The following is a 144,179-nucleotide window of genomic DNA, read 5'->3' on the forward strand; positions in this document are numbered from 1 at the left end:
TTTAAAAATTTATTCCCCCCCCCCCCCCAGGTCTATCTTCTTTTAACAAGCAGGCCAAAACACACCTAGGATCTAGCTTCTTTTTTGTTTGTTTGTTTGTTTTTTTTTTTTTTTTTTTTGCTTTGTTTTGTTTTGGACCTCTTCATAACATAGTCATTACTCTCAGGAGCAGGAATAAAACAGTCTTTCCTAACAATCCCACACACCCAAAAACAGTGACCCAGACAAAATGATAAGATGGGGGAATTCTCCCAAAAGAAAGAATAGGAAGAAGTTATGGCCAGGAATTTAATCACTACAAATACAAGTAAGATGTTTGAATTTTAAAGAATTTTAAAAAATAATTTTAAAAATATTATTTTTTAATAATTTTAAAAAATGAATTTTAAAAAATAATTATAAGTGTACTAGCTTTGCTTGAGAAAAGCATAGAAGACACTAGAGAATCCCTTACTGCAGTGATAAAAAAACAAAAACTAGTTGGGCTGAAATTAAAAATGCTATAACCAAGATACAAAACCAAATGGATGCAAAGACAATGAGGATGGATGAAGCAAAGGAACAAATCAGTGGTATAGAAGACAAAATTATGGAAAATAATGAAGCTGAAAAAACGAAGTCAAGAAAGGTATTGGATCACAAAATGTAGACTTGGGGAAATCAGCAACTCAATAAAGCATAATAACATTTGTATGAAAGGAATCCCAGAAGAAGATAAAGAAAAAGGAGCAGAAGGATTATTTGAGCAAATTATACTGGAAAACTTCCCTAATCTGGGGGAGGGTAAAGATATTGAAAAGAATGTTTATTCTACTACTATAAGATGAAATCTTCTGAATATATCTGTTACGTCCATCCAGTCTAGTGTGTCATTCAAAACCATTGTTTCTTTGTTGATTTTCTGCTTAGATGATCTGAGCATTGCTGTAAGTGGTGTTAAAGTCCCCTACTATTATTGTATTATTATCAATGTGCTTTTTATGCTTGTTATTACTTGATTTATATATTTGGGTGCTCCCAAGTTTGGGGCATAAATATTTATATAGAAGCAAATGAAAATGAAAACACAACAGTCCAAAATCTTTGGGCTACAGCAAATATGGTCCTAAGAGGAAAGTATATTGCAATACAGGCCTACCTGAAGAAGCAAGAAAAGTTTCAAATACACAACCTAACCTTACACCATAAGTACCTAGAAAAGTAATAGGAAATAAAGCCTAAAGCCTGCACAAGAAGAGAAATAATAAAGATTAGAGAAGAAATAAATCATATAGAAACAAACAAAAAAGAACCAATAGAACAGATCAACAAAACGAGGAGTTGGTTCTTTGAAAGAGTTAATAAAATTGATAACCCCCTAGCCAGACTTATCAAAAAGAAAAGAGAAAGGACCCAAATAATTAAAATTATGAATGAAAGGGGAGCAATCACCATCTACCACAGAAATACAATTGTAAGAGAATATTATGAAAAATTATGTCAACAAACTGGGCAATCTGGAAGAAATGGATAAATTCCTAAAAACATGCAAACTACCAAAACTGAAACAAGAAGAAATAGAATATTTGAACAGACCTATAATCAGCAAAGAAATTGAATCAGTAATCAAAAATCTCTCAACAAACTGATGTCCAGGATGAGATGGCTTCCCAGGGAAATTCTATCAACATTTAAAGAAGAGCTAATATCCTATTCTTCTCAAACTGTTCCAAAAACTATAAGTGGAAGGAAAACTACCAAATGCACTCTATGAGGCCTGCATTACCTTATTCCAAAACCAGACAAAACCACACTAAAAAGAATTAGAAGTCATTATCTCTGGTGAACATGGATGCAAAAAGTCTCAAGAAGATGCTAGCAAATCAAATGCAACAGTACATTAAAGGAATTATTTATCATTATCAAGTGGGATTTATTCCTGAGATTCTGGGGTGGTTCAACATTCACAAAGCAATCAACATGATACACCACATTAATAAAAGAAAGGATAAGAACCTTATAGTCCCCTCAATAGATACAGAAAAATTACTTGACAAAATACAGCATCCATTCTTTTTTAAGAATTTATTTATTTATTTGACAGAGAGATCACAAGTAGGCAGAGAGGCAAGCAGAGAGAGAGATGAGGAAGCAGACTCCCTGCTGAGCAGAGAGCCCGATGCGGGACTTGATCCCAGGATCCTGGGATCATGACCTGAGCCAAAGGCGGAGGCTTAACCCGCTGAGCCACCCAGGAACGCCTACAGCATCCATTCTTGATAAAAACCCTCAACAAAGTAGGGATAGATGGAACATATTTCAACCTCATAAGTGCCATGTATGAAAGACCCACAGCTAGTATCATTCATTCTCAGTAGGGAAAAACTGAGAACATTTCCCCTATGGTGAGAAACAAGATAGGGATGTTCATTATCACCACTGTTTTTTTAATGTAGTATGGGAAGTCCTAGCCTCAGCAATCAGGCAAAGAGAAGAAATAAAAAACATTCAAATTGACAAGGAAAAAGTCAACCTTTCTCTATTCTCAGATGACATGATACTCTATGTAGAAATCCCAAAAGACTCCACCAAAAAATTACTAAGTATTCATACATGAATTTAGCAAAGCTTCAGGATATAGAACTAGTGTAAGGAAATCTGTTACACTTCTATTCACCAATAATGAAGCAGCAGAAAGAGAAATCAAGGAATCAATCCCATTTACAATTGCACCAAAAGCCATAAGATACCTAGGAGTAAACCTAACAGAGAGGTAAAAGGTCCATACTCTGAAAACTATAGAACACTTATGAAAGAAATTAAAGAGGATGCAAAGAAATGGGAAAAAATTCTATGTTCATGTATTGGAAGAACAAATATTTTGAAATGTTTATACTACCCAACACAACCTACACATTTTATGCAATCCCTATCAAAATACCAACAGCATTTTTTGCAGAGTTGGAACAAAAAAGTCCTGAAATTTTTGTGGAACCACAAAAGAACCCAAATAATGAAAGCAATCCCCAAAAAGAAAAGCAAAGTGGGTGGCATCACAATTCCGGACTTCAAGATACATTATAAAGCTGTAGTCATCAAGACAATATGGTAATGCCACAAAAATAGACACATAGATCAATGGAACAGAATACAAAACCCAGAAATGGGTGCACAACAATATGGTCAACTAATCTTCAACAAAGCAGGAAAGAATATCCAACGGGAAAAAACACAGTCCCTTCAAAAAATGGTGTTGGGAAAACTGGACAACATGCAGAAGAATGAAACTGGACCACTTTCTTATACTGTACACAAAAATAAACTCAAAATGGATGAAAGACCTAAATGTGAGACAGGAAACTATCAAAATCCTAGAGGAGAACACAGGCTGAAACCTCTTTGACCTTGGCCATAGCAAATTCTTACTAGACACATCACTGGAGGAAAGGGAAACAAACGCAAAAATGAACTATTAGGGCTTCATTGAGATAAAAAGATTCTGTACAGGAAAGGAAACAATCAACAAAACTAAAAGGCAGCTTATACAATGGGAGAAGATATTTGCAAATGACATATCTGATGAAGGATTAGTATTCACAATCTATAATGAACTTAACAAACTCTAACTGGTGTAAGGTGATATCTCAATGTGGTTTTAATTTGAATCTCCCTGATGGCTAGTGATGATGAACGAATGGATAAGGAAGATGTGGTCCATATACACTATGGAGTATTATGCCTCCATCAGAAAGGATGAATACCCAACTTTTGTAGCAACATGGACGGGACTGGAAGAGATTATGCTGAGTGAAATAAGTCAAGCAGAGAGAGTCAATTATCATATGGTTTCACTTATTTGTGGAGCATAACAAATAGCATGGAGGACATGGGGAGTTAGGAGAAGGGAGTTGGGGGAAATTGGAAGGGGAGGTGAACAATGAGAGACTATGGACTCTGAAAAACAATCTGAAGGGTTTGAAGAGGTGGGGGGGTGGGAGGTTGGGGGAACGAGGTGGTGGGTATTAGAGAGGGCATGGATTGCATGGAGCACTGGGTGTGGTACAAAAACAAAGAATACTGTTATGCTGAAAATAAATTAAAAAATGATTAAAAAATAATAAATAAATAAAATCTTAAAAAAAAACAAATAAAAAAAAAGAACTTAACAAACTCAACACTCAAAAAACAAATAATCTAGTTAAGAAATGGACAGAAGACATGAATAGACATTTTTCCAGAGAAGAGATCCAGATGGCTGACAGACGCATGAAAAGATGCTCAACGTTGCTCATCACCAAAGATATACAAATCAAAACCATGATGAGATAACAAGACACACCTGTCCAAATGGCTGAAATTAACAACAGAAGAAACAACTAACTAGAAATGAAAATAGTATAGCATCATGGATAAAAATTGCAATAATCCCTTAAAAAGTAAAGATTGTTATATATATATAACTTTATTTGGCCATCATAATAGATCTAAGTAGTTAGTTCAAAGATTTTAATTCCCATTTTACATATGACTCAGAGTTTAAATGACTTACTTCAAATGATCTTCTGGATCTGCAATATATTCCCTAAGTCACTGAGGTAGAAGAGGGTTTGGTATGAGAAATAAAAAAATTCAAATATTTTATTGTGGGAGAAATCTATGATGGCTTCAACTGTCTCAAAGAAGAAGCCTGTTCTAAAAATATGAGAGGATAGGAATTAGGTACCAGCCAAGGAATGCTTCCAGCTTTGGTGGATGAGCATGTAGCAGACCAGTCCTCCACTAGTGATATCTTAATAAGCTAGAGAGGGAAAAAAAAAAACAAACACAAAACAAAGGGTAGAAACATGTCAATTTCAAATCTCAGAGGTTACAAACATATTGTAGTTTATTTGAAATCCAGTCAGCAACAAGGGGCTCTGCTCCACACAGCCATTCAGAGACACAAGATGAAGGGGGGGGGGGTCTGCCATTTTCTATATTAAGTTGCAGTGTTACTATGGAAACCAACATCCTGCTAGAAGAGGGAGGAAGAGAAACAGCGGAGAATTTATGGGGCCAAACTGGAAATGATAACATCACATCCTTGGAACTCCATTGGCCAAATTCAATGACATGGTCCCATGTAGCAGTAAGGGAGGCTGGGACAAGAATCTAGCTATAAGACCCAGACAAAAGGAAAATGGGTTTGAGGAAGAACTATGCTATGCAGCTTTAACGTGTTTGTTAGGTCAAAAGTCATTAGATATCAAAGATGAGTAAGACTAGAAGGTGATAGCTGAGCAGCAATGAAGTCAAAAGAAATAGAAGTGAAAAAAGCAATAGTTTTAAAACTGTCTTTGGTGAACTAGCAGTTTTCCCACTTATGTATGATACACATGGAGTATATGAAACATATCCTTGAAATAGGTGGAAGGTAACAAGGTCATTTCATGGAGAGTGAGATTTCACTTACTATAGATGGTTAAGAGATTGAAGATGGAGGGTAAGTGCAGTGAACAAAGGTTTCTTGATATTTCAGTAAAAGGAGTGAGAGAGGGTTCAGGAGAGTTTGCCCATTTATTCAACAAATATTTAGAATTGTTTATGCTCTAGGCTTTGTACAAGTTTTCAGGGGATGGGAGATTGACTAGTAGAATTGTGGAGAAAATTACTCTGAACATTAAGTGGAACAACGCAAAAGGGGAGAATATAGAGTTGGGTATTATATGTATATACACACATGGAAATAATATATACATATTATAGTATACACACATAATATATACACAAATAGCATGCACACATACAAATATATGTATATAATAGATGCTGTTCTATTTTCATCATATCTGTCTATTTAAATATGATCTATTAAAGGGATTTGAGAATAGCTGAAGCAACAAGAACTAGAGTAGAGGTCCAGCATCCCAGAGAGAAAGGGAGGACCCAGCGGGGAGCTTGGCATTTCCCTCAACATTCTCCTCCAGGCACTTGGCAATTCTCAAGTTTCAACTGACTTTAAGAAGCTGAGCAGTGTTCTCAGTAGTTTCACAAGTACTAAAGGTAAAAATTGGAATTAAGTGTCCCCCAAGAAGGAGGGGAGTCTAATAAACTCCCAAGTATTAGTTGGGACCTGTGTAAGAATGCACTGTGTTAGGCAAAGCAAACAAAAAATACTTCAGCCTTTAGAGATTGAAAACTGGCTTCTGACCGACTTAGTCCCAGATTGTACAAAGATGATCTACCTTGATAATAACTGCCTGACAGAGGAAAGCTGCAGTTTGATATGTCCACTCAGTGAAATACTAGACAGCAATGAAAGTGTACCATCCGCCACATGCAGATTCATGCAAAAGTATCACCAACATATTTTGAAAAAAAGTCAGGCTCTATGATTCTACTGAAATGCATTCCCAAACATGCAAAACTCAGTTATGCTTTTAGATATCATATCACAGTTTCCTTTTGGAAGGAAGAAATTTGTAAGGACATATGACTGAGTCTTCCAGAGTAATGTTATGGTTACATTTCTTAATGGAGATGGTATCGTATGGGATATATGCCTTGGATATGTGTATTGGGGATGGTATTGTGTGGGATATATGCTTATGCATATTATACTGCTATAAAATTTTAAAGTATGTATTTAAAAATACATAAAAATATCAACAATTTAAAACAGTTGGTTTGTTGGGAGCTTTCTTAAAATTTTTTTAAACTGTTACTGCTACAGTCTTATTTGTACAATAAAAGATGCGTTTGAAAAATATGCTGTTATGAAATCTGCATTCTTTAAAAAGAAAAACATTTCTAGGAACCACAACACAATTTAGTCTGTTATGATAAAGGTTTTCACTACAGTAAATTATTATAAGTATATGTCACTGCAAATTTGTATACTTCATCTGGATTTATTCCTGGAAGGAACTTAATGATTTAACCTGTCCTTAAGATTAACATCTCTATAAAACAAATAATAACTACAAGAAAGAGTTATATTAAATTCTGTCAACATTTTCCATCTGTTGAAATTCCTATAAATCATTTTGCAACTGCAGTATAAGGAAGTTAAATGTGTATTTTATTTTTCTTGGAAAAGCACTTTTAAGCCTGAAGCAAGGTAATAAAAGATAAGAGAAAGAGTAAGAAAAAAAAAGACTAAAAATTCTAGCAGCTCGTAATAATATTTGAGACTTGAAATTTTATAAAATCTACTATACTATTTCCATAGATAGTGTTTTTTTTAATTGGATATCATGGGATGAAAACTGGAATAATTACAATAATTGGTTTATAACACATTCTTATTAGCCCACACATAACACAATTAAAATAAATGAAGGTTAAGATTCAGTTAGTTATTCATTTTTAATAATTTGTCAGTACCTGAAAAACCACCACCCAAAACAAAATCTACAACCTTTAATAATAACCTGTATCTCACCAGTATCCAACTAATGGGCACATCTGCCTTGCTGCCCAATCTAAATTGAGCTTTGTCTTGAATTCTGTGTTCATCATTACTTACTTTTTTTTTATAATCTTACTGTATTTTCATATGGTTCTATGTACATATTGTTATATAACAAACTACCCTAAAACCTTAATGGTTTAAAACAGCAATAATAATAATAATAATTACTATTATTATTATTATTATTAATTATTTCTCACCACTCTGTAGGTTAGGAATTTAGACAGGGTACAATTGGCCTCTATCCCTTGATGTCTCTGGAGTTTCTGCTGAACTAACTCAAATGGTTAGGGGCTGACCAGAAGTAATCGAGTGACATCTGTCTGTCTGCCTCTCTCTCTCTCTCATTAGTTTCACCTTCTTCACAGCATGGGAGACTAGCGTGTGCAGACTTCTATCATGGTGGCTCAGAGCTCCAGGGGGCCAGCCCAAAAGCTTTGAGTTCTCTTAAAGGCTAGGCCTACAAACTGCTTAACATCAGTCCATTGGCCAGGCCACCAAAATACAAGAGAAAGGGAAATAGGCCTCCCTCTTGATCGAAAGAGTGTATACAATTTTGTATCACTCTTATTGTGCTGCATATTTCCACACATATTCTAGAATCATTTTGAAATTAAAAAAGAACTCTGGGGATTTTATTGAAACTTTACAGATCAATTTTTGGATAACTGATATGTTTAAAATATTATTTTCCTACCTAAGGTTAAATCTATCTCTTAATTTGTTTAGTAATTATTTTATTATATCTAAAAAATATACTTTTTTTCTGTAGACATTTCCCATATCTTTTGGATTCATTTCTAATTTCTTGGCACTGTAGTAAATTACCCTATTTTAAGTACTTTAGTTACTTTTTTCAATATTTCTTGCTTTTTCTAAATGTTTATGCAGTTGTTTCAGCAACATTATTATTTTCTATTTTTTTTTAATTTTATTATGTTATGTTAGTCACCATAAAATACATCATTAGTTTTTGATAAGATTAAATATATTTTTAAAATCTGGCTTTGAATGACATTGTAATGAATTTTTTTTAATTTTCTCTTTATTTGTTAGTTTTTCATGTCTGCCCTCTCTCTCCTCTTTCTGGAATGCCAATGAAATGGATGTTATTATTTTTCTCTTTTTGTTCTACTCCCACAGGGGCTGAGGTTCTAAGTATTAGTATATTTTCCCAGGATTATTTTGCCTGAATAATTTCAATGATCTGTCTTCAAATGTATGGGATCTTTCCTCTGTTTTCTTCATTCCGCTCTTCCAAAGAGCTTCTGCTCTTCATCTTTTAGGTTTTTTTTTCTTTTTTAATTTCAGTTACATATTTTTCAGTTCTAAAATTGCCATTTGTTACTTCTTTGTGTCTTCTATTTCTTTACTGGGACTTGCTTCTATTGCTAAGAATCTATTTTTGTTTGTTTGCTTGTTTGTTTCAAGCTTGTTAATAATTACTTACTTATGCATTTTTTTAATTTTATTTTTTATAAACATATATTTCTATCCCCAGGGGTACAGGTCTGTGAATCGCCAGCTTTAAACACTTCACAGCATTCACCATAGCACATACCCTCCCCAATGTCCATAACCACCCCCAACACCCCTCCCCCCCATCAACCCTCAGTTTGTTTTGTGAGATAAGAGTCACTTATGGTTTGTCTCCCTCCCAATCCCATCTTGTTTCATTTACTCTTCTCCTACCCCCTTAACCCCACATGTTGCATCTCCTCTCCCTCATATCAGGGAGATCATATGATAGTTGTCTTTCTCTGATTGACTTATTTCGCTAAGCATGATACCCTCTAGTTCCATCCACGTCATCGCAAATGGCAAGATTTCATTTCTTTTGATGGCTGCATAGTATTCCATTGTGTATATATACCACACCTTCTTTATCCATTCATCTCTTGATGGACATCTAGGTTCTTTCCATAGTTTGGCTATTGTAGACATTGCTGCTATAAACATTCAGGAACACGTGCCCCTTCAGATCACTACATTTGTATCTTTAGGGTAAATACCCAGTAGTGCAATTGCTGGGTCATAGGGTAGCTCTATTTTCAACATTTTGAGGAACCTCCATGCTATTTTCCAGAGTGGTTGCACCAGCTTGCATTCCCACCAACAGTGTAGGAGTGTTCCCCTTTCTCCGCATCCTCACCAGCATCTGTCATTTCCCGACTTGTTAATTTTAGCCATTCTGACTGGTGTGAGGTGATATCTCATTGTGGTTTTGATTTGTATTTCCCTGATGCCGAGTGATATGGAGCACTTTTTCATGTGTCTGTTGGCCATCTGGATGTCTTCTTTGCAGAAATGTCTGTTCATGTCTTCTGCCCATTTCTTGATTGGGTTATTTGTTCTTTGGGTGTTGAGTTTGCTAAGTTCTTTATAGGTTTTGGACACTAGCCCTTTATCTGATATGTCATTTGCAAATATCTTCTCCCATTCTGTCAGTTGTCTTTTGGTTTTGTTAACTGTTTCCTTTGCTGTGCAAAAGCTTTGATCTTGATAAAATCCCAATAGTTCATTTTTGCCCTTGCTTCCCTTGCCTTTGGCGATGTTCCTAGGAAGAAGTTGCTGCGGCTGAGGTCGAAGAGGTTGCTGCCTGTGTTTTCCTCAAGGATTTTGATGGATTCCTTTCTCACTTGAGGTCCTTCATCCATTTTGAGTCTACTTTCGTGTGTGGTGTAAGGAGATGATCCAATTTCATTTTTCTGCATGTGGCTGTCCAATTTTCCCAACACCATTTATTGAAGAGGCCTTCTTTTTTCGATTGGACATTCTTTCCTGCTTTGTCGAAGATTAGTTGACCATAGAGTTGAGGGTCTATTTCTGGGCTCTCTATTCTGTTCCATTGATCTATGTGTCTGTTTTTGTGCCAGTACCATGCTGTCTTGATGATGACAGCTTTGTAAAAGAGCTTGAAGTCCGGAATGGTGATGTCACCAACTTTGGCTTTCTTTTTCAATATTCCTTTGTCTATTTGAGGTCTTTTCTGGTTCCATGTAAATTTTAGGATTATTTGTTCCATTTCTTTGAAAAAAATGGATGGGATTTTGATAGAGATTGCATTAAATGTGTAGATTGCTTTAGGTAGTATAGACATTTTCACAATATTTATTCTTCTAATCCAGGCTCATGGAACATTTTTCCATTTCTTTGTGTCTTCCTCAATTTCTTTCATGAGTACTTTATAATTTTCTGTGTATAGATTCTTAGTCTCTTTGGTTAGGTTTATTCCTAGGTATCTTACAGTTTTGGGTGCAATTGTAAATGGGATTGACTCCTTAATTTCTCTTTCTTCTGTCTTGTTGTTGGTGTAGAGAAATGCAACTGATTTCTGGGCATTGATTTTATATCCTGACATGTTATTGAATTCCTGTACAAGTTCTAGCAGTTTTGGAGTGGAGTCTTTTGGGTTTTCCACATATAGTATCATATCATCTGCGAAGAGTGATAGTTTGACTTCTTCTTTGCCAATTTGGATGCCTTTAATTTCCTTTTGTTGTCTGATTGCTGAGGCTAGGACTTCTAGCACTATGTTGAATAGCAGTGGTGATAATGGACATCCCTGCCATGTTCCTGACCTTAGCAGAAAAGCTTTCAGTTTTTCTCCATTGAGAATGATATTTGCGGTGGGTTTTTCATAGATGGCTTTGATAATATTGAGGTATGTGCCCTCTATCCCTACACTTTGAAGAGTTTTGATCAGGAAGGGATGCTGTACTTTGTCAAATGCTTTTTCAGCATCTATGGAGAGGATCATATGGTTCTTGTTCTTTCTTTTATTAATGTGTTGTATCACATTGATTGATTTGCGGATGTTGAACCAACCTTGCAACCCTGGAATAAATCCCACTTGGTCGTGGTGAATAATCCTTTTAATGTACTGTTGAATCCTATTGGCTAGTATTTTGGCGAGATTTTTTGTATCTGTGTTCATCAAGGATATTGGTCTGTAGTTCTCTTTTTTGATGGGATCCTTGTCTGGTTTTGGGATCAAGGTGATGCTGGCCTCATAAAATGAGTTTGGAAGTTTTCCTTCCATTTCTATTTTTTGGAACAGTTTCAGGAGAATAGGAATTAGTTCTTCTTTAAATGTTTGGTAGAATTCCCCCGGGAAGCCATCTGGCCCTGGGCTTTTGTTTGTTTGGAGATTTTTGATGACTGTTTCAATCTCCTTACTGGTTATGGGTCTGTTCAGGCTTTCTATTTCTTCCTGGTTCAGTTGTGGTAGTTTATATGTCTCTAGGAATGCATCCATTTCTTCCAGATTGTCAAATTTGTTGGCATAGAGTTGCTCATAGTATGTTCTTATAATTGTCTGTATTTCTTTGGTGTTAGTTGTGATCTCTCCACTTTCATTCATGATTTTATTTATTTGGGTCCTTTCTCTTTTCTTTTTGATAAGTCTGGCCAGGGGTTTATCGATCTTATTAATTCTTTCAAAGAACCAGCTCCTAGTTTCGTTGATTTGTTCTATTGTTTTTTTGGTTTCTATTTCATTGATTTCTGCTCTGATCTTTATGATTTCTCTTCTCCTGCTAGGTTTAGGCTTTCTTTCTTGTTCTTTCTCCAGCTCTTTTAGGTGTAGGGTTAGGTTGTGTACCTGAGACCTTTCTTGTTTCTTGAGAAAGGCTTGTACCGCTATATATTTTCCTCTCAGGACAGCCTTTGTTGTGTCCCACAGATTTTGAACCATTGTGTTTTCATTATCATTTGTTTCCATGAATTTTTTCAATTCTTCTTTAATTTCCTGGTTGACCCATTCATTCTTTAGAAGGATGCTGTTTAGTCTCCATGGATTTGGGTTTTTTCCAAATTTCCTCTTGTGATTGAGTTCTAGCTTCAGAGCATTGTGGTCTGAAAATATGCAGGGAATAATCCCAATCTTTTGATACCAGTTGAGACCTGATTTAGGACCGAGGATGTGATCTATTCTGGAGAATGTTCCATGTGCACTAGAGAAGAATGTGTATTCTGTTGCTTTGGGATGAAATGTTCTGAATATATCTGTGATGTCCATCTGGTCCAGTGGACATTTAAGGCCTTTATTTCCTTGTTGATGTTTTGCTTGGATGATCTGTCCATTTCAGTGAGGGGAATGTTAAAGTCCCCTAATATTATTGAATTATTGTTGATGTGTTTCTTTGATTTTGTTATTAATTGGTTTATATAGTTGGCTGCTCCCACGTTAGGGGCATAGATATTTAAAATTGTTAAATCTTCTTGTTGGACAGACCCTTTGAGTATGATATAGTGTCCTTCCTCCTCTCTTATTATAGTCTTTGGCTTAAAATCTAATTGATCTGATATAAGGATTGTCACTCCTGCTTTCTTCTGATGTCCATTAGCATGGTAAATTCTTTTCCACCCCCTCACTTTAAATTTGGAGGTGTCTTCAGGTTTAAAATGAGTTTCTTGTAGGCAACATATAGATGGGTTTTGTTTTTTTATCCATTCTGATAACCTGTGTCTTTTGATTGGGGCATTTAGCCCATTAACATTCAGGGTAACTATTGAGAGATATGAATTTAGTGCCATTGTATTGCCTGTAAGGTGACTGTTATTGCATATTGTCTCTGTTCCTTTCTGATCTACTACTTTTAGGGTCTCTCTTTGCTTAGTGGACCCCTTTCAATATTTCCTGTAGAGCTGGCTTGGTGTTTGCAAATTCTTTCAGTTTTTGTTTGTCCTGGAAGCTTTTAATCTCTCCTTCTATTTTCAAGGATAGCCTAGCTGGATATAGTATTCTTGGCTGCATGTTTTTCTCGTTTAGTGCTCTGAATATATCATGCCAGCTCTTTCTGGCCTGCCAGGTCTCTGTGGATAAGCCTGCTGCCAATCTAATATTTTTACCATTTTACGTTACAGACTTCTTTTCCCGGGCTGCTTTCAGGATCTTCTCTTTGTCACTAAGACTTGTAAATTTTACTATTAGGTGACGGGGTGTGGACCTATTCTTATTGATTTTGAGGGGGGTTCTCTGAATCTCCTGGATTTTGATGCTTGTTCCCTTTGCCATATTGGGGAAATTCCCTCCAATAATTCTCTCCAATATACCTTCTGCTCCCCTCTCTCTTTCTTCTTCTTCTGGAATCCCAATTATTCTAATGTTGTTTCATCTTATGGTGTCACTTATCTCTCAAATTCTGCCCTCGTGGTCCAGTAGCTGTTTGTCCCTCTTTTGCTCAGCTTCTTTATTCTCTGTCATTTGGTCTTCTATATCACTAATTCTTTCTTCTGCCTCATTTATCCTAGCAGTGAGAGTCTCCATTTTTGATTGCACCTCATTAATAGCTTTTTTGATTTCAACTTGGTTAGATTTTAGTTCTTTTATTTTCCAGATAGGGTTTTTATATCTCCCGAGAGTGTTTCTCTAATAACTTCCATGCCTTTTCCGAGCCCGGCTAGAACCTTGAGAATCATCATTCTGAACTCTAGATCTGACATATTACCAATGTCTGTATTGATTAGGTCCCTAGCCTTTGGTACTGCCTCTTGTTCTTTTTTTTTGTTGTGAATTTTTCTGCCTTGTCATTTGTCCAGGTAAGAGTATATGAAGGAGGAAGTAAAATACTAAAAGGGTGGCAACAACCCCAGGAAAATATGCTTTAAGGAAATCAGAAGAGATCCCAAATCGTGAGGGGGGAGAAAGGGGATAAAAAGAGGTTCAGGAAAAAAAAAAAAAAAGAAACAATTAAAAAAAGAAAATGAATAAAGAAAATATATAAAAAGGAAAAAATATATATATATTAGATAAACTAGTTAAAAAACGTTAAAAAAGAAAAGGGTGAAAGTTAAAAAAAATTTTAGCAGAAGAAGAGAAAAAAAATTGAAAAAGAAAAAAAAATTAAGTTAACTGTAAGGTTAAAGAATCATGGGGAGAAAGCCATGAGTTCTGTGCTTTGCTTTCTCCTCCTCTGGAATTCCGCTGCTCTCCTTGGTATTGAAACTGCACTCCTTGGTAGCTGAACTTGGTCCTGGCTGGGTTTCTTGTTGATCTTCTGTGGGAGGGGCCTGTTGTAGTGATTCTCAAGTGTCTTTGCCCCTGGCGGAGTTGCACCGCCCTTACCAGGGGCCGGGCTCAGTAATCCGCTCAGGTTTGTTTTCGGGAGCTTTTGTTCCCTGAGCACTTTCCGTAGAGTTCCGGAGGATGGGAATGAAGATGGCGGCCTCCCAGTCTCCGGCTCAGAGGAGCCAAGAGCCTGGGGCCCCACTCCTCAGTGCACCCTCAGAGAACAGCGCCCAATAACTCCCATCTCCCTGGCCTCTGACTGCGCTCTGAGCTGACTGAGCCTGCGACCGGTTCAAGGTAACCCTGAGCTTAGAGCTCACTCCTCGGCTCTGTCTCTGTAGCTGGCTTCCCCATTCCAATACCTGTAATCTCTGCAACACTCAGACAACCCCGATCCTTCTGTGACCCTGTGGGACCTGAGGCCACGCTGACCCCGTGTGGGCTTCACCCCAGTTAAGCCTCTGAAGCGATGTCCCTCTGTGGAACAGACTTTTAAAAGTGCTGATTTTTGTGCTCCGCTGCTCCACCGCTTGCCAGGAGCCGGCCCCTCCCCCACAGTCTATCTTCCCGTCGCTTTGGATTCACTTCTCCGCCAGTCCTACCTTTCAGAAAGTGGTTGATTTTCTGTTTCTAGAATTGCTGTTCTTCTTCTCTTTGATCTCCCTTTGGGTTTGTAGGTGTTTGCAATCTTTAGATAAGCTATCTAGCTGATCTCCTGCTACCTGAAGTAGTCTCAGCCTGCTACTTCTCCACCATCCTGACTCCTCCTGTTTATGCATTTTTTTAAGATGTTATTTATTTATTTGACAGACAGAGATCTCAAGTAGGCAGAGAGGCAGGCAGAGAGAGAGAGGAGGAAGCAGGCTCACCCACCCAGCAGAAAGCCTGAACACGGGTCCCCATTTTGGGACCCCGGGACCAGGACCCGAGCCAAAGTCAGAGGCCCCTAACCCACTGAGCCACCCAGGCGCCCCTGTTTATGCATATTTATAATGAATGTTTTAAAACATTTGTCAGATAATTCTTTAATCCCTGTCATCTCAATGCTGTCATCAATATTGTGGTTTGTTTTTGTTTGTTTTTTGGCTTGAGTGGTTTTGTTTTGTTTTGTTTATTCAGCTCAAGATATCCTTCATTCTTGGTATGATAGGTGATTTCTTATTAAAACTTGGGCTTTGGGATTTTTTTGTTTGTTTGTTTTCTTCTTCTTTTTTTTTAAATTGTGTTATGTTAGTTACCATAAAATACATCATTAGTTTTTGATGCAGTGTTCCAAGATTCGTTGTTTATGCACCAGACTCAGTGGTCCAGGCAATAGGCGCCCTCCATAATACCCACCACCAGACTCACATAACCCCCAACTGTCCTCCCCTCAAAAACCGTGATTTTTTTTCAGAGTCCACAGTCTCTCATGGTTCACCTTATTCTCCAATTTGCCCCAATTCACTTTTCCTTTCCTTCTCCTTATGTCCTCCCTGTTATTTCTCATGTTGCACAATTGAGTGAAATCATATAATTGACTTTCTCTGCTTGACTTATTTTGAAATGACATATTACTTAAGCTTTCTGTTTTAGCTGGCTTCTTCTGATACCACCCAGACAGCAGAAGGGGGACATTGCCTCATTACCTCCTAGCGCAGGCAGAAATCTACATTCTCTACTCAGTCTTCACTGACTCCTAAAAGTCAGCCTGTTTCATTGACACCTAAAGGTCCTAGAAGTTGTGTTTTCTTTCCACTATTCAGACTTCTATTGTATTTATTATATATATTCCATATAGAGTTTTTAGTTGTATTTCATGAGGGGAATTGGGGAAAGTACATCCATTCCATTTTCCTGATTAAATTACTTTTAAAGTTTTTTTTTTTCTATTTTATCTAAGCTATTGATTTTTTTTTTTTTAAGATTGTATTTATTTATTTGACACAGAGAGAAAGCACAAGCAGGGGGAGCAGTAGGCAGAGGGAGGAGCAGGTTCCCTTGCTCAGCAGGGAGCTCCATGCTGGGCTCCATCTCAGGACTCTGGGAAGGCTGTTGAAATTTTTTGAAATAATGTTTTCCTACTACTTCACTGTTATCCTTTTAATAGTCAAATGATCTGATGTGATGTCATTTCTCTCATTCCTAATATTGGCAATTTCTAGTTTCTTTTTATACTTGATGTATTTTGGTGAACTTTTATCATTTTAATTTTTCCTTTCAAATAATCAAATTTTGGCTTTGTTAATTCCTTTATTGGTTTTCTATGTGTCACTTCATTTTTCCTTGTATTTACAAATTTAAATTTAATTTATTTTTTTATTTAAATCATTAATTTTTCATTATCCAAATACATCATTGATTTCAAACTTCTAACATAAGCATTGGGAAGCTGTATATTTCCTAGTCCTGTCCAACTAATTTTTATCTCTTATATTTATTTATCCTTCAGTTAAAAATATCTCCAAATTTCAAGGCTGCTTTCATTAATTCATGAGATTTTGAATTTTGCTCCTTAATGTCCAAATATTTCAAGCTTTCCAAGATATTAAAATTTTTAAAAATTTTATTTATTTATTTAAGAAAGAGAGTGAGAGCACGAGGAGAAGAGGCAGGCAGAGGGAGTGGGAGAAGCAGATTCCCTGCTGAGCATGGAGCTAGATGTAGGGTTAGATTCCAGGATCCTGAGATCATGCACTAAGCTAAAGGCAGATGCTTAACTGAGCCATGCAGTTGCCCCAAGAGATCACATTTTAATGCAATTTTAATATGTTTCTCCTGTGTGCTGGGAAATATTTTGTAATATTTCAACCTTTTGAAATATATGAAACACATTGATCAGCATATTATCCACCTTGGTGAAAGATCCAAGTACTCTTAAAAATTATATCTTTTCTGTGGTTATGAACATAGTATTCTTTATTAATTAGGCCACACCAGCTGTCTTGTTGATAGTGTTGTTAAATCTTCTGTAACTATACTGTTAACCTTTTCCTTGGTTATTCTATCAATGACTGTGTATTTACCTATGTCTCCCTTAATGTATACCAGTCTCTGTTTCAAATTGTATTACTAGGTGTATAACATTTGAGATGATTATGTCTTCAGGATGAATATACCTCTTTATTTCCAGCTGTATATCCCACTGTAAAAAAAATCAACTTTTCTCTGATATTTATACAGCCATATTAACTTTTTAAATAAAGCGTGTTTATGTGGTATGTCTTTTTACATTCAATTTTATCTTTATGTAACATTTAACATACATTTTGAAGGATATAAACTGGATATTTCAGAATCTTTCTGGAAAGTTTTCTCTATTTGATCTTTGCAATTTATGGATTTGTTTTTCAATTCATTCCTCATGGGGTGCCTGGTTGGCTCAGCTGGGTCCTGGCATCAAGCCCCGCATAGGGCTCCCTGTTTAGTGGGATGGTTGCTTCTCCCTCACCCTCTGCCTGCCGCTCCCCATGCTTGTGCTATCTCTTTCTCTTTGTCAAATAAATAAATAAAATCTTTAAAAAAATTTTTGTTCCTTAATACTATTCATATTTTATTCTGTATTTCAACTATCACATTTTTTTATACTTAGTATATTTTCTTGGTTCCTATTTTTAAACATTTCCTTTTTCTGGTTTCATATTTGGAATATCTTCCCTTATACCATTAGTTTATTTGTAACTATTAATATTATTATGTTTAGCCCCTCTTTTCTAATATTTCTGCCTAGGTTGGAAACTGTAATCCAGTATATTGGTTTTGTTTGGAAATATTTGTGTTCCCTAATGTGTTGTTTTAGGTCTCATTTTTACATGACACAATTGTTTACAATATTAAACAATGCATATGGAGAAGGGCAGCTCTATGTTGTCAGCTGGAAGAAGTTAGGGGGTGGGAAGTTGATGAATCTTCCACCAGGTGGGAAATGGAAGATACCAGAAAACCAGTCAGTTAGTCCCCTCCCACAGACAGCTCTTGGGTCAGATCTTCACCTTTTGTCCCCAGAAAAGCTATATTAGAAAGATAAACTTCTTAGATGCTACTTCCTTTGTGGGTTTCAAGGGGAGAGCATGAAGTAGCCACAGCCAGAGATTAGTCTCAATTCCCTGGCTTTACACTGTACAGGGGTTCTTTCTTGTCCTGATTTTATTCCTGAGGCCACCAGGACTAGTCCCACTTCCTGTAGTTATGCTGACAACACTGTGTTCAAGAGATAAGGAGCCAGAGAAGTAAAATAACACATTCCACATCTCTTTCGCCCTCTCACAGACTAATCAAATTGCCTCTTATTTGTTCCAAACACCAGCCCCACACTGAAGTGTGGAAGAGAACGCACCCCCACTTGCACATTCTCCAGGGGATTCTGCCCATTTTCTGAAGTTCTTCCGGGACTAAGGAAAAAGACAGCTGTGCCACATCAACAATTTGTTTGAAATCACTGGATTTTGTTTTAATGTAAGCAAGATATACAAGTATTCTTTTTTCATTAAATTTACTTGGAATTAGATGATTCCATTGAATGGATTCTTCAAAACCTCTTTTTAGTATAAAACCTATTTGTATCAGCCTAGCTTCATTTCTTCCTCTTGGCTTTTCCATTTCATGTTTTAAGGAGAAAGCAGAGGTGTAAACCAAACCCTTCATGTGCTTTTAGTTGCAAGACATTGTTGCACAAAGTTGCTGATAGGGGGTTATCTGAAGTCATTTGAGTCAATGGGAAATTCACCATCTGAATTTAGAGGACTCAAATGGAAGTTCTACAGTGGTATCATCTCCAGTTGCAACAAAATAAAGAAGTGCCTGGATCAGTTCAAAAGGCTATGTCTGGCAAATAACAGTATAGAAAGTGTTTAAAATCATTTATCAGTAGGAACTTCAAATTAAAATAGTGAGATACTACTACACTTATAGGAATAGCCAGAATGCTGACAGCACTAAATGTTGGCAAGGATGTGGAACAACAGGAACTCTCATTCACTGCTGGCAAAATGCTGGGAAAGCAAAATGGTACAGTCACTTTGAAAAGAATTTTGACATATCATGCTCTTAACATACGATCCAGCAATTGTACTCCTTGATACTTACCCAAAGGAGTGAAAACTTGTGTTCACACCAAAACCGGAACATGGGTATTTATGTCAGTTTTATTCATAATTGTCAAAACTTCAAAGCAAACAAGATGTACTTTAGTGAGGGGATAGATAAACAAACTGGTAAACATAGAAAATAGAATTTTATTTAGTGCTAAAAAGAAATCAAGCATGAAAAGATATGGAAGATCCTTAATGCATATTACCAAGTGAAAAAAAAAAAAAGCTTATATGAGAAAGGTTATATACTATAGGATTCCAACTACTTGACATTCTGGGAAGGGGCTAACTTTGGAGACAGTAAAGGGATCAACGATTGCTGGGGTTGGGGAGGTGAGGACTGAATCCATGGTGCAAAGAGGATTTTTAGGCAGTGAAATACACTGTATGGTATATAATGGAGGGCACATGCCACTACACATTTGTTCAACCTAGAGAATGGGTAACACTAAGAGTGAACCCTAAGACAAACTTTGAACTTTGAGTTATAATGGTGCAAAAATGTAGGTTCATGAAGTATACAAATGTACCACTCTGGTGGGGGATATTGATAGTGGGGAAACTAGGCATGTGAAGGGAGGCCATATTTGGGAAATCTCTGTACCTTCTGTACTCAAATTCTCTATGAACCTAAAACCACTGTAGAGAATACAAACTATATTAAAAAAAAAAAAAAGAGTTATGTATTCTCTGACCATGGGAATGGACCACAAAGAAACAAGGGAATGACAGGTATGCATTGCAGCTAAGCAGATTATCCCAAATGCTTTGTCTTCCCCTCTAATTGCATGCATTTTCTTGTGTATAATTGATATCTTTATACAATTTTTTTGTTATATATAGACAATTAAGAGAGAAAAAGGTAGTCTCAAGTCTAAATATTGCTTGTAATTGATTATTTACAAGCTGATTTTTCAATATTTAACTTTAGCTTCTAATACTTAACTTTGCTTTCCTTCTATTCCAGTTAAAGACCAAAGGTTTTATCAAGAGCACCAATGAAATATCCCATGTTCAGAATTTAATTATAATACTTTGGATAAGAAGTTGAGATTACTGAAAAACATATTTTTAAAGTTTTTAGTCCAATTGCTTTTTACTATTCCTGACACTAATTTGCATGAAAAATCAAGATCAAGATTAATAATAGTCATAAGATATAGGTTGCAAAGAGTAGCTAAAATATTCCATTAAACATTTGGTTTTTAACCAGGAGCACACAGGAGTATTTTTTAAAGCCACCCACTGAATAGAAGATATTTGCCAATGATATAATGATAAGGAGTTAATATCCAAAATTAAAGAATTCATACAAGTCAATGAAAAACAAACTGCTCCATTAAAAAATGGGCAGAGGAGCTGAATGGACACTTATTCGAACAAAACATACAGATGACCAACAGACTCATGAAAAGATGTTAAGCATCAGATCCCCTGATCTGGGGATCAGGGTAATGCTGGCTTCATAAAAATAATCTGGAAGTTTTCCTTCTGCTTCAATTTTTTGAAACAGCTTCAGGAGAATAGGTGTTATTTCTTCTTTGAAAGTTTGGTAGAATTCCCCAGGGAATCCTTCAGGTCCTGGGCTCTTGTTTTTTGAGAGGTTTTTGGTCACTGCTTCAATCTCGTTACTAGATATTGGTCTATTCAGGTTGTCAATTTCTTCCTGGTTCAATTTTGGGAGTTTATAGTTTTCCAGGAATGCATCTATTTCATCTAGATTGCTTAACTTATTGGCATATAACTATTGATAATAACTTCTGATGATTGTTTCTATTTCCTTGGTGTTAGTTGTGATCACTCCCTTTTCATTCATAATTTTATTAATTTGAGCTTTCTCTCTTTTCTTTTGGATTAGTGTGGCCAGTGGTTTATCGGTCTTATTGATTCTTTCAAAAAACCAGCTTCTAGTTTCATTGATATGTTCTACTGTATCTCTAGTATCTATCTCATTAATCTCTGCTCTAATCTTGATTGTTTCCCTTCTTGTGTGTGGAGTTGGCTTAATTTGTTGTTTATTATCCAGTTCTTTAAGGTGTAGAGACAGCTGGTGTATTCTGGATTTTTCAATTTTTTTGAGGGAGGCTTGGATGGCTATGTATTTCCCCCTTAGGACCGCCTTTGCTGTATCCCATAGTTTTGGACCAAAGTGTCTCCATTCTCATTAGTTTCCATGAACTGTTTTTCTTCTTTGATTTCCTGGTTGATCCAAGTATTCTTAAGCAAGGTGGTCTTTAGCTTCCAGGTGTTTGAGTTCCTTCTGAACTTTTCCTTGTGATTGAGCTCCAGTTTCAAAGCATTGTGATCTGAGAATATGCAGGGAATAATCTCAACCTTTTGGTATTGGTTGAGCCCTGATTTGTGACCCAGTATGTGGTCTATTCTTGAGAAGGTTCCATGTGAACTTGAGAAGAATGAGTATTCTGTTGTTTTAGGGTGGAATGTTCTGTATATATCTATGAGGTCCATCTGGTCCAATGTGTCATTCAATGCTCTTGTTTTTTTATTGATTTTCTGCTTGGATGATCTCTCTATTACGGAGAGAGTTGTGTTAAGATCTCCTACTATTAATGTATTCATATCAATATGACTCTTTATCTTGATTAATAGTTTTCTTATGTAATTAGCTGCTCCCATATTGGGGGCATAGATTTACAATTGTTAAATCATCTTGGTGGATAGTCCCTTTAAGAATTATGTAGTGTCCTTCTGTATCTCTGACTACAGTCTTTAGTTTAAAATCTAATTTATCTGATATGACATTCGCTACCCCGATCTTCTTTTGAGGCCCATTGGCATGAAAGATGCTTCTCCAACCCTTTCTTCTCCATCACTTTCAGTCTGGGTGTATCCTTAGGTTTGAAATGGGTCTCTTGTAGACAACATATGGATGGGTCCTGTCGTTTTATCAAAAAAAAAAAAAAAATCACTGATCTCCAGGGAAATGCAAATCAAAATGACAATGAGACAAAACCTTACAGCTGTCACAATAGTTATTATCAAAAAGACAAGAAATAACAAGGGTCTGCAAGGATGTGGAGAAGAGTGCACTGGTTTTGGGAATGCAAACCAGTGCAGCCACTGTGGAAACAGTAGGAAGCTTCTTCAAAAAGTTAAAGAGAGAAATAACAAACTGAGGGTTTTGGAGGGGACGGGGGTGTGGGGTTGGTTGAGCCTGGTGGTGGGTAGTATGGAGGGCATGTATTGCATGGAGAGCTGGGTGTGGTGCATAAACCATGAATGCTGATTTCATTCACTGAAAAGAAATAAAATAAAATAGATTGGAAAAAGAGAGAGAGAGAGAGAGAAAGAGAACTATCCTACAACCTAGCAATTCCACTTTAAGATATTTATCTGAGAAATGAAAACACAAATTTGAAAAGATATGTGTATCCCTATATTCATTACAGCATTCTTTACCACTGCCAAGATATGGAAGCAACCTAAATGTTCACCTGTAGATGGATAGATACAGATGTGGTATACATCAATGTTGCTCAGCCATTCAAAGAAAGAAGAATGCCGTCTAACATTTGTGTCAACATGGGTGACCTGAAGGGTGTATGCCAAGAGATGTAAGTCAGACAAAGACAAATACTGAATGTTTCACTTATGTCTAGAATCTAAAACACACAACAAATGAACAAACAAAACAAAACACAAACAGATTCATAGACACAGAACAAACTGGCAGTTGCCACAGAGAAGAGGAGGTTGGGGAGGGGTGAAATAATGAGGTAAAGGGGATTAAAAGGGACAAACTCCTACTTATAAAATAAATAAGTCATGGGGATTGATGGACAGCATAGGGAATATAGTCAACAATAATCACTTTGGATTGTGACAGGTGGTATAAAAATTTTGAGTCACTATGTTGTAGACCTAAAAGTAATATAACATGCCAATTATAATTCAATAAAAATTATATATGAAAAACACTCTCATTATTGAGTTTTAGGAAATGAAAAAAAAATGTTCTACTTAACTTTGTTGTTATTTATTTCACTCCAAGCAGAACTGATTACAAATAAAATCATTATAGGGGTAAGCGAGTAAATATTGTGATAACTTATATGTACCATAGTGAACTTTTATGTAAAAGATCAATTCAGTGAGCTTAGAAGTGATTCTATTGGGAAAAAAAATAGATTCAGATTCTCAAATAATCAATTGAGATAGAAACATTTATAACTAATGGCTCTGCAGTGATATAAAATGTAAGCAATGGCAGTTAGTGTAAAAGCTTTGTTGCTTTCAGATTTAAATTCCCTCAGCAGAAAATTTAGATGTTGTGATGTACATTTAAAAAATCCTTTAGGTAATGTTAAAACAGATGAAAATACCTATTTTATTTGTTCAGTGTTGATATAAGTTCTTAGCTTGAGAAGGGGCTATTACTTGGTTTCTCAATTAATGATGCACAGCTCACTGAAAAATAACTACTCCATTACGTGACACGTAATAAAGTTAGGGAGAAAAAAAAAGTGGGGCAGATGCCCTGATTGAACATATGTATCATTCCCTGTTGGGGTTTGTTTCTTACTGGGTGTGACCAGAGCATGGATTAGGGCAAGGAGCCAAGGGTCTAGGTATGTGAGATACCTTGGGAGTAGCAGCATGAGAGCCCAGGAGAAAGGCAGAGACATATTCCCAGATTTAATCTGAGAGCAATACCGGCATGAAAACTCCTTTCAAGATTTCAGAAGCAGAAGAACTGTACTCCTTCTGAGCCACTGACTTTTATTTATTTGGTTGGTTGGCTTTGCTCTGTTTACGTGGTTTTATTATCCTTCTAGACAGTAAATGTGTGCTTGTTTTATGGACACTATAAATCTAGAATCAATCCTGTTTACTTCTCATTTGTTTACTTTTTTGGTTGTTTGTAGTTTGGAACGAAGCTTGGAGCTCATACTTACCATAGTTTTATATCTCACTGGCCTCATCTAACCCATGGCTTTACAACTTCTAGAACTTTCTTTCTTTTCTGTTTACTGGTCTTTACTGTTTCTTTTTCTTTTGTAATATGTTTCTAAATCTCTTCAATTTGTATATGCATACATGTGTGTGCATGTTTAATGAAAGGTGGTACATATAAACATATAAAAAGGCTCATTAAAAAAAATGCTTTACTTCAGTCTAGCCTCAATAAACCTAAGAATCATGACTTCATACATGCTGTTGTTGAACCTCATGTCTCCCTACAATGCCTTTGTCCCCTTTTTCTTTCTTTCTTTTTTTTTTTAAAGATTGTATTTACTTATTTGACAGAGAGAGAGATCAGAAGTAGGCAGAGAGGCAGGCAGAGAGAGAGGGGGAAGCAGGCTCCCTGCTGAGCACAGAGCCAGATGCTGGTCTCGATCCCAGGACACTGAGATCATGACCTGAGCTGAAGGCAGAGGCTTAACCCACTGAGCCAACCAGGTGCCCCTCTTTTATAGTCTTGATAAACCACCTATAGTTTAAGATTCGAATGGCACCTCTTTGAGAAACTTCTCGTACCCTCCCTTGACAATAATTTCCTCTGCTCCCTTGAGCTGGTGTTTTAGCAACACACCTCTATTTTGGCAACTACTTTATATTGGTATTTATTGATTTTAGTCTTTAAAAGCTGTGAGTCCTTGGAGAGCAGGGAGTTTAATCTTTCCATTTCCAGTGGCAACACAGTAAATGAGGGGTTTGTATATGTTTGAATTAAAGAACAAAAGAAAGCAACTAGGGTGCCTGGGTGGCTCAGTGGGTTAAGCCTCTGCCTTCGGCTCAGGTCATGATCTCAGGGTCCTGGGATCGAGTCCCACATCGGGCTCTCTGCTAGGCAGGGAGCCTGCTTCCTCCTCTCTCTCTCTCTCTCTGCCTGCCTCTCTGCCTACTTGTGATCTCTCTCTGTCAAATGAATAAATAAATTCTTAAAAAAAAAAAAGAAAGAAAGCAACTAGGTAAGTGTAGACAGTACAATGAATAAATCCAGAATTTTGATGGAAGAACTTTGTTAAACAAAGACTTTTTGAGGACTTTCATTTTCTAGGCTCTATGGCAATGACTAGTCACAAGAATGGGGATAAAAATCCAAAGTGATTTTCAGAAGGAGTGGGCAGTCAGGGGGCCTATTTTTCTGACTATAACATTAGATAAATTTCCATTGGAAATACTGTATAAAAGAAATTGTCAACTATACTCAAATAAATTATGATAAAAATAAACAATAAACTAAAAACAAACAAAAATATATTGTAGTTGGAAATAAAATGGAATTTCTATACTAACACTGTGATATTTAATGTGCCTTTTTGTGCAAAATAGTTTTTCTGCAAGCAGTGTGGTTTTGTAGAAGGAATTAAAAACTTGGATTCAGAATAGTTGGGTTTGAGTCCCTATTCCAACACTTACAGACGTGTGAGGTAGAGAAAAATCACTTCTTTTCATTTTTGTCTTGGTTTCTCATCTGTGAAATGAGGATGATGATTCTTCACATGGATTTGTTATAAGGATTAAGTGAAAGTGAAGTCATGCATACACACACACACGTATAAATCATATCGTGTGCTACAAATGTAAACTTTTATTATTATCCTATGATATTCTCATTTTTAAAAATCATCAAATGGCCAATCAGCTGTAATTTCATAGTTTCTAATAGGTTTGTGGATTCAGTGCGTATTGATTTCCCCAAATCATCAATTCAGGATCATTGCACAGGGCAGCCTCAGATCGAAGACAGTGTTTGATTCAACCCAGAAGTTCTGCTTGAGATTCAGACTTAATGTAAGAGGAGAAATCTAATAGAAATATGGAGCCAAGTTCTGAAACCACTTGTAGAGGCTGAGGGAAGACCACCCCAAAATGGGCCACCTTAGCATGAAGTTTATTCTGTGCTGAAGGCAACTGACAATCCCTATAAGGCTCAAGAGAAAGTTATGCTTTTCCCTTAACTACATAGAAAAAAAAATTTTTTTTTTAAGATTTTGTTTTATTTATTTGACAGAGATCACAAGTAGGCAGAGAGGCAGGCAGTGAGAGAGGAAGGGAAGCAGGCTCCCTGCTGAGCAGAGAGCCCGATGTGGGGCTCGATCCCAGGACCCTGGGATCATGACCTGAGCCAAAGGCAGAGGCTTTAACCTGCTGAGCCACCCAGGCACCCCTACATAGAAAAATTTTAATTGGGGGTGGGGGCTCTTTCCCAGAATAAGAGTTATTAGCAGAGGTAAATTTATTTGAGTGGCCCATTTGTATGGCAGAGCAAACATCTAACTACCAAACATCTGCTCTTTTTCTTAACACCTGGTGAAGTGCATTCTTTTCTCTGATGTCTCACATCCATTCCTCCTTGTTTCAGACTGAAATTTATACCTCATTTTGCCTGACTGTCTTTGCAATTTCCTGTGTTGGATTCCATGTACATATGCTATTAAATTTGATTTTCTCATGTTAATCTGTCTCATGTCAATTTGATTCTTAGTCCAGCTAGAAGGACCCTTGAAGGGTATTGGAATTCTTGCTCCCTGACGCATTTCAGAGGAAGAATAAAAAATACAAGAAAAACACAAGAAAAATGCAGTCTCATCAATGAGATATGTACAAATAATGAGTAATTTTTCTCAGGTTCCTACTCAAAGCTGTGTGAAGCAGTGGCCCACACAGAGAGGGCCTCACCTCTGACAAATCCAAGGACAGAGTCATCCTTTTAAACAATGGGTATCTCTTTTTGTTGTGTTTTTGTTTTATATTTTCATACTGCCTTTACATGTTTCCTAGAAAACCCTCTTTGGAAACTGGCAAGTCAAGAATTGTTAATTCCATTGCATGGATGAGGAAATTTAAAGATGTCCAAAGAGTTGAAATTACTTGCTAAGTCTAAAAACCAGCTATTGGTAGAGTTAGGGGTCTGTCTCTGCTTTTATCCCTTTATGTTTTCTACTTCCCTCATGTAATATTATTTTAGAAAAAATTTCTTATTCTCTCCTGTACATTTCTATTGAGTTTTCTCTTGATTTCCCAGGTTTCCCATCTGATACTTCAGCTCTCCACTGGATCTGTTCAGTTCCACCATTAGCAGGTGGAGCTAAAGGAGTCTGCCTAGAATTGACTTCTGTAGACTTCATTCCAATTATAGCTACATATCCCAAGAGACACACAAATCTCTGTGAGCTATTTCACAGAGTTTAGAAAGCCAAATTGGTGACACACATTGACTTACAGGGGAAAAATGCTATGTGCTGAGTCCCAACAGTTGGCCTGTAATTTAGGAGTCTTTGCTATGAAAAATACAATAATCTTTGCAATTCAGAGGCTGAGACCATTTTCCCTCAAGAGTTACTAGGACATCAGGAGACCGTTATCTACAGTCAGAGTGTCACCACTACGTTTTTCACTTAGATATATTCCTGAACTTCCTTGTTACTTCCCCCAGCAGGATTGAACACCATGGATTTCAACACTGAACTGATGCAGAGGGTTGATAAGGCTAAGAAAGCAACTTCAGATACGGTTCTTTGCTAAGATGAAGATAGAAATAACTAATTTAAAACAAGGTTCTAAAATGCTAGGAATAAAGTAGATAAAATTATCAACTTAAAAATATGTTCACCATCAAAGAAGTACAGTGAAACAAAGGGTCAAAGCATTATTTGTCTGGAGAATGAGCAAGGATAAAAGCAATCTTAATGTGAATGAGTATGTGGAGCCCCAGGTATTATCCGCAACTGTTTCAAACAGAAAATAAATATAGTAAAATGGTAATAGGCTATTCAACCCTAAAAAGAGTGAAATTCTGATCCATTCTACAACATGGATGAACCTTAGAAACAATATGTTATATGAAATAAGCCAATTATATAACAGAAAAAATATTGTATGATCTCATTTACATCAAGTACCAAGACTAGGCAAGTGTATATGGACAGAAGGTTAAATAGAGGTTGTCAGGGGCTGGGGCAAGACATAATGAAAAGATATTTAATGGGGACAAAGTTTCTGGTTAGGGTGATAAACAAGTTCTGAAAATGGATAGTAATGATGGTTGTATAGCATTATGATCGTACTTAATGCCACTGAACTTTAAACTTGAAAATGGTTAAGATGGTAGTTTTTTTGTTATGTATATTTCCCCCACAAACACACCACACTCACAAATAACCAGATTTTTTTCTTTTTTTTTTAAATTTTATTGTGTTATGTTGATCACCATAAAATACATCATTAGTTTTTTTTTTTAAATTAAGATATAATGTATTATTTGCCCCAGGGTACAGGTCTGTGAATCATCAGGCTTACACACTTCACAGCACTCACCATAGCACATACCCTTCCCAGTGTCCATAACCCAGCCATTTTATCCCCACCCCCCAGCAACCCTCAGTTTGTTTTGTGAGATATGAGTCTCTTATGATCTGTCTCCCTCTCGATCCCATCTTGTAAATAACCAGATTTTTTTTAATAAACAGATTTTTTTTAAAGATATTTGTTTATTTATTTTTCAGAGACAGAATGCACGCACAGGTAGGGGGTAGTGGCAGGCAGAGGGAGAGGCAAGGAATCCGCAGAGCAAGGAGCTTAGCCTGGGACTCGCTCCCAGGACCCTGGCATCATAATTTGAGCCAAAGGCAGATGCTTAACTGACTGAGCCACCCAGAAGTCCCAACTAGATTTTAAAAATAAGTAAAGGATCTCAATAGACATATTTTCCAAAGAAGACATTTAAATGCCTATACCTGTTGGTATATGAAAAAGTGCTCAACTTCACTAGTCATCAGGGAAACACAAATCAAAACCACAATGAAATATCACTTCACACCTGTTAGGATGGTTATTATAAAAAAAGACCAGAGATGACAAGAGTTTAGGGATGGTGTTGAGAAAGGGAACACTTGTGCTCTGTTGGTGGGAATTTAATGTGATACAGTCACTATGGAAAATGGCATGGAAATTCTTCAAAAAATTAAAAATTGAATTACCATCTGACCCAGCAATTCCACTTCTGGATATTTATCCAAAATAATTGAAATCAGAGTCTGGAAGAATTATCTGTAATCCCATATACATTGCAGCACTATTCACAATACCAAAAATGTAGAAACAATATAAATGTCATTTTCATTTGAAAGATTTTTTTTTTAATAAGATTTATTTATTTTGGAGAGAGAGAGAGAGAGTGTGTGTGTGTGTGTGTGTGTGTGTGTGTGTGTGTGTGTGTGCACCATGGGGGTTGGGGACAGAGGGAAAGAATCTTCAAGCAGGCTCTCCTCTCAGTGCGGAGTCCCATGTGGGGCTGATCTCAAGACATTTGGATGGTGACCTGAACTGAAATCAAGGGTCAGATGCTTAAACTGACTGAACCATCCAGGCACCCTTGGATGATGGATTTTTAAAAATGTGATGTATATCCATATAATGTAGTGTTACTCAATCTTAAAGAAGGAGGAATATCCTGTCATACATAACAACTTGTGTGAACTTACAAGACATTTTGCTAAATGAAATAAGCCAGTCACAGAAGGACAAATATTGCATGAATCCATCTATATGAAGTATCTGAAGTAAGCAAACTCACAGAAGCAAAGCACAGAATTAGAACTGTGGTTTCCAGGGGCTAGGAAGGAGAAGTGCAGTGTTGCTAATCAATGGACATAAAATTTCAATTATGCAAGATAAACAAACTTTGGAGATCTGCTATACAACATTGTGTTTATAGGTAACAATGTTGCATTTATACTTTAAAACCTGTTAGGAGGTACGTTTCAAGTCAAGTGATCTCACCATAATAGCTTTTTTTTTTAATTAAAAAAAAAAGTTTGGATTTCAACATTAGGTATGAGAAAGAAAAGAGTTAAATTTCATCAAGAAGATGCCTTCACAATAAATAACATACCATAATTTTCTTCTGCTTGGGGATTTAGCTCCTATTACAGTCTTACTTACTTAGCATGATAATAATAGTAATATTTTACTACTGATGAGCCGCAAAGCAGACGGCCTGGGGCTAGTTGCTAAGCAGTGTCTAAAGTTGTCATTGGCAAGGGAAGATCTTTTTCTGGAAGCAGCAGAAAAGACAAGGCAAATTCAAGAGCAGATATGCCAAGACGGTTGCAGGTTTTGCTGGTGGAGGCCTTCGCATAATGAATCAGGAAGCTCTGATGAGGTAGATCTCAGTATCACCAACAAGGTGTTCCACTCCTGATGTGGCCTTGGTAGACAGTTTTAGCTTAAAAGAAAAGAGAATCTTGGGCAGAGAAGAATATGCAAGGTTTACCCATGGCACAAGCTATTTGCAAATTACACTCAGAATGCTAGTTGTACTGAAGCTCTTTAGCTGAAGAGATAGATTCTTTCATCAAAGATATAAAATGTAAGAATATCACAGGTCAGTATACAACTTTTTTTAAAGATTTTATTTACTTATTTGATAGAGAGAGATCACAAGTAGGCAGAGAGACAGGTGGGGGGTGATAAGCAGGTTCCCCATTGAGCAGAAAGTCTGATGTGGGACTTGATCCCAGGACCCTGAGATCATGACCTGAGCTGAAGGCAGAGGCTCAACCCACGGAGCCACCCAGATGCCCCAGGATACAACTTTTAAAACACAAGGGTGAGTTAACTAGAAAATAGCAACGCATCACCTATGAAAATAATTGTGTCTGTGAAAAATGGGAAGCATAATGTTCAAGCGGCTGAGGAAGGATGCACTTTTGAAAAATAGTTACTTTGAGAAGCACTGGTGAAGTTTAGACAGAAGTTGCTTTGCTAATTGAATTTTAAAAGTAAAATTCTGGAAACAAAAGGCAAAAATAGCTCATTAGCTGGCCTTTATAAAACAGAAGTGAGATAAGAGAGAAGAGATTCTTATTAAGCAAATATGAGGAATAATTATAAAATTCCTTAAAATTAGCAAAAAGGAGCATTTGAAGTATAAAAGATAAAATAAGTCTAAAAGATACACTTCAGGAATTCTTCAAAAAGACCAAGGAAACAGGCAAATGGATGTGAGAGAAAACATGATATATGAGAAGACTGGATATCAGAAATCTCAAGCAGATAACTGATACTTTTAAAAAAAGAAAGGATACAGAAAGAATATAAAGAGAGAAAAAGGAAAAAGGTTTTGAAATGATGGAATTCCTGTTAAAGATAGTGGTTAATACTACCTAAACCTATCTGGAATATTCAAAACATTTGAACTCTACTCCTTTGTAGCGGTTATCTATTGCTGCATAACAAATTTCCCCAAACCATAGCAGCTTAAAAGAACATATATTTAGTTTCTCATAGTTTCTCTGTTTTTGTAGAATCTGGGCAAATCTTAGCTGAGTCTTCTGCTTCAGTTTCTCTCATGAAGTAGCAATCAAAGCCCAAGTGGGTTGGAAGCTGCTTCCCAGGTCATTCAGTGGTTGTTGGCAGAAATAGTCCCTTGAGTATTGTCGGGCTGAGAGGCTCAGGTCTCTGCGGCCGTCACCCAGAGGCCACCCTCGATTCCTTACCATATTGGTGTCATTATTACTCATGTAAATCATATAGCCCCACCCTTTCCACAATTTCTGATTACAGCTAAAACTTGCTTTCTTTTCCAGTCAGACTTCACACAACTTTGTCATTTCATGCAAAGTTAAAAGCATTTTCAAATATCATAAAAAGCAGTAACTTGGTGAGGTGTTAAGGAGTATGTACAGAAATCGTATGGCTTACCACTCATAGAGTACCTGAATAAGACCATAAGTTAATCTATTATTCTAAAGCAGAGAAAGTAAAAATAACTAATTTTAAGAGCAGGCTTGGTGGCATATCTGAGGTAGTTAAGTATCATATTGTGGAATTCCTACAAAGTGGGTAAGTGGTGGATCTAATTTGGAAACAGGACTGTGAAATCAAAGTCTTTGCTTTAAATTGTCTAAATTGTTCTACAGTTCAACTCAGTAGAAAACTCTGTAGGGTTTGGGTTCAAAGTCTTAGGATAAGAGAATCATTTCCCCATCATTGTCCTCCAGTTGTCTGTCCTTATAAGGAGCTGTGTAGCCTCCACATCAGACACCTAGTGCCATCATTTCAAAATTTACAGAAATGTTCTTCTTAATAGCCTATGTTTTATTTCTAGCTCGGGTCATGTGGCTAGTTGAAGATTCATAGGTTTAAGATTTCCATTTTACCAATATTAAAAATGAGACAGGGACAGGAATTAAAACAAAAACCATGAAACAAAGGAGGAAGACAACATAGGAAAGATCTATAGGTTTGTCATAAGAAAAATCATGGCCTCATGGGAAATAGGGATTTATTTCTGGGTTAGTGCAAGGTTATCCAAAACCTAACCTCATAGATAAAGCTAGAGTTTTTAATGTGTTCTTGAGTAAACTCCCACATGGAAAGAAAGACTGCTATAACAGGAGAGATTTGGCAGACGGACCCTGGGTGTGCTGGGGATTGAGCTTATACAGAAATTCACACTGCAAGGGGAAAAGAACTCCTTGTGGATAAAGTTTCCCCAAGGAGGGGTGCCTAGGTGGCTCAGTGAGTTAAACCCTCTGCCTTCAGCTCAGGTCATGATCCCAGAGTCCTGGGATCGAGTCCCGGATCAGGCTCTCTGTTCAGCAGGGAGCCTGTTTCCCTTCCTCTCTCTGCCTGCCTCTCTGCCTACTTGTGATCTCTGTTTGTCAAATAAATAAATAAAATCTAAAAAAAAAAAAAGTTTCCCCAAGGAAAGGAAGGGGTGTGGGCCAGGTCCATGGTGTAAACGGGTAAAGCAGGCCAAGTATAAAAAACAAACGGGGGACGCCTGGGTGGCTCAGTTGGTTAAGCAGCTGCCTTCGGCTCAGGTCATGATCCCAGCGTCCTGGGATCGAGTCCCACATCGGGCTCCTTGTTCTGTGGGGAGCCTGCTTCTCCCTCTGCCTCTGCCTGTGCTCTCTCTCTCTCTTTCAAAAAAAAAAAACAAAAAACAAAAAACAAACAAACAAAAAAAACGGAAATCATGGTGCTGATGAAGTGGCCCTATAATTGCACACAAGGAAATCACGTGCCCTAATCATGGAAGCAGCAACTTTATTAGTTGAGATGATTTCTGTAGCAAATAAGAAAATCCAACTTGAAATGGCTTGAACAATAAGGAAATTTTATTGACCAAATAATAGGAAATCCCAGCAAAGTTTAGGGTAACTCCCACAGTTATTAATCTATCAATTCAATGACATCATTAAGAGATCAGGTTTTATTCTTTTTATCTCTTTGATCTATTTTATTCAGTATATCAGCCTTGACCTCATAATCACAACATAGTTGCAACACTACCAGAGAGGCTATTCAGATCCCAACATCCAGAAGAAGGGGCAGGATATCTTTTGTGAAAATTTCTCAACATATCTCTTCTCTTGTCTCATTGGCAAAAAAAAAAAAAAAAAAAAAAGGAAAGAAGGGAAAGAAGGAAGGAAGAAAGAAAGAAGAAAGGTGGGGTTGGGGGTAGTAAGGAAAATAAGATTATTACGATTGACTTAAAATGATAGAGATTTATCCTGGAGATGGAATCAGGATCGCCTTTTCTAAAATATCTACAACTGAATAAAACTGGGGTTCTGAAAACAAGGAGGAAGAAGGTTATTTGGAAGGCAACCAACAATGTTTATTCCGACATCATTCAACTAAGCTAATGGTTGCTATGGGCGATGTGAGTCCAGGGCTGCCAGATCATTTGATTACTTTTACAAAGCTGGAAATCTGGATGTTTATGCAAGATCTCCCAATTTTTAAATATTGGCAATCAACAAACATTTAAAGTCAAAACATTTAAAAATACTTTATGACCAAAATCACCCCGGCCAAATAAAATCAATCTGTAGTCCAGATATGTCCTGCAAGCTACCAGTTGTCAACATCTGGTTTATGTTATCAATTTATGTAATTAGAACTTTCTCTACTTAGAAAGTGAAGTTTGCTTTAAGCTTGCCAGTAACTCAATTATACAAATTTCTGTGTAAAAATTTTAATTAATAAGTTTTATTCACTTGTAGCAAACTTCAAATGACTCAGCTAATAAAGATTGCAAAAGATAATGTAGGAAAAAGATGTTATTTAAATCAGAGGTTTTTTTTTTAATTTAAAAGATTTTATTTATTTATCTGATAGACAGAGGTTACAAGTAGGCAGAGAGGCAGGAAGAGAGAGAGGAAGCGAAGCGGGCTCTCTGCTCGGCAGGGACCTGGGAGCATGACCTCAGCCGAAGGCAGAGGCTTTAACCCACTGAGCCACCCAGGCGCTCCTAAATCAGAGGTTATTTATATAATTTTGTTCTTACAGTTCTAATTTGACAGGTTTATGGTTAAAACAGTCAAGATGCTGCTAGTCATCTAATGATGAACGTAAAATTTTCTTCCATCCCTCCCAGTTTCCTGTGATTTCCTGGGGACTTTTTCATTTGCTTGCTTTAATTAGAGAGTAAATTATTTCTTACTAAATGAGAAAATCAAGATGTTCAAAATACCTGAAGAAATATTAGTCAACATCACAATAAGAAAAGGGGGAGTGGTTAAGAAAGGCACCTAATTAAAGATTTTAGATGTACAGCTGTTTGTTTAGAGTCCTCTCCTCTCCCATGAGTATGGAAGATAGAAATGGTGAATTCATGCAGATTCTCTCTTGAAAATTTTTGTTGAGTCGCCTCAAAGCACAACATATATCAAGAAATGTTAACATCCTTGAGTAATCAAGAGCTAATAATAAGGAGAAAGTATCTTTCTCTTCCACCCGGATTATCCAGTCTTCCAGGTTGATCATTACCCCACCCATCCTTGCTTAGCTGCTGCTTCAGACATTTGGATTGGAACCCTGAAAAAGACAAAGTTCTTTAGCCATCTACGTAATTCTAAAAAGTTAGATATTCTATAACTTGGAACTATTAGGAAATTAAAATGAATTCTTTGTAGTCGCACTTCCTATTTTACAAATCATTGGATATACCACAGTGAAGGAGTGCAAACATGGGAAGGCAGAGAAAGAACGGGAGAAAAATCGCATTAAGATCCAAATATCCATCTGACTAATGGATGTAATATGGAGAAGGTGAGGGATCAAGAGAAGAGTGGTGAGACACTGGGCGATCATCCAATGGAACATGTCCTCTATCTAGCTAAAACCTTTCCGTCTTCTTCCTCTTGGTTTTGACCACACTAGGAAGGTAGACATGTCTTAGCTCCCATCCTATGATCATATAGATACTCTTCTTAGTGAACATCTTCTAGGAAGACACAATTAGAACTTCTCTCCTTGACAGTAGGAGTGTGACAAGATTACATTTTCCTGTGGATCTCTTACCTTAGGTGTTGACATTATTTTGTCTTTAAAAACAGTAGAGGGAAGTACCTTCGTGGCATTATGCTATATGAGAGACAAAAATAATAGTAAGTCATTAGAAATGTTATTCTTTCCCAATCCTAGGCATATTTATTTCCTTATTTAAGTCATCTCTTACCTCCCCATCACTCTAGTTCCAATTTCGACCACTTAGCCAGTGGATCTTTCTCTTACTTTAATTACTATGAGTCCATTCATTTTCCCCTTTACCACATTCTTTTTATTAGTTATCACTTGCTTTGGCACAAAAAAATATGTGAAAGATTAAGCGCTCTATACACATATGACTTGTTTTCACCCTAAAAATGTAAACATTCTTGAAAAAATGACTTTAATTTTAGTTCTTTCTCATTTATCAACAACAGAGTACCAAGTAGGAACATGTTCAGTAATTACTTGAGTGAATGAATTTTACCTTTTACTTCTTAAGTTCCTAACTTTTATTCCAGGTTTGCCTACATATGGTCTGTTTTTTTACCCCAACTTCTACACAAAACTGTAGCTAATATAGGCCTTATATAATAAAGTCTCCTTTCTAGAGACTTATTTTGGAGAATATAATAATAAAATTTTATATTCTCCAAAGTAAGTCTCTAGAAAGGAGACTGTTTACTTCCTAGAGCAAAACTATTTATCATTTTTTGATGATGAGATAATGGTAGAACTATTTTTAATAATAAAAAACTAATATTCATACTAATTTATAGATAGAAGGTAGGCCTTGCTTTCTCAGATATACTTGTGTGCTACAGTGGTTCAGGTTGACCTAGAGAGTGTGTCTCCTGAGAAAGAATCTGTAGATTTAGAGACACTACCGACATGGGGCCCAAAAGACATTAAAAAAATCATCAGTGATTTCCTGGTACTTACAAGGAAAGAGGTTGACACAGATGTAGGAATCGGTGGTGGTGGAAAATCTGGCTTTGTAATTAGCTAATGAAAAGGTAAAATAAAGTTAATTCAAAGATGGGGCCTTAAAAATAGATGTGCTTAATGGAAAGGTTTAAATCATTTTCAGAAAGGGAAAACTCATGCTCCTACCCATGAAAATAGTTTAAATCGGTAAGTTCAAGTGTTTTCATTTAGGTGTATATATATATATATATATATATATATATATATATATATTTTTTCCAGAAATTCAAGAAGTAAGGCCATTCAGAAATAAGCCAGTGCCAACAGATGGATGATGAAGATGCCACTCTAGGGAGCAGATTGGTTCTCTTCTTATAACGAGTTACCAGCACACTGGGGAGGGTATGTGCTATGGCAAGAGCTGTGAAGTGTGTAAACCTGGCAATTCACAGACCTGTACCCCTGGGGCTAATAATACATTATATGTTTATAAAAAAATAAAAAAATTATAAAAAAAAATAAAATAGCAAAAAAAAAAAAAAGTTACCAGCATTGCAGACCCAGTAATTCAGATTAAGGGGTTAAACATAGGAATATAACCTTCTCACATTTTGCATTTCAAAAAGTTTTGTGGGAAAATCTATATTTTATATTAATACTCACAAAAATTTTAACATTCTTTTAAGGAAATAATTGGGCATCATGGGTCATGTCTCTTAATAGTATTTCCTTGAGATGAGTTTGGAAGTGATACTTTTTTTTTGTTTTTTTTTAACTCTGACCTTCTAATTGGAAGGAATACTTAAGAGAAAGTGTTAACTCACAAAAGAAGCTGGAGGCTCATTGCCCTCTACTGGCAGATCAGGTGCATGGAGCTTCATCTGACTCATCTAATAAACAAACAAACAAACAGACAGACAGACAGACAGACAAAACTTTTAAACAAAATGATAAGTTCCCTAAGTTTAACTTCCAAATAACCAGTCCTTTCAAGACATGGGAGATCAGAACTGAGATCATACCAAGAGATGGGATGGGAAATCATAGTGGTCCAGCTCTTGCATTCTGCTATATCCAGAGCTGTCAGAGACAGGTACATTTCCATCAAAAATATCATTGCCATTGCCAATGACATTACCAATAACCAACCTCTGCTAAAATTTCTAAACTTCCAGGACATAGCCAGGGCCTTGAGGATTATACATATCAAATGTTTTGTCATACAAATAAACACATTATTATCTTTATTGGGACATTTGCAAAAGGAAAAAGAAATCCACTTAGAGTCAGAAAGAGAGAGAGGACAGAGAAGAGACAGGAGGGAGGGAGGGGGACAGAGAGGGGGAAAGAGATGGTGGAGGGGCTGGGGAGGGAGAGAGAGAAAAAAAGAGAAAGAAAGACATCTGGAGTCTGCTCTCCTGTTCTCTTTATTTTCTCTGCATTTGTGAACCTCAACAAAGCAGCCTCTGAATTTTAGGAAGACTCTTTTTCACTTAAAAAAAAAAGGCAAAGGAGAATTTTCCAAATGTGTAGTTAGAGAGCCCCAAATTCTTGCTACATACTAACTAGCGGACTGGATTTGTAAAACACTGCTGAGTAGGAATGACAGATAGGTAGGTGATCAGGGCAAGATGATGAAAGAATCACAAACTGGTGCACGAGGCAAGCACACGACAAACTATGGTTCACCTCTTGGGGCTGAACATCCTTCTCCGTCTGTGGGTTCCTCTTCTGTCTGCGAGGCCTGTTGTGAGTAGTAGACAGTGGCCTGTGTGTGAAAGCATTCCATTTAAATGGACTTAACAGTTTCATCACCATGGTGAGGACACTCAAAAGAAGTTTGCCAATTTTCTTTGCCCATTGAGTCATCTTTGGACATTGACTGGGCTTTCTTCTGCTCTCTAGGACATTCTTAAGGCCTCCTTGTCCTGGAATTCATAATCACCACCACTAATTTTCTTCTAGATTCTCTACAGAGCATTATTATTATTATTATTATTATTATTCCTAATAATGATGGTGTTAAATCAGTGTTTATCTAAACTATTATGTCATTTAATTAATGATTTATTTTATTCATTCAATATTGAGGAAACTCATTATATATGAATAAGGCAGTCTTTATAAATGGTTAGAAAGATACTATAGTGTCAAGACCATGTTTGAAAAGACTAACAAATGTAGGTGCAAATCAAGATTCCATCAGCTTAGGTATAAGACTTGGAACATATTTGTTAACCTCTCTGAGCCTTTGTTTTCACTTAAGAAAAAGTGTGAAGTGCTTGATTTTATAAGACTGTTCTAAGGATTAATATACAATTAATAAATATACATTTATTAATAATAAATGTATAAAATGGAAATAATAGTTACTACCTCACAACATTCTTGTGAAGATTAGAGATAATGAAGGTAAAAAAACTCAGCATAGCCCTTGTCATAAGGATAGTGACCAATAAATGCTACATAGTGTATTCTTATAATGGGTATAAAACCTTTATTGAGCGTTTATAATTTTTATTATTTATAAATACAGTGATTAACATAAAAACAATACATGTATTGCTGTGAAGGATTTCTCAGTAAAACTGATACCCAGCCTCTGGTCCAAGAGAAATATATCTGTACTTATTTTTGAGTATTTGAAGTAAACCACTTAAATTTGAGAATTTGGGCCCTATCCTTGAATTTAAATAAATTAGAGGTCAAAAAGTTCCCAAAGCAAGATAGAAGGCTACCTCTGGACTTCCTTCTGCTTTCTTCTGGTACTTTGGTGCCAGATTACTATAGCAACCACCACCGATATGACAGCCATAGGAAACAGCACCCCAACCACAATGGAGAAATCTGCAACAAAGAGAACCCATACCTGATAAGTGTATGAGAAATTCACAAATATGCATCACTCTGGTCCTTATTTCTTCATTTATCACAAACTCCATTTACCCTTTCCTCCACAGAACAGATTCCCTGGAAAATCTGTCATAGTTGGTAAAATGAAACTGCATTTTGATCATGAATGTTGTAGTATTATGTAGATAGGGGAAGCAAGGGGGAAATCCATATAAAATATTGGATATGAAGTAGGTAAAGCAGCATGCTACTGAGAATCCTTTGAAGGGAGGATGTTTGTTGTTATGCCCCAATAATGGGTCCGTGATTAAAGGAGCAAGACTGATACAAAGCGAAGGTCAAGCAAAGCTTTATTTCGTGCCAAGCATCAAGAATCTAACCGAACGTTCGGGGCTGCACCTCTTACAAGAGAGGGCGACCCTTCTCTGTTTCACAGACTAGCTTTTAAGGGCAAAGGCCATGTGGTCAGGCCTGGCCATGCACAGGTGGCCAATGAGATTGTAACGCACACAGGAAACTCCACAGTGATGCTGGGTGACCAACTGAATTACAATTTACCCTAGTAGATGTTGGGCTGGCAGAAAGGGCTAAAGATGGCGAAAGTTCCCGCCACAAGACCTGAGCTCAGACAGGAGAACAAAGGCCCAAGCAGGAATCTGAGACCCCCGCCCCGGGCTCCAGTGGACCAATGGGACCCCGACGAGCAGGCGAAATATCCAAATGAAGGAAACTTGCCAAAAGACCCCTGAACTCCCCTCGAGACCCCTTAAAATCCCCCTTCTCCCTGCCTTGGGCGCGACTTCCGCCTCTCTGCTTTCCAGAGTCGCGGAACCTCGCCCAAGGGTGCCCACCTCCTTCCGGTGCAACTTTCCTAGCTCCCCTTCTCCTGAGCCCTGAAACTTCACCGGAGAGTGCCTTTAATACATCTTGCCTTGCACCCACTTTGCCTGGTGTTGTGTTTATCTCGCCAGAGAAAACTTTACATTTGGTGCCGAAACCTGGGAAGGAGATTGAGCCCCCACTCCAGTGGGGAGGCTCTCTCCTTTCCCTAGCCAGACCCGGACCCGCCTTTCCGAACGCCACTTCTGAAGCCATGGTGAGTTTCCCCCGATTCCGCGCCTCCTTCCGGAAAGCCCTGCCCTAATTGCGGCCGCATCAGGGTGGACCCCGCCGGTCACCAGGTGACCTCCGTGACTCTGAGAGGCTGGGAGACATCCTAACCTCTACGGCAGTCGACACAGTTTTTCCGCAACCCAGTGGTGGACGAGGGGACGCCTTCCTCCAGCCCTCGGGTTGCCCGGCAACAAATCGTGGGGACCTCCCAATCCAAATTCGACCCTAAAACATCCCGGGGGTGTTTTAGGCCTGTTGGCCAATCTTAAATCAGTCCCAATGGACTCCGGAAGGCACGTTTAATTATCGGATTCTCATGGACCTAAATAACCCCAGCAGACACCAAGGCAGATGGGCCAAGGTCCCTTATGTTCAGGATTTCTGAACCGGCACCCTCGTCTACCTCTACCCCTCCCCCTCCCCTGCCACCCACTGCTCCCAAAGACCTGGACCTCTCCTCCCTGTCTCCCCTCTCTGAACCTCCAGAGAGCTTCACCCACCCACCGACAAGAGGGCCCCCGGTTCTTCCTCCTCCTCCTCCTTACCGCTATCCCCTACCCCAAGGTCCCTCTCTCCCTACGCCCCCTAACCCCCCTGCTTCAACCACCCCCATTTCGGTCTCTTCCACCCCGACCCCATCTCATCCCCTCAACCCCCAAAACCTGAGTTCGCTCCTGATGCAGCCCCCTCCCAACCTCCCCTCACGTCCCCTCCAGCCTCCCCTCCCATCTCCACCCGCACTAGGGCTCGAAAACCCTCCCCTGATTTAGTCTGCCCCCCTAAGGGAGGTTGCTGGAGTTGGAATTGTTCGAGTTCATGTGCCCTTCTCTCTACAAGACCTTTCCCAAATTGAGAAACATTTGGGCTCCTTTTCGGCCAATCCTGATAACTGTATCAAAGAATTCCAATATCTGGCCAAAGCATATGACCTCACCTGGCATGATTTACATGTGGTCCAGACCACCACCCTCACCACAGAGGAGAGGGAATGCATCCAGGCTGCTGCCCGGGAGCACGCAGATCAGGTCCATCTCACTGATGCTGCCATGCCAGTTGGAGCCCAGGTGGTCCCAGCTGTAGAACCAGGTTGGGATTATCAGAATGGCCAAGATGGCCGCCGGCGCTGCGACCACATGGTCCAATGTCTCATAGCCGGCATGCGGGCAGCCTCTAATAAGGCCGTTAATTACAAGATTAGGGAGATTGTCCAGGCCCCTGACGAAAACCCCGCCATGTTTCTTAACCGATTGACTGAGGCTTTAACCCAGTACACTCGCTTGGACCCCGCCTCTCCTGCAGGGGCCACGGTACTGGCTACTCGTTTTATCTCTCAATCGGCGCCGGATATATGGAGAAAGTTAAAAAAGGCTGAGGAGGGCCCTCAGACCCCCATTTCTGACTTGGTGAAAATGGCATTTAAGGTCTTTAATTCCCGTGAGGAGGCGGCTGAGCTTAAACGACAAGCCAGACTCCAGCAAAAGGTTCAGTTGCAGACCCAAGCCTTGGTAGCTGCTCTGCGGCCGGCCGGCTCCGGGAGCCAACAGAGAGGGGCAACCCATCGCACCCCCCTGGGGGCCTGTTTCAAATGCGGGGCCGAGGGACATTGGGCTCGCCAGTGCCCCAATCCAAAGCTGCCAACTCAGCCTTGCCCTCAACGCCATTTGATGGGCCACTGGAAATCTGACTGCCCTAACCTTGGGGTATCTTTGGCGCCTCAACGTTGGGGACCCCCCGAGACAGTAAGTCCGGCCTTTCAACTGCTTGGATTGGAGGACAACTGACAAAGCCCAGACTCGGCCACCCCTCTCACCCAGGCCGAGCCCAGGGTTACACTCCAGGTAGCAGGTAAGTCCATCTCCTTTCTGCTGGACACGGGGGCTACCTACTCTGTTCTGCCTTCCTATTTGGGACTTACTCAAACCTCACCAATTACTGTTATGGGGATCGATGGGACCTCCTCCAATCCTAGGGTGACCCTTCCCCTTACCTGTATCCTGGATGGGTTCCCCTTCTCCCACTCATTCCTAGTGATTCCTTCCTGTCCGCTCCCTCTACTGGGGAGGGACATTCTCCAGAAACTGAGGGCAACTATCTGCCTCTCCCCTTTCTCCCCTCCCTCCACCTCAACCCGTCTCATCCTACACCTTTCCACTCTCTCGACCCCCACTCCAGATGACCTACCCACTGTAGATCCTCGGGTGTGGGACACCTTGGATCCCATCATCGCTTCCCACCTTACCCCGGTTAAAGTACAGCTTAAGGATAACTCCAAGTTTCCCTCTCGAGCTCAGTTTCCTATTTCCTTAGCCCACCACTGGGGCCTGAAACCTATCATAGAACGGCTTAAATGTCAGGGACTCCTGATCCCCATCAGTTCCCCCTGTAACACCCCTATCCTCCCAGTACGCAAGCCCTCAGGGGCTTATCAACTGGTACAAGACCTTAGGCTTATCAACGAGGCTGTGGTCCCCCTCCATCCAGTCATTCCTAACCCCTACACCCTATTGTCTCGCGTTCCCCCAAACACCTCTCATTTTACAGTACTGGACCTAAAGGACACCTTTTTCACCATCCCCTTGCACCCTGATTCCTATTTTCTTTTTGCCTTCACCTGGGAGGATCCCGACACGCACGCTTCTGGACAACTAACTTGGACTGTCCTACCCCACGGGTTCAGGGACAGCCCCCACATTTTCGGCCAGGTCTTAACTACAGACTTACAGCAGTGCGTCCTTAAGGCCAGTACTCTACTACAATATGTGGATGACCTCCTCCTCTGTAGCCCCTCCCTCTCGGTCTCCCAGGACGACACCTCCGCCCTACTTAACTTCCTGGGGGCCAAGGGATATCGAGTCACCCCCTCTAAGTCCCAATTGTGTGTCCCTTCAGTTACCTATCTGGGCATACTTCTGACTCCCACTTATAAGTCTCTTACCGGGGACCACATACGACTCCTCCAAGAACTCCAACCTCCCCAAACAGCAGATGAAATACTCTCTTTTCTTGGATTGGTTGGGTTCTTCAGACATTGGATTCCAAATTTCTCTATCCTGGCCCGTCCTCTGTACCAGGCGGCTAAAGACACCCCCCAGGGTCCCCTAACTGATCCCACTTCGATCCACCACTCATTCTCTAAACTAAGGGACCGCCTTACCACCGGGCCAGTCTTAGCCCTACCCGATCTCTCTAAACCATTCCATCTCTACACTGATGAGCGCTCTGGCTTGGCCACCGGCCTCCTAACACAACTGGTGGGGCCTATGCATAGGGCTATAGCCTACCTGTCCAAGCAACTGGATGTCACCGCCCAGGGATGGCAGCCCTGCCTCAGGGCCCTAGTGGCAGCCCCTTCTCTTACAAAGGAGCCCCTCAAACTGGCCTTAGGGCAGCCCATCACGGTCTACTCTCCCCACCGACTCACAGACCTCCTTAGCCACCGATCCCTGGACCATCTGACTCCTTCTCGTCTCCAGCTACTCCAGCTATTCCATCTGCTATTCCTAGAAACCCTCACATCTCTCTCTCTACCTCCCTCTGCTTAAACCCCGCAACTTTACTGCCTATACCCTCGCCCACCCCGGAACCCGTTCATTCCTGCCTACAACTTATAGAGGACCTCATTCTCTCCATCCCGGTCTCTCTGATCAACTGCTATCCAACCCTGACCACGTACTCTTCATAGTTCCCTCCTGGCCTCAGATGGCCAAAGACACTCTGCTTACGCTGTGGTCACCATGGATGCGGTATTAGAGACGGTTCCCCTCCCAATCGGAACCACTTCCCAGAAGGCTGAACTCGTAGCTCTCACCAGGGCATTACACCTGTCGAAGGGACAACGAGTCACCAATTACACTGACTCAAAATATGCCTACCTCATAACTCTGCTCTTTGGCAAGAACGGGGGTTCCTAACGACCAAGGGCACCCCTATAGCTAATGGACCCTCATCGCCAAGTTGCTTGAGGCCCTTAGTCTGCCCGCTGAGGTAGCAGTTGTTCTCTGTCAAGGCCACCAAATGGCCAAGGATCTGGTCTCCGTAGGCAACAACAGGGCAGACTCAGTGGCCAGACAAACGGCCCTAAATACCCCTGCATCTCCTATCCTCTTTCTTAACACCCCTCACCAGCCTTCCTACTCTGCAAAGGAAACACAAGCTCTCCAGGCACGGGGAGCAAAGATTGGAGATAAGGGGTGGATCTACATTCAGGACAGCATTGCCCTGCCTGACAATCTGGTGCACACCTTAATTACTGACATCCACCGATCCCTCCATATTGGCCCAAAGGCTCTCCACCAATTTCTTCAGCCATTGTTCTATCATCCTTCCTTATCTAAGGTAATCGAAGTTGTCCACAGGGCTTGTAAAACCTGTTCGGCTGTGAATTCACAAGGAGGAATCCACAGACCAGGGCCTAACCATCAACTCCGAGGTCATCAGCCGGGGGAAGACTGGCAACCGGACTTCACTCACATGCCTCGCCATAAAACATTTCGCTACCTATTAACCTTGGTTGATACATTCACAGGCTGGATCAAGGCATACCCCACAGCTCGGGAGACAGCGGACATGGTGGCTACAATACTCATCGAGCACATCATCCCGAGGTTCGGATTGCCCCGGACCCTCCAGTCAGACAACAGACCTGCCTTCATCTCCAGTGTAACCCAACAGGTTGCTGAGAGCCTCAACATAACCTGGAAACTTCACATCCCATACCACCCACAGTCATCGGGTAAGGTAAAAAAGGCCAACGGGCTGCTCAAAGCCCAACTCACCAAACTTACCCTAGAAACCCGCCTTTCCTGGCCCACACTTCTGCCCCTGGCTCTCACCAGACTCCGGGCTATGCCCCACGGGCCTTCGGGCTTAAGCCCATTTGAATTACTATACGGCCGGCCCTTTCTTATAAATCATAGCCTTCTGACCATTTCCCCGCCTCTTTTATACTATCTACCTTACCTCACTCTCCTCAGAGCTCTCTTAAGGGCCCACGCCGACACTGTCATCCCAGCCCCAAACAACCATGCTTCCGAAGGGGGGACCTGCCTATACTTAAATGATGAATGTTGTTACTTTGTTAACCAATCAGGTATAGTTACCGCCAGGATCAAAGAACTCAGGTATTGGATTCAAGCACGGTGGCAAGACACGTCTTTCTGGGGCCTGGACCCCTACACCTGGGTAACCTGACTGCTCCCTTTGGCGGGACCTGTATGCATAATCCTCCTTCTAGTCTCAGTTACTCCCTGTCTTCTCCGATGCTTGCAGGGTCGTCTACAAGAACTTGCCCGAGTGTCCATCAATCAACTCCTCCTCCAGCCCTACTCTCGCCTGCCCACTTCCGACTACCCCTACAATGACGCCCCCCGTTAGCAGGAAGTAGCCAGAACTGAGTCAACGCCCCTGGCACCATTATATTAAGCAAAAGGTTGGAATGTTGGGCTGGCAGAAAGGGCTACTTAAGATGGCGAAAGTTCCCGCCACAAGACCTGAGCTCAGACAGGAGAACAAAGGCCCAAGCAGGAATCTGAGACCCGCGCCCCGGGCTCCAGTGGACCAATGGGACTCCGACGAGCAGGCGAAATATCCAAATGAAGGAAACTTGCCAAAAGACCCCTGAACTCCCCTCGAGACCCCTTAAAAGCCCCCTTCTCCCTGCCTTGGGTGCGACTTCCGCCACTCTGCTTTCCAGAGTCGCGGAACCTCGCCCGAGGGTGCCCACCTCCTTCCGGAGCAACTTTCCTGGCTCCCCTTCTCATGAGCCCTGAAACTTCACCGGAGAGTGCCTTTAATACATCTTGCCTTGCACCCACTTTGCCTGGTGTTGTGTTTATCTCGCCGGAAAAAACTTTACAGTAGACATTTGAACCAGCCTATCACACCTTGATTAGGATTGGCACCAAAAAGGCTCCCAAAGGGGGGGGGGCCCATACTCCTTGGTAGCTAGGGAGACAGTATGCAACACCCCCACTGGTCGGATGTCTCCACCTGGCCTGACCTACCCTTGTATCTGGGCTTTGTTACCTGGAGCTGGTTTCCGGGACTTGTTTTTAAGTAAATCCCCTGGGGGAAGGGGAGCAGGGACAGTTTGACTTTAATGAAAGCCTCTTGCTAAATAGGTCCTTACATTAGTAACAACTGAAAAGTGCTGGGGCTGGGAGATTAGAGAGAATAGGAAGTGAGGGGGATGGAAGAAAAGGATTGAAACATTTTTAAAATTCAACATTGGCATCAAACAAAGAAAAAGAAACTGAAGACTTGAGATCATATCCCTGTCAGCAGCAAATGAGGAGTGGAGACTGGAAGAAGAGAACTGATTGAGGCACAGGTGAATGTCTTACTGATGTTTGCTCCATCTTGGAATTATTGCAGACAGAAAAGAAATTACATCACCCTGTGAACTGCAGAACAGATTGTAAGGACCTATTTAGAAACTGTCCCTGCTCCCCTTCCCCCAGGGGATTTACTTGGAGACAAGTCCCGGAAACCAGCTTCAGGTAACAAAGCCCAGATACAAAGGTGGGTCAGGCCAGGTGGAGACATCCGATCAGTGGGGGGATGCATACTGTCTCCCTGGTTACCAAGGAGTATGGGCCCCGCCCTTTGGGAGCCTTTTGGGCTCCAATCCCAATCAAGGTCTAATAGGCTGGTTCAAATGTCTACTAGGGTGAATTGTAACTCAGTTGGTCACCTAGCATCACTGTGGAGTTTCCTGTGTGCGTTACAATCTCATTGGCCACCTGTGCATGGCCAGGCCTGACCACATGGCCTTTGCCCTTAAAAGCTAGTCTGTGAAACAGAGAAGGGTCGCCCTCTCTTGTAAGAGATGCAGCCCCGAACGTTCGGTTAGATCTTGATGCTTGGCGTGAAATCAAGCTTTGCTTGACCTTCGCTTTGAATCAGTCTTGCTCCTTTAATCACGGACCCATTATTGGGGCATAACATATGGGGGCTCGTCCGGGATTAAACGACGAGAACTGAGCCAGCATCAGAATTTCTGGAAAAAGCCTAGAGGTAAGATCTCACAGATTTTACTCTGTGGGATCCGCTGATCTCCAGGTGCTCTGTGAGATTGGTTGGTCTGTCTGGGTGGAGCGCCGGGCATAGCCCACCAGGGTGAAGCTGGAAGCGGCCATGCTCCCCAGGGCTGGAGAGGATGCGGGGACGCCCCTTCCCTCCACTGGTAGATCGCCAGGGGGTTCGAGTCCCCCTAGGCAGTCAGGGGGTTTGAGTCCCCCTAGGCGGTCACCTAGGCGGTTGGGGGTTCGAGTCCTCCTAGGCAGCCAGGGGGTTCGAGTCCCCCCAGGTGTCACTGGGGGTTCGAGTCCCCCCAGGCGGCCAGGGGGTTCGAGTCCCACTGGACGGCCAGAAGATCAAAAAGTCCCCACCGGTGGCAGGTTCTGGGTAAGAACTGCTGGGCCAGCGGTTGTCTTTGTCTTGTCTTTTTGTTGTCTGCTGTGCTGTTGTGTTTGAAGGAATGGGGCAAACAGAGTAAGGGGACTCTGACTCTTATTGGCTATAACTGGAGCCAACTGGGGTTAGTCTAACTCAAGACAGAGACTTTAAGGAATATTCCCAAGCAGCTGCCGAAACAACTTTGTTTCAGGGACATTCCTTGCCCTCTCTGACCTGACGGAGACTTCCTAGCCCCTCCCCCCGCTGGTGGGAAAGCATGGTGTCTGCTCCTCTCTTGGAGCTGATGAGCCCTAGAACTGGGAACCTTTTCTCTGCCTTCTGGTTGTTGGGCTGGCAGAAAGAAAGGGCTACTTAAGATGGCGAAAGTTCCCGCCACAAAACCTGTGCTCAGACAGGAGAACAAAGACCCAAGCGGGAATCTGAGACCCCCGCCCCGGGCTCCCGTGGACCAATGGGACCCTGATGAGCAGGCGAAATATCCAAATAAGGGAAACTTGCCAAAAGACCCCTGAACTCCCCTCGAGACCCCTTAAAATCCCCCTTCTCCCTGCCTTGGGCGCGACTTCTGCCACTCTGCTTTCCAGAGTCGTGGAACCTCGCCCGAGGGTGCCCACCTCCTTCCGGCGCAACTTTCCTGGCTCCCCTTCTCCTGAGCCCTGAAACTTCGCCAGAGAGTGCCTTTAATAAATCTTGCCTTACACCCACTTTGCCAGGTGTTGTGTTTATCTCGCCGGAAGAACTTTACACTGGTGGCACCTTGTTCTGTTCTTCACTGTCGGGAAACAAGAAGAGCTGCCCCGGGACCTAACACCCCCACTCCTGATCTTCCCACCCGGGTCTCAGGTAAACATTCGAAGTGGAGTAGGCCCAGGTGGAATGTAAATCAGTATTTGAACTAAGTTAAGCTTGTTGGGTTAATTAGGATAAACATGTCATTTGAGTTAACAGTAGTAAATGTGAAACTTCAGAGTTTTTACTTAAGGTCAAAAAAATCTGTGTTAAAATCTGTTGAAATCTGTTAGCAAAGAGATGACTAGAACTGATGGTTAATTGTCTCAGAGTTTTAATGGGTAATTGTTAAAGTAGCTTTCAAAGTCTTTGCTAACCTGAAACTTCAACCAAATGGGATAAAATGCTAGAGCGCTGATTACTGGAACTAGGTTTGTGGTTTTGAAATCTGTTGGTAAACATGTTTTGTTCTTAACGGATAAATTTGCCATCTAAAGAATTCTGTTGTAACAGTTCACAATTGGTTTATATTTAATCTTCAGGAGAGGTTAAGGTATTTCTAAGAGTACAAAATTCTGCTAAGTGTAATTAAGGCTGATGGGAATAAGGGAAACAACTCTGTAGAAAAATAGGAAATAGGTAAAAAGGAGAGAAAAATACCAAATGCCTGATTCTGTTTGAATAAGAAAGAAAAACAGGCCCGGGGCCACTTTCTCAGCTAGATCCATTCCTAAAGAATGGAAAGGGAGACCCGGTGGGGGGAGGTGTCCAACCTGTTTGAATCTGAAGAGTGCCTGTGTGAATGTGTCTGTATGGCTCCACCGCTTCGGCTGTGGAGTCTGAGTGGGCTGCACACTGAGTCTCGTGGGGCGTCATATGGCATAACGGTCATCTACTCCACGGAGTAGCCTGGTCCGGGGTTTATACGGACAGACCTTAGCTAAGACGCTCCTAAGTTCCCGCGAGGGACGCGAGCAAGACAGCATCTGAAAGATCCGCCTCCCTTTGTCTGTGACATCATTCATGATGGGAGGGAAACCCAGAAAACTATCTTAAGACTGCACGCTTAAAAATAAAAAAAGGAAAGACTGGTATAGAAAAGCTGGTTTTCTCTCTGTTTAAAAGAGCAAAGTTTTCTTCGGTTAATTGAAATGTAAATGGTTTTCTCCTTGCCTGCCCAGAGTTGTAAATGAGATCTCTTTGGCTCATAAGGCTTCTTTGATATGCTAAGTTACTGATAAACCTTGGGTCACATTTGGTAGCTACTCTAGAGGTTCTCTACAGTTCCTAGAGTTTAATGTTCTGATAAGGGTCATCACTTGATATTTAACTATATCTGTTCTGAGTTTTTGTCATTTGTAATTGTTTTAATTCTCTTGTAAGATGAATCCCACCTTAAAGGAAATTCATGGGAAGACTTTGATATGTTAAAATCCTGGGAACTGAAATGGGTAAAGATTTACAGAAGTAAGGGCTACATTCTGACTAAACCAGAATTAGTAACATGGGAACTAGACGAATTGAAAGGTTGTAATGTTGTGTCTCTTAATGTGTTAAACATGACTGGTTCTGTAATGTTTGCTCCTCTAGACTAGGGAAACTTTTTCTTAAGTTACCTGTAACTTACAGAGAAGTAAAGGTGTTCATTTGTAAACGAATCAAGGCATTCAACTTTTCTCTCTATCTGAACCCTCTGAAACCAAAAGGGCTCAATAAGTATTCTTTCTTCCTTGGCAATCAGTCATTTGCATAAGTTCAATAAGAATCTGTTCTCCTTGTAACAGGACAGCATTGGACACTGGTTATTTTACCAAGGCTTTAACTAGAACGTCATATTTGAAAAGACTCAGATATGACCAGCTTAAAGGAACTAAGGTTGACTTTGTAAAACCTGGGGCCGTAAAGCCCTTTGGAACTGTTGGCCTGATACCTTGCTTACAGAGTTCCCAGCAGCCTCACCAGGTGAGTAAAGAATGTCATTCCTTGGTAGGTGCAGAGCCTCAGAAAGAAGAATTTGCCCAAGTCGACAGGTATTGCAGGCATGTCTGATGGCAAGTACGTGGCTTGGCTTCTGGCCCGGAGAGACTACTAAAAGTTCAACCTAGAGATTCCTTATAAAAAGTTCCAGCAAAGCAGATTCTAAAAGATCTATATGATTACTCACTTTTCTTGCTGAGCTTATGTAAATAATAGGCCAAGTTTGTTAAAAACTGGACTAGTTTCTCAAGTGAAGTAGTCCTGATTTGGTTATCTCTGGAAATGGTTATTTTAGAGAGAAAAAATTGTTCTAATAACATGCCTTTATGGGTGTCAAATTCTAGATTAGATTGTTATTAAATGTTTGTTTACCTAAGCTAGACAACTTAAGGTAAACTTCAGAGAAGTTGCACGATAACTCATGTAAATGATCTTGCTTTTGCCAGCCAGTCAGCCCCAGATATAAGGAGGAAACTTCAGAAAATTGAAGGATTTGAAAGGAAGAATCTGACTGAGTTAGTGGGAATAGTAGAAAATTAGTAAGCCAAATACATCAGGGCACACATCTGGGGACACACAAGCTTAAGGAGCTTATGGGCAAGCAGTTCTAGGTTTCTAAATTAGGGCGTATGGCTCAGGATGTGGTTGATAGGTGTGTTCAGTGTCAGGCGGTAAATACGGAAAGAACTAGAATGGGAAGAGGGAAAAGAGAAAGAGGTTGCTATAACAGAAATGACTGCTCAGTCCGTACTCCAGTCACTGCAGGCATGACAGTCTGTCTTAAAAGAGCCCATACAGGGATCCGGACTGCCCACACTGGGACAGAATCGGAGGTGGAACCACATCCTCACCAACCCAGGGACTTAGTTTGGATGCGCTGCCGCCAAGTGGGGGGCTTGGAGCCTCGCTGGAAGGGACCGTTTACTGTCATCCTGACCACCCCCACGGCAATAAAAGTAGAAGGCATCAGGGCCTGGATTCACGCAGGTCACGTCAAATGAGCCAAGGATGAGAACGCCCCCCAGAGGTGGATGCCGCTGCCAATGGGCCCCGCCGATCATGGACTAAAACTAAAGACTCAAAAAAAAAAAAAAACACCCAATGAGTTCATTAAATCCATTGTTGGCTCTGTTGTTAAGATATAGGCGGGAGGTATGAGCAATTGCGAATAAAAAAAGGGGGGGCTTAACGTACTGTTTCTGATAAAAGGAGGAGGGGGGCTCTGCATAACCTTAGGAGAGAAATACTGTTTCTGGGTAAATCACACTGGAGTCATTAAAACAGTCTAGCAGCGGTTAAAAGGAGGGTATAGAACTGGCTAAAAAGTCAAAGATTTGACTAGTCTCCAAAGAAAAGGGGGGGATGTAAGGACCTATTTAGAAACTGTCCCTGCTCCCCTTCCCCCAGGGGATTTACTTGGAGACAAGTCCCGGAAACCAGCTTCAGGTAACAAAGCCCAGATACAAAGGTGGGTCAGGCCAGGTGGAGACATCCGATCAGTGGGGGGATGCATACTGTCTCCCTGGTTACCAAGGAGTATGGGCCCCGCCCTTTGGGAGCCTTTTGCTCCAATCCCAATCAAGGTCTAATAGGCTGGTTCAAATGTCTACTAGGGTGAATTGTAACTCAGTTGGTCACCTAGCATCACTGTGGAGTTTCCTGTGTGCGTTACAATCTCATTGGCCACCTGTGCATGGCCAGGCCTGACCACATGGCCTTTGCCCTTAAAAGCTAGTCTGTGAAACAGAGAAGGGTCGCCCTCTCTTGTAAGAGGTGCGGCCCCAAACATTCGGTTAGATCTTGATGCTTGGCGTGAAATCAAGCTTTGCTTGACCTTCGCTTTGAATCAGTCTTGCTCCTTTAATCACGGACCCATTATTGGGGCATAACACAGATCGAACAAATCTCCTGGATGTATATGGCATTTTCTCTTCTAACTGCTAATTGAAGTAATGACTGTAACTTCCATCGTTTGCTATGTCAAATATTAATTTCTCTTATAATAATCTGAAACTTTAGAGACAAGGAGGTATAAGTTTGAAGAGCAATGAGAACTACCGCTTTCTTAGTAGAGATCAGCAAGTCAATAATAAGATTAATTTTGGTATATTTATAAGAGATGCAGTTATAGTGTAATAGAAAGTATATAGGTTTGAGGGCAGATTACAGAGTCATGTGAAATCCTACCAAAAAAGGGGGGGGGGGGCTCCTGGGTGGCTCAGTGGGTTAAAGCCTCTGCCTTCAGCTCAGGTCATAGTCTCAGGGTCCTGGGATCGAGCCCCGCATTGGGCTCTCTGCTCTGCGGACAGCCTGCTTCCTCCTCTCTCTCTGCCTGCCTCTCTACCTACTCGTGATCTCTGTCTATCAAATAAATAAATAAAATCTTTAAAAAAAAAAGATTAATTTTGGTATAAATGCAAGAAAAGCTCCCAAGTGGGAACATGGATACATGCAGATAGAGGCAGATATGTCAGAAGTAGAATTCTAAGATAATGGCAAGTATCTAAACTTTCCACCCCTCCATAACAATTCCTATCTAAAAGCCAAAAGAAATAAAATTCTGAGGTATTTTGGTTGGATATAGCATAGATAGATTCAGAGTGGAAAAAAAAATGTACTGGCGATAACCTCAGAACTGTAACTATTTTCAGAAGAGCAACGTGGTATCAGAGGAAATAAAAAGGAAATTGACTGGATTTCACAAACTCCCCTACTTTGAAAGTACAAGGTCTGCAGAGAAAGGTGGATTATAAGACAGATGGGAAATATTACGACAGGAAGAAGGTATGCAGTTGGACATGGAAATAATTGAAGAGAAAGTAATGCTCTTCTGTTTCTGGTTTGGGAAATTCGGATCAACTCTCCCACAAAAAGAAACTAAGACATTTTTGTCCCACCCCCACCCCTCTCCCCCAAAAAGACAAGGAGAAACTAATTTGGGAAGATTAGTGAGAGGACAGGAATGCAGAAAAACAGAATGGAAAATGATCCTGGATGCAAGTTCAGAAATGCAGGAAGGAATGAAAAATAAATAAACCAAGTGCGAACCCTAATGTAAACTGTGGCCTTTGGGTGATAATCATGTATCAGTGCAGGTTCATTTGTGACAATGCACCACCCTGGTGGGAGATGTTGATAGTAAGGGAGGCTCTGTGTATTGGGGAGGAGAGGACAGAAGACATGTGGAGATTCTCTGTACTTTCTGCTCAGTTTTGCTGTGAACCCAAAACTGCTCTAAAAACAAATATCTATTAAAATAAATAAATAAATAAATAAAATAAAATGAACATTTTTATGATGACCACTTAAATAATGTAAAATAAATGTATAATTTGCAAATTAATAAAAAGAAAAATGGAATGATTAAAATCCTCAGTATGTCCATAAGAAAGGAAAGAAGAAGAGAAAGGGGAACATAGAATAAGCTCCTGGGGCTCCTGGCTGACTCAGTCAGTTAAGCGCCTTCAGCTCAGGTCATGATCTCAAGGTCCTGGGATTGAGCCCCGCATTGGGCTCCTTGCTCAGCAGGAAGTCTACTTCTCCCTTTCCCTCTGCCTCTCCTCCTGCTTAAGCTTTCTGTCAAATAAATAAATAAAATCTTAAAAAAAAAAACTAGGCAGAATAAATAAAAACAATAGGATATGATTGTAGATTACACCCAAGAATATCTGTAATTACCTTTAATTTAAATGGCGTAAACACCCTGGTTTAAAAAAAAAAAAGGATTGTACGACTAAAATTTAAAAATATATATGTCCAAAAAATATATATATACATATATGTGTGTGTGTGTGTGTGTGTATATATATATATATATATATATATATATATATATATCCTTGTTTTTTAAAAATAAGATATATACAAAACATTGGGCTTCAGAAAGAATGAAAATGGAAGCATGGGAAAATGTTATAACAATGCAAAGGAGACCAACAGAAATTTGGTACAGCTATTTTCGTCTCCAGGAACTAAAGACTTTAAAAAGTGAGAAGACTGGAACTATACACAAGCATTGTGTTGTGATTAGAGTGTTGAGTCACTGCAAAGACATAACAATTCTAAACTTTTATGTAATAATAGCGTGGTCATAAAGTATATAAGCACTGGTAGAACCAGAAGTAATAGCCAAATTCATAGTTATAGTGAGGGATTTTAATACTCCTGGTTCAGTAACTGACAGCACAAACAAAATATCAGTAGGGTTTAATAGATGTACACATAGTGAACAAACTTGGCATAACAAATATAGAAAACACATCACATAACAACTGTAGAATACATATTTTTGTGTACACAGACAATATTTACAAATACAGGTGTATGTTGAACCATAAAGCAAGTTTCAACAAATTTCAACATATTCTTAACACAGTAGTTTCTCTGATCTTTATGTAATTACATTAAGTATTAATTTAACAATGACTGGAAAATCTGCATATGCCTGTATGTTAAAAAATATACATCTAGGCATGCCTGGGTGGCTCAGCCAGTTAATCGTCTGCCTTCAGCTCAGGTCATGATCCTAGGATCCTGGGATTAAGCCCTGTGTAGGGCTCCCTGCTCAGTGGGGAATCTGTTTCTCTCTCTGCTCCTCCCCTCTGCTTGCTGCTCTCTCTCTCTCAAATAAATAAATCTTTAAAAAAATATATACATCTAGGGGTGCCTGTGTGGCTCAGTGGGCTAAGCATCTGCCTTCAGCTCACGTTGTGATCTAAGGGTCCTGGGATGGAGCTCCGCATCTGGCTCTCTGCTCAGCAGGTAGCCTGCTTCCTCCTCTCTCTGCCTGCCTCTGCCTACTTGTGAGCTCTCTCTCTGTCAAATAAATAAATAAAATCTTTAAAATATATATGTGTGTGTGTGTATATATATATATATATATATACATATATACATCTAAACATTTAAAAGGCCAAAGAAGGAAGCAAATGGAAAATAGAATATATTTTAAATCAAATGATAATGAAAATATCATTTACCAAATGGGTTATAACCAGGAGTTCTTAGAGGAAAATGTATAAATTTATAATCTTGAAAAATACAATTATAATCTTAAAAAAGTATTTAAAAAGAGGGCTGAAAATTAATGAGCCAAGTAGTACTTTCAAAAATTGTTTTAAGATAAAATAAACTTAAGAAAAGGGAATTGAATAGCATAAATTAAAGTATAAATGAAATAGCAAACAAATGTAAAAAAAGAAAGCCAAGCAAATCATCGAAAAATACAAATTTAAAAATTGTTTGGAAAATATAAAAAGAGAAAAAACAATTCTACAGATCCTATTGATAAAAACATAAGTGAATATTATGAACAACTTTAGAACAAAAAATTAAATTTAGATGAAGCAGAAAAATGTCTAAGAAACCATAACATACCAAAACTTATATAAGAAGAAATTAAAAATCTGAAGGGTCTTATAACTACTGAAGAAATGGAATCTTCCATTTTTATACAAACTCTTCCAGAGAATATAAACAAGTGAACACACTCCAATTTATTTTCTATGATTAACATAATCCTAATACTCAAATGGAACAAGAAATTACAGGCCAATATCACTCATGGACATACAATAAGAGCAAACATCATCCATCAGTATATGGAAGAGATACTGTTTCTACATTGAGTTCATCTAAAGATTGCAAAGTTAAATAAATATTCAAATACCCACCAATTTATTTTGCAATATTAACAAAGTAAAGAGTTAAAAACCTTAACCAATAAAAAGAAAAGGTATTTGATTTAATTCTTAACAAACTAGGTTTAGAAGTGAACTTCCTTGATCTTATGAAGAATATCTAAATATGTACAGAATACCTTCACATAACAGGGCAAAACACAAAGTCTTTGAGAGTGAGAAAGAAACAAAGAAGCTAGTTATTACCATTTCTATTCTGCATTGCTGGGGGGGTACTATTTAGTGAAGTAAAACAAGTACAAGAAATTAACATCGTGAAAATTAGAAAGAAATTAAACAATCATTTTCTGAAACAATATGACTGAATATGTAGGAAATCTAAAGGATTGAGAGATAAATTACAAGAATTTTTTTTTAAAGATTTTATTTATTTGTTTGACAGAGAGAGAGATGGCGAGAGCAGAAACATAAGCAGGGGGAGTGGGAGAGGGAAAGCAGGCTTCCTGCTGAGCAGGGAGCCCGATGTGGGGTTCAATCCCAGGGGATCATGATCTGAGCGGAAGGCAGAAGCTTAACGAATGAGTAACCCAGGCACCCCAGTTACTAGAATTACTAAGAGAGGTTAGCATATGTGCTAGACATAAAAATAAATATACAAAAATTAGTTGAATTTCTATATTCTAGTAATAGTTGAAAAATAATTTTTCAAAAGACATCACTTAAAATATACAATGAAATTTAAATTCCTATAAACAAATTTAACAAAATAAATGCAAAATTTCTATGGTGAAAACCATTAAGCATTAGTTGCCAAAATTAAGAAAGACTAAATAAATGGATAGATATTTCATGTCAATGATTAGGAAATCGATATTTATCTTATTTTATTTATTTATTTTTAAACTTTTATCTATTTGTCAGAGAGAGAGAGAGCACAAGCAGGGGGAACAGCAGGCAGGGGAAGAAGCAATCTCTCTGCTGAGCAAGAAGCCCAATGTGGGGCTCAATCCCAGGACCTTGAGATCATGACCTGAGCCGAAGGCAGAGGCTTAACCAACTGAGCCACCAAGGCATCTTTTTTTTTTTAAGATTTTATCTTAAAAAGATAAAACATATCTATAAAAGATAAAAGATTTTTTATCTACAAAAGATAAAAAGAGAGAGAGAGGGAAATCAATTTTTTAAAAAGATTTATTTATTTGACAAAGAGAGCAGGCAGGGAGAGGAGCAGAGGGAGAGAGAGAGAGAATCTCAAGCAGACTCTGTGAATAGTGCAGAGCCCAACAGAGGACTCCATCTCATGACCCTGAGATCATGACCTGAGCTGAAATCAAGTTAGACACTTCACTACCTAAGCCACCCAGATGCCCCAGGAATTCAATATTTTTTTATATATGTTCATTCTCACAAGTAAATCATAGATGTGATTTATGTTAAAATGTCGGTCCCCACAAGAATTATGTGTATAAGTTGAGAATCTGATTATAAGATAAACATAAAAGTACAAAAAGCTAATAACCAAGTCATTCTTAAAGAAGAACAAAGTTAAAGGACAGCCTATATCAAAATTGTTTTAAAGACACAGTTAAAACAAGTGTCATGCTGGCACAAAGGACAGTCAAATAGGACCACCAGAAAAGAACAGATATCCCAAAAAGACACATGTGCAAACACTTGCTGTATCAGGTAAGTGGCCCTGGAGAGCATTTGGGAAAGATGATCTATTGTATGAATGATGATGTGACAACTGGGCATCTATCTGGGATGAAAATGAAATTAAACATTTGCATCATACACAAAAGACTTTCAGATAGATTATAGATTTAAATTTGAAAATATAATATAATAATACTTTTTAGAAGACAATACACAGATGTATATTCATAACTTCAGGGCAGGGAATATTTCCTTAGGAAAGGACACACAAAAGAAAAAAAAAACCATCAAGAAAATGATTTAAAAATTAACTACATGGAATTTAGAATCTTCCATTAATCACATGGCACCACAAAGAGAGTGAGAAAACACGGAAAGGAAGTTCTTTCAACATATATAACTGAAAATAGCTTATATCAAAAATATATTAAAACATATATAAGTTAATGAAGGGGTGGGGGGAAACTCAATAGAAATATAAACAAAAGGGATTGAACAAATGCTTCACAGAAAAGAAAATCCAAGTGGCCCCCAAATAAGGAAAGATTCCTTTATTATAATTATTAGCAATATTAGATATAAAAAGTAAATTAAGGGACACCTGGGTGGTTCAGTGGGTTAAGCGTCTGCCTTCAGCTACTCAGGTCATGATCCAGGGTCCTGGGATCAAGTCCCACATCAGGCTCCCTGCTCAGCGGGGAGCCTGCTCCTCTGCCTGCTGCTGCTCCCACCCCCTCTTGTGCTCTTGCTCTCTCTCTCTCTCTCTCTCTCTGGTAAACAAATAAATAAAATCTTTTTAAAAAAGTACGCAAATTAAACCCTCAATGTGCTACCACTACTGACCTACCAGAAGGAATAAAATTTGCTGTCTCCAAGTGTCAAATGGCTGAAAGGTTGTATAGCCATAGGAACTGGTATTCACTGCTGCTAGGAGTGTGAATTTGTACAGCCACTCTGGAAACAGTTTGTTTCCAATAACATATATTCCATAACATATTCCATAACATATTCCATAACAGTATGATCTAGTTAAATTAGAGTTGAATGACAATATCTATAGAAACTTTTTTCAAAATTGCCCTGAAAAATCTATAAAAGCAGTTAAAAAAAAGGAAAATGTCATATATATAATACAAAAACTGTAATACAATATTACACCAAAACATGACAAAATTGTGATATTATGCACAATAGCAAAAATAAACTAATTCTAGCCATATATAGGAATATGGATAATCTTGAAAACGTAATATGGGGGAAAGAAGACTATGAGTACCAATAATTTATATATTTTATATGTAATATATATGTTATACACATACATACATATACATACACACACACATAGTTTAAAGACAGAGAGCATACTGCTTAAGAATGTTTATTTGGAAAGGAAGACCATGAAGAAAAGTAACAAAATGTTTATAATAAAAGACACATTAATGATTAACCCTTAGAGAGAGGACATTAGGACAGGAGCAGAGCCAAGGGATAAGATCCCTGGGCTGCTAGCTATGCTCTGTTTTTTGGCCAGGACTGTAGTGTATGGATGCTTATATGCTCATTTTATAACTATATATATATATATATATAGTATATGCATATATACTACACACACATATATGTATATATATATTATAAATGTAAGCAAACAATACATGTAATATATCTATTTATATGTTTTTCTGTATAAATTTTACAAAAAAGATGGTTTTAATCAAGGAAGCTTGCAAGCCCATGGTTATGTATGGCATACTAAAGAGCAGGGACCTTAACCTTGTATGTGCCACAGATCATTTTGGAAATCTGAGAAAGCCTATAAACCCTTTCTCTGAATGTTTTAAAATTCATTAATAAATGAGTAGGACTAAAAAGAAAGCCAATTATGTTAAGATATAGTTGTCAAATATTATAAATTTATTGATGATATAGTTACATATATGTTTCTTTTTTAAACCTAAATTACAAGACCCAACAGTGGATTAATAGCCACCAAAATCTCAAACTAGAAACATATATATAGGATATTGAGGGATTTATGTAGCAACTGCAATGTGATGTAAAAATGTGTAATTTCTATTGGTGACACAGTCATGAGAACTAATACCACTGTGGTTTGTTTCCTTACATCTCTGTTAATTGTAGAAAATTCTAAATTTTAGTTAGAGTTTAATGAAAATAGAAATGTAATTTTTCTCATCCAGGTTTTGATTAAAAGCCTGGATTTCATGAAAACTATGCATTGCAATCGGTTCTTTTGGTGACAGGACACCTTCCTGCATTAGAGGATTTTCTCCAGTCTGGTGGAGGCTTTCCTGGATGTCTGGGTCGGAAGTAGTGCCAGAAATGGAATCACACTACCCACAGTGTTCCACAACCAAAAGAAATCCTGATGGATGAAGTTGAATTTGACACAGTATTTTAATGAGTAGAATAAGTGATTAAGAGGAAAAACGTCCCCTATCTGTATCTTGAACAACTCCAATCACCTCCTTAATTCCCTCGAGATATAAATCTGATGTCACATAATGCATATTTCTATCACCAGTCCTTTGATTTAAAGTTTTCAATAAACACTCTAACAATTTGCAATGGAATTGATTCTTCTTTATTGGATGATAAGTAATTAAGGGAGAAAAAGCATAAAAATATAAAAAGATTAGGTTTAAAGTACTATGTGGATGGAGAATAGATATAGAATATACACTTTCAAAAAAGGTTATAAGGAACACGGAAAAGAAATTTAAAAAAAATAAAATGTTATAAAGAATCAAAGTAAATTTAAGGTGGCATCTGCTTAGTACTCTCAATAAAATGAAAATAAATCTATCTAAAGTAGATGCAAAATAAGAGAAGACAACAGAGTGGTATGGAAGATGTTTAAAGAAACACAAAAATGCCATTGATCATTTTAGAATGTCATTATAACTAATAAATAGGAGTGTTGACATTGCGAACAATTCACTCTATGATACACAAAATAAGTTTGAAAGGCTTTCCCCAAAATAACAGGGGATAGACAATGACAAAAAAGGATAACAAGAAGGCTACACAGTTAAGATGTTTGATACAGATAATTTATATTTCTGAATTAGAAACCAGGGAAGTGTTGAGTTTGAGACAGTACAGACAAAAGGTTGATATCCAGGATCTATAAAGAACTTCTCAAACTCAACACACACAAAACAGATAATCATATTAAAAAATGGGCAGAAGACATGAACAGACACTTCTCCAATGAAGACATACAAATGGCTCTCAGACACATGAAAAAATGTTCATCATCACTCGCCTTCAGGGAGATTCAAATTAAAACCACATTGAGATACCACCTTACACCAGTTAGAATGGCCAAAATTAGCAAGACAGGAAACAACGTGTGTTGGAGAGGATGTGGAGAAAGGGGAACCTTCTTACACTGTTGGTGGGAATGCAAGTTGGTGCAGGCACTTTGGAGAACAGTGTGGAGATTCCTCAAGAAATTAAAAATAGAGCTTCCCTATGACCCTGCAATTGCACTACTGGGTATTTACCCCAAAGACACAGATGCAGTGAAAAGAAGGGCCATCTGTACCCCAATGTTTATAGCAGCAATGGCCACAGTCGCCAAACTGTGGAAAGAACCAAGATGCCCTTCAGCGGACGAATGGATAAGGAAGATGTGGTCCATATACACTATGGAGTATTATGCCTCCATCAGAAAGGATGAATACCCAACTTTTGCATCAACATGGACAGCACTGGAAGAGATTATGCTGAGTGAAATAAGTCAAGCAGAAAGAGTCAATTATCATATGGTTTCACTTATTTGTGGAGCGTAACAAATAACATGGAGGACATGGGGAGATGGAGAGGAGAAGGGGGTTGAGGGAAATTGGAAGGGGAGCTGAACCATGAGAGACTATGGACTCTGAAAAACAACTTGAGGGTTTTGAAGGGGTGGGGGGTGGGAGGTTGGGGGAGCCAGGTAGTAGGTATTAAGGAGGGCACGTATTGCATGAAGCACTGGGTGTGTTGCAAAAATAATGAATTCTGTTACGCTGAAAAGAAATTTTTAAAAAATTAAAAAAAAATAAACACCTGAAAAAAAAAAAAGAAACCAGGGAAGTGGAACAGAATCAGTTTTGAAATCTGTAATTACAGAAACATTCCTTGTACTGAAGACAAAATCAAACCCTCAATTTGAAAGCCTTCACTGGGTAGCAATCAAAATAATTAAAAGAAAACAACACCCAGGTATGGCAAAATGATGTTTTCATTAAGTAGCAATTCTAAAAACATTTAAGGGAAAACAAACTAATGATTTTTAAAGGGTTATTTCACAACAAGCAAAATCAGGGTAGCCTCAGTTTTTGAACATTAAATATCAGGATCTACTTCTCGAGAGAGTCATGAAATTAAAACTCTGAGTCAAAAAAATCTAGTCCAATCCAACCTACTCATGTTTTCTATTTAGCAAAGGAAATAAATTCTTGTAAATGCAACATAGAAAGTTTCATGCAAGAAGAAAGAAGAAATGACTAATGGTAGTGATTTACCAAATCAAGAGATAAATAAAATAGAATTTATGAAGAGGTAAGCCACAGTTTAAAAGGATTTTTAGTGACTGTTGAAACCATTAAAGAATTTTCTAATTAAAGATTGATGTTTATGTGTCTATTCCCCTACCATATCCAAATATCAGAGGACACATCCTAAATAGAATATGTGCATATGTGTGCCTGTCTATATACATGTAATAACATATTTAATATTTAAATATATATAATAAAATCATAGAGCACTAGAAAAAATCATAAAGAATTTTCAGAAATTTCAGGAAGAAAGTAAAGGGATATAGGCAGACAGAAACATTAAATTATAATCCAATGTCAGACGTAAATGCTATTCTTTCTTGGGAAGTCTAGCAAAGAACCAAGAATTTTTTATTATTATTAGCATATAATGTAATATTCGTTTCAGGGGTACATGTCTGTAATTCATCAGTCTTACATAATACACAACGTTCACCACAACACATACCCTCCCATGGGTCCATCACATTTTTTAAAAATAACCAGGTAGTGTACGGAAGTGTTGAATCACCATATTATATACCTGAAATCAATATTATGCTGTATATTATCTAACTGGAATTAAAATAAAATCTTAAAAACAAAAACCAACCAAACAAAAAATAGCCCAGGGGAACCTGAGTTGCTCAGTTAGTTAAGCGTCTGACTCTTGATTTTGGCTCCAGTCATGATCTCAGGATTGTAAAATTGAGCCCCACGTCAAGCCCGCATTCAGCATAGAGTCTGATTGAAATTCTCCATATTTCCCTCTGCCCCTCCCCCATCTAAAAAATATAAATAAAAATAAATAATTTTTTTTTAAATAGTCCAAACATCAGAAGCAAGTGCTATTCTTTCTTGGGAAGCCAACAGAGAATCTGAACTGGAGACAGATGGTTTGGTCAGGTGTGTCCCCATCTACATCCCCATCCACATCCCTTGTGTACATAGAACAAGAGCGAGGACAAAGACCCAAGAACTGCTCTCTAGAAGCAATGGGGTATACAAGGGCCTGAGAAGCAGAACAGAGACTAACTGCAGATACCCACAGGAGATGAAACAGAAGGGAGGATCAAGGAAAGAGTGTGGAGAGAAAGCAGTTCTCTCAGGATATAAATGCAATGAGGAGCTCTTGTCTGGTCAAAGTACTCCTCACCATAGTGACTGGGGATGAGGATCCCCACCCCGGCTGCTTTCCGCCCTGAGGGCCTGGAGGGAGGTCTCTCTACTGATAGAGCTCACCGCCAGATCTCCCATCTGGAGAAGTATTGGTTGGTATAACAAGCACACAAACATGCAAAGAAAACCCTTGAAAACCGATTGAAGTCAACCTATCTCACCTTCAACTAAGGTCCCATATCCTGAAGAGAAAAAGCACAATAAGAGACAGGGTGAAAAATAAATCAAACTCAAAAGAAATAGAGATGATTCAAAGAACAGAACTGAACCTACAAAAATAATCTAAGCTGTGTTCTTAGAGAGTTCTATGAGGATATTATATCTATATATTAAGTCAAAGCTGCTACAAAAATAGAACAATCATAAAACAAGAAAATTTTAGAAATTAAAGATTGCAAATATAAAATTTGAGGAAATTTTTTGTATGTATAGTAAAAGTATAAGGATGTGGAAAATATGCTTCAAAAACAAAAAACTGTTAGAGAACTTGAAGATTAATATTGCAGATTCAATATTTATGGAATGAACAAGAATTCTAAGAGGAGAGAGAAAAGGCAATGAAATCTAATGTAATATGAAATAAAAGCTTAGAAGAGCAATTTTTTCAGGCTAGACATGTAATGTTACCTACGGAAGACCACTGAAGAGTCATCACAATCAGGAGGGGCCCATCCTTCTTTACACTGACACTGGAGATCATGGTCACACACCTAGAGAAGACAAGATCTTATTAGTTCCCACACTAGGCTGACCACCAACCCAGGGGCCCTATTCATCAGAAGCTAACCCTTACTCTGTAGCCTTTCAGCTATCTACATAAATGTATGAATCCATCGTAGGGATGTCAATACCAAGTTTTTAGAAGAAATTCTTTTCACTGAACCAAACTACTGAGCATTAAGGCAAACTTAATAATTTTAATTTAATGCTGAAACATTACTTCAGCATTATCGAGACTGATCTAAAATTACAAAAGATTCAGCAAGATTGGGGAAGCGTTGTCAAAACTTACAGCATGTCCTTTGCACTTGGAGGAGCAATTGGTTGATTTGTAGGCTCTTTCAATATCTACACATTCTGCATTAATGCAAACCTGAAAGTGATGTGAAAAACATCAAGCTGACATCAATACCTAATGGCTTCAGCTCTGCAAATTGCTGACTCTTTGGAATTTAGTCTTCTATTATTAGCCATGATTGTTGCCCTTTTATTAGGGAAATCACAGCATTCTTTTGGAAATAAGAAGATGAAACTAGATAATTTTTGTTAAAAATTTTTTGGAAAGTCCTCTAAAGGATATTTCCTTACTTTACTTTATTCCTCCTGAGTCATTCCCTTAATCCACCTCTTCAGTCCATGCCTGAGACTGATATTTAGCACTGAGCTAAGCATTGCATATGATACAAAGCACCCATTCCAAACAAAAATATTATGGAAAACATGTTAATATCACATCATCTTCAATATTGCAGTAACTATCATTTATATAAAAATAAATAGTATTGTTATTATTCTCTTAATTATTATTATCAAGGTGGTTATCATTTATTGAGAACCTACTGATTTGGGACAATACAATTTACCAAGTTTTAATAACCCAGTACTTAAGCACATAATAGTTACCTATTAAGCAGTATTGAAGGGATGAGTGGACGCATGCATAAATGAGTGGTGCTAAGTATTGCTTTGAAAACTGTGCCCCATAAAACATAAGGAGTCCTTGAGAAGCAAACAAACAAAACAAAACAAAAAACAGGACAAAAGAACACTTTGATTAAAAGTGTTTCAACTTTGATTAAAACTTTTCAACTTACCTTCTTGTTTCCACACTTGGTTCCATTGGCTACCATGCCTACTTCTTGACTGCTGTCTTCAGGTTCAAATGTTTTACATGTCAGGAAAGTTACAATATGTCCTCTCCAAGGCAAAGTATCTGACCCACCTTGACAGAACAACTTCCCACACATGGCATCACTGAGGAAGAGTCAAATTTGTTGCAGTTGAAATACCAGGATCCTAACTGCAGTTCTCTGCAGTTCTAAATCACCTCCCAGACCATCAATATTTAACTCATCATATTTCTCCCCATAGCAGAGACTCCTAGTTCTCCCTTTATGTCAAATTTCCCCTTGTTCTTCAGTAATAGAACCACCAAACATTAACAAGGCACATTGTTGCTTAAAAACAAAACCCACATTTCTCAGATTCCTAGGCAGCTAATTTTGGTCAATTGCCTAAGTTCTGACCAATGGGGAGGAAGCAAAATCTTATGTGTAAATTCTTGAAGGGGGCATTACATGAAGGAGTATGTCCTGCTCCTCACTTTTTTCTCTTTTTGTCTCATTGGAATGCAATGACTGCCGCTGCAGAAGCCATGACAGACCAAGAGAAACACCTGGAAATGAAGGTCATGTTTGAGCTATAAAGAGGAAAGACATCATGGAGGGCACGTGGATATTTCTATTTTGTTTCAACTAAAGTTACTTTATTTTCATGAATTGCAGCATATTAAGTCTCCCAACTATAGCTGTGTCTACATAAGGCTGAGCCTTGGGTGACACTCGAAGACATCATGTAGGGTTCCTAAAAGAACTGTCTCTCTGCAAATAATGATGAAACAGCTCAGCACTTAGTAAAGCCATTCATTCACTGCCAAGGTGAATAAAGTCAGGTCCAATAAAATTGGAGTCAATCACTTTATGCAGAATTCTGAGGAAGTCTGTGAAAAACTACTCTGAGAGGGACAGAATCAGATTCTCCTGATGTTTCTGGCAACTGTTAGCAAATATGACAGAGGAGTGGAGAAAGGCACACATTCTCTCCAAACTTGAAGAGGCATTTTTCTTGAATCACTTAGGTAGAGCTTTTACAAGGAGGGCCTAGAGCACAGAGAATTTCAGGTCCTCTCTCCACTACAACCGATGACTATTCAGAAGTGACTAGGAGGTCAGCCTGTGGAAAGAATGACATGTTTGTGCCTCTAGTTGGAGGAATGATCCAGGGATCATACAGTTATTCAGGACAATGTGTGCACCTGCTACAGAGAGAAGTGGAACCACCTTACTCTCTTTCCTGCTTGCTGCCTCTTGAACTACATATTGGTTCCCAGAAGATACATGCATTGCTTTTTACAAAATTGTTTTGCCTTTTGAATCTGCCCTGATTTCTTATAAAGGAGAGACCATGGAATATTTTTATCCTTTAGGCTCAGACTCTCCAAAGGAAGACTCTCTGTCTGAAATATAGCTTGGTAATATTTATCATCTGGAAAAATCACTGTTTAATAGAAAAACTTTGAGAAACATTAATCTTGTTCAGTTTCTTATTCCACATTATTTAGTATGTGTAAAATTTGGAGAAGATACTCAGTTTAATCCATTATAATTTGAATTTTAAAAGTCATCTTGAAATTATAGAATCAAAAAAACCTTATACAAAGATATCAAGTCCATTGTTTATGATATTCAAGAAATTTATTTTACAGAATATCAATACAAAAAGTAAAACAAATTCTCCAGGTGAATTGTCCATCTTTTCTCTTACTGTTTTTTCTTAGATAATGCCACGGCAACCTTAAATAAAACCAGATGAGCATTGTATTGGTTATTCCTCTGAGTAGATAAATATTTACACTCCTAGAACCATAACGAAACACCTAGATGGAAAAGTTCCTAAGTTATATTGGAAAATCCATGTATAGACTTCCAGACATGCCCATTCACTGCTGCACGTTCCATCCACACATTCCCTTTATTTCACAATGACTGTACGTGTCATCCAAAGCACCCACCATGAGGCACTGGAAAAAGGAATTCTTTCTGATTTGTATTTTAACTTAGTGCCTAGTCTAAAACACAGCACATAATCATCACCCAATGAATGCTTATCAAATGAATGATGTCCAAATTAACTTTTGCTTTAACTGGAATAAATCAGAACATGTGTCTGAAAGTGAATGATTTCTCTAGTCTATGGGGCAGGAAGGTTCGAACAACAAGGCCACTTACGTTGATTTGCAGGGAATGTGTGTGTCATCCACTTTGCGACAGTACCCATACTTTGACCCACCTTCATTCCTGCTGTAACACGATTTGTCTGCAACCTTGGTCCCTTGAACCAGGCATGGTCAGTAGGGACATATTAGAAAAGAAAAGAGATAAGATATTCAGTGCTACAAAGGATTAATGAAATATAAAATTAATGAAATATATAGCATGAGAATTACTTTTCTGGCATAATCCCATTGACCATTGTCAGAAATACAGGTTGGAATAGTTTTGTTATTTAGAAAGCTAGCTAGAATTTAAAATACTCTTTTAGGAGCATCTGGGTGGCTCAGTTGGTTAAACATCAGACTCTTGATTTCAGTTCAGGTCATAATCTCAGGGTTGGGAGATCGAGCCCTGGGACAGGCTCCCTGCCTCAGCTTGGAGTCTGCTTAAGATTCTTTCCCTCTCTCTCTCCATCTTCCTCCTCCCCCTCACACACTCTCTCTCTCTAAATAAATAAAATATTTTTTAAAAAATAAAATAAATGAGCCTTCAAATTTTTAACTTTTGAATAATGGCTATCTAAATATTTAGAAATGTGGTTGATTTGCTGAAGATTCAAAAAAAATCTAAATATGAAGACTGAGCTAGGAGAGCCACAATCATTAATCATATTAACAGCCCACAAGCAGACATTGGGAAGCTCTTCTGATAATACTTGCTACTGTCACAATTACTTGCTATGCTTGGTCAAACTTCTGCTTTGTGCAGGCACAGCAATAGGCATCACATATTTAATTGCTCATGCAATCTTCTTTATATCCCCATCAGATGAGCAGTAGAATACAGTGGTTAAGAGCTCAGAAGCTAAATCACAGCTGTGTGACTCTGGCCAACTGCCTTAACCTCTAGGTTTATCTGTAAGCTGGAATCATTTTAAATAAATTTCACGTTCCAAAGTCCAAGATGATAAAAAAAGTTTTATTATCATATTTTCTTAATTATTTGATCTTAGGAACATTTATAGGCTCCTTATTATTATAATAAAATATCTACATGAAAAATTTGGTTAGTCATGAATGATAAGGAAAAAGCATGCTCCTAATCCCAAACTTCAGTTATTGCTGCTAATATTGTGAAAAGCATCATTCATACACACAGTACCACACTGCTTCCCAAATAACAAGTATACTTGTCCTTTTCCCTGGCACTAAATATTCAGCAGTATCATGGCTGTAAAAATTGCATTGCATGAATACTCTATCATTTATTTGACTAATGCTTATTCTTTGACTTTGAGATGTCTCACAATTATCCATTATCAATTTTAAAAGTGTTGGGTGATGGTGGTTCACAGACCTGTACCCCTAGGGCTAATAATACATTACATGTTAATTAAAATAAAATACTTAGGGGAAGGCAAAAAAAAAAAAAGTGTTGGGTGAAAATCCTTTGTGAAAAAATATTCCTAAAAACACTTGCTGGGGAAAGCAGTACCTTTTCTTTTTAGGTTTTACATACATTTTTCCAATTCATCCTGGAAAGACTGTGCTAATTCATGTTTTTACTGGAGTGTGTAAAAGTAGGTGCTTTGCCACATCTTCACTGACACTGAGCATTAACTATATTAAAGTTTTGCTAATCTGACAGGTGTTGAAGGAATCAACTTTTCAATTGTATTTCTTACTATATTTGCATATCCTGACACATCAATGTGTCAGTACTTCATACTTCTTGCTAGTGAGCTAAAATGATTTAAATGTTTTTTAGACATTTGTATTTCTTCATGACAAATTACCTGTTAATGCCTTGTTCACATTTCCAATATTTGGAACTACAAAGGGTTTATAGAAATGATTTGATATTGAAGAGGGTGATCTCCCTCCTTATATATGTTATTAGACTTTTCAAACCTTGAGGATTAATTTGAAATAAATTTGTGATCCCTTATAAATTACAAAATTTGAAACTTATTTATTTTCAGCGTAACAGAATGCATTGTTTATGCCACACCCAGTGCTCCATGCAATACGTGCCCTCCTTAATACCCACCACCTGGTTCCCCCAACCTCCCACCCCCCACTCCTTCAAAACCCTCAGATTATTTTTCAGAGTCCATAGTCTCTCATGGTTCAGCTCCCCTTCCAATTTCCCTCAACTCTCTTCTCCTCTCCATCTCCCCTTGTCCTCCATGTTATTTGTTATGCTCCACAAATAAGTGAAACCATATGATAATTGACTCTCTCTGCTTGACTTATTTCACTCAGCATGATCTCTTCCAGTCCCGTCCATGTTTCTACAAAAGTTGGGTATTCATCCTTTCTGATGGAGGCATAATACTCCATAGTGTATATGGACCACATCTTCCTTATCCATTCGTCCGCTGAAGGGCATCTTGGTTCTTTCCACAGTTTGGCGACCGTGGCCATTGCTGCTATAAACATTGGGGTACAGATGGCCCTTCTTTTCACTGCATCTGTGTCTTTGGGGTAAATACCCAGTAGTGCAATTGCAGGGTCATAGGGAAGCTCTATTTTTAATTTCTTGAGGAATCTCCACACTGTTCTCCAAAGTGCCTGCACCAACTTGCATTCCCACCAACAGTGTAAGAAGGTTCCCCTTTCTCCACATCCTCTCCAACACATGTTGTTTCCTGTCTTGCTAATTTTGGCCATTCTAACTGGTGTAAGGTGGTATCTCAATGTGGTTTTAATTTGAATCTCCCTGAAGGCGAGTGATGATGAACATTTTTTCATGTGTCTGAGAGCCATTTGTATGTCTTCATTGGAGAAGTGTCTGTTCATGTCTTCTGCCCATTTTTTGATATGATTATCTGTTTTGTGTGTGTTGAGTTTGAGAAGTCCTTTATAGATCCTGGATATCAACCTTTTGTCTGTACTGTCATTTGCAAATATCTTCTCCCATTCCGTGGGTTGCCTCTTTGTTTTGCTGACTGTTTCCTTTGCTGTGCAGTAGCTTTTGATCTTGATCTTGATCTTGATCTTGATGAAGTCCCAAAAGTTCATTTTTGCTTTTGTTTCCTTTACCTTTGGAACTTTTTTAAAGCTAATCTGAATCTCTGATCTTTTATATGGGCAACCTTTAAATGTGTGATTTAAAAGATCTTCCCTATTCCAGTATCAGATGAATATGTTCAACATTAATTCAATAATTTTGAACATTTATGAAAGTCAGGCAATGTGCTGGAACACACTGGGAAGGCAGTAATGAACAAAATACATAGTGTCTAGGTACTGGGAAATCTACAGATTTGCAGGCATGGCAGATAGTGAAGGGTCAGACAAAAGGAGAAGGCAATTGTGTTTACTGCAGTGATTTATTACTTGATAATAAAGAAATGCTCAGAACTTCAACTCTGTGCAGAGAATTTTTCTTTCCCTAGATTTCTGCTGTATACCAAAGTCAGTCAAGGAAGCACAGAATGTTTCTTTAACCCACAAAGCCATCTCTGTTTCCACCTGTAACTTAGCATGTGAGGCTGCATGATCTGTAAGTGAGAGGATTGCTGAGGCCAGACTCCTGCCCGCCGGTGCACTTGCCCACACACAAATGGTATCAAGCTTTGCTCCTCAGATTGTGTCTCAGCCCACCCTTGCCTGATACGAAGGATTTATTTTTATTCAGAAATTTTTCTAAATTCTAATCCATGTATTTTTCAGGTTTCTTTTTTATTGGGTATATTGTGAAACAGTGATTTTTGTTATTTCCTTTATCTTGCTTTATGTATATTTTTGAGAATTATGGAAGGTTCCTGGTATGTGCTAACCCTCTTCAAGTATTTTTAGGAATATGTATTTTCCCCTATTTAAACATCCCTTCAGTCGTTTAAGGACAAATCTGAAAGTGTAGCTGAAAAGGGTATGAAAATTACAGATATGTGCACCATGGACATCATAATCCAGGAAGTCCAAAGAACTGGTAGTTTTTAAATTGCCTTTCTGATCAAGGTTGTTCAGTACAATTTGTTTTAGTTTACAGTTTTGGAAATTGTTAAGTTTTATTTTTAATTTCTTTTTTTTTTTTAAAGATTTTATTTATTTGACAGAGAGAAATCACAAGTAGGCAGAGAGGCAGGCAGAGAGAGAGGAGGAAGCAGGCTCCCCGCGGAGCAGAGAGCCTGATGCGGGGCTCGATCTCAGGACCCTGAGATCATGACCCGAGCCGAAGGTAGAGGCTTTAACCCACTGAGCCACCCAGGCGCCCCTTTAATTTCTTTTTTATGGTATAATCAGAGATTATGGTTTCTAAAACTCTAGTAATATGGGCAAAATAAGCATTTAAGAGATTTCACTTTTCCAAATTGCTCATCTGCATTCCCACAGTCCTTTTTTCCTCCCCCATCCCTTATGCTCTGCTCATCTCCCAACACTCCTGCCATCCCTACACACACACAGACACATGGACACACACACAGAGACATACACAGACACACACACAGACACACACAGAGACTTCTAAGGATGTACTTATCTGAGAAGGATTTTGATTAGGGTTGCCAGATAAAGTATAGGATACCCAGTTAAATTTGGGGTTTTTTTTTGTTAAGTTTTTATTTAAATTTCAGTAGTTAACATACAGTGTAGTATTAGTTTCAGGTGTACAATACTCAACATTCCATAATAAAGAGTCTGTTTTTTGGTTTGCCTTTTTTCCCCCTTCATTTGTTTTGTTTCTTAAATTCCACATATAAGTGAAATCATGGGGTAGGTCTTTCTCTGACTGACTTATTCTACTTAACATATTACACTCTAGCTCCATCCATATCACTGCAGATGACAAGATTCATTCTTTTTATGGCTGAGTAATAATCATATATATATATACACACACATATATGCATATACATAAGTCTTTATGTATATATATATAAACATACCTATATATATTTATATAGATATATTAATATGCCACAGCCATATTGTGGCTATTGTAGATAATACCATTATAAACACCAGAGTTCATGTATTCTTTTGAATTAGTATTTTTGTATTCTTTGGGTATATACTTAGTAGTGCAATTGTTGGATCGTAGGGTAGTTCTATTTGTTACTTTTTGAGGAACCTCCATACTGTTTTCCAGAGTGGCCACATCAGTTTGCATTCCCACCAACAGTGCAAGAGAGTTCCTCTTTTTCTACATCCTCACCAGCACTTGTCCTTTCTTGTGTTGCTAATTTTAGCAATCCTGACAGGTGTGAGGTGGTATCTCATTGTACTTTTGATTTATATTTCCCTGGTAATGAGTGATGTTGAGCATCATTTCACGTGTTTGCTGGCTATCTGGGTGTCTTCTTTGGAAAATGTCTGTTCATGTCTTCTGCCCATTTATAACTGGATGATTTGTTTTGGAGATGTTAAGTTTTGTAAATTCTTTATATATTTTGAATACTAACTCTTTATCAGATATGTTATTTGCAAATATCTTCTCCCATTCCATAGATCGCCTTTTAGTTTTGTTGATTGTTTCCTTCACTCTATGGAAACTTTTTATTTTAATGAAGTTCCAATAGTTTATTTTTCTTTTGTTTCCCTTGCCTCAGGAGACATGTCTAGAAATAAGTTGCTCTGGCCAATGTCAAAGAGGTTACTGCCTGTGTTCTCCTCTGGGATTTTTATGGTTTCAAGTCTCACATATAAGTCTTTCATCCATTTTTAATTTATTTTTGTGTATGGTGTTAGAAAGTGGTCTGTCTTCATTCTTCTGCATGTTGCTCTCCAGTTTTCCCAACACCATTTGTTGGAGACCTTTTCCCATTGGATATTCTTTCCTGCTTTACCCAGTTAAATCTGAATTTCAGATAAATAGAGTTTTCTTAGTATAAGCTTACCTCAAATATTTCATGAGACATACTGATACTAAAAAAAAAAAAATTGTTAATCTGGAATTCAAAGTCAAATTAACTGACCCATCCTTATTTGTATTTCTTAAAATGCACTTATCCAGGATTTTGAGCTGTAACACAGTTTCTAAGAAAGAAGATTGAGACAGAATACTACTTTGGCCATGATTAAACACTGTCATCTGTTACAACATCATTTTTCCTTTCATGTGTATGGAGGCAGGAATGCTCTCAACACTGGGACTTGTTCTCTTACCTGGTCCCCACAGCTCGGTGCACTGTTCCTGCAGCGTGGGGCACATCCCTATCAAGCAGTAGCCCTCCCCGTTTTGGCAGGGGAAGCCATTGACTCGGAATCTATCATCAGGGCAAACACCAGATTTACCATCACACATTTCTGGCAGATCACACTCATCTTTTGCTGGTCTGCACACTGCACCAGCCTTCTTAAACTGCAGGGAAATAAAAATGAAGAAAAGGCTTTTTTTTTCCACATGACTTACTCGAATATCTCAAGCTAACGTAAATAATATTTTTCCTTTGGCCTTTTTTTGGCAAGGTAGTTAGAGGCATCCTTCTATTTTAGCTTACATCTGCGTTGCATAAACTAAAGACATCTCCTATTATATCATTTCTATTGACTTCTGCCAATGGCCTGAGTCTTTAAGTAATCAATATTTCTGAATTTATAGTGCAAGCACTATAGAAATATCAAGGAGAAAGGTACAGAAGAAAACCAAACCTCATCTTAGTTGCAAAGAAGGGATTTATTCTTTCCTTTGTTGAATACATTTTTGTCAAGATTTTCAAGGAGATTTATATTTGCAACTTAAGAGATTTATTGGCCAAGTGAATCTTCTGTATTAAGGCAGGTAAGTTTATAAGCACCAGATCAGTATGCCCTGAGACTTTCCCAGGCATCATGTTTCCTTAATCCTTAATTCCTTTTATTGTATGCTCAAATATTTCTTTTCAACTCACTTCTTCCTATGAAATGATTTCTTATGGGAGAGAAATAACTGAATGTGTATTTGATGTATTTTTTATTTGATGTATTTTTGTTTGATGTATTAATTCCACTGCAAATCTTGCTCTTACTGCCTAAGGGAAAACTTAGTCAAACAAATTCTGCCATTTATGCAGATCTGAAGAGTTCTGTGTGGACACTGGGAAGCATATCTTTCCCTAGATGAGGTGAGCAAACATGCTCCTCTATCATCAGAGAACTTTCAATATCTTTACATAATGACAGAGTGGAATCCAAAATTTAATTAGATCATACACAACCCTCCAAACTCAAACCTTGCTGCCCGGCCAGATGAGCTTACTTACCAGCTCTCACATGAGCATGGTTATACTTCCTGTTCCATCTTTATTCTTTCCCTCAGTCTCCTCATTTAGGAATTTTTCCTCCTTCTGTTTACTTATTTAAAATCTGCGCTTGGGGCACCTGGGTGGCTCAGTGGATTAAAGCCTCTGCCTTCAGTTGAGGTCATGATCCCAAGGTCCTGGGATCGAGCCCCGCATCGGGCTCTCTGTTCAGCAGGGAGCCTGCTTCCTGCTCTCTCTGCCTGCCTCTCTGCCTACTTATGATCTCTGTCTGTCAAATAAATAAATAAAATCTTAAAAAAAATAAAATCTGCGCTTGACTTTAAGACTAGTGACAGCCTCATCTTCCATGAAGCCTCCTCTGATGTCTTCAGGGCACATGGTTGCCTTTCCTTCCTACACATGATGGGAAGATCCCTGAATTTAGATTTGGAAGATGCAGATTTGAATCTTGGCTCTAACAGAGGATAGCTTTATGATTTAGAAAAGGAACTTAATCTCTCTGAAAATCCATTCCCCATCTAATATTTCCTTTACAGAGTCATTATGAAACTTAAGTGAAAATATAAGTGGTAAACATTACACAAAGGTCAAATAGCCTTAAAATGTCTACCTGGGCATTTAATCCTGTACTATATTTTCATCTGTTTCAGGTATTTATATCATTACCCTAAAGAAATAGCATGTTCTTTGAAGTCAAAGACTACCTTTTTTTTTTTTTTTGATCTCCCACAATCTCCAACAAATAGCACTTAATCAACACTTGTGGAATAAGACTTAAATTCTCAAATTTTCTTCCTTTTGGACTCTTTTATTTCTTTCCTCTCCTTCTGACATCAAAAAGAAAAAAAATCCTAAATCCTACCTATAATCTGGTATGCCATCTGTCCACACATTCTTTCTGCAAACAGGTCTTGAACATTTAAAATGTATGAAACTCTGTGCTAGGTGAGAATGAATCAGTCCCTTGCCCTCAGAAGACAGTCTAACTAAGAAAATAGACACATAAACAAATAATTATAATAGAGAATTCTATGCAATGATAGAATGTAAAATTCTAAATTTGAACCTGAAAGGAAAGTCAACAAGCCCCACAGAGAAAATGACACAGAATGCTCACTTTATATTTAAGAAATTCACCCTGAAGTGACGTCAAAGTCTGAAGATAGGGAAGACCCCACATTATTAAAACAAAACAAAACAAAACGTTTCCACTTAACCCATTATTAAATGAATATGCAACCAATTATGAGGTTTGGTGCAAGAAGGCTCTGTGACATCAGAAGCAGCGGCAGGTAGAAGTCCCAGCACTGGGTTTGGAAGAGGTCATATTTGGAGTTTGCCTTTCAGTGGCTCTTTTATTTCACACATTTTCTATTCTGAGCTTATGTTCCTTCAAGAGCAAAATGAGATAATATTATCTAATTCATAGGGTTGTTGGGGGATCAAATAGCCCATGTTTGTAAACACTCATATGTAGGCAGCATTATTTTATAGACAGAAAGCTAGTGCTTTGCTATTTTATTTAACATAATCACTGAGATTTTTAATGTAGAAAAATAAACAGTAATTATAATTATTAAAATAGAATAAAATAATAATCTTACCTGGCATTTTTCACAGCATTCTCCTAATGCACATTGAAAACTTGCTTTGATTTTACAAGTTTTAGCGTCACAGCAAATGTTGGTACATTCCTAAGAAATACCAGAGACAAAGGCAAATGCCAGATTGGGTCTCAATTTTTTGCTCTTGTTTCACCACAATTCATAGTATAATTTTTTCATCACACAGACCCTACTGTGATATAGTCTAAAGATAATTTCCAGGAAAATAAAATATTGAACAAAGTTCAACATTAGAAAAACAGATTTTAAAACCACTGGTGACTTGTCACATATCTGAATTCTACTGACACATTTTTAAATTTGAATATCTCCTTTAGATCACTCAGCCTCCTATAGGATACTGAAAATGATCTATTTTTGGTAAACTATGAAAGAAAACAAAAGGAAAATGATAGTTTTTAAAAATAAAATTTATCTAAATAGTTAAAAACATAATTAGTTGAGCTCATCGGTTTTGTACCTACTCAGCAGTAGATTTAATCTCTAAGACGTACTAAAAACCTAAAAGTATAGTTCTTTATGCAACTTTGACATTTAATTCAACTCTGCGTTAAGCAATAGACTTTGTCTTGCTCTCCTCACCTTGTTTCTGAGAAATCAGGCATCTGCATGAGACTTTGGGGAAGCTCTCCCCTCAGAAACTTCCTCTTATAGCTGTTTAGGTTACCTAAGAGAGTTACAACTTTTTAGGATTAAAACTCTTGCCCTTATTTCAAATATAAACATCCTCTTGGAAAGATTCCTCTTTTCTCATAGAATGAATGCATTTGTGGTCAAATTTTGAAATTACTGAAGAGCCAACCCTTTGAGGCCTTGACAGGTCACTCATATTAAATATTGATAAAATGGGGGCAAAGGTCCCATTGGGAAGCCTGGTGGCCCTACAAATAGGGTAGGATCAGGCGAGGACTCCTAATGGTAAAAACTCTTAAGTCACAAAGAGAAAAACTAAATCTCAGTGCAAGACAGCTTTGCGACTGCTCAAACACCTGAGTCTACATCTTGGCCTCTCTCTCTACCAGCTCTGTGACCTTGGGTGAACTATTTACACTCTCCAAGAGCTATTGAGGTGCCCCCCCAAAATAACTGCTCAGTAGGTCATAGTCACATAAAGAAAAGTGAAGTTATTTCTGCCAGAAAGAGAGGAATGAGGATACAAATCTCAGTTGTTGAGTGGTTCTTAAAAATCAGGAAATGGGGAAAGATCCCCAAGAAAGAAATTAGGAAGGTCTGTTAAGCAATGCAGTAGTCATTGTTAGCAAGGCTGGCCTGACAAATGTCTAACAGATGAACATATGCAAAGTTATTAAAAAATGTACAACTTCAGAGTAATAATATAGTTTTATAGTTTATAGTCTTAGCAATTGAAAAACAAATTAGACCATTTTAGAAAGTTCTTCGGTGGTACCTCGGGAGTCCCACAATCACAGTCCTCTCCCATTTCTACCAGCTGATTCCCACAGGTTGGGATGGATATGATATCTCTAGGCAATGGAGCGTTGAAAAGGCAATTTGATAATTTATCTTCAAAGAACTTGTCATAGCTGACACGGCTGCAGGAACTGAAGTCTGTGGGTATATAGAAGCTATGAAGATAAGGAAAGAGAAAATGGAACACAGTCATGCTGAGCATGAAGGGAGCAATATCACACATTGGGGATGATGCACCCAAAACCTGCCCTAAAAGATTAAACCCAATCCACTGCCCAACTGCTAAATCGTGAGCTCTTTTGTGTGCCTGAATTAGCCCTCCAGGATGGACACAAACACCTCGAGCTTAATGAAAAAAATATGTCAATTCTTAAAGTGTAGCATCTAGGCTGCTGTTTTAAAAAACAAAGATGCTCTAACTATTCCAGAGAATCTTAATCAGCCTTAGATCATTTTGGCTGCAAAGTCCTACAGGTAGTAAAGTCATACTTATTTATGTGTCTAAGAATTTACTTTCCTTCAGAAGAATTACTTTTGGCAGAAATTCTTCATTTCACAAACAAAGATGAGGTTTAAAAATGCAATAGTATCTGGGAGAGATAACAAATATATGTGACTGGCATTCCACCATAACAGTATTTTGGAGAAGGGTCTGGAAGACTAACCCTAGGTTGAGTGAGCTGGGACAGGGAAATAGAAGAGAGGAAATACATATATTAAAGGGATTTGGGTTGGGAGGCCTGGGTGGCTCAGTGGCTTAAAGCCTCTGCCCTCAGCTCAGGTCATGATCTCAGAGTCCTGGGATCGAGCCCTGCATCAGGCTCTCTGCTTAGCAGGGAGCCTGCTTCCTCCTCTTTCTCTCTCTGCCTGCCTCTCTGCTTACTTGTGATCTCTGTCTGTCAAATAAATAAATAAAATCTTTAAAAAAAAATAAAAGGGATTTGGGGATTTTTAAAGATAAAATTCCCTGGAAACTTTGCTTAGGCAAGGCAGGGATATATAATGTCTTTATCCTCCTGCAAGGATGCTCTTCTTTAATTAGCTTTTTCTCCTAGAGCCACCCAGTCTGAATTCAATGAAAATTTGATATATACTAATGATTTTCTGAAACCAGATCTTGTGTAGGTAAGATGAAGTTAAAAATGTCAATCATGCCAACAGCAAAGACACGATATATTTAAATGATGTCTTAGTTAATGAAAAATATTGCATATAGAGGGATAAAGTGTTTTGGTATAGATATGCATTCATGATTATACTATTCAACATTTAAAAGCTTGAATGTGTGCTGAAGATGACATGAAAGATATAGCACAGATACAGCCCAGAGTGAACCAAAACCAGGAACAGAATGCATCTTCCCAGAGAGCCTCACCTTAGTACTCTGTCCATCACACATATTGTAGAAGGGCACTTGCAAACATAGGAGTCATGAAACATTCCAAAGTTATGACCCATTTCATGGGCCATGGTCCCTGCTACTCTAAGCATGTTGTCACTGTGGTCCTAAGGGCAAGAATAGGGAAACAGATCCTCTGGTTTTCAAACTAAATTATCACTCGGGGTATAATTAGTTTTACTAACTGGGGCAGAGAGAGTGACTTTACCTTCAGCTTTTCACTACTCACCATCTCTCTTCCTCTCCCTCCCCTTCTCCTTCTCTCCTTTATTCTCCTCCTGCCTCTGTCTCTCTCTCTCTCACCCTCTCTCACTCTCCCTCTCTCTCTCTCACACACACACATGCACAACTTTGGTACTGATTGCACAACACAAGGCACATTGCTTGCTCTTTATTCTTTTAAATGGGGAATATTTATAATGAGAAACGTTTCTGTGGTTTCCTGCCATGAAAGATAGTGGCAAAATGTCTTCAACGATGATAAGGAATCAGAATTTTTAAAAAACTGATCTATCTGCCACTCCCACTGGCTTGTTTTTAATACCTTCTAATTTGATTGAAGGCCTTTGATATGTTTGGCTAATGGGAATCTGAAAATGTTAACCCAGGACTTTAGTACCATTGGTATCTTTTTTCAATTCTGTTACCACCAAGACTAGACATCAGTCCTTTCTCACTTGTCCCATTGCATGAAGTCCAGCTAGTAACCAACTTCATTCCCAGAGTGTTTCTGATTAGAAGTGTCACACTGGGGGGCTCCAGGTTTTTCCAGGAGTGATAAAACAGCACTACAGAATCACCACAGGCTGTAATTTTCCAGTGGGGAGACAAGAATCTCCCAGTTACACCCACCCACAGAAACCTGATTTCCTTATCTACTTCAATTTGAAGAATCAAATAAAGAGATCCATACAGCAGAGTGCAAGACTGGTAAACAAGGAACAACTGTGTAAGATAGGAAGTGAATACTTACAATTCATAATATTGAGTCATTCTGTCAAGATGAACCTGGTAAACTTTCCTATTTAGTAAGATGGAGTTACTCAAGGGGGAACAAAAACAAACCAAAAAATTAAGAAAAATGGAAATATGCTTAGACTTTCCACATTGCCTTATGAGGTCCTTAAATTTATGGTATCTTCCTTTAAAAAATTATTTTCATAACTTCAATGTTTCTTCCCTTTGGAATGAATCCCAAAAGTCTAATTTCTTTTCCAATTTTATGGTAAACTCTTTCAAGTTAGAAAATATGTATTTTACTTCTTCTGTTCACCTTATAAAGCTTATCACAAATTCAGACTCATAGGATATATTGGAGATATATCACCCTTCCACCTCAGATGTGCAGAGCTGGGAAGAACATTATTCTTGCACTAAACAAAAGGACTAGACAGAAAAACTTAATTATAATTTTCCTTGATTCTATCAGTCAATTGTGGTCATAGGACATCCACAGATCTGAAAACTAAGAAGAGACAGGCCCTCCCAAGTACAGATTTGACATGAGAACTGGTTTATCTCCAGCAAGGCAAAGAGGAGGACCTGTCAGGTACCTGCAACTGGGGATGCAATTCATCTGAGTTCTTAAATGAATTGCTAAAGGCCTAGTATGGCCCACTGCAAGAGTATAGAATCAGCAGGACCTCAGAAACAAGGGTACTTTGCACATACTTACAGACATTTCTCAATAGACCTCCTCTCTATAGCTCATGATAAACATTGGGAGCTAGGTAATAGAACAGAAAGAACTTCTCTTGGTGGAATGAGCCATGAGGAGTGAAGAAAAAGAAAAAGAGCATAAGCCATATCCAGATCTTTCTCCTTCAAGGAACAGAAGCCTGAAGCCACTGGGAAGAGAAATAGCAATCTCTGACAACCTAGGGTAGAACTGAAGACCCAATATGGCTAGAGAATGGGTTTAATCTCACACACACACACACACACACACACACACCCTCTACTCCTGAAACAGGAAGACAAAAATCTTGAGCCCAGAAGCCCATAATGATATTATTTGAGATTTTCTCCCACTGAGGGTGAGTCAGGAAACTCTTCCTCAAAAGACCTGCAAAAGATAGAAAGGAGAGTTTTGCTGCCATGGGAAAGATAGGCAGGATCCCTAAGAAAGTTTTTCCTCTGAGACCCATGACCTGCCTAAGACTAAAACCGGATAAAATCTAAAGAGAAACCCTTACCCCTGCTCCTCACCACCAGATTGTAGCAGGCTGGAAAGAGTGTCACTCCCCAACTTACAATAAATAAAACATTTGGCATAGTAAGATTCATAATTTATAGAACTCATCCACAGCTCAGGGCACAAGGCAACAAACAAACCTGAAATCCAAGGAAAGGTGGGTTAACATCTGCAGCGAAAGTCAGGGCATGAATATTTGTTTACACTACCAGATACCGGATACTACCAGATGCCAGTAATAACTCATACTAAAAACAAAAACAAAAACAAAATAAAAAAACCCTTAAAACTGATAAAGGCAGAGTGTGTACAGTACAGAAAGAAAATATACAAAATGTGGGAGCTTCAGACATAGGGGAATTCTAACCTACTCACTGTCTTTTCTCCACATGGACCTCACCAAGTGAAAGCTATGAGAAAGTTTACCCAACAGTGTGGGCCTGTAGGAGGGGAACAGCAGCAGAAAAGGCACGAAACCCCTCCAGGATCATTCTCCTCTATCTCTGCCACAGAACAAACATGATCGTTCAGGGTGAAAGGAGGGTCTTCCTTGCCTTACTCTAGTCCTATCTCTAAACCTAGTTAAAGGGCTTTAAGCTTCTGAGAGAAATGGCAGAAAATCTTGTCCAACCTAGACCATTGGTGAATTCTCAAAGCAACTCTAAAAAAGGAACAGGAAGGGAAACACACACACACACACACAAAGCCTCTACCCCTGGAAGGAAGGGGAAGGAAGGGCATGAATACATGCTGGGCAGGGTCATGAGAGGTCTCCACCACCTGGCAATGGAACAGGAGCACTGTAAGGACTACCCCAGACACTAAGGGACACGAGACTGAGATTTAATAAGAACAAAGGAGAATGCCCTCTTCCCACCAGAAGTCTAATGATCATCCAGTAACAAGTAACAACAACCTACTAAGGGCTTAAAGAAACTCTGGGGAATCCAATAAAGACCTAAAGATGAATGTGAAACACACACTCAGAAAAACCCTCTGGAAAACCAGCCCTCGCTCTAAACACAAAATAATGTGAGAATAACTCAAAGCCTATGATGTACTGAGAGTAGTCACAGCAACAACAACAAAATCCCAAACCCAACTCAATTCTTGCTGGATTGCTTCAAATCCTCATGCAAGAGGCCTTGCAGAAGGAAAGAATTGATCATTTCCAAGCCAAAACACACACACACACACACACACACACACACACACACACACCTTGGACTAATGTCTTTCACAGGGTGTCTGACTTTCAACAAAAAATAGTAAGGTGTCTAAGAAAACAAAAAAGAAAAACAGAAAGAAAAGCAATACCCTGCCAATCAACAGATCCAGATTCATATCTGACCCAGATGTTAGAATGATCACACAATACTTTAAAATAACTATGATTAATAGGTTAAAAGCTCCAGGGGAAAAGATGAATAGCACACAAGTCTGGATGAGTAATTTCAGCAGAGCTGAACACCATAAGAAAGACTCAAATGGAAATACTAGAAATGAAAAAGACAATAACAGAGATGAATGATGTCTTCACAGGCTCAACAGTAGATTTGGAATAGCTGAGGAAATAATCACTTGTCTTAATAGTTCAAAAAAAATTATTCAAATGGAAACACAAAGTGCAAAAAGAATAAAAAAGAAAACAAACCAACAGCAGAACAGAGCATAGAAGTTTTGAGGGGCAATATAGAATGGTCACAGATATATATAACTGGTATCCCTAGAAGAAAAAAGGGACAGAATGAATTAGAAGAAATATGTGAATAAGTAATGGCCCAGAATTTTCCAAAATTCATCACAGATACAAGCCCCAGGCCCAAGAAATTCAGAGAACACTAAGTGGGATAAATTACCCATTTCTCCCCAAACGCCCACTTAGTTATATCACAATTATAATCAAACTGAAGAAAATTAAAAAGAAAGGAGAAATATTAAAGTAGAAAAAAAGGCACATTTTAAAGCAACAGAGATAGAGTTTACAGCACACTTCTCATCAGGAACCCTGCAATCCAGCAGACAGTGAAATGAAATCATTAGAAGTGCTAAAAGTAAAACATTATTAACTCAAAATTACAAACCCAGTGAAAATACATGCAAAAGTGAAAGAGAGAGAGAGTTATTTGAAGCAACTAAAAGAATTCATTGACAGTTGACCTGTATTACAGGAAATATTTTTAAAAAAATCTCTTGGAAGAAAAAAATATATATGTATACCAGATAGAAACTTGTAACTATACAAAGAAATGGAGAACACTGGGAATGTGATAAAGGTGAGTGTAGGTAGAGATAAGACAAGCATAATAATTTTTTTCCTTATTTTAAATTGCATTTGAGAGATTACTAAGAAAAATTAGTAACAATATATTGTGTATTTTTAACATATGCAAAGTAAAGCACATGATATCAATAGCATAAGAAATGGAAAGGAGTATTTAGAGGTATACTCCTATAATATTCTTATACTACATGTGAAGTAGCTGAAGAATATTCCTTTTTTTTAAAGATTTTATTTAATTTTTTAGAGAGAGAGAGTGTGTGTGCAGAGAGGAGGGGCAGAGAAGAGGGAGAGAGAGTCTTAAGCAGACTCCACACTGAGCATGGAGCCCAATGTGGGGCTCAATCTCACAACACTTAGATCATGACCTGAGCTGAAACAAAGTGTCTGATGCTTAACTGCCAGCACCACCCAGGCATCCTGAGGACAAGAGTAAAAATGTAAATGTAAATGTAAAAACAGACAAGCAGAGGTGTATAATAAACCAGGGCAACCATTAAATAAAAAAGAGAGATAACAGTTAAAAGCTAATAATGGAAATAAATGAAATTATTTTCAAAAATCCTCAATCCCTAAAGAGGGCAAGAAATAATAGAAAAGATGGAAGAGCAAAGATCTAGCAAGATGGAAGCTTTTAGTTCAACAATATCAATAAGTATATTACATATAAATGATTTAAACACACCAAATAAAAGACAGATTGTCAGATTAGATAAAAAGTAAAACCTGAGTTTATACTGTCTACCAGAAACCTTTAAACATAGAGAAGAATATATGCTAAAAATAAAAGTAAGGAAAAGGTTGTATCAAGTAAACTATAGCTACTTTATAGTAACTATAATCATATCAGACAAGGTAGACTTCAGAACAGGAATATTTTAGGGAAAAAGAGGAACATGAAATAATAAATGGATTAATTCTCCAAAAGATATGACAACTCTATTTGTGTATTTACTTAACAACTTCAAAATATATGAAGTGAAAACTTATAGATTTGAAAGAATAGACAAATCTACAATTATACTTGGATATTAACCATTCTCTCTATATAAATGATTCAAAAGAACTGAACAACACTGTAAGTTAACTTGACATAATTGATAATTAAAGAACGCTCTATCCAATAACAGCAGAAGACATTCTTTTTCAAGTTCATATGCAGTATTGACCAAGAACAAACCTCAAAAAAGTTTAAAAATACCAAAATTCTACTAAGTATGTTCCTAGACTATCATGGATTGAATTATGGCACCCCAACACACATACTCCAATTCATATGTTGAAGCCTTAACCACCAATGTGACGGTCTTTGGAGATAGGTTTTCTAAGGAGATAATTAAGGTTAAATGAGACTATACTCCTGGGACCTTAATCCAACAGGAGTAAAAAGGAAGGGATGTGTGCCAGAAGAAAAGCCACATGAGGACACAGCAAGAAGGTGGGCATCTGCAAGCCAATGGGGAAGACCTCAAGAGAAACTAAACCTAACCTACCAACATCTGGATCTTGGATTTTTAGCCTCCAAAACTCTGAGGAAACACATTTGTATTGTTTAAGCCATACACTCTGGGGTATTTTTTTATAACAGCCTTAGCAAATGGATACACAGATCATAACCAAATGAAACTAAAAATACACTTCTAAATAATACATGAATCAAAAAGGAGGTCAAAAGAAATTAGCAAATATTTTTAACTGAATAAAAATGAAAACATGCATATCTAAATATGATGGGTTCAGCTAAAGCAGTGCATGGCAGGAAATTTATGCATTAAATGTTTATATTTGAAAAGAAGAAGTCTCAAATGAATGATCTAAAATTCTTCCTTATGTAATAGAAAAAAAAAGGACAAATTAAATGCAGAGAAAGCAAAAGAAATTCTATAATCAGGACAAGAGCAGAAATCAATGAAATGAAAGCAGGAAAGCCCAGAGCATCAATAAAGCAAAATCAGTTTTTTAGGAATGAATAAAATTAATAAACTCTGTGAGACTGACCATGAGAAAAAGATGTAAATTACTAATATCGTGAACAAGAGAGGACATCACTACAGATATAAAAATTATACACATTTTTAAAAAACAATATTATAGGAATATCATCAACAAATTTATGCCAACTTAAATAAAATGGACACTTTTCTTAAAGACACAAATTATCAAGTCTCACTCAAGAAAAGATAAATAACCTGTATTAGTAGTAGTCCTGTATCTATAGGACTTCTCTACCTACAGAAGAAATTATACTTGTAGTTAAAAACCTTTCCATAAAGAAAACACCAGACCCATATGGTTTTACTGATGAATTTTACCAAATATTTTAGGAAGGAATGATGCCAATTTTACTAAGACATTCCAGAAAATTGAGGGGTTGGGAATATATCATTTTATGTGGCCAGATATGCCCTAATAACAAAACCTGAAAAACACATAACAGGAAAAGACAACTACAGACTAATATCCCTCATGATTATATAGAATGTAGAAATCCTCAAGGTATGTTAGCTTGTTAAATCCAGCAAGATACAAAAAAGATAATGCATTATGACCTTGCTGGGTTTATACTGGATATGCAAGACTATTTCAACATTTGAAATTCAGTCCATGTTAGTTACCATATCAACAACAACAACAAAAACTACATGATCCAGAAAAAAGAGCAATTGTCACACTTGAACTGTAGAACCAACAATTTATCTTCAAACAAACCTGAACGATGCCAACAGAATGATAAGGAGAGCACATTGTAGACATGAAAGCAAGGCCCACAGTTGTCCCAGAAAGTTTTGTTGCTCTGCAAGAAAGAAAAAAAAAATTATATAACAACCTATGATTCTCAACTATATGTTCTATAGACAATCCAGAACTCTAAATGGTTAACAGAGAAACTCACATGGTGAATAATAACTTAAATATTTCCTTCAGTTTTTGAATTTGCATTAGGTTTTTTTTCCTATATGCAATGGTTTTCATATCACCTAACTACAAGCACCTGGATATAATCATTTTTAATATTTTATATATGTATATCTTATTTTTATATTACTATTATCACATATGCTTTGTTTTAATTTATATTTTTCTCTCATATATTTTTATACCCATTTACTTTTGTTCTCTTTAAGCACTGTTTTAGCTATAGTGGGATTTGAAATTTGGGCCCGTTCTGAACATATTTGTGTTACTGAAGCATTTATGTTATTGAAATACTTGTTACTGAAAAGGAATTTGAGCCATTTGCATTTATTTGCATAGACAATTGGTTTTGTCTTTCATATTTTATTTTTATTTTTTAGTTTTGTTCATTTTGTTTTTCTTACAATTCATAATGATTCCATGTGCTGCCTTTGTTATTATCCTGCTATCTGTTCAACATCCTAGCCCTGATTTGTCTTTAATAATTTCCAAAGAATGCATTATTTAAAAAATTCCCTTAGTAGAAGCATTTAAATTAAAAGTTGAACTTATATTTTCCCAGTTATCATCCTCAAGAATGGGGACTATTGATTTTGCCATGCAAAATAAGGAAAATTAGAGAACTTTTTCCCACTTTACATTTCCTCTGGAAAATTTTCAGATATGTTATTTTGAAATGGTATTTTGCATTGTACATGATATTTTAAAGATTTGTGGCATTTATATCCTCTTTAAAAATTATATTATAAAATTATTGATACTTAAGTCTGCATTTGTGTGGGTTTAATACTCAGTACCAGCTTGTTTATAATAAGTAAAATCTTCTCCCATTATGGAGTTAGCTATTTTGGTTCCTGTTTTCAGTGGTTCTTACTTGGTTATGCCTAGGTATAGACGTATACCTTTTGTTAGTTTGTCAGGTAAAAGGCTAAGATTTTCAATTTAAGGACTTTCAGTGAAAGGACAGTTATTTCCTTCCATCATAACTTTTTAGTGCCTTTATTTTGTTTATTCTAGTCTAGTCAGGAAATCTACTCTTGATATTGGATTGCCACCTAATGCCCTCTTTAATGTCCATCATCCAGTTACCCCATGTCGTACCTACCTCCCCTCTAGTAACCCCCAATTTATTCCCTATACATAAGAGCCTCTTATGATATGCCTCCCTCTGTTTTCATCTTATTTTACTTTTCTTTCCTTTCCCCTATGTTCATCTATTTTGTTTCTTAAATTCCACATATGAGTGAAATCATATGGTATTTGTCTTTCTCTGACTGACTTATTTTGCTTAGCATAATACTCTCTAGTTCTATCCACATCATTGCAAATGGCAAGATTTAATTCTTTCTGATGGCTGAGTAATATTCCACTGTATATGTACACCACATCTTCTTTATCCATTCACCTGTCAATGGACTTCTGGGCTCTTTCCATATTTTGGCTATTATGGACATTGTTGTTATAAACATTCAGGTGCAGGTGCCCCACTGTATCGCTATTTTTTATCCTTTGGATAAATACCTAGTAGACACTGTGATTTCTAAGTTTCAATCATGGAAGTCTTGAAGCTTTCTCTTGGTCCTCTTAGAATGCTTCTTCTGGGGGAAAATTAGTCCCCTTGCAAGATACCCAGAACCCTGAGACTGCCATGCTGGAGGCAGTCAAAGGTAGCCACATGAAAGCTGTAGAAACAGAGATGACCAACGAGGCCCTGTGCTCCAACTATACCAGGCAGGAAACCAAACACTCAAGAACATAAGAAGACTTTAATTTTAAGTCAGGAAGTTGTAGGCTGATATATGTAGTAGATAATCAACACAGAATATTAATTAATTCTTATTTCCTTTAACAACTCCTGTTTTCTTAGGAAGTAAAACTTGAATACTTTTAAGTCACTTCTTGCTGCTTCCTTCTATCTGATTCCAGCTGCAAATTATCCAGCAGAATTTTCTCCAGTTCTTTTGAGGCATACCCTCAGCAGTCTTGTCTAAATTACAGTCACCAGATTTACTTCCTGTTTTTTTTTAATTAGTCATTTCAGCAGGATGGTAGAGGTAGGGGGTTAGAATATAATACACAATTTTCTTTCAATCCTAGAAGTTTGTCCTGACTAGTGCTTAAAGCTAATCAGGTCTTTTAAAACATTGAATCAAAATTTCTCTTGCCATTATCTAAACCTGTCTTTCCTTTCTGTATACCTAATCAAAACAGACAAAATTCTAATGAATCATTGCCAAATTGTTAGCTTTTCTTTAAAAATGAAAAAAAAAAAAAGAAATACTTGTAACAAAGGTAAGAGCATATTCACCATCAGAGTCAAATGAGTATTTTTAAACTTTTAAACTCCCTTTCCCTAAAGAGGAAGCCACTTCCTCTTATCCTGTGTCCTGAGATACCACTTGCTTTGCCAAGTCTTTGGAAAGTTTCTATGCTAAATACCATTTAACATACAAAGGGGGAAAATCTATACATACGTGATTAATTGTGCAATATCATGATGCTTTCTTCTTCGGAGGACACTTCCCCTCCATTTAGAAAAATTTTCCAAGGTGAAGCTTGCATTTGGACTTATTTTTATTTTATCCCCCTCATTCCAGATTTCCATACCGACTAAGGCCACATTAGTATCGAGTTTTTTATAAAGCTGTTCAAAGAGAGTACATGTCAAAGGAATGTGTAATGGTGATACTATCTTCCAATATTTTCAGTGTACTTTAGATTTTTGAACTTATTAACAGCAACACTGTAAACACTTTCTTTCCAAACATACTTGTGTAATGGAAGTTACCACCTCTTTTATTAAGGCAGACACCCTTAGATATTTCAGGTATGAAAACTCCTCTCTTTTTTTTTTTCTTTTTGGAGAAAAGTTCTTATAGAAACGAAGTTCTTTTGCTTGCAATCTCAAGAAACATTATAATTTTCTGTTAGTAGTTTATTACTATGACTTCAACTTAAGTGTATCTTCTCAAATGCTTTTCAATGTTCTCAGAGTGATAACATTTCAAAATTAGCAAGGTTGACCCAGTGCTGGTTTGGACACTGATAAAAAAAAACGTTCTATGAAAAAGTCCCTCACCTATGAGTCACAAATAAGTAAGTGATCCTCTAATTCTTAAACCTAGACTGAACCAAATAATCTATAATGCACATAAGATAATCTCCAGAAATAATGAATTAATCTTATAAGACAATATGTTTACTCTAAAAACAAAAGTTTAAATTGCTACTATAGTTTACAAAACTGCACAATGTTGGTCAGATGAACTTCTAGTCATTAGATGAATGAATTCTGGGGATCTAATATACAGCTTGCTAGTGATAGTTAATAATATCGTCTTAATTATTTTAACATTGGTGAGAATAATTTTCAAACGTTCGCATCACAAAAAAGCAACAGCAACTATGTGATGTGATGGAGGTGTTAGCTAACCTATGGTGGAAATTATTTTGCAAGTAAATATATCAAATCAATACACTGGACCCCTTAAATTCACACAATTTATAGGCCAATTATATCCCAATAAACCTAGAAAAAAAGCTGCACAGTGACAGGTTTTCTCATGGCCCAACTTCCTGCTGAGAAACACAGACATGGCTTTAAGTAGTTTGGAAAACAATAAAAGCATTGAGGAATGCAATTATCATCGAAAGAAAAGTCAGAATCTAACTAGATTAAAACCCTCCCCTTGATGATTCCCTCAACTTCCCTCTTCTGTTCTTGCTTTATTTGACCCACCTGACAAAACTCCAACCCTGGTTAAAACAATTACTCCCTCGGTCTCTCCTCATCATGCCCTGGAACACAGGAGAAAGCACACTATGCTGACCACTTTCACTTGGAAGCCATGACTACTAACCTCAAGTGGTGGTTACCAGTCTCGGCAAACCTACTGCATTTCCAAAATTCACTTATTCCCAGAGGCTTCTGCACATTTTTTTCATGCTCACTCTTCTCTTTTAGAAATTGTGACACTTTCTAGTAAAACCTCACTTTAAGTAGATGCCCCTGCTTCCAAATTCACTCAGAGTATAGAACCAACCAGAAGAGAACATCCACAAGCTCCCACCACTGTCTGCCTACTATTTATTTATTTCTTTATTACATGAATGAACACTGTGAGCCCAACACCACCTTCTCCACTCATGCACTAGATCTCCAATCTATTCCCAGGTCAAGGAGATTATTCCAGCAATTCTTCCAACTTCCTTGCAGTTCTATGCTTAACCTTCCACAGAATCATTCCCATCAGCATGGAATGACCAGATGAGATGACCTATCATGATGGGGGGACAATTTTTATGACCCCAATCCCTATCACTTATTCCCCATTTCTCTGATCCCACTTATAGCAAGAGTTCTGAAGGGAATTTTCTGTGTTGTCTCTAATTCTACTTCTTATTCTACTGGACTCACTCTAATCACGCTTGTACTCTTACAGTCTTACAGAAACTTGCATCATCCAGGTGACCAATAACTTCTACCTTGTTAAATTCCATGGCCAATCCTCAGTCCTCAGAAGCACCTAACGTCATTGATCATTTCTTCCTTTGACAGTTTTTTGTTTCAAGTAGCTTCCAGAGCAACACTGTCCCCTGGTTTTCCTCAAAGCTCACTGTCTACTCCTTATTGTTCTCTGTCAGTTTCTCCTACTTCTGATATTTCCTCAAAGAAGCACTTCAAGGACCTATTCTCAGTCTCTGTCCTACTTATTTAGACCTACTCCTTTGGTTATCTTATACCCGGATTGGAAAGCTTCTTCCGTAAAGGTCCACAGAAAATGCTTCAGACTTTGAGTCTATGTGGTCTCTGTCCTAACTCACCACCATTGGCACTGTAACTGGAAAACAGCCATAGACAATGTATAAACAAATTGGTGTGGCTATGTTTCATTAAAACTGCTTTTTTTTTTAAAGATTTTATTTATTTATTTGACAGAGAAAGAGAGAGAGAGAAATCACAAGGAGGCAGAGAGGCAGGCAGAGAGAAAGAAGGAAGCAGGCTCCCCGGCGAGCAGAGAGCCCAATGCGGGGCTCGATCCCAGGACCCTGGGATCACGACCTGAGCCGAAGGCAGAGGCTTTAACCCACTGAGCCACCCAGGTGCCCCTAAAACTGCTTTTAAAAAGGCAGCAAGCCAGATCTGGCCACAAGCTACACTTTGCTGATCCATGTCGTATGCCATCTGTATGTGTTAAACACTTACGGATTTATATCTCCACCCAGACCTTGCCCCTGAACTCCAAAGAATCTTGTATATCTAGCATTTTCACGTGGAAATTTTTTTTTTTTTTTGCATCCATGAATCTTCTCTTCTATTTTAATGATCCAAAATTTTATAATGTTATAACCTGACACATGTTACTAGGTGCTGGACATGAAGAGGGCATTGTAGGCATATGGATATGTCTACCCCTCATCTTAGGAAAACTTCCTAGTATTGTTTCTCTGATTTTTGAAATGTAAAGTCTCTAATATTTTCATTTCTTAAATATAAAAATGAAACATGTACACATTTAAAAAAAATTAGTCATAGAACACTTTTAATAAAAATCAGCAATCCACTACCATTGCCACCCCCACTAAGAAGCAATAATATTTTCATTGAGATATAATTGACATATAACATTATATTCATTTTACGTATACAACATAATGAAATATTTATACAAAAAGAAATCTCAAAGTGAATGTGTTCAAAATGGAAATCATCATTTTCCCTCTGAGTCACTATCCCCCACCATGTTACCCATTCTTAATGTTGCTCAGGTCCGAATCCTTGATATCACTTGACTCTTCTCCTTTCCTTATACTTTTCATCTCTCATCTACCTTATCTACCCTGATGACTCAATCCAGAGATCAGCTATTCTCAATAGATCCACTACCACTGCTTTTTCTCAAGCCACCATCATTTCCTGCCCTGAATTAGGAAATTATTCCCCTATCTGGTCTTATTTCTGCCAGTGGCTTTCCATCAGTTTATTTCCAACACAATAGCCAAGATGATCTTTTAAGAATACACATCTGAACATGTTATACCTCAGCTCAGGCTCTCCAATGTCGTCCTTGCCTGTGAAGAATAATAAAGTCCTTACACAGTCCTACCAGGACTACAGGTTCCGACCACTACTACCTGTCTGATATCATCAACTCCTATCCTCCCACCCTTACTACATGCCAGCCACAATAGCCATCCCACTGTTCCTCAAATATGACAATCGAAGTTCTGACCTTAGAACTTCACTCTGCCTTGCACACCCTCTCTTAGAGTCAGATTCTTATCTACATTCCTTTCCCTACTCAGATGTCACCTTGGACACCTTGGACTTGAGCTTTCCTATTTAACATACCACCCAAGATGAACCTCTCTCTTTTTTTTTAATACCACTTTTTTTTTTTTTTTTTTTAGCACTTATAATCTCCATCCTACATACTCTTTATTTCGTGTGTTTATGTTCATCTTGAACAAGAATGTAAACTCCTTGAAGGGACATTTGTCAGTTTTGTCTCTCACTCTATTTCTGTCACCTAGAAAAGTTTCTGTCACAAAGGTGTTCAATAAATATTGCCAGTTCTTGGGGTTCTTTAAGAAGAGTCAGATGATCTTTGTGGTGAGAAGACAAGATACAGATGATGCTGGTCATTGAACCCACTTTCATTTTCTCTCTATCCTTAGGGAACTTGCAGGCTACCACAAAGTGACTCACCCATGTAAGTAGGCAGACTAACTCTACATTCAGCTAACCAGGCACTAAACAATTAAGGTTTAAACAGAAGAGATACAGAAATCATTTTTAAAAGATTTTGTTAATTAGATGACAAAATCATGTTTACAGACCAAAATCAACATCTTTCCAATTGAAACGGACTTTGAAATCCAACAAATCCAAGTTCAAATCTTATCGCCCCCATTTCCTAACTTTATGATTTTAGGCAAGTTACTTTGCTTCCCAGAATCTAATTCTTTAGTTATAAATTAGGTTTAGAAATATCTCAGAGTTGTTTTGAAGATTCAGTGAGATGATGTACTGAAAGATACTACTGTGCTAGAGTTTGGTTGATTTTTTTTGTTTTCCCATGTTCTTCCATAGATTGGCTTTATGTTGGGAATTGCTGGTCTGTGATGTCTCCCCAGGCTTTAAAAAAACAAAAAAGCAATTCAAACAAAACCACCTCTTTCTTATATCTTCATCAACCTGAGAATAGTGTGGCAGGTAAGGGGGAAACATCTCTATCATGTAATATTAATATTTAATTAAATAGCAAAATTTCAAGAGCCAATCAGCAGCATTATTAATCTTGGGAGTATTGACTTTCTTTCCCTGCTTCACAAGCATTCATAGATACACCCAATGACACCGCCTCACAAACTGTTAATTTCCTCTTGAAGTATACCATACCATGTTGACGTAATTGGCCATTTCAAACACCCTCTTTCTTATTTCCTCTGGATCTTGATTGTACTTTTTAAACTGAAAAAAAAAAAAAAAACCACAAACAAAAAAGCCAACTATGACAAAATGTGGGCACTGTCAGAAACGAATATAATTGGAAGGAAAAAAAAAAAAAAGGAAACTTCAGTTTATTTTACTTCTCCGTGGTTGTAATTAACAATCAGTTATAAAAGTTAACAGTTAAAAGATAGAAGCAAAATGCTACCTTTGGCTAAATTAAAGTACTTTCAGAGTAGAGATGATGTTTTACCCCTGAAATAGTAGCTCAGTAAAGCTCTAAGGAATTATTAAATATATTTCCATTTAAATGCCATGGTTTCATAAGCTGTGCAGAATTGGTGCAAGCAATAGCTTATTCATATATATATACATATATATATGAATGACAAATGATAAGTACATGTAGTATAATGAGAGGCCAAGCTTAAGGGCCTGAACAAATTAACTTATTCATATTATCATAAAGCAAAGCTTTCCCTTTTGAGATCATATATGTGAACCTTAGATTTCCAATATTTGAAAATGCATTCTTGTAAAATAATATAAACAATGAATATTATCCCCCAAAAATACTTTTCAGAAGATTCCATTCATCAGTCTTATACATTTACCATTTCCTGATGAGGATAAATTCTAACTTACCAGTGATTTAACTGCTTAATAAAAGACAAAATGAGAAAGGAATTTAACTGGAAACTAAATTTGGAGAAAATAATAGAGGATAAAATGCAAAAAATTCACTTTATGCATAGGTATACATTTCTGAGAAGGAAAAATCCTATCAGTCTAATTATATGTCAAATTTCCTAGGATCAGAACAATTCATAAAAAAGAATAGCTCATATTCATGATTTTTCAAAACTGAGCCATATATTTAATATTTCCCATAATAAATACATGTAGAAGGGGATTTTGAAAGACACATTTATCTGTTATAGTTACCTCACTATTATCCAGGACCAAATAATATTCTACGTATTTCTTATGTTCCAGAGCCTTCTGGTCTTTTGATTTCTGTAATAAATATAAAAAAGAAAATCACTAAAACAGCATCATTCTCCTTGAGAGTCATTCTTTTATTTGAAAAGTGTAATTTTAGAAAAGATTGGTTGATATCTGGCAATAAAAGAAAACAATATTACCATTTTAACTCTTAACAAGCAGAATTAGCTATAGACAAGCTTCGGTATATCAGAGCTAGAGGGACATGAGCAATATTCTAGTCTGATTCTTTCATTTTGGTAGAACTTAAATGACTGCACACCTAACTAATAGGTGTGCTTGAACTAAAACCAAAAGCTTTCGGATTTTTTGAACAATGGGTTTTCTCCACTATGCTGCCCTAAAATAGAAAAACTCTGACTTCAGCAACCTCTTAGTGTTTTCTTGTTGTAGTTGTTGTTGTTGGTAGTGGTGGTGGTGGGTTTAAGCAGCCTTCATCCCTCTCCTAGTGAGCACCCCCTTCCTTAGCAATGGTGCAATGCCCAGAGCCATCATGGCACCCAGTCTGCTCTTTTCTCCTCAGGCAGAGCTGGATCTCTTTCCCACATTCCAAGATCCCCTATTTTCTGTTCCTTTTTCTCCACAAAACAAAACAAGACAACAACAATAACAACAAGAAAAGATACATTTTATAGTGGATTGTTCCATTGAAAAGTAGCAGATACATTATTCATACTAAATAATAAACTATCAAAGTTTATTATGTTGCATTTCTGGAAGGGCTTGTCTTTTTTTTTATTTTATTTTATTTATTTATTTGCAAGATAGAGAAAGGGAGCATGAGTGGCCGGAGGGGTAGAGGGAGAGGAAGAGAAAGAATCTCAAGCCGACTCCATGCTGAGCATGGAGCCCGAGTCAGGGCTCAATCGCACAATCCAAGAAACCAAGTCTGATGCTTACCAGACTGAGCCACCCAGGCACTCAGAAGGGGTTGTCTTTTAGCAGATAAATAAGCTTCCATTAGCAAGAACACATTACTGAAAGTAGACTTTAGGTGTAGTCCACTAGCTAAACACTTCCCTCCCAGCCTCCATTGGAGCAGCTATTCATTAGCACTTACTGGACACCAGGGGTGCTAAGAGTATGGAAGTGAAGCTAAGGCAGTGAAACAGACTTGGTCCATGGGCTTAAGGAGCTCCCACTGGGCAAACAGGCATAAGTAAATCAGGTGGTGATTAGTGCTGTGAAGAGGAGTAAATGGAGTCACGTGATACTGAGTGCCGAGGTAGTTAGAATAGGTGGTCAGGGAAAGCTATAAGGGGTTGGTCATGCAGCAGACATATTAATGAGAATGAGAAATCAGGCAAGGAAAGATAAATTGAAAGATAACTCCAGCAGAGAAAAGAAATGAACAAAATGATTGTGAAGTGAATTGATATTGGCATGTTTAAAGCACAGAAAAATTGTCTGTGTTTGTCAGAATATAATGGGGGAAGTTGTCCATAGGAAGGGAGTTGAAGGAAAGGAGATTACAGAGGGAAGTGGGGCCCTAAGCTTACAGGGATTTGCAATTCACTGTCATCCCTCCTCTGTTTGACCTCCATATATTAGAGGCCCTCATAAAATCTCAGCCCTGGGTCCCATTCTTTATCTACACATTCTTCCTCAGTAATCTCCTCCTGTGTTATGTCTTCTTTAAATAGGAACTCTGCACTAATTACTATCAAATGCATATTTCCAGCCTTGGCCTCCCCTCTAAAGGCCAGACTGTTACAATTAATACCTATTTCATGCATCCATTCAAATGTCTAATACCATAAACCTAAGGTGGTCCAAATAAAACTACTGATTCCCAAACCTCAAACAAAACCAGCTTCTCCCTCATTCTCCCCAGCTCAGTTAACATCACTACCATTCATCATTTGCTCAGGCCCAAATCTAGAAATTATCCTTGATTATTTTATCCTTCATCTCTAGGAGTGAGTTCTTAGTGGGCTCCTGGTATCATATCACTGGTGGAATTTAAATCCACAGCAAACTGAACCCAAAAGAGATTTTCTTTTGTTAAGACAAATTCTGCCCAGTGCTTGTGGATGGTGAAAACATTTAGAAGAGATGACTGGATATAAAGCATCCCGTGAAGAATATGAAAGCAATTATGGCAATGACTCCCTATGGTTTCAAAAAAGCCATATTCATTTTTCTTCTGTGACTCGAAGCTGAACTCGTATATCTAAGAATATCCGCAGTTCCTCTGCACGTATCCCGCCTTTATTTTTGCTCACTGTTACATCCCAAGCACCTATGGAAGTACTTCAAGAAAGAACTATTGAATGGGTTCATTCATAAAGACAGCAGGATATTTTATGTGAAAGTAATAATACTTCATACCTTTGTTTTATTTTGTGGTATTGTCAAACTTGCCTGTTCCCAGAGGGCAAGCATTATATTTATATTTCTTTTTAACCCTGGCACATTGTTGTTAATAATAGTTAATCCACAAATACTTATTAAATAAATCATCAATGTACCACAAGGTCTTAGTGTCTCTATAGCCTACTATAGTCCTAGTAATTCAACCAAGACTATAAAGTTTCTGTTAATTGTAACTACTAAGACTGGAACCCAGGACAGCCAGGATAGGATACATAAAAGCACTGCAAATAAAATATGAAAGTATGCATACCACCAGACTGGTGGCAGGTAGAACCATACTCTGCTGAGATCCGTGTGCCTGTGGTATGTCATCTGTCCCACAGGTGCTGTTAGTCTTTTCCTCTGGATCATAACTGAAGAGTGCATGTTCCTGTCCATCCTGATTTGTAGGGCTTAAAGGTTCAATGAAGTATTTTTGATCTCCCTGACTGAAGTAGCCCCTGAAAAACATGAGAATCCTGGCTTCTTAAAAAATATTCCTGCTTTTGGGTGCTATAGACTTATAGACTTCAAAAAATTTCCAAGACCAAATAATTTCAAGTTCATGGCAGTAGAATATAGTGTAACTTTGCAGCTAAAGATACACTTAGAGATGATCTAAACTTAGTTTTTCTATGAGAAATCGGATTTCTTGGGGAGAAGTGACTACTATAATGTTACATAGCTAACTAATGTCAGTGCTGATGCTAGAATGGAAACTTCCTCATTCTCACCCAGTGTTCTTCCAATCTAATACCTCATCCGCTCTAAAGGTGCACTGAAAATGAAGACCTTGGGGTCTTATAAATAAGACTTAAGATTCTGGGTCTATAACTTCTTAGATGTGATAACATGGGAAAAATACATAAACTCACACTGCCTTAGTTTCTCGAGACCTCTATAACATGAGAATAATACCTACCTAATAGAATGATTATAAAGATTGAATGACATGTAAAGCACATGATCAACAAATATTACCAGCTTCTTCTCAGTTATCTCTGCTGAAACACCAAGTTAAGATACATTTAACCAACAGTTAGGGGGCACCCATTATTCATTAGTCCTTGGATTAAGGGCAGACAATCAGAGAAAAAAGTCATGGTTTCTCTTTTTATGGAGCTTATAGTAAAATGAGGAAGATGGATGTGGATCAAATAGTCACATTTGACCCCAAAACAATATAATTATATGACATATACGAAATATTCATAATTACAGATAACTGCTAGGATGAAAAAGCATAAAAGTATATAATCAGAGACTGGTTAAGTGTATACAGAACTAGAAGACAAGGATGCGTATGAGATCCTTTATGGTCTGCATAAAGGATCATGGTAGTTTGGACTAGGAAGTGGCAGTAGAGAAAGATTAGAGTGAATAATCCCAGTGAATATTCAACACATCTAATCAGTAGGGCTTGAAAACGGATCAAAAATGGGTAGCTGAGAAGCAAGATATCATCAAGGAATCTAGGTTTCTGAATTGGGCATGTGGTTAGTTGATCATATCATTCACTGAAATAACGAACACTGGAAAGACACGAAATTTGGGAGAAAAACATTATTGATGTGAGGTTTATTAAGATTGAGATTTCATTAATCTATCCATATATGGAAGAGATATGGATATATGGAAGACAAAATTAGATAGTCAAGTCTGGGCATCAGAAGAAATATCTCGGGGTGCCTGAGTGGCTCAGTGGGTTAAAGCCTCTGCCTTCGGCTCGGATCATGATCCCAGGGTCCTGGGATCGAGCCCTGCATCGGGCTGTCTGCTCAGCGGGGAGCCTGCTTTCCTTCCTCTCTCTCTGCCTGCATCTCTGCCTAGTTGTGATCTCTGTCAAATAAATCTTAAAAAAAAAAAAAAAGAAGAAATATCTCACTGTAGACAGATGACTGGGGAGTTATTAATATACAGAAGAAAAGCTGGGCATAGATAAGACAAGCCGAAGAGAGAGTTTAAAGAGGAAAGGTGGAGAAGAGCACCTATTCCATTAAGAGTTGGACTCAAAAACCTGTATTTTGAAAATAAGCAGACAAACAAACACACCTCTACAAGCAATTCAGATGTGTGAATTTAGAAACCACTATCAAGAGAAACTCTGTTTCCTCCAAATTTCAAAATCTTTGAACCCTTAGGATTTATATTTAACAACAGGATAATTCATTCTTTTTGAGATTCCTCAGGTTTATTAAAAACACACACACTCACCCCATTACCACAGGTATACACAAACCATTTATGAAGCCTTACCTTAGTCCCCTACATGTGCTGATGCTAGCATCTGAAACTTTTTCATTAATGATGTGTCCTTGGTAATAACAGTCATCCTAAAGAAAAGAAAAAGGGAGATTTGTAAGAGAAAGCACATGTTTTTAGAGACACTGCTAAATTTGAATTTGAAAGCTTGAAATAAGATCAATGTTTTCAAATAATTTTATGCTGAACAATAGTCAACTTAGAGATGTAAAAAAAATGGTCAAGAAGCTTTTTTATGGTTAAAATCTTTAATATTTGGTTAATTAATCCAATGCTTAAAGAACATTTACTAAATAAATATTGGTATTGCAGAAAAAGGATAATGGGTGAATGCAGTCTGGAAGAAACAAACTTATGGATAGAAGTTTAAAATATGAGCCCCCAAAATATCAGACATTCATTCTTTCCCTTGGCTGATTACTCATCATTTTCTTTCTATCTTTCTTTCTTTCTTTCTTTCTTTCTTTCTTTCTTTCTTTCTTTCTTTCTTTCTTTTTATTATCTTCATGGAAGTCATCCCTTTCTTTCTTTTCTTTAGCCACTGTATAGTTAGCCACCGTATAGTGCATCATTAGTTTTTGATGGAATGTTCAACAATTCATTAGTTTCTTGTAACACCCAGTACTCATCATATGTGCCCTCCTTAATACTCATCACCCAGTTACCCCATTTCTCCAACCTCCCCCTTTCTGTAACCCTCAGTTTGGTTCCTGGAGTCCAGAGTCTCTCATGATTTTTCTCCCTCTCTGATTCCTTCCCATTCAGTGTTCCCTCCCTTCCCCTGTGGTCCTCCCCACTATTCCTTATGTTGCACATATGAGTAAAATTATATGATATGAGTGGATAAAGAAGATGTGGTTCATATATACAATGGAGTATTTATTACTCAGCCATCAGAAAGGATGAATACCCACCATTTGCATCAATATGAATGGAGCTGGAGGAGATGATGCTAAGTGAAATTAGTTGAGTAGAGAAAGACAATTATCATATGATTTCACTCATCTGTGGATCATTATTTTTTTTCTAACACCTACAAGCTCTTTCAAATGAGTGAGTTATCAGGATTATGTTTTTATGTCTTAATTTATTCTAAGAGTTTCAGCAGACTAAGTTAGTGTGACATCCCCTTCTCCATCTGGAGAAAAATGTCCAATCCCAGAACTTTTCCATGTAGATGTACTTTAATCAAGCACACCTTTCCGCTTTGAGACAGATGAGGTATTGACATAAATATCTGTGCCATCACTATGAAGAGAATGTCTGAAGGCCTGCCAATAGAAAAATGGAGCTCAGAAAGATGGCAATGATAAAATACTCCTCACATGACTTCACACAGCCACCTTTCTAAATAAGAGTCAAGAGTAAAAAATATTTAAGGAAAACAGAATTCTATAATTCTGTTATTGAGGATATAATCTTGAATTGGAGACACTATATAATCTAGAGAGGTGATCGGTGCTGACTAAGAACACTAGATGTATTCAATTCTTCACTCTTCAAATGAAAATGAGAAGCTCCTCCCACTCTCTTATAGGGACCCCCTGAAGGGAAGCCCACATAACCAAGGGGTTACCATGGTTGTCAAGGAATGACTTTGTTCTTGTCAAAATGTACAAATATTAGGGGGTGTATTAAGAAATTACTACTTCTGGAAAAAGCACCATCGTTGTAAACGCTGTTTCATTTTCACTATTTGTCTGGCAATGACACTGCCCTTGGGTGTACTGGTCACACCCCAAATGACAGTGATTCTAGGATACTGTTTTACCATTATTTGTGGGCTTGTGGTGACCTCCTCTCCAGTGGAATTATAATGTGTTTCCATGTAACCTGGTGCAAGGAGATCCCTGGAGGAAAAAAAAAGAAGAAAAAATTTCATGGTTACTCATGCTAATTGAAAAGTGCATTGGTCAAAGTGAAAGCTTCCACTGGTAGTCTAGGAAAGCTTTTAACTCCTAAGCTCCTTCTCCTAAGCCCTCAAGTGGAGTCCAAGCATGAAGAGGATGCTTACAATGCAAAGATTGAGGGAGCTGAGTCTTTGGCATTCCTGAGTAGTGTGGACATTCCTAAGTAGTGTGGAACAGTGTCTGCTTTCTCATCAGACTTTGATACTTCTCTGAGGGGAGACTTGAAGAAGGAATGGGACTGAGAAGGGTAGAGTTGATTTAAAAAAATGACTGAAAAGAACAGCGTTCCTCATCAGTTTGCGATAACTACATTTCACCCAGTCCTTTTCAGTTCCCAGGGACTGCTAACAACTGTAGCAGTGGCAAGTTTCGTGGTCATTGACTTGCATTTGGTAGGTAGGGCCCTTCTGCCATCTTCACTGAGCTTCTCAGAATTCTTTCAATTACCTGACAGCACATAGGAGTCTGGATATACCTTTTAAAGAGGCAGGGCAAGGAGAAAAGGAAGTAACCAGTATATGTTAAATTCTATCTCTGTGCCAGCCACTGAGTTAGACACCTTACATGGATCATTTGTTTAATCATTTCTGCAGTCTGATAAGGTAAATATGACTTGCTTCATTTTTCAGATAAGATTACACAGTTTGAGGGGCAAAAGATCATATCTAAGTCTGCCTAAAGTCCACACCTGTACTATTTCTATTCTTCCACACCATTTCCAAAGTCCAGGCAGTTGTGATTTTTGCAAATGGCAATAGTTTATTTGAGGAAAAAAAAATCTTGCTGTATTATATAGAATGGTTTAGGGATTGAAAGAGCTTGAAAGCACAGAATTAGGGGAGAAAACTACTTTTGAAGTCATCGAGATATAGGATCATCAAGATCTGAGTCAGAATGGAGGCAGTGAAACTTGAAAGAAATGTTGAATGTAACTGACCTGAATGCGGAGAATGAAAGAACAAGAGGACAATATAATGCATGAGAAAGTGGGAGGATTAGTGTGTAGCTAGATGGAAGGAGCACTGGTGTGGGCATCAGGAAAGCCCAGTCTGGTTTTACCACTAACTTGTTCTTTAGTCCTTGAATTTATTTAATTATACATGTCTTTTTTTGTTTTTCCTGATGGAAATAGTTGCAAATTGTTTTAAACCCTAATCTTTGAGTATTAGAATAATAAACCACAATAATGTAGGGGGAGATTTAAAAATCTGTCTGCTTTTTCACAGAATTTGATACAATTATATCTCATGCATTATATTTTATTACTAGAAGGATCCAAACACTAATAAACTGTTATTTTACTCAATGTGTTTCCACTACTTTGGTAGAAACAAATATTCACCAACCCCCCTCCCCCAGGCCAGTTGAGAGAAAAAAACTTATTAGCATAGGTTTTCGAGATCCTTAAGCAGAAAAAGCCTCAATTAGCACATTTTCCACATACTAACTTGCTGTCGGTAAGGATATATCAGAAATAAAAATACTTACTTGTTTTTTTTCAAGTAAAGCACTGCAATTTTCCCATTAACTGTAATTTTATACTTCAATTCAGTTTCAAATTTTTCCTGCAAAAATGCACAAACATTTACTGGTCATTATAAACACACACAAATATTCATTTGGCTGTGTTCATCTTTTTAATCATTGGCAAACAATGCCTACTTTCTTTTTTTAAATTTTTTAAATTTTTTATAAACATATAATGTATTATTAGCCCCAGGTACAGGTCTGTGAATCGCCAGGTTTACACACTTCACAGCACTCACCATAGCACATACCATCCCCAACGTCCATAACCCCACCACCCTCTCCCTCCCCCCTCCCCCCAGCCCCCCTTAGTTTGTTTTGTGACATTAAGAGTCTCTTATGGTTTGTCTCCCTCCCAATCCCATCTTGTTTCATTTATTCTTTTCCTACCCCCCAAACCCCTCACGTTGCATCTCCACTTCCTCATATCAGGGAGATCATATGATATTTGTCTTTCTCCAATTGACTTATTTCACTAAGCATAATACCCTCTAGTTCCATCCATGTCATCGCAAATGGCAAGATTTCATTTCTTTTGATGGCTGCATAGTATTCCATTGTATATATATACCACATCTTCTTTATCCATTCATCTCTTTCTTTAATGGTAGTCTATATAGTTTATATACCAAATGTCTGCTTCTAGCCTATTTTAACAAATCAAACAACTCTGCCATCAGAATAGACAAATTATCTGAGACCTTTCTATCCATCCATCCACCCAGCTATTTTATAAATATTACTTGAGTGTTAGTTATATGCATGACTCTACTCAGTTCTGGAAATTCAACTCTAAGCAAGAAAAATTGACCCCTACTGTCAGAAAGCTTATAATCCTGTGGAAAGACAGACAATAAAAGTGATTTATGTTGCATGATAAGGGATATAAATATGAGTGCAATGTAAGCTGTCTAACATCTTAAGGTCTGGAAAGGCTTTCTTGAGGAAGTACCATGCAAGCTGAGATATGAATTAGCCAGGTGAAGCAGAGTGGGGAACTTATTTGAGAAGAAGGAATAGTATGTCCACAGACCCAAAGACCTCAAAGACTCCTACTGATGATTTTTGGTCTGAAGGTATTCTCATGGCTAACTGGAGGTCAGAATGTGGACAAAACAACAGGTGTATGTATTCAAAATCAGAAAGAAATTAAGATCTCAAGACTTCAGAAAGAGAAAATATCACCTCAAGCAAACCTCATGTGGAAAAGGAGAACCGTTTCGAGATTTAGATATACAAAAAGAGATACAAAAGACTGTATGTTAGAGAAGATGCTATTGAGTACTAAATTCTAATTTTATTCTATAAAACAGAGTTATTAACCATTGTTACACTCAAAATCTAAAAATTCACTGGGGAGTGCCACAACATTGTTATTAAAGAGATCTAAGTATGGCCGACCAAATATGATGGAGTGCTATTTCCTCTGCTGGGCTGCACCTAAGGCCAAGCTTTTCTTCTCTTCTCCCTCTCCTAGCCAGAGCAATACCTGAGTTCAGCAAGGGACAATAGTGCATTAGACACTTCAGGTCAGGAGGATTGTGCAGGGATGCGCCATCTCCAAGGTCAGTTGGAATGGCCCCACTCCCTTTAAATGGTTAGTTATTAGAGTCCTCTCTGATGTCAAAAGCTCCTGGGTATAAGTATCCTATACTGCGGGTCTAGATGAGGAGAGGATGCTGTAATTCACCTCATGTTGATGAATAACAGCAGCTGGGGGGAAAAAAGGCCTGAGGTTTGAAAATCAGTTATGGGGAATCATTGTAACCACTTATCACTTAGATTTAAGAAGGGCCAGATGGAATTAAAATATTAGGAGGATAGCAGATATAATCTTCTTCCCAGAAAAGCCTTCCAGATACCTATTTTCTGTTAGCAATGGATTTTAGTGGATTTTCACCTAAAATGTTATTTGGAGATTATTTTAGAAAAGATTATTGCTTTTGGACTGGAAGTTTTAGCCAGCACTGGCATAGATTATAGATGAAAGGAAACAACAAGGAAGAAAACAAGTCTTTATGAAAGAGGTTGCACTGGGTAATGTGATAACTTCATGTCCCTAGTAGAAGTCCATGGTAGAGAGAAATGCCTGCTAAAAAATAAATAAATAAATAAATAATCAATAAAAAATAAATCTATCCTCCTTGTGTGCAACCTGAGTCCTGAATTATGAATGAGGAGAGGAAAGATACACTTTGATTTGGAGAGTATCCACTAGAAGGCAATGATTAGGAGCCCAAAGAGTAGGGTTAGCTGGTCACAGGGACATAAAAATAAATGTCCTCCAGGAAAAATGCCATGAATAAGGTTGAATGGGTGGACTGGGAAGGTCACTATCCTGGATGTTCCAGGGATGGAAGAGAGAGTGTAAAGTCACAATGATGCCCATAGGCACACAGCAAATAGCAAATCACACCCTAGAAGTCCCAGGAAGGCTTAATGCCAATAGTACAACTGTTGTCATAACATACAGTAAGCTGAGGCCTCCAGGAACCCTGGCAGACCTAGCTCAGGCCTGAAATTGTTCCCAGTCTAAGGGAGGCATTGTGTTGCCAGATATTCTGTTTGGGGCATTGGCCAACAGCACGGAGGTTTGGCCTCTAAGGAAGTGTGTGTGCTCTGGAGGCAGAATCCTGGGAAGATAGGGATTACCTTTGAAGTTAAGTTCCCAACATCAGGGACCTTGATTAAGTATTTGTCAAATATCCACCTATGCAAATATATGGACTACGTACTCCAGTAGTATCTATGCAGTTATGGACAATGTACTGATTCATTCATTCGAACATTTGTCCATTTACTTATTTATGCAACAAATACTTAGTTTTCCTTACGCCATGCATATAAAATATAATTAAAAATATGATAATGAATATGGCATTCACGTTTCTACTCTGGCCTTGAATGTCCATTCCAGAAAATGTTTCAAAGGATCATTTCATTCTAGCTCAAATCTTAAGTAATTGGGCCAGGTGCGATGAAGTCAGAAGGATGAGGCCAGGCTCTTGGAATAGCAGACAAGAAAAGCCAGTGCTTCTGTTCTCTGGACCAGTAGAGGGCACAGTTGCTTAATAATAAGTACACAAGTCCTCCACATCTCCACTGCCTTGAGGAGTGAGTAGTCTAGACTAACTAGATCCCTTGTAACATCTATAGGATGCAGAGATCCCTTCAGTCACATGCAATCCAAAGTCTAGATGTTTCAAGTAATTGCTAATCAATTCCTTGCACAAGGAAGACCAATAGTCTCAACCGAAAAGACTCGAGGATAACTTCTAAGAACTTGGCTTTTATCTATAGGACAGTGTTCTTATTGGTCATAAGCTGTACCTGAACAAAAAGAGAAGATTCTATGTCAAAAGAATGTGCCTTCTGTGTGGCAGATAAGGATGTCCTGGCTTCTCTAACCTATGCTTATGAGACAAGTGTGATGTGGCAGAATTCAGTCACCCTGACAGAGCAGAACTGAAATATCAGACATGCAACATGGGACTTTACATGCATAACCAAAACGGTGGCTGGAATCAGAGACTACAAAGGCTTAGCCCTAGATGATCAGAGGGCAGTGACAAAAGATATAGGGTGTGACTGTCGCATAAAATACAGGACATCAGTTAAATCTGAATTCCACACGAAGTGAATAATTTTCTAAATATAAGCATGTCCCATACAATATTTGAGATTACTTACACTTAAAAAAAAAAAAAAAGCATTCATTGCTTATCTGACATTCAAATTTAACTGAGTATCCTGTATTTTTACTTGCTAAATCTGGTTGTTCTACACACAGTAGAATCTATAGCAGGAGCTGTAAGAATGGAAACTAGACATCTGTGACCAGGGTAAGGAGGTAAAATTCTGAAATACCAGAACATGGAAACCACTGGCTGGGGAAAGCAGGTCAATACTTTTGGAATGTTTCTTTAGTCAGGAATTACTTTTAATGGTTCGATCACATTCTTGCTGTGGGGTACTTCAAAGGCATTAAGCAGCCCCTGAGAACAATGCCGCTTGAATACTAAAAGGCAAACATGTCTGAATTACACATATTTGTGAGATGGCTGAAATCACTCAGTGCTTCCCCCTTTCCATTCTTCATGGCTAATATGTTACCTTCTACTGTCTACAACTGAAGGCAGCAAAGAGAAGTTTGCAAATATATTACACAAAACTCTAAAAATAAAAATGGAATTAAAGTATTCAAGTCATTTAGGCATGTTTTCCTTCCAATCTCTATGGAATTTGGTGTAATGGTTTTATTTCTTTCAAAAGATAAAACTGACATGTTTTGTAGGATTTTTTTGAACCAAAAGGCATTTATGGAATGCTTTTCATAGGACAGGGGTTGAGAGATGAGGGTGAAGGAGGGGAAGAGGCATGTTAAAGACGTAGAAAATACTTTTTTCTTTTTTTTTTAATTGAGCTTGGCCATTTTAAACCAGAAGAGAAGATTAAACTTACACTCACAGACATGCGGGAACATGTATGCACACACACACACACACACACACACGATAGTAAAATCAATATTAAAAGAAAATCAAGAGCCAAATGGTGTAACACTGACCATTCCTGAAGCATGGACTGTTCTATGTTGACTTCACAAAGAATATAAGATGGACTGGGCATTACATAAACGGAAAACATGTTATGTAGGGAAAAAAATCCTTAAAGGGCAGATAAGTAGCAATAAGTATATTATTCATAAAGGTCTTGAGAATACCAAAGCTGACTAAAAAGGAGGTTGTACCAAGAAGCAGAAAGAAGACAAAATGGCTTAGTAAACCATAGCATCAAGCAAAAGAGCCAAGATGGTGAGTCCTAAGAAGTGAAGTGTGGTGAGTTATATAGGTAGTGTCATAATATAATTTTGAGCAGGGACTTAATAATTGTATTCTGCTTTGCTTTTCAGTAAGTTTTCTCAAAATAGCCATATAAGATAAGCATGACTATTATTATCTCAGTTTAAAGACACAGAATTTGAAGTTCACTTGCATCTAAATTTATACAGAGGAAATTAACGATGTTAAGATGTTGAGTATAAACAAGACTTTTCAATTCAGATCCTTTACCCTTCCACTAGGGATCAGGAAAACCTAAAGTTCATCGAGAAAACAACCAGTTAATCGAGTTGTGGACTAGACAAATAATGTGTTTGGGATAAATATCAAGCACAAAGCATCAACTACATCCATGTACGCAACTATTCCAAAAATTAAGATTGATAATCTATGAGATACCAGTAACTACTCTACGGTTTTTCATCAAATTAAGTTGTTCAAAAGCTTAAATTTGTTTTAGAAGGAAATCACTTTATAACTACGATAAAAAACACTGGATGTGTATTCAAATTTTCCTCAAAATATTCAGTGACAAAATGTATCTGGCATTTAAAAATTTTTTTTATTTACTTATTTGTTAGAGAGAGAGCGCGCACACAAGCAGAGGGAGTGGCAGGCAGAGGAAGAGGGAGAAGCAGGCTCCCCACCGAGCAGAGAGCCCAACACAGGGCTTGATCCCAGGTCCTGGGACCTGAACCAAAGACAGACGCTTAACCAACTGAGCCACCTAGGTGTTCTGATATTGACATTTTTAAGAGAATGCTGGAAAACATTTGAGGGGACCATACTGATAAGGAATCCAATGCATAAAGATCCCATTCAAATTTAACAGAAACATTTTGTTGAAAGAATTATTTTGATAAACAGGGTCTACTATGGGTTCTGCTATTATAAATGTTTGCTTTAGAAGAAATCATCTTTTAGGAACCTTATCCAGTGGTGGGGGGTATGTACTCCCAGGGAGTGGCATCTCACAACATTTCTGCAAGTTATTATCTATGTCTCATTTATCTATATTTTTCCTGGCTCCCAGCAGAAAACTTCTGGGTGCAGGTATTTAGAAAATTGCTGAATGAATCACTGTGTTTTAGCTTTTATCATTTGACTAAGAATGTGTTTTTTCATTAAGTAATAAGAACTATACAAATTTTAATAAATTTCTCTTTAGAAAAGACAAAGGTAAATTTTATGTTTAAACATAGTAATTCATTCTAGCTTAATTTTCATCTACAATATTTTGTTTTCTACTTTAATATTTATGGTTTTGTTTGTATGTGTGTACATAGACACATAGATGATCAATCGATAATAGATAAAATAAGTTGTATCTAATCTCTTTGGAAGAATCATAAATTACCATAAATTAAAACTTTAAAGTATTAAAGTTTACTTTTTGTGTGACCATGGGCAGTTTATTTCAATTGTCAGAATCCTAATCTTCAAAATGAGACTGATAATAGAATACTGGGTTATTGTGAAGATTATTAAAAATAAGGTCAAACAACAAATGCAAATAAATGTCTATAATTAAATACATATATATATGTTATAGTTATATATCTATGTGTATATCATATGTAAAATATGTATGTATATTTTTTCAAGATTCTTCATTAAGTCAAAAGCTGTACCTGTTGTTCTGCCTCCTTGACTTCTCTTTTATGTACTGGATGGAGTCTTCTGGGATAAACCACTTCATAGTTCTTTACTCCAGGGAGTTCTTTGATAGCATTTACTGAGGGGGAAAAAAAGTAAGAGAAGATTTAGCAGAGCAGAACAAATAAACAAGATGGTTGGAAATAATCAGCCTTATTGCATTTCTGATGAATAATATTATATACAGAGGTTTAACTGAGTTATGTCAGAGAATTAGTTAAGTGTAGACATAGACAAAATCAGAAGTCCACACTTCCTTTCAAATCTTGAACCTATATCTTCAAATATTTCCCCGCGAAAGTGTTTCTCTATTTGGTAAAAATAGTTCTTCAGGATTTTTTCATCTCTCTTTGCTACCTTGAATCCTCTATAGAGGAATATAGCAAAGAGTACAGGCAAAAAGCTAGTACAGCAAGGCAAAAGCCAAACTAATCTAAGATACTAATCAATGTCGGCATAATTGTGTAGAAGTACTCTGAAAACTACAGTGTTACAAAAATGAAATAACTAATGCATGCCATTTCTGACTCTAATACTTTTTCTTATATTTTCCAATTGTAATGACTAAAACTAAGACAGTAAGAAAAGCTCCAGTATCAGCTCCATAGAATGCTTGGCTTTTGCAATACAGATAAACTTTCTTTTTTGCATACAAAGCATGAAAAAATGAAAATTAGAGAAGTAAAATCTAAAACATTTTTACTGGTCTGGAAGGAAAATTTTTGAGCCTGCAGTCATATTGAAAGAGAACTGAATAGTTATCTCACCCAAACTTCTATCTATATTTTGAATTGTTGTTACAAGTTATTTTTTTAATTTTATTTTTTGAGAGAGAGAGAGAGAGAGCATGAAGGCACACACAAGCAAGCAAGGAGGGACAGAGGAAGAGGAGGAGAGAGAATCCCAAGCAGATTCAATGCTCAGCACAAGCCCAACTAGGAGCTCCATCTCAAGACCCTGAGATCATGTTCTGAGCCAAAATAAAAAATCAGATGCTTAACCAACTGAGCCACATAGGCACCCCTCCACAAGCTATTTTTCAGAGAAATTCAGAGTTTTCCCAACGCTAACACTTAATTTTCTCTTTTCTCTTTTATTTGCTCACTTGATCAGTCCTTGCTCTGGGTAGAGTAATGGGTAAGGAAATGTCAATAAACCAGTTCTTTGGTTTTTCAAGGGGCTACTGGTCTACCCAGAATATATATGCAGTAGGAACTAAACTGTGGCCCCAGCTTCGCAATTGACTAACACTATGGACTGGAAAGGCTTTAGATCTCTGTCTCATGACTAGTGTGCTCTCTAAAGATAATCCCAGCTCATTAAATTACTCAACCCTAAATTCTATAGTAATATAAATTTGCTATTATTGTTGATCTTTTAACAAATACGAGTGAGTATTTCTTTTGTTAGTCATCTTGGATGACTTGTACATTTATCCCAATGATGCTCCAGAGAATATTTATCTTAAAAACTAAAGCAGAATCTTTAAAATAATTGTAGTTATGTCAATTTTTTTTATCATTTTAGGATGACTAAATGCACTTGACCTCTCAAGAGCTATTTACTTCTAACTTCGAAGAACAGAAAAAGTAATGAGCTAAAAACTCATTAGGTCAAAAATGAACAATTAAAGGGATGGAATAATTTCTCTTTCACTGGCTCAAGATTTACTTTTTTAACATTTAAATTCAATTTAATTAACATACAATGTATTATTAGTTTCAGAGATAGAATTTAGTGATTCATCAGTCGCATATAATATCTAGTGCTCATTCCATCAAGTATCCTCCTTAATGGCCATCACCCTCTTACCCCATCCCACAACACACCTGCCCTTCTGCAACCCTTAGTTTGTTTCCTATAATAAGAGTTTTCTGTGGTTGTGATGCCTGGTTGGCACAGCCGGTTAAACATCTGCCTTCTGACTCAGGTCATGATCCCAGGGTCCTGGGATTGAGCCCCACATCAGGATCCCTGCTCGGTAGGCACCTGCTTCTTCTCTATCTGCCATTCCCCTCGCTTGTGCTCTCTCTCTCAAATAAAAAAGTTTTTTTATCATTTGTCTCCCTCTCTGTTTTCATCTTATTTTTCCTTTCCTTCCCCTATGTTCATGTTTTGTTTCTTAAATTTCACATATGAGTGAAATCATATATTTTTCTTTCTCTGATTGACTTATTTCACTTAGCATAATGCCCTCTAGTTCCATCTATATTGTTGCAAAGGGCAAGATTTCATTCTTTTCGATGACTGAGTAATATTCCTGTGTGTGTGTGTGTGTGTGTGTGTGTGTGTGTGTGTATGCATGTGTCTCAAGATTTACTCTTAAAAACATTTCAAAACACCTTAAAACCATGGATTCAACCCTAGAATACTTGAACCTTGGGTTTAGTTCTAATTTATTAACTGTTTGAACAGACACGGCAGATTAAATGATCTTTAAGGACAGTTCAAGCAGTCTATGATTTTATGCAAATAAATACAGAATTCCTCATAATCTTTTTGAGGAAGTGATGATCATTTGGATAAATTTTTAAGTGGGTGTGATAAAATGTCTTATTACATAGTCAAGACTTCAAAAAGTACATAAGTTACCTCAATGACTTGTTGTTACAGAGATAATCACTGGGCATTTTTATTTCTATTTAATTAGTTTTTGGTAAAGTAAAATAATAACATTGTTTTATAAAAAATTATAACAAATTCAAAAATCTAGAGGAATATTATCAATCATTTTATTAACATCGAGTTGAAATGTTTATAATTATTATACTTATTTCAAAATAATAAGATGTCACAAGGTAAGAAAATTACTCTTGCCAGAAATGAACTGATGGTGTTGACACAATTCCCTGGAGCTTCTTGCAAACCCATAATACCAAACAAGCATACCGTAAGGCAACCACATGCTGTCTAGTGTATTGTGTCCATTCAATGCAATTAGTCCCATTAATATAGAGTTCATAAAGCCATATATTCACCAATGTTGCAACCAGAGTAACTCTTCTAAAAGTCTTGTATAAAAAGTGGTTTCATCCAATACACACATTATTCTGAGAGTAAATATTAGTCCAAGTTACCCTGAGGTCATAAAATAATAGCTAATCATAACTGATTCTTTCATAAAAGCAAAAAATGATAGCCCACACAATTTTCCCATTCAGAAGTAGTGAGGGAAAGAGGCCAATCCAACCACTGCAGGTTTTCTTAATATATACACTCATCTAATGAGGTACTGTATTGGCTAACATAACATAATAAAAATTATATATATATACACCCATCTCCATGATTCTAGTTAGTATCCAAATCTTAATGTTTTATGAAATCGGAAATTACCAATTGACTTAAATAAGGAGCCAAGTATGTAAATTAGTGGAGAAATTTTATTCCCAACTCTTTGATAGCTGAGCACTTCCCAATGACAAACAAAATTAATCAACAAATGAACCAGAGTATTTTTTTTTAAAGCTTCTGGGAACCTCTCCTTTTCTTCAGTTTGAAACCAACAGACTTTCAGCTCTTCTCAAACTCTTGCAACAGAGTACATTGTCTAAGAGAAACAGATAGAATTTCTTTTAATGGCTCCAATTTTTATGAAACCAAGAAAGCCCACGAAAGAACGAGACTTGAATTATAACAAATTAGACAGCCGTTAGAAAAATAGACAGACCTAAATATTGTTTGGCTCATTCATTCTTAAGGTTGAGGAAATGACACAGCCTCCTCCCAGCTGAATAACATCAGGCTAATTATTTTGAAGCCTGTGGAATAAACACAACTAACTGCCATCCAGGGATTATACAAATCTGAGATGTAACACAATATGTTTCTACTAATTCATGTAAATACTTGCTTTCTCTCTCCCACAGAACTCACATGTTGGATTACTTCTGACAAGAAAAACTAGATCAAGAAAAATAAAACCATTATTTTGGCTTGGGTTAGGTAATTATTTTACTGTTTATTAGTTTTTAAAAAGTTAAAACGCATTGATAAGATTAATACAACAGGCCCTGGTGTGGGTTGCTACTTTATTTTTTAATAAGTTTGGGGCAGTTTTGGAGTTTAGCTATAATGCATAATATTGGCATTTTCATTTTTGTTCAAATCTGTTCCAAACTCTTTAGAGAGTGTCTTTCCAGACTAAACACATGACATTCAGACCTGGATCAGAGTTTATTCAACATTGACCTCAGATCTGGGCTTCTCTGTATCCCCCTCAAACTATCTGGTGCTTTTAAATTTAGTGTAGTAAAAGTGAGTGCAAACATTGAGGGAAAACACATCCTAATTAAGTCTATCATTTTGGCTAATAAGATTAAATTATAAATACTTCTGAGGGTCATCTAGTCACCTTATGAAGACAAGAAAGGATGGCTAATTTGAAACAAAATAATTTCCAAAAGTACTATATCCCCTAGATATCCTGCTGGAATATCTTGAAGACCTTTCTCTCTTGTCATTTCCCTTATATTCTCCCCTAAACAACTGTCACTTCCCTTTAACTATTTGGGTTTTTTTTTTCCTATGATGAAATCCTATTATTTCTCTCAGGGGACTGTGAAGGACATACAAACAGCTGACCTAATTATGTTTTATTCTTTCATTTCATGTATACAGAAACTGAGCACAAGTCATGGTCTGAGTTGCATATTTTTTTCTTTGGTTTATGGGGGCAGATAAAAAGGAAGAGAAATGCAAATTCCTTTATTTTTTACATTCTGACTGGGAAATAAATCCATGTGGTAATAATATCAATGGGAATAATACCAAGAAGATAGTTGAAAATACAAGATGGAAGAGAGTGGGGGTGGCTCTCTGTTCAAGGTGGAAGATAAGGGATAATTGCCTATATGAACCACTATTCTCACAAAAGACACTGCAGAACCTCTGTTCCCACCACTAAGCCCTTGAAGATCTACAGTTTGAGGCATGATTTCTAAGGAAGCTGTCTCTTGGTGCCATGTTGTGAATGCAAAGAGAGGGGAAAATCAGCTCATATACCCATTTTTTCCCAAGATTTTATTTATTTATTTGACAGAGAGAGAGAGGGCACAAAAGAGCACAAGCAAGGGGAGGGGGAAAAGGAGGAATAGTCTCCCCACCAAGCAAGGAGCCCCATGCGGAATGCTGGGATCATGATCTGAGCCAAAGGCAGACACTTAACAGACTGAGCCACCCAGGTGCCCCCTTATAAGCCTAATTTTACTGAAAAAGCTGTCATGTGGGTGGACTTCAGGGTTATCTATGTGATTTTGTTAATAGAGCCTACTTGATCTTTATGCTGTTGGATAAAGCTAGTTCCCAAACAACTCTTATATTCCAACTAAGTAAAGGATCCCAAAGAATTTTTAGGGATAACACTTTTGGAGAACGTAAGGAAAGAAGATTTCTATTAAGTTTGACTCACAAAGTAGAAATTTTGAGTCAATAACTTAAATGCCTAGTACAGTTCTATATTTAATAATATTAAGTAAAACTTTCATAAGTCTGGAAAACAAATCAGGAAACAAGGGTGGGGAAAATCACTTTTAGTCACAAAGTGTTGAGTGAGTGCAAGGGTGAGGAGAATCTTTCCCTCCCTAATCTTATACTTGTTGATAACCTGCTCCCATTACTAAGTCCCTGCAAGCATTCTAAAACCAAAGAGAAGGTTTGTTATTCCCAGGCACTGAAGCTACTGTGGTGACTTAACTAAGCTCTAGAAATAGAAATAAGCTAAGGAAGTGTTGCCCAATCTAATCTAACCAAAATCTAATTGGTAGATTTCTCAGAAATGGAGAGACATGCTAGAATTGATTTATTATTGAAAAGTAAAATTCCTCTAGATTTGAATTCTTAAATTCAAAATGGAAGTAAATTATCAGCTTAAGCTTAGCAGCAAAATTGTTTTAATCAAGTAATAGCACAATGCTTTGTAATTATTAAATCGGTCAATTATTTATTTCTAACTGACATATTTATTATCACCAGTTATGGAAGGACAAAACACAAAAATGTGCACTCAAAAGGAATAGGACCAGCCAAACTGGTCCGGATAATAACAGCAGATACTTCTGAGAGCCTTCTGCACCAATAGCTAGTCAAATCCACGGCATCTCTACTGCTTTAAAAATTATAATGTGGGATTTGAGGAATTTCACGTTTTGACTCGAAGATCATATTTACTATTTAAATTAAATTATATGAAGTTTCCCCTTTGTTTTCTATGTACTCTCAGATCAGACATAACGATTCAAGATGTCTCCTTGCCTCTCCTTTACATTGAGAGTTTATATCAGTCACACTCCCCCCAAAACAACAGATCCAAACCAGCCCAACTGGTTAGTAAAATTGGCTTAAAAAAAAAAAAAAAAAAACTACTGAGAGACGATGAAAAGCAAGCAGTTCACTGACATATTTACCAGAACCTGAAAAGGAATCAGACACTTACCTGGAACTGGAGAAAGGAGGAAAGTGGTGGTCAGAAGAAGCCCCAGCCACATACTGGGGGAGCTCAGGGGCGCAGCACCTGCCCTTCACGCTCCGAGAGCACTGCTCCGTCTCTCCCAGCCTCCTCTCAAGTGAGACAGAATGACTCCCAGGTTCATTCTTGTCTACTTTGAGGAAGTGTTTACTAAAGGTGTTGCACAACCTTGGAGCTGTGGTCCTGTGACAATGGCACCCGTGGGCAGAAATTCTGGCCGCCTCCAGGCTTTAGGACTCCTCCTGTTTCTCTTTCCTGCTTCCCCACATTCCCCACTCAGAGGTAGCATGTTTCCAGTGTATTGCTATAGCCCAATAAGCTACCTTGACATAACTGGCTTTGATGAACCTTGGTAAATGTGTGTATTTATTATGTATATTATAAATATATATAAATATTTATATATGTATTTGCTATGTTAGCAACAAGTTGTTACAAATGTTCTTCTTCCCTCACATACATATGCTGTCAGTAAAGCAATTTCTAATCCAATCCGGTTATTACATAAAATTCTTTTCCAGTTATCTCGTATTCTATTCTCACACAATGGCGGCTCCAGGGAGCTTGAACTATCCTGAAATAAGAATGTGTGACAATACAAGCTCAAGGTTTATCAGATCCCCAAGGGCATTTGTATCATCACTAACAACCAGGAGTTTGGGAAAGCCTTCAAGTCTCAAAGGATATAATTTCCAGAAAAGCTTTAGGAGCTGTCATTGGTCATAGTGAGGCTAAGCCGACATGTCCAGATATCACATTGTATAACCAATTAAATAGCTAAGGTTGAGTTGCTTTACTAAGTTCCAGATCCTTTAAACTTATTATCATATTAATTGCTATGATACTTCTGTATGATAAATGTCATCACCCCTATTTTGTAGAGTAAAATACCAGCATTTAAAAAGATAAAGGATTCAAAAGATTAAGATTCAGTTATCCTTCCTTTATACAGTAAATAAGATTAAGCAGTTTGCCCAAGATCATTTATCTAGTAAGTGGCAGGAGTGGAATTTGAATTCAGTATTGTGTGAGGTCTTAGTCACACATTCTAATAGCTGACTTATAAACCCAGTCTTACTTCTACTGAGAAATCATACATATATATATATATATGAAATACAAGTACTGTTCCTATGAAATACAAGTTCCTGAGGTTATGACTAACACCAATTCTTGGTCCACTAAAATTAATACTAAATACTAAAATTATTAGTTATTCTATGGATTCCAAAGGATATTTTTGTAATACAGTGATTTTGATGAAAAAGGATTTTTCAAAATGTCATACAGCATCAACTAACAATAACAAGGGAATGTTTAAATCTAGTTACTGAGCCTTTCAGCTAAAAGATTAGGAATATCACAGGTTTCTTTTCTTTTAATTGAAGTTCCACTGCTTTTTCTTCTTCAGAGAACAGAAAGCTTATACCCACTTTTTGATTGTCATGTGATTTCCCCCCATTAATTCTGTGCACGTTCACTAGTACATATTACATGTAAGACCCTGAAATCACAGTTGAAAATAGTCATTCTCTTTGAGATGCTTATAGTCTGGTGAGGGAGATAGGCAAGGACAGTTACCATGAAGATGTGCAAACTGAGTGCTACCTGTATATCATAAGACGCTACCCATAGGGCTAGGAAAGATTTAGGCATGAAAGTCAGAGGCTACCCCTAGCCAGGTAAGGAAAGCTTTCTGGAGGCAGAAACAATGAGGTCAATGAAAAATTAATTATGAGAAAAAGTGAGGACATTATGTCATAGCATGCTAGTTTATGGTAAATACCTTAGTATTGCTGGAGCAAAGAGAGCCTGAAGGAATGGGAAAAGATCCTCTGTCTGGTTTTGTCACTGTGCAAGTGCTGACAATACTGACTACTGACTCCATATTTGGCCCTCCATCTTGTTCATGTTCGTGGGATGACCTCCCTTGGTGCTACATGTTCTAGGCCCCTTGGAAGTTAATGTGTGCCCTGATCAAAACGCAGGGAGGCTTGTTCTGGTCTTCCTAAAGTTGTTTACATAATTGGTAGAGATAATTTTGATTCCCCCCTACTCCTTTGCCCAATGACACCACAAGCTCCGTTAAGTGTTAGCGATCAAGTAACTGGATACAGATTCTTTGACCTCACCGCATGTCTTTTGCATATCTTCTCACTTCATAAAATCTGTAGACAAAAGTTTGGACTTTGTGGGGAATAGCTATGTCACTGTCTGGATTGTTCACCACCAGATTCCCCCATCAGGAAGTTACTCCGAATAGAACTCTGTGTAAACTCTGTGGAGTATCCTGGTTTGTTTTTTGGTCCTCAAGTGTCTTACTGGTTTGGAGGATACTCTAGTGCCCCTCCTCCATCTTCTCACAATGGACAAGCCAGCCAGGAGATTTTAAAAAAAAAAAATCAAGCTTGGGTTAAGGGGCCCTGCCCCAGGGAAAACCCATTGTCTGTGGGGGAAATCCCAAGCTGGACAGCCACCTCCATGTGGGGAGACTTGGCCAGGTTTTTTGAGCACTTTAGACCAGTACATGAGTACAAGGATGCCCTGAAAATGCCCAAGGTATTATTAGATATCCTATCAAAATTGGTGGGGGAAAGGAAATGGAAGAGGGAAAGTGAACAAATTACTTCAGCAGTAGTTCAGCCATTGTTCTGTGCATTACAAGACACCAGAGAAATGAATCATAAGAGACAGCACTTTGAACACTACCTCTCTGTCTCTTTGCTTGTAACAAGTAGTAAAAGGTTCTTTGCTTTCAACACTCCCTTGGGAAGTGTTTGATTTAATGCACTCCAAGCAATGAATCTTTTAAGTTCAGTTACAAATTTGGAGACTCAGATGGGACCTTTGACCTGACCCCTTTAAATTCCCCCAGCTCCCAGCAAGTAATGTAGCAGGCAGCAGCAGCTCACCTGATCAGCTCATCTGTATTGCGGGAGAACCTATGGGAGGGGTGCATAAGAGAATCCCTCTTGACACCTTGTTGGGTCTGTGCACCTCAACTAGCTGAACAGGCTCAGTGGCCACTCCAGACATTTTAAGCAGAGAGTCCTTTCAGAGAATTGAGTGGCTATTACCCTACAAATCAGCTTTAGGGCTCTGCTTCTATCTCAAGCAGCAGGAAAAAGGAACTGTCTGAGGAAGTATTTAAGAGATAGCCCTCTGGGAAAAAAAAAAAAAGAGAGAGAGAGAAAGCCCCCTTGGGTAAATGCACTGGTACATTGAATACATCTGTTCAAGTAGAGCCTAGAAATTCCCAGATGAAGGAAGTCAAAAGAAAATTTTAAGATTACACTGAGGATGATTTTAACACTCAAATGGCCTAAATGAGGTTCTTTTAAAAAATACCTAATGAGTGTATATGTATATCCAACTTGAGAAAGCTAGCTAGTAGACTAAACAAACTGAGTGGGATGCATACTTTGATTGGTACTTGGAAGTGTCTGAAAACACTGACAGGATAAAATGGAGCCAGATGGGTAGATCAACCTATAATGTCATTTGGGTTGCAACCCAGTTCCTTGAGGGATTGAAAGCAACTGTCCTTACCTTGCAAATCTTTACAAATACTAGGAATTGAGGCCCCAGAAACAAGTCAAGGCTTTTCAACATTTCTGGGAACACTTATTTAGTTCATTCCCATTCCTAAAATTGAAAATTTTAAAAAAGGGATAGAGAAGTCTTTTTAAGAAAAGTACCTCAAAATTTAGCCACAGCTTCCATGAGGTTACTTATCAAGGATAAATACAAATCTTCACTATAAGGTTTTTTATTTTGTCTGTCTGTATGTGATATTTTCTTCCTCTGGATGGTATCGCTTTAATTAATTTGCAGAAGAGTTCTATTTCACTGGTTAAAAGGCAAGCAATTGTAAGAATTGAGCTTTCTAAAACTAAAAACAAACAAACAAACAAACAAACAAAACCCCAGAGATTAAGTCAAATGTTTTTCATGTTCATGTGATCATGTGAAAAATATTCAGTAGTAAAGCTAGTTTCAGTTTGTTGGTTTAGTTAAAATAAGCATGCCTTTTAAGAGTTACAAACATCAAATACAATACAGATAATCAACTTTTAGTCTACATGAATTTATTAGTTAAATTTTTGTTGTATCTGTTGCAATTTGTCAGGAAAAATGATTTAACATTATAGTTGATTTTGTCTGTTTCATGAAGCTTTCATAAGTAATCAGTAGGAATGGTAGGTTAGTTCAATAGAAAAAATGCTTTATAGGTAAATTTCTAAATAGCTTTCAAAATTTCTGATAACCTAAATCTTCAAAGTTTGGCTAGGTTAAATGATAAATTTAATTGAATTCATTGGATATCTAAGTCTTTTCCAAATAAGATAAAATACTAAAACATTGATTACTAAACAAACATTTATCAACTTATGTCTGATTACAGATAAAGTAAATTTGAGCCTGTTAGTAAACATATTTTATGCTTTATTGAAAAATGGTACCATGGAAAAACACATTTCTGAGATTATGAAATATATTCATAAATTTGCTGATCCAGAGAGTTCTCGTGAAATAGAAAGTTCACACTTGCTTACTACTTAGTTTTCACTGAAATGTAAATTTTTTAAAAGTGAAGAATTCTAATAAATGTCATTAAGACTACTGGAAACAATAAGAGAAACAACTCTGTATATAAGGAAAGTAAGGTATGTGTTTTTAGTAAGAAATGTATGAAGAATGGGAATACATTTTTGTTGAGGGAAAGGAAAAGTAAATGTGTCATAAAATGAAATTGTTTGTTTGAGAGGGAAGACAGAACAAAATCTGAACGAAAGAGAAATCTGTAGAAAGTTTATTAGAAAAGACTCTTTGGGAAGCTCTATTTTTGATTTCTTAAGGAATCTCCACACTGTTCTCCAAAGTGGCTGCACCAACTTGCATTCCCACTAACAGTGTAAGAGGGTTCCCCTTTCTCCACATCCTCTCCAACACACGTTGTTTCCTGTCTTGCTAATTTTGGCCATTCTAACTGGTGTAAGGTGGTTTTAATGTGATTTTAATTTGAATCTCCCTGATGGCTAGTGATGATGAACATTTTTTCATGTGTCTGAGAGCCATTTGTATGTCTTCACTGGAGAAGTGTCTGTTCAGATCTTCTGCCCATTTTTTGACATGATTATCTGTTTTGTGTGTGTTGAGTTTGAGAAGTTCTTTATAGATCCTGGATATCAACCTTTTGTCTGTACTATCATTTACCCCTGACCCTGCACTTGCACTACTGGGTATTTACCCCAAAGATACAGATGTAGTGAAAAGAAGGGCCATCTGTACCCCAATGTTTATAGCAGCAATGGCCACGGTTGCCAAACTGTGGAAAGAACCAAGATGTCCTTCAACGGACAAATGGATAAGGAAGATGTGGTCCATATACACTATGGAGTACCATGCCTCCATCAGAAAGGATGAATATCCAACTTTTGTAGCAACATGGACAGGACTAGAAGAGATTATGCTGAGTGAAATAAGTCAAGCAGAGAGAGTCAATTATCATATGGTTTCACTTATTTGTGGAGCATAACAAATAACATGGAGGACATAGGGAGAGGGAGAGGAGAAGAGAGTTGAGGGAAATTGGAAGGGGAGGTGAACCATGAGAGACTATGGACTCTGAAAAACAATCTAAGAGTTTCGAAGGGGCGGGGGGTGGGAGGTTGGGGGAGCCAGGTGGTGGGTATTAGAGAGGGCACGTATTGCATGGAGCACTGGGTGTGGTGCAAAAACAATGAACTCTCTTACGCTGAAAAGAAATTTAAAGAAAAAAGAAAAGAAAAGACTCTTTGGAAGAGAATTTTTATGTATAATCAAGAATGACTAAGATTGGAGTGAATGAATTTTAGTATCAGAAGTATAGCATAAGATTGAAATTTATTTTTTCTCTCTGTTAAGATGACAAAGATTTTGTTTTTTGTTTTTTGTTTCTTGTTTTATTTTTGGTCTGCTCTTGATAGAAAATTGTAAACAGGGGTGCCTGGGTGGTTCAGTGGGTTAAGCCTCTGCCTTCGGCTCAGGTCATGATCTCAGGGTCCTGGGATCAAGCTCCAAATCGGGCTCTCTTCTCAGCAGGGAGCCTGCTTCCCCCTCTCTCTTTGCCTGCCTCTCTGCCTACTTGTGATCTCTGTCTGTCAAATAAATTATAAATAAAATCTTTAAAAAAATTGTAAACAAAAGTTTTTCTTTATCTGCCCAGAAAAAAATGAAGTTTCTTATGTTTTGTCTTTACTGGCTCTTTAATTACTTAGGAAACCTAAATCTTTTCAATATTAAAAGAGCCAATTTTTGCTGACAACTATGTAAACTTCTGTATTTTCCTTTAGAATCTCTTATTGCCACCTTGGTTAAACAGATAATTAAGTTTTAAGTTTTGTAATGATCCATAATCCTATTTAGGCATATGCTTTAAAAATCTTCTGATAATTTTAACAAAATTCAAATTCTAAATGAAGTCCTTTTGACTAATTAGGGTTGTTTATTTGATATGTTAAGTTATATTGGAAGTACTGCCAGAAAGGGGAGGATAAATCTTTTTAGGTTATATTGCATGAGTGACTGGAACAACTATTCTAGAAATTAATGAAATTCCTAAAGTTTCGGGTGCCTGGGTGGCTCAGTTGGTTAAGTGGTTGCCTTCAGCTCAGGTCATGATCTCAGGGTCCTGGGATCGATACCCACACCGGGCTTTCTGCTCAGCAGGGAGCTTCCTTGCCTCCCACCCCGCCTGCCTCTCTGCATACTTGTGATCTCTGTCTGTCAAATAAACAAAAATAAAATCTTTTAAAAAAGAAAGAAAGAAATTCCTGAAGTTTCATATGTCTTGCTATAACTTCATTATATGTAATTTTTTTTAAAGATTTTATTCATTTATTTGACAGACAGAGATCACAAGTAGGCAGAGAGAGAGAGAGAGAGGAAGAGAAGCAGACCTCCCGCTGAGCAGAGAGCCCGATGCGGGGCTCGATCCCAGGACCCTGGGATCATGACCTGAGCCGAAAGCAGAGGCTTTAACCCACTGAGCCACCCAGGCACCCCCATTATATGTAATTTTAATTATTGATATTGAACTCTCATCAGATCTTTAACCATGGTCATTTTTGAGTCTTCTTTACAGTTATTGTTCTGATGTTCTAACAAATGTGTTTTATTTTCAAAGAGATTTATGGGGAGGACTTTTGATGAGTGAAGGTTTCTCACACACTGAAGATCACAAAACTAAGTTGAGTAAGAATTTCCAAAACTAAAGGAAAAACCTCATTCAAACAGATCAAGAATTAGTAACATGGGACTGAATTAATCAAAAAAGATAATTATAGTTTTTCTGACTCCTGTGTAAAACATTGCTGACTCTTATATTTGCTCTAGTAGATTAAAAAACAAAACAAAAAAATTATCATTTTCTCCCTACCTGATCCTTCCAGAATTCAGAAACCCTCAGTGAGTATTCTTTTCTCAGGGCAATTACAGTTATCACATAACTTCAACAAGAATCTGTTCTTTTTATAACAACACCATGGGAAACACTGGTTATATTATCAAGGCTTTGCCTGGAATGCCATATTTGAGAAAGATGTTTAGACTCAGATATGAGCAGACAGCTTTGAGAAACTAAGGTTGACTTCATGCAGCCAATGAAGCCCCTTGGAAAAATTGGCCTGGTACCTTTTTTTTTTTTTTTTTGACAACCACAAGTAGGCAGAGAGGCAGGCAGAGAGAGACAGGAGGAGGAGGCAGGCTCCCCGCTGAGCAGAGAGCCCAATGCAGGACTCGATCCCAGGACCCTGAGATCACAACCTGAGCCGAAGGCAGAGGCTTTAACCACTGAGCCACCCAGGCGCCCCGGCCTGGTACCTTTTTAATAGCATTCCTGGGGGACTTCACAACCAGTACTGAAGGTCACTTTGTGACAGGCTCAGGAACCTCAAGATATTTTGGGGATCTCAAGGAAAGATGAAGTAATCCAAATCTATAGGTACTGCAGCCAAGTCTGATGGCAAGTATTTGGCTTAGACCTTAGCTTTGAAGTAATGACATTTGTATTATAGGAGTCTCGGAAGAAGAAGAGAGAGAAAAGGAAGCAGAAGATTTATTTGAGCAAATTATAGCTGAAAACTTCCCTTATCTGTGGAAGGAAACAGACATTGAAATCCAAGAGTCACAGAGAACACCCATCAAAATCAACAAAAGTCCACAAACACCAAACATATCATAGTCAAACTTGTAAAATACACAGACAAGGAAAGAATCCTGAAAGTAGCAAGGGAAAAAAGTCTTTAGACTACAAGGGAAGATAAACAAGGTTCACAGCAGATCTGCTACAGAAACTTGGCAGGCCAGAAGAAAGTGGCATGATAAATTCAGTGTGCTGGATGGGAAAAATATGCAGCCAAGAATACTTTATCCAGCAAATCTGTCATTCAGAAATGGAGAGAGACAGTTTCCCAGAAAAACAAAAACTAATGGAGTCCTGACCACTAAACCAGCTCTACAAGAAATATTATAGGACTCTTTGAGTGGGAAGGAAAGACCAAGAGCAACAAAGATTAGAAAGGAACAGAGAAAATCTCCAGAAACACCAATTTTATAGGTAACACAATGGCAATAAATTCATATCTATCAATAATTACTCTGAATGTAAATGAACTAAATGCTCCAATCAAAAGATATAGAGTATTACAATGTATATTTAAAAAAAAAAAAGACCCATGTATATGCTGTCTACAAAAGACTCATTTTACACCTAAAGTCACCTGCAGATTAAAAGTAAGGGAATACAGAATTATTTATCATGTTAATAGAAGTCAAAAGAAAGCTGTAGTCATACTTATATCAAACAACTAGATTTTAAACCACAGACTGTAATGTAACAAGAGATGAAGAAGGGCATTATATCATAATTAAGGAGTCTATCCAACAAGAAGATCTAACAATTATAAATATTTATGTCCCCAACTTGGGAGTACCCAAATATATAAATCAATTAATAACCAAAATAAAGAAACACATTGATAATAATACAGTAATAGTAGGGGACTTTAACACCGCACTTACAGCAATGGATGGATGTTCTATACCCATCCATAAAACTTCCAAAATAATGGCTCTATGAAGGATGAGGGCTCAACCTAGTGCTAGATGGTATCTGCAATTTGATGCAAGGCAGTTTCACTATTCCAATCCTCATCCAGATGTCCCCAGCTTCAAACAACTGATGTCCCTCTCTGTTGCCTCAGGAAGCCTTTCCCTGTCATGGCCCACAATCTGTACTGAAATTCATAAGCACTCCACTGTTGTATCTGCAGAATGCTGAACTTAATGCCTCATACACAGAAACTTATTAATAACGTAAAAAAGATCTCTTTTGCTGATGCCTTCACTAGGTAGCTCATCTCTTAACCAGGTCTCTGGGGGAACTCTAGTTCTAAGTTTTTTTTCTCTTATATGTATAATAATCTTATACTGATGTTTATATTGCTGCTGTGGCATAAAGATGCAAGTTACCTCCCAGTAATTGTCTGTAGGGTCATCATGGAAGAATGACACAAAATCCACCCAATCCCCCCATCAGTAAGTTACATGAATAGAATTCTCTGTAAACTGAATGAAGTCTCCTGATTCTTCTTTTTTTTTTTTTTTGTCTCAAAGAGCTTTCTCAGTTTGAAGGATGCTTTACTGTCCTCCTTTCCAACAAATCTGTAAAATGTCTATTTTGTTTTCTATTCTACACAAACTTCTTTTAGTTAAATATTGCCTAAAAAAGAGAATACTAGCAAGGTGATCCATTTTTTAAACATATTTATTTATTTATTTATTTATTCACTTATTTATTTATTTATAGCATGCACGATCTGGGGGAGGAGCAGAAGGAGAGCAGACTCCCAGCTGAGTGTGCAGCCCACTCAGGTCTGGATCTCTTGACCTTGCAATCACAACCTGAGCTGAAACCAAAAGTTCAACACAACTGACAGAGCCACCCAGACATCCCTACAAGATGACCTATTTTTAACCATCTGATTAAAAATAATGGGCTATGATATCTGATTAGATGCAGTTAAGAGTGCTGCACTAGTACTGCTTTGTACCAGTGTTCCAAATTGTGTAGTTCCTATATATTATAATTTATGGGAACTCAGGAAAGCCTCTTTCCTTTAATATATGTCTGTTACCATTTGAAATTCATTGTACTTAGTGTCCCTGATTCTTATAAAAACTTTTCAGCATAGATATCATCAACTCCAAATTCCATCTGAAGAAACTGAGGCCCAGAGGTGTTAAGGCAGTTGTCTCAGGGATGCCAGTGGTGTACAGCTTTTGATGATTGTTTGGTGGTGGCATTTACCAACAGGGTTTGCCCAGATCCTAGCCCCATCCCACAAGGGACACAGTTCACTGGGTTATGATTGTTAGAAAGAGAACAACCTTCAGGAGTGCTAACTGGGGAGAGATTGACAGTAAAAGAGTCCTCTAGTACCAAGCAGAAGACATAATGAAGATTACTATCTCAAAGAGGATCTGGTCTTGAGCACTGCCTTTTTATTTGTGATTTGTTGTTGTGAGGTGTTTCTTAGAGCAGAGAATCTATATCAAATTATGATACCTTCTATTTCTTTCTAGTGCACATCTCAAGAAAGAAATTGCTGGAAAAAAACAGATACAGGAAAATGGAGAGGGGAGGTATTCAAAGTTTAAAATACCTTATCTTTATGATAGATGGCCTCTTCCTCTTAGGAGTGGATAGTCCTAAAACTTGGGAGAAGGAGGATGAGAAAATAGGACCTAATTAGAGATAGTTTCCTAAGACTCATACATTGGATCTGATTAAATAAATAAATGTAATCATTTTGCTCTGTTCTCTGTAAATATATATCATTCAAGGGCTTCAAAATATCTTCAGAAATAATTCCTTAGACCCACCAAATTCTATGAATGAGAGATCATTCTATGTAAGGCAGGTTATTACTAAAGCACCAGGAAGACCTCATTGTAACTGTTTCACCCCTAGGACCATAATGACTCCAATACCACTTCCCTAAGGGCAGAAAATGAATTGCACATATGGAAGATTATGTCTTTTCTCACTTCAGAAAAATCTCTTTTCATCCCAGACTTCTCACTATCTTTTCTGCTTTCCAATTTAATTGTTTCAAAAACTGTCACGTAGAAAGAAGAACAAATGGTGTCAGTACCGGAACTGAGAGAAAAAGATAATTCAGTCACTGCCAGTGTGGTCCCACTTAGGCCAAGGATGCAAGGTCCTCTTAAGGGGAAGAGAGAAGCCTTACTGGGTGATTAGAACATGCCAGGCTCTTTACATGAGCATGAACCCATCTTTACCACCACCTTGAGAAAGATATAGCATTGAAATATCAAAAATAGTTGATCCTTTCTAAGCATGTGTGACAAATCTTGGTACCATTGGGGATAGGATCATTAATATAAGTTTTTATTCAATTAAAAGTTTTTATTCAATTAAAACCTTTTTAAATTGCTGTGCTGTTACAATTGCTTCTGGAACAGAAACAGGCATACCACTCCTTCAGACCAAAGACAAACTATAAGGTGACTGAATTCTGAGGCACTGCCTCCACTGTTTACCCTGTACCCAGAAATGAACTGCACAGAGTTGACACTGAGTCAATGGCTGTCACTGGAAGTCAATGGCTTCCAGTGATGCCATTAAATGGTGTGTGGAAGGGCCTGAGGAGCTCAGGGTTTGACATGGCTGGATACAATTCTTCTCTCTGCTCTATATACACGTTGTGCACATGTTGACATTTTATCTAATCACATCTCTTACCTCTACTTAGGGTAACAGAACAAACAAATATACAGAGTTTGAAAGTAATCTCCAAGAGAAGAGAGACTTGTCAAATTCAACATTTTCACATATTTTCTTATATATTTTAAACAAAGAATTCCTCCACTGGGAATCACTCTATGAAAATTGTCTAAACTATAAAATGGGTTTTATACATTAAGAAATTAATCACATTATTTATAAAGGAAAAAGTTAAAACTAAATATCCCCCAAATAAGGAGATGGCTCTGCAATCTAATACATACCTATTGAGTGAAATAGTAAACCATTATTTAAAATGATCTTTGCAGTGAATTTTAATATTAGGGTCAATCTCTACATTATAATATTAGAATAAAGGGAAAACAATAGACTTACATACAAAATGGTCAAAAATTTTTTTAAAGATTTTATTTATTTATTTGACAGAGATCACAAGTATGCAGAAAGGCAGGCAGAGAGAGGAGGAAGCAGGCTCCACACTGAGCAGAGAGCCCGATGCGGGGCTCAATCCCAGGACCCTGAGATCATGACCTGAGCCGAAGGCAGGGGCTTTAACCCACTGAGCCACCCAGGTGCCCCCAAAATGGTCAAAATTTTTCAAAAAAGTTCACAAACCTATTCAGAAGGAAACACAAAAACAGAAAAAAAAATCAAAATATTTGGAGAATTCTTTCTGTATTTGCTGGGAAGTTGAGGGTTTTTACCTCTTTTCTTTCTGTATTTCTTGATTTTTAAGTAGTGGTCAGTATTTTTTTATAATTTAAAAATTATATAATGAATACCAAAAAATCAAAATATTTTCCAAAATTATTGATGGGTCTTAAATTGAGCTCTCCTTTAGGATATATTCAGTCACCATTGTATCCCCAAAACCCCAATATAGTGCTTTAAAAATAGTAGCTACTAAATATGGGTTTGCATGCTGAATTAACCGTTGGAAGAGGATCACGCTTAAAAAAAAATAAGCATATCTCTGGACCACAAACCATGAACAGCTGAGTTTTAGAATAAAAGGGAGAGAAATAGCTAGCAGTCTTTTAAAACCAAAACCACCTCAAAGCCTTCGGGCTCCCTATTCTAACTTATCATATTCCTACCTGTGGTAAGTAGATAGTGTGACATAAATGAAAGAAAGATATTTGCTTTCAAGCTTAGTAAATACATTTTTACATAAGAAAGCCAAGAGATTTTGTTATCACCTTTCAGGTACTATATTTACCTAAGAGTCTAGTTTCTTGCTTAGGTCTTAATATTATAATCAGCCAATAACCTGCTGGCACTAAATTATTAGCTCTGTGTTTAAGGCCTGCTACATTCCATTAGGTTCTTTGTACAGATATATCTCCTTTGCAGATATGTTTATTTGCATTTATTGCACTTCACAAATTGAAGGTTTGTGCCAACCTTGCATCCACCAAACCTACTGGTGCCATTTTTCCAACAACACTTGCTCACTTCCTGCCTCTTTGTTATGTTTCAGTAATTTTTGCAATATTTCAAAATTTCTCACTATTGTATTTGTCATGGTGATCTGTGATCAGTGATTATGACTGGCTGACAGCTCAAATGATGGTTAGCATTTTTTAACAGTAAAATATTTTTTAATGAAGGTCTGTACATCATTTTTTCTAGACATACCACCATTATACACTTTATAGACTAGAGTACAGTGTAAACATCATTGTTATTTTCACTGAAAAACAAGCAAATTTGTTTGACTCACTTTATTGAAATAGTCACTGCATTACAGTATTCTGGAACTCAACCCTCAGTATCTTCAAGGTATGCCTACAATGTGAAGTGGTCTTTCCTCTTCATCATGCCAAATCTAAATCAAAAGGCAGTAGGTAATCAGCAGAGATTTATTGGATCCAATCAAACTGATTCATAATTTGCATAATCTAATGTACTTAATAAGCAGACAAGGGCTTACTAAGTACAAAGGACAAGGAGAGCACTTTATCATCTAGAGAACGAGGATAGATATTGTCCATCTTTGTGTCTGATCCTTGAATTTCTGTGTTCCATTGCTGACCCACGCTCTCCCCAGCCCTGCATCTGGTATAAGAACGGAAATTAAGATCCAGTATTATACGTTCCTTGACATTTGGGGAAAAACAAGGGTGTCTGGATTGGTCCAAACATGAGTTTCCCTTTCTACCCTATTTCCATGGGTCAGGGCCCCTAGTTAAGGGGCCTAGTTACAGGACAAGGCCGAGTTCCTGCTTATCTCCTGAATAACAGGCTTCAGTTCCTTGCCAACTTAAAGAAGAACTACTCAAGCCAATGATTTGCTTCCATGGAAACTGGGGAAGCATATCATCTCCTTGATACTACCATGTGTACCTCTCATAGACCCTGGTTCACTCTGTTCCAAAGTGCAACTTTTGGGTGTTTGGGTGTAGCATGCATGGCATGGGGAACCTCCAACCCTGGGCTGTTAGTATATGTGACATAAGCTGTTGTTGATCTCATCTGTCCAGTGTAGGGGGTTGTGTGTTGAGCCATCCCCGTAACTAGGGCAGGCATCATTCCTTCACCAGTGGGGTAAATAGTGGGCATTAAGCACCCCAACACAGTTACCTCCAAGAGCAATTACATGTCCTTTGCCATGAGAAGTATTCTGTTTATATCTGCTTTGATTCATTAGTTTTTATTTCACAGTTAAACTCCCTCAGGGAAATCTTATTCTTTCCTTTTATTTATAATCAGGGATAGAGAGAGTTTTCTTATGTCTACTCCTGGTCTGCCTACACATGAAAATACAGTGTGATTAAAAAATCTTCACCATCTCTATTAAACTCAATTCCATCCATTGCAGACTTTCAGGCTGAACAGGACCTGGAGTCTCATACTCTACATTCACTCCTCTGTCCCTTCTGATTTTTGACCTCATCTTCTTGTTTGCTCTAACCCAGCCACACTGGGTTATTTCATATTCCTTGACTATGTCAGACATACGCCTGCCTCAGCATTTGCTTTGACTGTTACTTCTTCCTGAAATGTGCTTCCCTCAGATACCTACCTGAATGATCACCTAGTTCAAATATTTTGTCTAACATCACTTTCTCCATGAAAGGTAACCCAATTGTAATTTCTATTTTTCTCTTCTTTACCACAACCTATCCTCTTGCTGTTTTTTTTTTTTCACACTGGTTCATTATTTTTTTTTCACACTGGTTCATTATTCCAGAGTAGCTTAGATCTAAAGGGATAAGAGTTCTATACTGCTTCAAACTTACTCTTCTCAATTGAACGTATATCTTTGTTTAAAGCCCAGTTTAAAGCTTAAGTTCCTTTTTTAAAATTTTTAAAATTTCTTTTATTATTATGTTCAATTAGCCACCGTATAGTACATCATTAGTTTTTTATGTGGTGTTCAACATTTCATTAGCTGTGGCTTAAATTCCCCTTTCCCACATGTTATTTAATTCAGAGGACTGAAACGTTCCTTGAGTTGCCTCACACAATTGTAGAGGCTGGCGAGTCCACAATCTGAGGGTACACTGGCCAGCTGGAAAGCCAGAGGAGATGATGTTAGTTCAAGTCTAAAGTCTGAAAGCAGTCTACTGACAAAATGTCCTTCCTCTCAGCCCTCTGTTGCTCTTTTTTTTTCGATGAAGGCTTTTAACAAATCAAATGAGTTCCACACATATTATGGTGGGAAATCTGCTTTAGTTAAGTCTATTGATTTGAGTGCTAATTTCACCTAAAAAATGCCTTCACAGAAATAGAATATTGTTTGACCAACTATCTGGGTATTATGGCCTAGCCAAGTTGACACATACAACTAATCATCACAGGGCATATAGATTGGGATTCGACTCTTTCTTTCTAGGAAAACCAGAGCTCTTTATTTAAATTGTCACTTTCACCACAGAGATCTATTGATACCAGAGGGGTATTGCAACTTTTTGACCATCAAAAAAGAAAGAGAGAAAAAAAGACCTTGCTATATACTAAGCCACTAATCCTAGAAAAATGTGTGCTGTGCATCTGCATACCAGAGAAGGTCCTCCAAGTGATCTTTTGTAGGACAAAGAAGATCGGTTTCTCTGGATTAGAAATCTTGAACCCATTCTATGACATATGGGATACCCACATGAGCAATAGCACCTGAAGATGTGACAGGTAAATAAAAATAAACTATAAACACCTAGAATTGAAATCAAGATGCTGATTGCAATTCGTGAATGAATGTTTTTGTGTAGGCTCTCAGACCCAAATGTTCATCTTTTCACCAACTGGGATCATGTAAGCCAGGACAAACAAAAACACTGAGGCTAATGGTGGTGTTCTTACTTTCAGACAAACTACAGGGAAGAACATTGTTTGACAAGAGCAACATTCAAACAATTTTTCTATGTATAACTAAGTCAGTTTACAAATTCCATTCTTGTGTCACATGCTTCTGGGTTCATAAGAAGTCCTCATTAAGTCTGTTAGGATTAAAACATAGGATAAGCTTAGCAATCTTTTCTGATATCTCTCTCAACTTAACCAACCAAAGTTGTTACCCCATGCTGTTATCAATGTGTGATCCTTTATACAATATATATATGAAAGAAAACCAGCTAATTATTCATATATTCAATTAATTTTGAATCAAGTAAATGGAGATCTGCTTAACAGCTCAAGAATAAAGTTATATCTGAAAGTGGCTTAAGAAGAGAGAAGGTAAATGTAACTAAATGTCAAGAAACTGAGAGAAGAGTGCTTAAAGAAAGTAAAATTTAGAATATAACATATATGGTGGTGGTTTAATTTTTTGTGTCAACTTGGCTGCCGTAATGCCCACATATTTGGTCAAATATTCTGGCTGTTTCTATTAAGGTGTTTTTGATGAGGTTTACATTTAAATCAGAGACTTATTTATGTACTGATTTATTTATTTAATAGAGAGAGAAAGAGAGAGAGCACAGGCCTAGGCGCAGGCAGAGGGAAAGGGTGAAGCAGGCTCCCCTGCTGAGCAGAAAGCCCCATGCAAGGCTCCATCCCAGAACCCTGAGACCGTAACCTGTGCTGAAGGTAGCTGCTTAACTGAATGAACCACCCAGGCACCCATAAATCAGTAGACTTTTTTAAAAAGCACTTTATTGAGATATGACTGACCTGTGAAAAGCTGTACATATTTAATGTATACATGTGAAATCATCACCATAATAAAGCCCTTCGACATATCTAACTCCTCCTAAAATTTCCTCCCACCCCCTTTATTAGTAGTAGTATTGTTTTTTGGCTTGGTTTGGTTTTTTTGTTTGTTTGGTTGGTTTTTTGTTTGTTTGTTTGTTTGTTTTTCCCCAACGAGTTTATTTGGACAGGGAGGCTCTACATCTGAAAGAAAGTGTTGGGGGGCACCTGGGTGGCTCAGTGGGTTAAAGCCTCTGCCTTCGGCTCAGGTCATGATCCCAGGGTCCTGGGATTGGGCCCCACATCGTGCTCTCTGCTTGGGAGGGAGCCTGCCTTCCTCTCTCTCTGCCTGCCTCCCTGCCTGTTTGTGATCTCTGTCTGTCAAATAAATAAATAAAAAAAAAAAGTGTTGGGACTCTTGGTGGTGAAACATGGCTGGTGCTTGCCGTGCAGGATTCAGTGGGGCCCCGGGAACTTGATCTTGGAGTCGTGGAACCTCTTGACTGCTGCTACGCGGCCCTTGCTGGCTGGAAAGTCCTCCGCCTCCCCCATCTGCATGGAGTGCACCCCGGATGTGGTGCAGGATGTCCAAGTCTGGGTAGCACTGCGGTTGGCCCCTGCCGTGGGCGGTTCCGGGCGCCCCCGGTCCGTGCGTGGGTGCCCCTGAGGGAGTCCTAGCGCAGCCAGGTGAGGTTCTTTGCCTGCAAGAGGGACTTCTGGAATATCTGTCCACAGTACACAATTTCCCCTGAAGACTTCATTTTCTTCAGCTGAGACAAAGTACCAGAAGCAGGACTTGGCGACATGATGAGGTGCAAAGATTCGCATTCAATGGAGGGTGGAGTGTGGCATTTGGGAGGGGGCAGGCAGCACCCCACCACTTTGTACTCTTGCCCTGTGCTCCAGGCCTTCGGGGCTCACTCTCCACTCTCACCTCCACCCAAGAAAGGGCCCCCTTATTATTATTATCATCATTATTGTTATTATTATTTTATGTAGTAAGAACACAACGTAAGATCTAGCCTTTTAGTGAACTTTAAGTATACAATACAGCATTGTTAGTTGTGGGCACTGTTCTGTATAGTAGATTTCTAAAATTTATTTACCTTACATAATTTAAACTTGGCATCCTTTGGCCATCTACCCTTTGTTTTCCCTCCCCTCACTCCAGTACCAACATTCTACTCTCTGCTTCTGTAAGTCTGACTATTTTAGATTCTACATGTAAATAAATTATATTGTATTTGTCTTTCTGTGTCTAAATTATTTTATTTAACCTTTTCCAGGTCCATCCATGTTGTCATAAATAGCAGAATTTCCTTCTTTTTTTTTTTTAAGGCTGATAACTACTATATTATATGAATATACAAAATTTTCTTTGTCCATTCATCTATCAGTGACATTTAGGTTGTCTCCATACATTGGCTATTGTGAATAAGGTTTCAATGAACATGGGAGTACAGATGTCCCAAGATTCTGATTTTGATTCCTTCAAATAAATACCTAGAAGGAGTGGGATTGCTGGGATTGCTGGAGAGTTCTCTTTTTAATTTTCTGAGGAACCTCCATACTGTTTTCCTTAGCGGCTGCACCAGTTTACATTCCCACAGCTGCTGTACAGTCCACATATTCACTAGTACTTATTATCTCTTGTCTTTTTTATGATAGTCATTCTAACAAATGTGAGGTGATATCATGTTGTCCTTTGGATTTGCATTTCTTAATGATTAGTGATGCTGAGCATGTTTTCATGTACTTATTGGCCATTTCTTTGGAAAATGTCTACTCAGGCCCTTTGCCCATTTTAATTCTATTGTGTGGTTTTTGCTACTGAGTTGTATGAGTCCCTTATGTGTTTTGGCTATTAACCCCTTATATGATTTGTAATCATTTTCTCCCATTCTGTAGGTTGTATTTTTGTGGTGTTGTTGTTAAGAGAGGTAAAGAGAGAGAAAGAATGGAGGAGCAGGGGGAGAATCATAAGAGAACATATTGGGGCTTAATCTCACAACCCTGAGATCATGACCTGAGCTGAAATCAAGAGTTGGATGCTTAATGAACTGAGCCACCCAGGTGTATCCTGCAGGTTTTATTTTGTTAGGGGAGTCATCAAAATGATGCTGATGAAATTTGTAAATTCTTCTACAGTGGTCTATATTTTAAGAGGTCTCACCGCCCCCTTCTTTTGCTTTAGTCTGTGGGCAGTGTTTTTGTTATATTCTGGGTTGTTTATACTTCAAAGACAAGAAAAGATTTACAACTTTAAAAGGCAGAGAAACAATGCAAGTTTTCTCCTATGAGTTTTGGGGTAATTACTATTTTAAAGACAAAAGGATGCACCTGCCCTCCAGTCTTAAAAGTTTATGAAGGGGCCCTAACTGGGTACAGTCATATGTACCATGCAGGTGTTCTCCACACCACATCACTATCTCACGGCTATGTACTTGAAGCAGTCTATGGGATCAGGAAAGGCAAGTGTAACCCATATTCTAAGGACAAGGGAGGGGGTTAGGAGCCTCCAAGTGTCTGGGTTCAGCTCACAGGTCAATCAGTGGCCACAATGATGAGGAGAACAAAAGCAAGAGAAATATAGCTTAAATTAAATCTCCCTGCAGCTTACAGCCCACTGACAGATACCTGAAACATGCATAACGTAACTTTTGTCAAGGAACTTGTGATTGCCTTAGTGCCTTAGATTGATTATATTGAACTCCTCTCCCTGAGTAAGGGTTTTAAATATGCCTTGGTTTGTATGGACACTATATCTAGCCCAACTTAAGCTTTTCCTATTAATGTGCAAACCAGACTGCCACCATTAGGTGGTTAAAATAATGAAATAAAACCTATAGATACCCTCATAGACAAGGCAGTCCTTAGGAAAGACATTTCAAAAGTCATGGCAGGCAAGACTGAGCAAAAGAACATGACGTTGAATGGTGGTTTCATCTCCCATATTAACCACAGCAAAAGGGTTGGTAGGAAAGAAAAATGGAAAGTTAAAGCAGCAGATTAAATTATTAACACGTAAAACCACCTTGGCCAGGTAGACTGAAGTACTATCATAGGCTTTAATACATTTGAGTGATCAACAAGTAGGTCCTATTCTCCCATATGCCTGACAGAGGACCCATGCCGAGGCACCCAATACCGTGAAAGTATGGAAGTCATGGAAACACCCATTTTCCTTATTCTCACCATAGATCAACATGTTATACTACTGAGAGCACACTGGAATTTACAATGGGACATCTTGCTGTGATGGGTGAGTTACTTCACACCTAGCGTGAAGGGGAACTACTCAATCTCCACTAGGATCTCATTGTTCTTCTTCAAGATGGACCTATTTAAATGTTATACCTGAAATGGAGCATGCACCATTGAAAGAGGGGAGAAGGGTGGGGGTCCTGGTCTGGCATATCCCACCCCAGTCCATCTCTTTACTCCAGATGATGCTGCCTCTTCCACCTAACATGTATGGTATGTAAAACCAAGTCGGGTTCCTAAAACTACCAATCTCCCTCTTTCCAAGGTCAGGTGGACACAATTTTCCACTTGTACAATAATTTGGCAGCTATCTTTGTATCCTCAATTTGCCTGAGGATGGTATAGCACACATTGAATCCTTTACTAAATTCTCCAAGCGAGCCTTAGCTGATAGCCAACAAAACCTGTCTTTAAAGAACACCAAAATGTCTCTCATGAGAAAAGCTGTCTTCCAAAATGAAGACCCTAAAACATTATTACTCCCTTTCAAGAAAACATCTGTACCATAATCCAGACAGAATGTTGTGTGTTCATACCTCATGAATCTGCTATTGTATCCTCTTTATTAAGTCACACAAGGACACGAGTAAACACCCTGAGTGCTACAACCCTCAGTTTAGGGAACTTGATAAAGCAATAGTCCAGGTCTTGGGGCTCTGAATGGAAAAAGTTGTCACTGATTTTGGGAATCGTAGTCTAATCTGTTTCCTCTGGCATGTGCCTGATTTGTGGCTATGACAACTGTCTCCTGTGCAGCCAGGTAGCCATCAAAAGAGACACTTCTATGTGAGTGAAACCCCTTGTTGACCACTTAGGGTCCATGGCAGAAGAGGAGGGCATGTGAGATTGTAAGAGCTGGTCGCAAGGGGTGGAGTGTTGGGGGAAGTCATCGAAAAGATGACTTTCATGATTTTGGGGGGAGGTGCAAAGGTCCATTTGTCCTGTTGCTACTCCAGAGAAGACTTGTATGCAAGTTCACTTTGCTTCTTAAAACTGCCACCACCTACCAAAATGGAGGGGGCTGCCTCTTTCTTTGGTCTCTTCCTGCCCTCCATGTTCAGGGACCTGTTTCTGATTAGACCCAGGAAGCTCCTGAGGAGGTTACAAACCAACAATGTTGATTGTTTATTTTGTTATGCAGCAGTTTTTTAGTTTGTTGTAGTCCAACTTATTTATTTTTGCTTTTGTTGATGGTGCTTTTGGTGTCACATCCAAAAAGTCATCACCAGGACCAATGTTAATGAACTTGCTCCTATGTTTTCTTCTAGAAGTTTTATGGTTTTAGGTCTTATACATGTCTTTAATCCTTTTTGAATTAATTTTTTGTGTCTGGTGTAGGATAAGGGTTCAACTTCATTCTTCTGCATGTGATTATCCACTTTTCCCAACACTCTTTATTGAAAAAGATAAGCTTTTCCCATTGAGTATTCTTGGTTCTTTTGCCAAATAGTAGTTGACCACTTATGTGAGGACTTATAACTGAATTACACTAGAGTTACTGATTATAAGTAGTTACACATATAGAAACATCTGAAAAGGGGCCCCTGGGTAGCTCAGTCAATTAAGCATCTGACTCTTGACTTCAGTTCAGGTCATGATCTCAGTGTCATGAGATCGAGCCACACATCTGATTCCTACATTCAGTGCAGTGTCTGGTTGAGATTGTCTCTCTTTCTCTCCTTCTGACCCTCCCCCTGCTCTTTCTCTCTCTAAATAAATGAAGGAAGCAAGGAAGGAAGGAATAAAATCTTTAAAAAAAGAAACATCTAAAAAAATTGTCAAATATTAAAGAAGTACACACACTCCGACAAGTATTTTCTCCAAGAAAAAAAGAACAAAGTAACCTGCTCTAGGTGAGGGACTTGAGGACCATGTTGGATGTTGGGGTTCATAAATCTGCAGTGCAGTTCCATCAACTTGCATACTAGAAACACCAGAAACAGAAGGACATCTTTCCATCCAAGCTGAATATAGATACAATAACCTTCTTGGAGTAGATGAAAATATGTGCAGAATTAAGGCAATGGAATATTACTCACAAGTTTAAGAAGCAAGCATGAATGTTAAGATAATTTTATGAGAAGTATATAAAACAATTTAGGAGGCATATGTTGCCCTCCAAAATGTATTTCTTTTGAATTTCTGTATAACAGGAAGAGAAAGGCATGAGAGGAACAATACTTAAACACGCAAAGAGAGCTGCCTATAATGAGACAAAGTGTAAGACGGCAATATGAGCATAGGGACCTAATCTTTCTGTTTCAGACACTCCAAGTCCCCAGTAGATCTGAAGAACACAGTGTAGCTTGGATATCCTTCAGGGCAGTTGCTGCACTGCTGCTGGTCACACTGTTGGGAATTACTAAAGAGCTATAGACAGTTAATGACGTCCCCTATTTAGACTATGAGAGCTAATATGTCTGAAATTTTGTGCTTTTTCTCAAGTTGGCTTGGAACATAACATTACAATTTTAGAAAATTCATCTACACAGTTTTTTTCCAGAGTACATGCTAATTCCTAGCAGGTTGGGCCAGAATGGGCCCCTACGTCCCTTCACATAGACATAGACAAAATTAGGTATGTATACCCATATATTAGTATACGTGTGTTGGTGTGTTAAAAGGAAGAGTTATAGATAGATAGCTACATTGCTCAATGATCACTAGCCAGCCAGATATCGTACATATGATAGATAATAAACAGATGATAGATGGATGATTAGATATAGAAGTCCGTATATAATATGCAAGTTACCAATATCATGAACTTAATGATAATTTGTATTTTCTTTATGTATTTGTGATTTCTTCAATTTTTCTAAAATGAATATTATTATTTTATAAAATAAGTAAGAAATCAAAACTTTTAAAAATTTTTCAAAGCTGAAGAATTTTAGAGTGATGAACAGGTCAAGAATGAAGCTATTTCTGGAAATGGCATAAGAAGAGAGATGATAAATGCAACTGAATATCCAGAAACTGAGAGGTAAGTTACAGTTTTTGAACATTGTAATCATGTGGGATGATGGTGGAAACTAGGCTTTAAAAGAGGAAAACCTGTTAAATGTGTGCCAAATTCTAGGTGAATATGGAGAAATAGTTTGGAGGCTATGCAAATGTGGACAGCTGCGTGACTACAAGGAAAAAGATATCCTTGCAGCATGTAGAATAGAGCATGCAAACGACAGTGGGAAACTTACAGAAACTAACCACTGCTTTCTCCACTCCTAGAAAGTGACAGAATGAGGATTGCTTACAAAAAAGCTACAGATGTATTCTATCCTTGGAGTAGTTGAATGAGGTGAAGAGATGTTAAAGTGATACAGGTTTTATAAACGATGAAACTCATTCTGGAAGGTACACAAGCCTGCCTGGAAGACAGAGCAGTGGCAAGATGACAAGTTAGCATAGGAAGAACGAGAAATTTTTAAAGTAGAGACAAAAATTTACCAAAGTAGTTTCCATTTGCAAAGATAACCAAGCATGCCAGGACTTGAAAGAAAAATGTATAATTCTAGGAGAAAAGATACAGTTGTAGGAGAAAAATAAGGAGAATGCAGAAATGGGAGATGAAAGTTTTCATGTACCTATATTGTCTTGAATTATCTTCCTGTGTCACAGAAACTTCCAGAAGCAATCTCAAATATCTTAAAGCATGCATTTCCTAATGAATCATTGCCAAAGTTGCTTGATATACCTTAGCTGCTGGGTACACACCTTAGAACATGTTTACTGTAGAAAAGGTATTTATCAGGAATAGTGATACCTTGTGAATGACACCGGAGCAGTAGAATAAATAAAATGAAACATGAACCACGAACCACAGAATCCAAGGAGCTCTATGAGGTTCTATATTGTTATTGCTTGTTCCTAGGAAATACGCTAAATGGCAGGGAGTAAGGAAATTTATAGCAGAAGAGATGATTAGGTAAATCACTGATCTGCAGATGAAAACTGTCTATGTGTGTAAACAAGTCATAATGAAATTACTGGCCCAGAGACCTAAGGATATATATCTTCGGTTTACCTGTCAAAACTTTGTAAACGGCCCCCAAACGGTCTTATTCATATTCTCGATCTTCTTGATTAATACTTCACTATTTATTTTAGTAAACAACCTTTATTAAAGTGAGAACAAGTGAGGGTCAATTCTCAGTAAATGTTAGAATCAGTCATGAAGCTACAATATTTCAAAGCCTTGTACTGGAGTAGAAATAGCCTGATAGAAAGTGGCAGTCTAAAGACATAAGCAACAGATCCAGTGATTGCTAACAACCTGGATACAGGATTGAGGGCTGAGAGAGAAAGAAGCCAGTGAGGAAATGAGGAGAAGACATTAGATTTTAGAACTAACAAAGGGTAAAAGGGACAGGAAGTCTGGGGTTGCCAGCTGAAGCAAAGTTAGCTGATAATGTGTGTGGTGAGAAGCTAATTGGAAATCGGTGGAGGAGAGGGAAAAAATAGAACCAAGAAAGGGAAGAGCTGAGTTGTGAAAATCAAACCTGCTTTCCACAGCACACCCTTGTTAACCCCAACAGAGGTGCTGCTGAATGTATCAAGGATCTGAGCTACTGAACAATAGTTCTGTGGAAAGACTCTTTAGGAAGTCTTTGAGCCAAACCCACTTATTTTCCTAAGAAAGCTGAGGTCAGTGAGGCCAAGTTACTTTAAAAAAAAAAAAAAAAAAAATCCCACCATCGGTTAATGCCAAAAAAGGAAATAAACTCAGTTTTCGTACGTTTCAAGCAAGAGCTTTTATTTTTCCTTCAAATCTCTGCCCCAGTTATAGCATTTTTCATTTGTCAATTAGGCAGAAGTGGACCAGGGCCAGGGAATGAGATTTGTCAGCAAAGACCGAGAGAAGTTGGCATCCCCTTACAGTGTGATAAATAAAGGATTTAGAGGTAAAGCTCGTGTAAAAAAGTGCATTAGACAATTCAGAAGCTCATATTACAAAACAGATTTCTCCAAAGCCATCTGTTCCCACCAGTTGTGTATGGAAGAAAGGGACAGGGCTTGCTGTATTTCACGTAAAAGGGTGCGGCCTGTACCAGATTACAAAGTGAGTCATGACTAATTTATACTTCTCTTTATCATTTCTTGTTAAAGCTTGATATTAGAGGGGCACCTGGGTGGCTGTTGTTCAAGTGCCTGACTTCAGCTTAGGTCATGATCTCAGGGTCCTGGGATCGAGCGCCTGCATCCAGCTCCTCACTCAGCAGGAAGCCTGCTTGTTCCTCTGTCCCTCCCCGTGCTTGCACTCTCTCCTTCTCTCTCTCAAATAAATAAATTTTTTAAAAAAAAACCCTCATATCAGAGTGAATTGTGTACTGCTCACCGTCTTCTCCGAAGACCCTATGTACTATACATATTAATCAGGGTTCTATTTTCCTAACTGTTGCTCTAGCATGTTTCAGTCCGCTAATCTTTACTTCTGATAAACTTCAGATGGCATTTTGAGATCAGAGATAGAGACTCAGGACACATCCGCGTAGATATTTTGAGTTTAGGCTACCCACAAACTTGAGTTTTGTCCTGTTTCACCTAATAATCTGTGTTATCAACCCTGGGTTCTGTCTAGCCTGTTTTTTGAAGATTTTATTTATTTATTTATTTAGAAGAGACAGAGAGAGCATGAGTTGGGGGAGGGGCAGAGGGAGAGAGAGAATCTCAAGCAGATTCTGTGCTGATTGCAGAGCCTGGTGCAGGGCTCAATCCCATGAACCTGAGATCCTGTCCTGAGCCCAAATCAAGAGCTGGATTCTTAATCAGTTGAGCCACCCAGGTGGCTAGCCCATTCTTGAAATGAAAATCTTTACTGGTCCATAACAGGTATTTGATGAATTGGAGCAAAAGCTTTTATTCAGTTGCACATATCTGTTTTAGCAAAATTAGAAAGGTAACAATGCACATAAAAGCATGAATTTAGCCTTTAATGAGATATTTCAGTAACAGTCTACAATATCAAGTAGAAATATAGAGCTTTGCTAGGTTTTTCAATATTCTCTGTGAAAATCTTCTCAGATATTAAGAGCTGTTTCTACCAAAAAAGGTGAAGCAAAGTGGTCATTAAATGCACCTGTTATGATAGATAGGCTTTCTTTACTGAAAGACTTCTCAGGAACTTTAATGTTACTATACCTGCTTACATGCCAAGATAGTATCCAGAATTTCCAGAACATATTTGGTGGAAGAATGGTTACCCTCTGTTCCAGTGATCTCTGCTGCATAACATAGAGCCTCACATACATCAGTCCTTATGAAACAATGTATATAAGTATTGTTACCCTTCACATTTCTGGGATTTGCCTGGGTTAGGCAGTTCTGGCTTGGAATCTTTCATACAATTGCAGTATGACAGTGCCTAGGGCTTGAAACACCTGAGGGATCATTTTCTCATGTCTGGAGGTTAGCACTGGCTGTTGCCTGGGACCCAAGCCAGGCATCAGCTGGACCAGACACACAAGGTATCCCTACAGGGACTGGACATTCCCTCACAGCACTGCCTCTGAGACCTGGGTGGAAGTTGTATTTATAACCTCACCTGGGTCTGAAAAGTAAGAAAATAACACATACTTAGGTGATTTAACACCTGTGATCCCACATCATACAAAGGGTGAGTGAATGCAAAGTGCTACTTCCCTGTATGCTCGATTGGAATTTCCCAGGAGCTGAGCAAACCTGAGAATCCTTCTAGTACTTTCATCCTATACCCGGGGTGACCATACTTCTTGTCTCACCTGGGACAAGCCTCCATTTACTCCTGTTGTCTTGGCCTGACTATTGGAATTACCACTTTTCATTGTCAGTATGGTCTGATTTGGATGGTAAATTCTATAGTAACTCATTTATCCCCAAACTCTAGATTGGATACTTGCAAGACTTTCTATTCAATTGTAGTTTTTGCTATGTTCATCACCCTCCTCTCAATTTCTATTACTATGCCTGGACTTTTGTAATGTTTCAGGGTGTAAATTTAGCTTTTCTAAGCCTAAGCTTTCTCTCCTATAGAATATTTTGCATTTCTTATTTAGTCTGATCTTTCTAAAACATGACTTCTGTCTTTCTTTGTAGTCTTCACGAATTTTCCCTCCCTTTAGCCACCCCAGCTCTTCACAGTAATTTCGCTGGTGTTACTACTATAGAATCAATCTGCCTCATACTAGCATTTGTGTTAATCCTAAATAGTATAGGATGTAAGATGTAAGGTGTAGTCTCTATTCCTCTCCAGTAAAGCTTATTCATAGGAATTGTTGCCCCTTCTAGACTCAGGAATAAATGGTCTAGTCATACCTACTAGATTTCTATAATGTTTTCTGAGTCCCTCTTGCTGTCTAGACCTTTGTATCTCTAGAAAAACATTCTAGATGCAAGTTATGTGACTGATAGGACTCCTCCAACTCAACCAAAAATTGGCCTAGTCCACTGTCTGGTGTTTTTGATTTGGGATTTTGTTAATTTTTTGGTAGAGAGAGATGTCCTGATGCCTTCACAGTCCCACCCTAAGACCTGAGCTCTGCTTCAGACCCAAATCAGTGTGAGACAGTGCATCCATGGAAAGTCCTCACAAAGAGCAATTGCCTCCTTAATCTTGCAGAAATCTGAAAAATTACCTTTGCCTGAATTCTCTACTATTTTGTTCTGAATTGAATTTGTATCTGATTC

The 144,179-nt window shown here is 38.0% G+C and overlaps 1 protein-coding gene and 1 pseudogene across 1 annotated transcript; both read right to left on the reverse strand.

Moving 5' to 3' along the window:
- Positions 1-35,290: 35,290 nt before the first annotated feature.
- LOC111156768 (ADAM metallopeptidase domain 28) lies at positions 35,291-116,424 on the reverse strand. The gene is made up of 24 exons (XM_022517838.1): positions 116,276-116,424; positions 109,818-109,921; positions 103,307-103,383; positions 101,680-101,758; positions 99,903-99,979; positions 97,918-98,107; positions 95,232-95,303; positions 94,236-94,307; positions 89,308-89,477; positions 86,627-86,711; positions 79,419-79,549; positions 78,021-78,198; positions 76,592-76,681; positions 73,912-74,107; positions 67,814-67,916; positions 65,621-65,780; positions 64,819-64,899; positions 64,438-64,516; positions 39,430-39,538; positions 38,381-38,459; positions 37,516-37,581; positions 36,707-36,769; positions 35,798-35,860; positions 35,291-35,311 (listed from the first exon to the last, which is right to left on the reverse strand). Exons 1-24 carry the CDS (start codon positions 116,325-116,327, stop codon positions 35,291-35,293), a joined length of 2,397 nt encoding a protein of 798 aa, XP_022373546.1. The 5' UTR covers positions 116,328-116,424.
- Positions 116,425-133,655: 17,231 nt separating this feature from the next.
- LOC111153224 lies at positions 133,656-134,878 on the reverse strand (annotated as a pseudogene).
- Between the last annotated feature and the right edge of the window lie 9,301 nt (positions 134,879-144,179).

This window comes from Enhydra lutris, unplaced genomic scaffold, assembly GCF_002288905.1.
Source record: "Enhydra lutris kenyoni isolate GAN:26980312 unplaced genomic scaffold, ASM228890v2 scaffoldscaffold3, whole genome shotgun sequence".
In the NCBI taxonomy this organism is placed as follows: domain Eukaryota; kingdom Metazoa; phylum Chordata; class Mammalia; order Carnivora; family Mustelidae; genus Enhydra; species Enhydra lutris.

What these genes read in the sequence shown, in the direction of transcription:
- LOC111156768 (XM_022517838.1), bottom strand. Translation starts at nt 116,327, where the DNA reads ATGTGGCTGGGGCTTCTTCTGACCACCACTTTCCTCCTTTCTCCAGTT. An exon ending in CCACAAGCCCACAAATAATG is followed by an intron (nt 99,980 to 101,679) that starts GTAAAACAGTAT and finishes TCTTTTCTTTAG; the next exon opens with GATGACTGTTATTACCAAGG. An exon ending in CCAAGTGTGGAAACAAGAAG is followed by an intron (nt 64,900 to 65,620) that starts GTAAGTTGAAAA and finishes CATCACTTTCAG; the next exon opens with GTTTGCATTAATGCAGAATG.